This window comes from Panthera leo, chromosome B2, assembly GCF_018350215.1.
Source record: "Panthera leo isolate Ple1 chromosome B2, P.leo_Ple1_pat1.1, whole genome shotgun sequence".
Classification (NCBI taxonomy): Eukaryota; Metazoa; Chordata; class Mammalia; order Carnivora; family Felidae; genus Panthera; species Panthera leo.
The window spans coordinates 70,060,350-70,204,528 of NC_056683.1; the positions used below are offsets into that span (position 1 = coordinate 70,060,350).

The window sequence follows — 144,179 nt, forward strand, 5'->3', positions numbered from 1 at the left end:
GATGTCTTCCTTGGAAAAGTGTCTATTCATGTCTTTTTCCCATTTCTTAACTGATTTTTTTTTATTTTTTGGGTGGTGGGTTTGATAAGTTCTTTATAGATTTTGGATACCAGCCCTTTACCCAATATGTCATTTGCAAATATCTTCTTCCATTCTGTCGGTTGCCATTTAGTTTTGTTGATTGTTTCCTTTGCTGTGCAGAAGCTTTTTATCTTGATGAAATCCCAAGAATTCATTTTTGCTTTTGTTTCTCTTGCCTCCAAAGGCATACCTAGTAAGAGGTTGCTGCAGCAGAGATCAAAAAGGTTGCTGCCTATGTTCTCTTCCAGGATTTTGATGGATTCCTGTCTCACATTCAGGTCTTTCATCAATTTTGAATTTATATTGTATATGGTGTAAGAAGGTGGTCCAGTTTCATTATTCCACATGTTGCTGTCCAATTTTCCCAGCACTATTTGTTGAAGGGACTGTCTTTTTTCTGTTGGGTACTCTTTCCTGCTTTGTTGAAGATGAGTTGACCACATAGTTGTGGATCCACTTCTGGGTTTTCTATTCTTTTCCACTGTCCCATCTATGTGTCTATTTTTGTGCCAGTACCATACTGTCTTGATGACTACAGCTTCTAATACAGCTGAATACAGCTTAAAGTCTGGAATTGTGATGCATCCAGCTTTGGTTTTCTTTTTCAACATTACTTTGTCTATATGGAGTCTTTTCTGTTTCCATAAAAATTTTAGAATTGTTTTTTCTAGCTCTGTGAAAAATGTTCATGCTATTTTGATAGGGATTGCATTGAACGTGTAGACTGCTTTGGGTAGTAGAGACATTGCAACAGTATTTGTTCTTCCAATGGGATATTTGTTATTCCATGGAATATTTTTCCATTTCTCTGTGTCTTCCTCAATTTCTTTCATAAGTGTTCTACAGTTTTCAGAGTACAAATCTTTTACCTCTTTGGTAGGTTTATTCCTAGTTATCTTATGGTTTTTGGTGTAATTGTAAATGGGATCAGTTCCTTGATTTCTCCTTCTGCTGCTTCATTACTGGTGTATAAGAATGCATCCAATTTCTGTGCATTGATTTTATCTCCTGCGACCTTGCTAAATTCATGTATCACCTCTAGCAGTTTTTTGGTAGAGTCTTTTGGGTTTCCCACATAAAGTATCATGTCGTCTGCAAAGAGTTTGACTTCTTCCTTGCCAAGTTGGATGCCTTTTATTTCTTTTTGTTGTCTGATTGCTCAGGCTAGGACTTCCAGTGCTATGTTGAACAACAATGGTAAGAGTGGACATCTCTATCATATTCCCCACCTTAGGAGAAAAGCTCTCAGTTTTTCCCAGTTGATGATAATATTAGCTGTGGGTCTTTTATATATGACCTTTATGACGTTGAAGTATGTTCCATCTATCCCTACTTTTTTGAGGGTTTTTATTCAAGAATGGATGCTGTATTTTGTCAAATGCTTTTTTTTTTTTTGCATTTATTGAGAGGATCATATGGTTCTTATCCTTTCTTGTACTAACATGGTATGTCATGTTATTTATTTGCAGATATTGAACCACCTCTGCAGCCCAGGAGTAAATCCCACTTGGTCACAGTGAAGAGAAAGTTTTCTCAAAGAAGTATATTAGAAGCTATTTCCATTTCAATAGCATACCTACCCTTCACATGTCATGAAATCCCACTGCTTTTTGAACACAGACCCACACCTCTACTTAGCCGCTAAGGCCAGGACCCTGTCGTTGACTCTGCAGGTGTGTGGCCATGTGTCCCTGGGAGTCTTACTATTCACGCATCTATACAGAGACTTCATATTCTCAAGGACATTGGCCCATTTGCTCTTAGTCCATAAATAATTATCTCCTATCATCCCACCATCACTTTCCCTCACTGTAACACTCCTATCCTCTCATTTTTCTCCTACAAGCATCAATACCTTGTCACTTGTAACTCAGTTCAAATTTTCTCTCATTACATTCTCACCTAATTTTCTCCATAATTTTTCCCCCTTTCACCCTTACTAACAGCCTCCATCCTCAGAGCATCAGTATCCCTTCATCTCTTTTGGTAAATGGTTCTTTTTTCTAAAGAGTTTTTACTTCTCTTTATTTCTTTAAGTGCACTGAACTTAAAACCTAATGATGCATCGCTCCATAGCCCTCTCCCCAGATGATTACTTCTTCCATTGTCCCCGTTCAGTAAGCCAATATTACCACTATAGACCATTTAATCTATTGTCTGCTATTCTCCTAAATTTCTGGTCATCACTTTATATATGTATTGTCCTGAAGACCCATTTGCACCTTCTCAGCTCATGAGCATCTCTGAAGAATGCTCTGCCATCAACACAGTGATTTCAACAGCTGTGTCAGTAATTCCCAAGACTCTTTCACTCTCTTAGACATCATATCTCCTTGATATCAGAGATACCTACATAAGTTGGCAGTTACTTCTGCTATTCTTATATTTAAATATATTTTGGCCAAGCTGGGAAGTTTCAGTTGTGCATTTGTTTTCTGTTGCTGCTGTGACAAATGACCACAAACTTAATGGCTTAAACAACTGGAACTTATTCTCTTGCAGTTCTGGAGGCCATAAGTCTAAAATGGCCTCATGAGTCTAAAACCAAGGTATCAATCAATACCTTGATTCCTTCCAGATCACTTAGCTAGGGCTACATAACACCACTTGCTGCTTCTGTCACCACATTGCCTTCTCTTCTTCTATCACCAAAACTAGTTTTGCCTGTGTTTTATAAGGACACTTGTGGGTGGCTCAGTCAGTTAAGTGTCTGACTTCGGCTCAGGTTGTGATCTCACAGTTCGTGAGTTTGAGCCCCATATCAGGCTCTGAGCTGACAGCCCAGAGCCTGGAGCCTACTTCAGATTCTATTTCTCCCTCTCTCTTTCTCTGTACTTCCCCCACTTGTGCTCTGTCTCTCTCTCAAAAATAAACATTAAAAAAAAGGACACTTGTGATTATAGGAATGGCCCACCCAGATAATCCAATATAATCTCCCTTTCTCAAAGTGCTTAACATAATCACATCTACAAAATCAATCTTGCCATACAAAGTAACCATTCATAGGTTCTGAGGATTAAGATGTGGATATTTTGGGGAGTCAATTATTCAGCCTGCCACAGGCTAAATGCCCCCAAGCACAACATGGTATTCATAGGAATCATCAGGAAATATCTTCTGTGTCAATGGCAGTAAAACAGCACAGCTAGGAAGGCAGTTTCCAAATGATGTTGGCATAGTAGGACATTGTGAGGTACTAAAGGGACAAAAAGTGGGGGGGGCCTGGGTGGTTCAGTCTGTTAAATGTCCAACTTCGGCTCAGGTCATGATCTCATGCTTTGTGATTTCAAGCCCCACATCTGGCTCTCTGCTGTCAGCACAGAGCCTGCTTTGGGTCCTCTGCCCTCCTCTCTCCGTCCCTCCTGCACTCACTCTCTCTCTCTCTCTCTCAAAAATAAATAAACATTAAAAAAATAAAAAATAAAGGGACAAAAAGTAGCCAATGTCAGTGGCAGGAATATTTAGCAATGTGTCTGTCCATCCATATCATGATTATTCTGTATGATCTGGGTGTCCTGGTAAACATAGGATTAACAACTTTATTTTCACCCATTCTTTTTGTCCTGATGTACCATTATGGTCAATTTCTCATACTGTCTTTCCTGTATTTCCTGTATTTCTTCTCTTTACCTGAAATATCTTCCTTTTTGATCTTCTACCTATTCCAGTACTATCCAAATTCTTGACACTTCCTTGAATCTTTCTCTACTGTTTCACTCACGTGATCTGATTGCTTTCTTCTCTAAATTTCTTAGCCTCTGGAATCACAACCACATAGTTTAACATTTCTTACCAGTTTTGATTCTTGATTATATATATATAATCATATAGATCATATATCATATAACTATATTATATATATCTCAGTTGGGTATTTCTTTATTTCTACAGAACCAAGTAGAATGTTGTACAGAGAAGAGGGACACTCAATAAATACTGCATCATTCATTGATAGATTCAAATTGCTTATGAGATTAATCGGAGAAGTATACAAACATATAAAATTCCAAATCCATTACACTATTGTGGTTAATTAGGCCAATGTACATAATAATAAGGTAAGATAATATTATGTGGGCTATAAATAATAATAATAGCAATAGCAATAATGAGAATATAAATGTTTTTTAAAAAGAGTTCTGGTTTTAATGAAGGAGTTCAATAAAGAGGCATTTTAGAAACGCTGTTGTTCATATCCATCTTTTCACATAGCAGCTATAACCATCAGAAATGTTTCTTATAGGTTTGGGACTCAAAATACTGCTTTATGAAAAGAAGTTCATTACAGAGGTGAGACAACAATGCCATGTGACACCCTAAGCCATATGGTTCAGGAAGATTTCCTCCCCATAGCACTGACTAAATGCTTAGTATTGCTCTTATAAAAGCAGTTCTCTTTCTAGACCATGCAGAGATTAGGTTCTATACTGAACCATGAAATTTGATTTTTTTTATTCTAATATGTATAAAGATAAACTTTAGGCTCTTCTGGGTGTGGGTTTCATTTGTTCAGGATTATAATTTCTCCATGATATGGCATCATGTATATATACGGCCCTATAGAAACATAACTTGAAAATAACTTCAAAAGGTGATTAATGAAAAAACATTATTCAACTTTTTAAAAATGCAGAGGAAAAATTTGTTTCAATAACAACCAAATGGTAGTGAATTCCAAATATGAATTTTGTAATACATCAAATCGACTTTCATTATTTCTTCTAAGTACATAAAAGCCATTCCACAGAGAGCTTTGTTCTTGTATTATGTATTACAGCAAATAAAAAAAGAATTATTGTCATCTATGTCTCTTACCTACAAATAATCACTTATACTTAACTTTACCATTTATCTTAGACATGTGAATAATAATCTTTTCTAAACTTAATAGAACTAATCTGTGATCCTTTCTAAAAAAATAACTATAAAAGCTTGCATGAGTGTTTCCACCTGATATGTTTGTCTCAAATTCAATTTTTGTTTAACTATTTAAATTTTTTTCATCATATAGATTTTGAGAAAGGAAATTTGGAATTTTAGCTATTACTGAAGGACCCTTTGCATCGTTGATTCTAAAATGAGGTAATTCTTTAAATGAAATATATAAATTATAAACTGATGGAAAATACACAGATAGCAATACAGAGGTGTCAATAAATACAAAGAAATAGCAAAGACTGTAAAAGTGAACCAAGGAAAAATATTTTGAAATCAAATAGCTATAAAATACAGGCATGGAATATAGAAACATAATTTGGATACTTATCTTAGTTCTCCACTCCATTGTGTCTCACAAATTTAGGGCAGGAAAACTCTCAAACCTAAGAATATAAAAAGAAGTCCTAAAAATTGCATTCACAATCTTTTAAAATATAAGTAGAAGAAATTGTACACAGTATAATGCATTTCAAAATAGAAATTATGATACAGATAGCTAAAAGTGCTAAACAGAGGAAAAGAGAACTTCTTAAAATCAAAAGCTAATTCCTCAGTATCTAAGTTTATGTGCAGTAATGTAGCTTGCTAGGATTTTTCAAGTTAATTAAAAAGACATTTTTAGGTGTTTTCACTTAAATTAGCTAATAATTTTAGTGAATTGACAAACAATTTGGCAAATTAGCTAATAATTTATGTATTTTTATGTTAACCCCCAAACAACATCTTGTTGGAATATATCCAATTGTAACTCAGTCCTGGTATAATTGCCACCTTGCCTAACCAGTTACTTGTAAACTACCAAAGCCAATCCTGACAATTGAACATATATCAGAATATTTCCAGTTATAAAAGCAGATGGATTTTAACAATTTAAACTTCCTTCTAATATGAATTTTAAAAAGTAAACAAATGTAGCCTATTGACTTCCAGATAAAGGTTCCTGAATAAAAACATGCATTATTTTTATTTCCTCCTAAAACTTGATTAAAACTTCAGTGAAAGTCTCTTAAGCTGTTTGAGGAATATGGTGGCAGATCCAGCAGAGCTCTGGGCACCCTGCTCCTATTTCTGACTCCCTGCTGTTTGCTTCTGCTGAGGAGCAAGTTGGTTAGGAAGCCATGCTGCAGCCATGGCTTTTAAAGACACTGGGAAGGCACCCACGGAACCAAAGGTGGCGATTCACCAAATTAGAATTACTCTAACTAGCCACAGTGTAAACCTTTTGGAGAAGGTATGTGCTGACTTGATCAGAGATGCAAGGGAAAAGAATCCCAAAGTGAAAGGACCTGTGATTCTGAGAATCACTGCAAGAAAAACTGCTTGTGGTGAAGGTTCTAAGACTTGGGATCATTTTCACTGATTTGCAGTCCTTCTGACATTATTAAACAGATTACTTCCATCACTATTGAGCCAGGAGTTGAGGTTGAAGTCACCATTGCAGATGCAGAAAACATCCTTTTTAATAAATTGATTATCAGTTGTTAAAAAAATGTAATGAAAGTCTCTTAAGATATAAACCCATTAAAGCAGAATGAGAGAAGAAAACAGCAACTATTTTAAAAGCTGGAAGGTAAGCAGAAAAATGGTAACTAAGAGCACATTGAGAAAGGTTAATCTTAAACCGATAGTATAAAAAGTTCAAGGCAGCCTGGGTAGCTCAGACTGTTAAGCGTCCAACTTCAGTTCAGGTCATGATCTTGCAGTTTGTGAGTTCAAGCCATGTATTGGGCACTGTGCTGACAGCTCAGAGCCTGGAACCTGCTTCAGATTCTGTGTCTCTGTCTCTCTCTACTCCTCCCCCATTCATGGTCTGTCTTTCTCTCTATCTCTCTCAAAAATAAATAAACATTAAAAAGAACAGTTGAAAATGCAATCTCTTGAACTCTTGATTTAAAATAAATACCTAAATACCTGAAGAATTGGCAGAATAATATTTTTGGAAATGGATTCAATGAGCGCTTAAAAGCATGAGAATTTGTTGAAAATTTACTCATACATTAAGACTTAGATCTCCCTCTTTGTTCCAAAGTCTGTAGGTTTCTGTTTCTCTCTTACATTAGCAGAGAATTACAAGTATATTTTTGACAGCTTTATCGAGATATAATTCACATATCATAAAATGTACCCATTTAAAGTATAATTCAATGATTTGTAATATATTCATAGAGCTGTGCAATTGTCATCACAATTGACTTTTAATTACCCCAAAAAGAAACTCCATACCCATTAGCTATCACCCTCCAATCCCCTTCTTTCCAGCTCTAAGAAATTATTAATAAAATTAAATTTTAAATTAATTAAGATTACTCAGAATTTTATCACACACTCCATAACTTGCTCTAATTTTATATATGAGCTTTCAACCAAAGATTACCATTTTAAGAAGGCTAATAAAATCAAAGAAAAACCAACCCAATAGAAAAGTAGCAATTTGGATTAAAAGAAAAAATAACTACATAAGGAGAAAAAAACTTAAAAAAATAATAAACCTTAACTATCATTAATGTCCTGAGAGAAATAAGTTATTGCATCCAAGAGCCATCATAGGATGATATAAAAAATAAAGAAAAAAACACTCAGAAGACAAAAAGTAAAAGCTCTCAGGTTTTCAAAAAGAAGAGTAGACATGAAAAACTCAGTGGGCAGTTTGGAAGAAGGAATTGAAAAAATTTCGTACACAGTATGCCAAAAAGACAAGAAAATGTAAAATAGGAGAGTAGAGTAAAAAATATAGTAGAAGGCCTTCATTATACTCAATATCCAATTAAAGACGTTCCAGAAAGAAATAAAAGAAAAAAATAGAGTGAAAAAAATCAAATAAATTATTTAAGAGATTTTCAAAGTACTTAAAGACCTGAGTGCCCACTTTGAGAGAGTCAAGAAAGTACCCGGTGAAAGTATAAAAATAGACTCAAAGGCATGCCATCATGAAATTTAATAATGCTGGAAACAAAGACATCCTTCAAGATTAAAAAAATTAAAAAAGAGCAAGGACAGGCTTCTAGAGGCAATATGAAGGCAGTGAAAAGAGACTTAGTAAATTTTTTATAATCTCCTCAAATCCCCTCACACAAAAAATGCTAAAAGTACAATTAAGGCACTTGAAGAAAATTAAAATGGCCAATGATATCTTCAATAAAACTAGGTAATAAGGAACGCTCCTGAGTATTCAGGTGAAGCCAAAATACCAGTAATAACATAGGTCTTCCAACTCCAACAGCTAGCTATACAGTGTTAGTGGTAAAAAGAAAATAAGTGGAAGGATGTGTAAGTAGTCACCAATAAATACTTAACCCCAAAAGGAGAGGACCACAGACTGAATGTAACCCTATGTGAGTAAATTTGAGGACAACTAATAAATTTTAAAGAAGTCCCTCTAGGCTTCAAATAAGAGGTTAGTGCACAAAGACTCCAGGACACCAACTAATGGAGAAACAAGAAATTCAAATAATGTAGAAGAGACCAAATCACTAGTGGAATACAAAAATGTCTAATAAACCTTCCCTTGTAGAAGGAAAGGTCCACTCTGAAGTAAAACTACAGAAACAGAAATCACATTGGGAAGGGGGAGAACACTGGGGATCCCAGGGAGAGATAAAGCTCAGATACTCTGTGGCAGAAGAAATCAGTAGTGCATAGAGTACTGTAATAGCAAAGAAGAATGTTAACGATGAGATCACCACAAAAAGCAAGGCTAGTAGAGCTCTAGACAGTACAGAAGTAGAGGCAGAAAACCTACCTGAATCATATTGGGCCAGCCCTGAAAGATGTGTAAGTGGCTAAAACATGTAGACAGATGATAGGCAGACAGATGATAGATAGATAGATAGATAGATAGATAGATAGATAGATAGATAGATAGAAAATAGATAGATAGATGATAGATAGATAGATAGATAGATAGATAGATAGATAGATGATAGATATAGAGATTAGATAGATAGCAAAGCTCTTGAGCTTTGGGGCAAGAGCTACCATAGCCCAGCCATATTCCCATATAGAAACATCCTACTAATAATCCAGGAAATGCTATTGCATTCAAACATATGAAACAAGATTATAATCAAATAAGATTATCAAAGCTCTGAAAGAAGAGTGTAAGTCAAAATTAGAACATCTCAGATTAAATGACTAGACAAACATATATATTTTTTAAAAGGTTAACAGAAGTCACGGATAAATAAAAAGAAAGTGAAAAAAATTAAAGAAAAAATGTGAAGAAATACAAGAATATATAAATTCAAAGCAAAGTAGGAGAAATAGAGGAAAGAAGAGGGAAAAAGGGACTATAATGAAACAGAAATAAAGATACAAAGGATTTTCAAGTGAAAGATATAAGACATTCAAAGAAAACTTAGGTGTAGTTGAAATACCTAAAGAAGGAAAACATAACAATTGAAAAAAATAAAAATTTAAAGTGCAATACAAAGCATTTTTTCTTCTGAAAAACAACAACAACAACATTGTTTCTACATATTGAATTGGGCACACTGAGTACTTGGAAAGTAAACCCAAGAGTAGTCAACACTCATATCTAGTAAAGTGACTTTGTACTTTAAAGATATGGAATAAAACATTCACACAGAAACACTAAGTGACCAATAAGGGGAAAATATGTTAGATTGGTCCCATATTTTTCAACAACATTTTATAACCTCAGAAAATAGAGCATATCTACAAATTGTACCCAATCTCACACTTTCCCTCTCCTCAAATACTTCCCTTATGCCCAGAGTTCAAGATAGGTGATCAGCAAAATCTTCACTATCATTACCTTTCTGAAAGTTCCCTCTACCTTTATGCTCCAGTGGAAATCTGACTAGTCTCTGATACTACTGTTTTTCTTTAGTCCCTCTTAAGGGGAGCCTATTTTCTCTCCTTGTCCTTTATGATATAGAAATGGGTGTCCTCCTTTGCCTCATTGATACTTCCAGACCATTAAATTTCTTTCCTACTAAACCTCCAGGCTCCTTTGAAGCTCATTCCATCAGTCTATACCATCATATAGTGGGCTAAATACTGGTCCCCCAAAATATCCAGGTCTTAATTCCTAGAACCTGTGAATGTTATATGGCAAAGATTTGATTAAGTTAAGGGTCTTGATATGGGGAGAGTATCCTGGATTATCCAGGTCAAGTACATCCTAAATATAATAAATGGCCTTATAAGAGGAAGGCAGAGAGAGATTTGACAAAAGAAGCGGAGAGGGTTGGTAGGACCATAGAAGCAGAGAGTTGAGTGATGGGCTTTAAAGATGGAAAAGGAAACAAGCCAAGGAATGAAGGAAGCCACAGAAAGCCTAAAAGACTAGGATATAGATCTTTTTGTTCAAAGCCTCCAAAAGGAACCAGCCTTGTTGACACCTTGACATTAGCCCAGTGTAAGTGATTTTAGAATTCTGACTTCCAGAACTGCAATTTTGTGCTAATTCTTTACAGAAGGATTATGAAACTAATATACCCCATTTAGATGCAGATATCTACAGATGTCTAGGCCATTCAATCTCACCTCATTCCTCGAAGATTACAGTACCTGCTTACCCCTTACACTAATATCTTACCCCCTAAACTATTTTAGCAAATAACTCATCATTCCCTGTCATTACCAGGAACAGGACCTCTCACCATCTATAATCTCAATTTCTAGGACCTTATTGACCAACCACTACCTTCTGTCTTTCCATCTCATTCCTTGCACCCTCCTCAACAATCCTTTGATCGCCATAACTTTCAATTAATTTACTTTATCATTTTTTTCACTTCTCTCGCTTGTCTCATGTTTTCTATTTCTCCTGAGGTTTCAAGATCATTGATCATAATCACATATACTCTCAATACCCTTGCCATATTCTCTCTCTACCATATCCTCTTGGTGAAATTCCTAACCCAGTTAAGTCAATCTCTGACCAGTCTACAGTCTGGCATATGAGCAGCTGGAGAATGAATGAATGAATGAATGAATGAATGAATAAATAAATAAATAAATAAATAAATAAATCTGGAGAATAGACGCTTTGCTGACTGTTCTCAATTAAATGTATGCCCACTATCCTCAAGTGGGCCTGTAAGGTTGGTTGGAATTCTACTTACATTTTACTTTAATCACTCATTTTCCTACAGGTATATTTCAACACACTAAAATGAGAATCCTCTCAGGACAGAAGATTTGTCTATTTTTCTTACCAATGTATGCACAGAAATTAAAATAGTGCCTGGTACACAATAGGCATACTTATAAGTTGTTGAATTAATAAATTAATTTTATATCTCTTTTCTTTATACTTAAATTCCAACAGTTATTCTACCTTCCTAATTTTCAGGTTGTGATTTTGCTTATTTTACCAAGAAAATCAAAGCACTCAGAAAAGAAGACCAACACCAATATAATTATATTAATTTTTACAAATCATTTTTTTACAAAATTGCAAGGACAATGTAATAGGGAAAGAATCTCTTAAACACATGGTGCTGGAAAAATTGAACATGTATATGGAAAGAAAAGAAAAGGGGGAGAAGGAAAAAGAAAGAAAGAAAGAAAGAAAGAAAGAAAGAAAGAAAGAAAGAAAGAAAGGGAAAAGAGAAAAGAAATTCTACTTATACCTCACACCTAAGGAAATTAACACAAAATAAATCATATATCTAATGAAAACATGAGACAAAACACTTACAGAAGAAAATATAGGAGAAAAGTATTTTGATATTGGACTAGGCAAAGATTTCTTAGGTATAGCACCAAAAAAAAAATCCATGAAGAAAAATGAATGAATAAATTGGACTTTATCAAAATTTAAAACCTTTGCTTTGTGAAAATTCTGTTAGAAGAAGGAAAAGACAAGCCACAGACTAGAGAAAATATTTTCAAATCATATTTCTAACAAAGTACTTGAATCTAAAATATATAAAGAAATATTTAAAACTCAACAATAAGAAGACATTTTTTAAATGAGCAAAAAAAGTTAAACAGACACTTCACCAGAGAATACATACAGATGGCAACTAAACATTTTAAAATATGTTTATCATCATCAAATATTACCAAAATACAAATTAAAACACAATGAGAAATCCCTGCATACCTTTTAGAATGACTAAATTTTGGACAATATTGAGTGCTGTGAGGATATGGAGTAGCTGAATTGCTCTTACATTTTGATTTTACCTTGGAAAACAATTTGGCAGTTTCTTTCTTTTCTTTCTTTCTTTCTTTCTTTCTTTCTTTCTTTCTTCCTTCCTTCCTTTCTTTTTTAAGAGATAGAAATTTATTGAATACACTGCAAGGGAAAGGTGGGTAGGACAGCGAAGGAGAGACTATCTGCCATGAGGTGGTGATGAGGGGCCATACTTACTGGGCAGAGTGAAGGAGTATGGGGAGGTATGGAATTTTCCTTTTTTTTTTTTTGAGAGAACGAGTGAAAGAGAGAGAGAGAGAGAGAGCAAGCATGTGCATATGGGGAAGGGGTAAAGGAAGAGGGGGAAAAGAACCTTAAGCAGGCTCCATGCTTAACGCAGAGCCTGATTTGGGGCTCAATCCCATGACCCTGAAATCACGACCTGGGCTGAAATCAAAAGTCAGACATAACCAACTGAGCAACTCAGATACCCAGGTGAACCTGGCAGTTTCTTAATAAATTAAATATACACCTAGCAGAAGGCTCAGTAATCCCATGCCTAGATATTTATCCAAAAGAAATGAAAACTTGTGAACACACAAAAGTCTGCATATAGCTGTTTATAGCAACTTTGTTTACAACAATCTAGATATACTTCAGCCAGTGAAAGAATAAACAAACAGTAGTACATTGGTATAATGAAACACTAGTCAGCAATGAAAAGCAACAATATATTGATAACATGGTACAGCATGGATGAATCTCCCATGCATTTTTCTAAGTGTAAAGAGTTGGACCAAAAAAACTACAAACCAGGATTCCATTTTTATGACATCTTGGAAAAGACAATACTATAGGAATGGAGAACAGATCAGTGGCAACCAGGGATCATAGCGGGGCTGAAGAGGTAACTAGAAAGGAGTGGTACAACAGAATTTTTGAGTGCATCAGGATGGTCATGACAGATGTAAAACCTATTCATTTGTTAAAGACTTAGAACTGTGTATCAGAGGAATGAACTTTAGTGTATGTGAATTTAAAAATAAAACGAAAAAACTATTACTTCACATCTCCATCACCGAATCCAATTACTTATCCACACTTATATCCATATTAATACTCTTCCTTGTCTGATACTAAAATGGATAATCCCTTTTTTCCTGTTTTACTTGTTGAGTAGAGACAACTCATCTCAACTTCTCTTGCCCTTAGGCTGAGATATATAGCATTGGCTCCCCTGGTTCTCAGAACTTCAGACTTGAACTGAATTATACCACTGGCTTTCCTGGTTCTCTAGCTTATAGACACAAGATTGTGGGATTTCTCAGTCTCCATGATGACAGTAAAAAATGACTAAATTTTAGAAAATAGGGTGCAAAGGAGAGACATCAAAAACATGCCCAAACAGGCATCCCAAACTTATATGCCACTCAATTATAACAACAATTTGGCATCCATCCATGGACAAAAGTGTCTTTGTGGGAGCTGTGGGATCCAGCACCATATACCAAGGGACTCAGGAAGAGTCTAACAAACCCAGAAATTGGGTAATAAGCAAACAGATCTCATTCCAGGCTGTGGACCCTGCAGAAACCAGTAAACAAGCTCTGTCCCCTACCAGCCATGATCTGAGAGCCCCTGGAGAACACTGTCTTAGACAAACACCCATCAATGAGAGAGTCTTTGTGAAAATTCAAGAACCAGGGAAGAAGTTCCAGCACACATTGTGTGTGTGTGTGTGTGTGTGTGTGTGTGTGTGTGTGCGCGCGCTCATATATATATGAGTTTGGTGATACATTGGAGAGGATAAGAGGAACAGTTTGGTTTTACCGACATCACCCCTCCCCCAAGGCAGAAGAGCTCAGTGCCAAGAGAGACCTTCTTGGTTTCTGATTTCACCTGCAGGGTAAAGTGAAAATATGCAAATGAGTATCTGGCTTCCTGAGCTGTGAAGGATGCTGCCAAGGAGGCCCATTTTCTCTCACTGGATCCAGAGTACTAAGTCGTGAGCTGGACAATTAAGGGGCAGGTAGAGGCTGGGAGAGTGACAGATAAGACTCTCAGAGGGCATTAAAGGGAACCAGATCCTACCAACTATATCCATGGACTCCATTAAGAAGCTTGCCCACAAGTCACTGGGGATGCCTTACCCACAGATCCCAACTGGCCAATGGGCACTCCCAGCATTCTACATGCCTCACCAACACACCCTTCCACCCTGTGGCTGGCTCCCTGTGCATGCTCCCAATGTGACAAGCGTGAGCATTGGCTAGTGCACAAGAAAAAAAGCTGGCCTAAATCTGTAGGCTAGGGAGAGTACACACTTGAGCTTTGATACCACGCTTGGGAAAGCCAAAGGAAGGCTGTTAGCATTCAGTCTGGTGCGTTGCATGACTGAGAGAAGGCAAACAAACTCAAGAATTCTTTTACAGCAGTACTGTTTTCAGAACTTGTCTTATCTAACCTATGAGCATTATTTCACACAGTTTATCACTATCCCTTCAAATACTCTCTTTAATTTGCTTCTAGGACAAATGGCTCTCTTTTCCTACTAGTTACTTATTCCCAGTTACTTCCTGATTATTTAATCCCTTGTTACTTATTCCTAGTTTACTGGCTTGTCCATTTATTCATTATTCAACAAATATCTGTGTACCTTCCCTGAATACCAGACACCATTCTAGATGCTGAAAATACAATAAACAAAACAAACAAAAATAAATGATTTTAGGGAGCTTACATTCTAATAACATAACTGACAGGGAAAGAATTCAAAATGATTTCATGCTAAACCAAGTAGATAGTTTAAGGACTTCATCCATGGTTTGATTCCTTACTTCCTCAGTATCTGCTCAAATATCTCTTGATCACATCATCACAGAAGGCATCTCTGATATGGGTATTTGACATTGCACAATGGTGTCCCACCTCATTCCCCCCTTCCCAATTAATTTTTCTCTCAAAGGGCTTATCATCATCTGATAAACAATACATTTTATTTATTTATATCCTATCTCTTCTCATTGGAATATAAGCATGAGGAGGCCAAGACCCTTATCTCTTATTCATTCCTCTCCCCAGAATACAGCACAGAGTAGAAGGACATAAATTATCCAGTGAATTCGTAATCCCGAGGGACAGCCAATATCACATTCATTTTATCGATGAGAAAACCTGAGGCTCTGGGAATTTATACAACTGATCAAAGTCACACAGTATGCATTGGCAAAACCCAGAAGCCTAGTAAAGAAAGTTTCCTCCCTTTTTCCAATTTGGCTTGGGCCAGTTCTGCAAAATTGTCATTGCTAAACAGAAGAGAAAATATCATGTGAATAACTGCCTTTATGTTTCTTTTTTAATATAAAAAAAATCAGAAGATATTGAAAGAGCTGAAAATATTTTCAAATATTAACAGCCTTTGACCCATTCAGTGTTTATGTTGAGTGTCTAAAATGAAATTCATACAAAGGAAGAGCTGTGCATGCCACCTTGTCTCATTTTTTTCCCTTCCCTTTCTCCGCAGGCCTTGTAGCTTGAGTCACTTCATTGGAAGAGTACAAATATTTCACCAACCTGTTTGGTATGGATAATGAATAAGCAACCCATGTGAGATATTCAGAGGTTGAAATTGGGAGAAAATTACTTTGGAAGGGAGATGAGTCCAAGGACTACCTCAGCAAACTGTGAGAATGCATAGAGATGGGAGTAATGTTGAAAATACAAGCCAACATCCATGCCTGAAAACTGCCCTGGAAATAAGTGCTATTATTATCCCACTGAGATGCTGTGCTGAAAAACACAGACCAATACTTAGAGCTAAAATTGTAAAAATGTCTAGATTGTATCAATAAGACCACTTTCATAGTTTTGATTCTATACCATTAGAGATTTTTGTTAAAAGTTTAGGTCTCAAATTTATCCAAAAGTACTTTTAATTCCCCAATATTTGCTCCTTCATTTCAGTTTAACTATGGGGACTGATGGGACCGTCCCAGCCCTCTCACTGTACCAGCCCACACTGGCCTGTCTCAGCTGGATAAATCCCCTTGGATAGTGAAGGGCTAGAGAAATAATAGGAACATGTTAGATATCATTTAGTCCTACTATGGCATAGGCTCTGAATCGTTCCCACACACAAAAAAAATGTTTATACACCTGAAGAAAATAACTAGTGAACTCTAAGACTAAGCCATCAAGCTAGAGAAAGAGTAGAAGAAATAAATATAGCCTCATTAGTGGCTGAAGCATAAGCTCTGTGACTGATCTAACTTCCAGAGAGCTCTGGATAACCAGCCTGGTCCTATTCTGCCACTTTTAGGTTTAGGAGCTTACCTGGACCAGGATTACTCAGCTTGGGGAGGACAAGGGTGATAAATGAGAGATGTGTTCATGCGTGAGTGTTCTGCTTTCTGTTTTACTCAGCAGTCACCTTGTATGATCCTGAGGTCTGTGAGATAAAAATACTTAGCTCAGATGAGGTGGTCCTCTCAACACACAGCCAGACTACATTAGGCATAGTCTACAGACATGCCCCTGCTTCATATGTATATGTATAATGTTAACTTGGGGAGTGGGTTCCACAGTTGTGCTTCCTGAGGTTCCAACGGGTTCCTGCTGACTCAGACATTGACATCCACAAATGTCTACCCTGCTATTTATGGAAGCTAACACCTCCATAAATGTTCTGAGGACTCTTGCTGACTTCACCAGCTTCCCTCTGTATTATTGGGAAAAGGAAATCTAATTTGATTCACCCAACTGGTATGTTTGTCTTTCCGCCAGTGCAAATCTGCTGTGGCAACCAACAGTTGTCAATACAAAGTTTGTGGTTGGATTTCAGCATTTTGCATTGGGGCTTCAGCTCACAGGAAAAGAAAAGCCCTGGGGCGCCTGGGTGGCTCAGCTGGTTAAGCGTTTGACTTCGGCTCACATCCTGATCTCGCAGCTTGTGATTTCAAGCCCCACGTCAGGCTCTGTGCTGACAGCTCGGAGCCTGGAGCCTGCTTCAGATTCTGTGTCTCCCTCTCTCTCTCTGCCCCTCCCCCGCTCACACACACTCTCTCTCTCTCTCTCTCTCAAAAAATAAACATTAAAAAAAATTTTTTTAAAGAAGAAAAGCCCTGTTTTAATATCTTCTACACAAACACACATATTCAATAAAAGATAACTTTATACACACATACATGTATGTATATATGAAATACATACATATTTTATATGCACATATGTAATCATATACCATAATACATTCAAAGAGGTTTCTAATTGCTTTTTGAGTGGGAATGGAATTATAGAAGGAAAGAATTATAGGCTTGAGTAGTTTATCAAAGATTTTTTCCTATGTAAATATATATGGTTTGAAGGAATTTAACCTAACCTTTATAATAAAAATATTTTGCCAAACATTTTAGTTCTAGGTTTTCATATGTTTAAACTAATCTAGGAAGGCAATAAACGGCAAATGTGCCACTGAAGGCAGCAGGTTGGGTGATGCCCTAACACTGTCTCTTAGAAATTTTACGTGAAATTGAGGCAAGAGCTGACTCCTCAAACCACTGATTTCAGATGTAAGCTTTCTTTACTCCACATCTCACAAAATATTCAAGCTAGTTTTGCCAGAAAAAAAACAGAAATCTAACATGTGTATGAAAAAAAGAAAGATAAAATTCTTAGAAAACATATTGTAGTCTCACACTAAGCCCTAAGATGCACAAAGCTATTTAAGATAATTGACTTCAAGAATTAATCAACAAATGGGAGTTTGAGTGATAAAAGATGATTGTTTGCAATGAAAGGAATTCTCTTATCCATGAATGCAGTCAAACAACACCGATCTTTGTCATTCATCCAGCTCTAGGTCATAGATGTGTCCCAGGATAAAACTCCCTCAGCATACGTGCAGCCTACAAACCATGGTGAAAGAGAAATGAAATCACCAATCCTGCACAGTAAGCCTGAAAAGAAAAGCCAGTTTCTCCCTGTTTTGTTCCCAGGAAGCATGGGACACCACAGGAACAGAAAGAAAGACAGGACAACTGTCAAGTTTATACAGGCACATTTGTGGCACCTTATGGCCACTGTTCCAACCAGAACAGCCACTTACACTACATTCCTTATGTATAAGGCATTCCTTCAGGCTCTACACTCCATACTTTGCTTTGCATTTCTACTTTCTGAAGGTGTCTCCCCTTTCTACCCAGTGCCTTCACATCTGGAATCATCTCATCTGCATGACCACATCACAAGAAATGTCTGATGGAGACTTTGGATGGTCTCAGTTCCTTCTTTAGGAGAGACTCCCTCCACATCACTACCATGATTCCCTGCACTGCAGCCTGAAAGGAAGTGATACATCATTACACATCCAATCAACTTCCCCAAGTCCCATCTGAGAAGTGGGATCTGATGAGTTATTGCGTTTGAAGATCTCCACTTTAATTTTCCTTTAAATACAATGTTTTTCTCAAAAGAAAAAAAGATTATGAGAAGAGTAGGTGGTATTTAAGAAAGCTTAATATTCTAACAGTATATTTCAAACATCAATGCTTGTTCTTACTACCCACTATTTGCATCTTTGTGTTCATCTTTGTCTTTCACAGTGTGTGTGTGGCTGTATGGGTGCATACACACTCTTGTTATTTCCTATATTTTCATTCTCCTTGTCCCTTTCTCTTTTACCCATGACCTGCTGAGCACTGTAGTCAGCTAATTCCAGGGTTAATGGATTCATTTTCCACACTCACAAAGACTACGCATCCTGACATCTAGTAACACACCACTTCCTAGGGATGAGATAAGAAACCCAATACTCCTGAATTGAATGAATCTTACATAGGCCAGCATCTTTATTAAAGGAATCATCCTCTTCATCTGGGGGGTCTTACAGAAAAGTATTTAAAAATTTAGAAGCAAATTAGAATCTTAGAAATAAAATTATTCTCAAACATCCATTAAATTATCAAAGAAGAAACTAGTCATCTTGCCAGATATATCAAGTAATATTTTTAGTCACTAACGGAACTAAAGATTATTTGTTGAAAGAATTATGATTTATAAATGTCATTATTATATTATACTATTTTAAAAGTCAACTAATTACTCCAAAAGGATGGCAAAGTCTAGATAGTATAGCAGCAGCATGTTCTCTCTTTTTTTTTTAGCAGCATGTTTTCTTAAATAAAACAAAGACTATTAGTTTTGACACTCTTTCTGCTAGAGTACTAGTTAATGCAGCATTTGTATAGCAGTGAAGATACACTACCAAAAATATACATATATGTATGGTGTGTGTGTGTGTGTCTGTATGTGTGTGTGTGTAGTTATTGTTGACTGTTTGAATTTTACTAATAAAAACACTACTGAAAATAGCCTGCTTTTGGCTTGACTTATATTAGAAAAAGTGATATATAAGAATCCCCTGTCCTTCTTTCTATGTAAATGTATACATATACAAATATACATTTTTATGTTGTTTTTTTTCCCTCTTAAATCTTTATAAAGCCTTTCCTTCTATGTGCCAGGTACTTGCATATACAATAATCCCAATGAAATCCTATGAAGCAGGCTTTATTATTCCTATTTTAATTGATGAGAATGATGAAACTTGGAATATGTAGAAAACTTGCCAAAGGTCTCACATCAGGTGAGTGGTAGAATGGGGCCCCAAATTCATGTCTTCTGAATCCAAATCCTTATTTTTTTCCACCATGTATGTTATCTAATCATATACATGTAGGTATTTTATTTTGTGAAATGAAAAAGGAAGAGAAAATGGTCTCTGGAAAATCCAAACATAGGGGTCTTTCCTTTCTCCTTCTGTGTCCCTAACTCCCCTTTTCTGGCTATATCATCTTGGCACTGCAGAATATTAACAATGTCCAGGAAAATTCAGGGAAGTAGAAGGTGAGAAATGAGGATTCTCCTATATTATTAAATACATTCACGATTACTCCATTTGACTGGCAGATACAAAGAGGCTTCTCTGTGACATCCATCACACTGCCTATGACTGCCCCATGCTTGGTCTCAATGACAAATGCTTGAAGTTAATCATCTGTTTGCCTCTCCCTTTCCTTTGAAGACATTGATCAAGCTGTGTTGGCAGAGCCATGATGAAATATCAGGCTCTGGGAAATGCTGACCTGGCTTTGAATCTACCATTATTTGAGCATAAGTCTTGAGGGACATCTGTCATTTTTCTCTGGCATTAACTGTCTTCTTCAGTTTGAGGCCATATGTGTTTTAGTCAGAGTGGTAGATTCTATGAATGTGTATCATGAAGTTCATGACTGGCATTGTGTTACTATTGTTGTATGCTAACAATAATATCATTTAAATAACCAAAGGTCACAGAACCATAACATTGTAGGACTTTGGAGGTAGAAGTTTATTCATGCTCTGTTACCTAAACAATGAAACAGAACTCTTTTAAACTTCTTAATATGTTATAACATCTTCCACTAAATAGAAAGAATCACAAAGATTATTCCACATATAATAGTTTGAGTTTCAAATACTTTTTAAAGTAATATTTTTCTAAACTCTTAATAGTCGTTGGTATACTAAATAGTTGTTAATAAAATAACTATTTTCTCTCTTTTATAGGAGCAAGTACATGGAGAACTGAGTCCCATGCCATTAAGCCAAAACATTTAGAATGTAGAAAAATTTACAGTGGACTCATAAAAAAGAGAGAGCTTTAATAAATTATATACACTAAAAAGAAAAATGCCAGAAGTCACCTGGATGCTAGATCTGTGTAGACTCTCCTCAACTCTCAAATGTTCAACTCTAATTTGTTTCAAGTAAAATCTTAAAATGTGAAAATCCTATTAGAAATACTACTTAGGAAATAAAAATATTACTTAGGGTCAAAGAGTAGATTGAAAAAGGCAGTTACCCATAAAACGGCAGAGTTATTATACTTACGTACTCAGGAGAGTCCCAGATGCTAGAACTTTAGGGCAGTTAGGAAGAAAGGAAAGAAAATGTCCTTGCTTTTATATTTGGGGTACAGAGCCATTCTTAGTAAAGTAATAAAATAATAATAATAATGTTAAATTAATTAATCAAAAAACGTAGCCGGTAAGTAGTATTTCTCCCAGTGAACTTCTTCATGTATCTCCCTAACCACTTTCCTGTTGTTCAGTGCCATCATGTTCCTCTCACACAAGTCAGCTCCCAAACTATTTAATGATGACAACTTAAGTAATAATCTGGCTCTAAATATACATTAAATTTTGTGAATAAAGAACTTGTGGCTGCTTGTCAATCCAGCAAAATGTAACTTATTCTAACCACTACTTTGACTGAGGCTATATTTCTCCTAAGTGCAATGAGAAGACTCATTCATTATACAATAGCTAAAAGTTCAGATACTGTCATCTTCTCTAAATATGTATTTAACATTTCTATGACTTAGGTTTAGAGGAATAGATGAAATAAAATGTTGACATGTGTCTTACCACTTAATCATTCTGGGGCACCTGGGTGGCTCAGTCAGTTAAGCATCTGACTCTTGATTTCAGCTCAGGTCATAATCTCACAGTTCCTGGGATGGAGCCCCACAACAGGCTCTAAACTGACAGTGTGGGCCTACTTGGGATTCTCTCTCCCTCTCTCTCTTCCCCCTCCCCTGCTCATGCTCTCTCTCTCAAAATAAAAAAATAAACATTAAAAATAGTTCTAAAATTATTTCCTATCATAATTATAATGAACTTTATTTTTTTTATTTTTTAATTTTATTCTTGAGAGAGAGAGAGAGAGAGCATGAGCAGGGGAGGGGCAGAACAAGAGAGGGATACAGAATTTGAAGCAGAAGCAGGGTCCAGACTCTGAGCTGTGAGCACAGAGCCTGATGCGGGGCTCAAACTCACGAGCCATGAGATCATGACCTGAGCCAAAGTCAGACGCTTAACCAACTGAGCCCCCCGGACACCCCATTATAATGAACTCTAAAGGACATTACTGAAGAGTCTTAAGTCAAGTAGTGACAACATCCAGTGATATTTTTTTAAAAAACTGTATAAAGAATTAAACAATGGTCACATAACAATGTGCTATTAAATTTAATTTAGAAGAAAACAATATGCTAGCATATTCAAGAAAAGAATAAGAAAGAGAACAACAATGAGATGATATTTGTCTTATATGGCATTAAAATTATTCTAAAATTTTAAAATGGATAACATACTCAAATGCATATTCTCTACTTTTTGTTCTGAAACAAATTATACTTGTTTATGTATAATTACATTTCAATATATAACTACCTCACTCTTTTGCATAGTATATAATTCAATTAATTACCTTTTACAATAAATTTCACTTAAAAATATTAAAAAGTAGTAAGCATACAGGGGCGCCTGGGTGGCTTAGTTGGTTGAGCAACCGACTTCGGCTCAGGTCATGATCTCATGGTTTATGAGATTGAGCCCCGCATCGGGCTCTGTGCTGACAGCTCAGAGCCTGGAGCCTGCTTTGGATCCCGTGTCTCCTTCTCTCTCTGCCCCTCCCTCATTCATGCTCTGTCTCTCTCTGTCTCAGAAATAAATAAACATTAAAAAAAATTTAAAAAAATTAAAAAGTAGTAAGCATACAATAGTTATTATACTATTGTGCTAGATATAAAAACTAAAGAACAGAATTTTGTGTCTGGTATGGTAACATGACTCCTGTCCAAATCAACCCTCTGGTTCACACTAAAAATTGTAAACTCTGGGCAAACTCTAAAAAAAACAACTACTTAAGGGTTTCAAAAAATAAACAAAAGCAGGCATACAATGGAAGGTAGTAGAATTGAGAAATAACCAGAATCTCCCTCCTCGGTGTCTTTGTGGCTTTTCCCTGAAGGTAGAAGGGACAGTGCAGGCAATTAAATAAGGGGAAGAATAGTGACATATTTGTCGATTGGGAAAACAAAATAAAGACATTCTCAGAAAAAACGAAAGAAGAAGGAAGATTTGTCTCCAGCAGACCTGCACAAGAAATGCACCACTGTCGACCAAAATTCCAACATAGGAGGCTCCTGAATTTCTCTCGTCACATAGATGCACTGAATATACTGCTTAACATGGAGCGATTCCCTCTGAAAGAAATCCAGAAACTAGTCGAGTGACTCCTATATATCAGATGACTCAGAAAATACCCATGTCAAAACTGGTAGAAAAGGCTGGGAAACACTCTCATTAAAAACCTCACCCTTGGTATGGCACCAAACAATCGGGAGAGAGCCCCCAACTACCACCTTCTTCCTAAGGAGCAAAGGGTTTACACCACACCTGTAGTGCTCCAACTTTTAACACTACCACTGTCAAGATGAACTACCAAATTGCCCAGTTCTGAAAACCAATAGGGCTTGTGTTCATGAGTTGCACAAGGCTATAGCAAACAAGGAAGTAATACTAAACAGGTGATTGAAGACTTGAGCTGAATATATATCCCCCCAGGCTCAGCATAGAGACAGAAAGCAAAAATATCTATCTTAAGTCCTTCCCTGGAAAGAGTTTGACTGTATACTTCACAAGCTACTGCCTGATATGACTTCTATTGAACATACATCTTGGTGCTGACTGGAAGCATACCCAGAGCCTTAAAGAGCCAACGGACATTTCTTCTACCCCTGGCTTGCTCCAACAACAAAAACAAGTCATCAACATCTCCCTGGAAGGAATTTGTCCACACCCTAGCACCTCAGCTTTCATGGTTGTCTTCCTGGGAATGGGCCCCCAAATCACCTGGCTCTGATACATAATGGGACTTGAATTTATGAGTCCCACAGAACTATAATAAGAAAAAAAAACAGTTTTTAAATGGGCAAAAGAGCACCCATCATCAGTTATAAATGTAGGCTCAGTGCAGAGGAATAAGGCAAAAATGCCCATCTTCCATACTTTCTCAGCTATTGCTTGAGGGTCTGGCTTCCAATAAGTCTGTATCTAGGTGCTGACTATAATCCCCTCTTTGCACACTGATGGGTACTGGCATAACTTCAAGTACTGGGAGCCACTAAAAACAAAGTGGCTTGGACAATCACAAAGGTTTGAGAAGTAACAAGGATTTTGGGTTAGGCTGTTAGACAAGGTTTATCTCCTACAAGAGACCAGTCTCTAAAGACAGGGATAAATGGTTGTTTTACCCAATGCACAGAAACCAATACAGAGAGTCAGTGGAAATGAAGAAAAAGTGAATAGGTTCCAAACAAAAGAATAGGGTAAATCTCCAAGTATCTATCTTAATAAAAATGTAAATAAGTTATTTATCCAATAGAGAGTTCAAAATAAGTCATAAAGATGCTTACCAAGCATCAGTTAAGACCTCACAAAACAAATTAGCAAATATTTTTAATCAAATAATAGTGAAAATATAGTATGTCAATTTGTGGGATGAAGCTAAAGAAGTATATAAAATGCTTGTTTAAAAAAAGCATCTAAGACAATGTCCAATGGTTTTACTTTCAGAATCTATGAGTAAAATATATCCAAAGTAAGTAGAAGAAAGGGAACAATAAAGATTTAAAAAATAAATTACTAAAATAGAAAACAGACAATACAGAAAATTAACAAAACCTAAATCTATATTTTTGCAAATATCAACAAATTGATCAACCATTAGCTTGACTGCTAAAGAGAGAGAATTTTTGTTTAAAAAAATTAGAGAACACTGCCCAATTCATTTTGTATGGACAAACTGTAACACCAAACCTAATGAAGACTTCAATAGACCAATATCTCTTCTGAACACAGATGCAAATATCCTTCAGTAAATATTAACAAACCCAATCCATCAATATGTACAAATACATACAACAAAACCATGTAAGGTTTATGTCACAAATGCAAAGTTGTCTTAACATTCAAAAATTAATCAGCATAGTCCACCATATTAACAGACTAAGATAAATAATATAATCATTTCAATGGATGAAATTTGACAAATTCAATACCCAATCATAATAAAACTCTCAAAAAAAAAAAAACTAAGAATAGCAGGAAACGTCCTCATTTTGATAGATAGCATATAAAACATCTAAAACTAACATAATATGGTCAAAGATAAACTTTGCCTCTTGTGTTAATGTCCTGGAAATTTTAACAAAGAAGAAAGCAAAGCAAAGAATAGAAAAGGAAAGGAAAGGAAAAGAAAAGGCACAAGGAACAGAAAAGAAAAAAAAAATAGTGTCCCTAAGTCCCTATGATTGCATATGTACACAAAATACAAAAACTATGCAAAAAATAATTACTAAAATTAATAAGTTAGATTTGGAAGGGTGCAAGATAATGTTAATATACAAAAAATCAATTGTAAAAATCAGCAGTAAAAAAATCAACAGTAAAAAAATGGCAATCAACTTCATTTGCAATAACATCTAAATCATGAAATACCTAGAAATAAACCTAACCAAAGGAGGCCAAAACTCCTATGGTGAAAACTTTAAAACATTATTGAGAAAAATTAAAGATTTAAATAAATGAAGAGATACACCATGTTCATGGATTAAAAGACTCAGTATATGTCAATTCTTCTCAAATTAATTTATAGATTTGATGTATTCCCAATAAAATATTTCAGCAGCATTTTGTAGAAATTAACAATCTGATTTTTAAAATTTGTACGTAAATGAATAATTCTTAGCCAATTAATCTTTTAAAAGAAGGAAAAAGTTGGAACTCTTGGCCTACATGATTTCAAGCCACAGATATCAAGATAGTTTGGTATTAGTGAGTGAGTAGACATAAAGATCAATGGAATATAATATAGAATTGAGAAATAAGGTCAAATGATTTTCTACAAAGGTAACAAGATAATTCAACGGTAAAAGGAAATGCTATTTGTTTTCCTCCAATATCTACTGATCCTTGGTTGGTGGTACATACTTATGAATGAAGGAGCATGTTGATTGGCATGAGTAACTTGTCTCCTGCACTTGTAATATTCTAGCTCTCCAACAGACCTCCCTCTAAATGAGGAGATGAATGCTGTCTCTGTGTTATCTAAGTTGAGCATGCTTATACAAGAACATGGGGGAAGCAGACAGGCAAGCTATAGACCAATATCTATGAGTCCTAAAACAAAGAGAACTTCACTCGGGGTGGGCATGGAGAGCAATTTTAACTGTTTCCCTGATGACAAGATATCCTTTCACTTCTACCTCTCTGTCTGACCAAAGCATTCACTCTAAATGTTCTCTCCAGACACATTAATTCATTTAGGGAGAACTCCAAGGGATAGGAGTGCAGACACACAAGCAATCTTTTAAGTTGATAATTCAACCATACACAACATTTGCCTTTGTGTGTGTTGACTCTTAGCTTGTAATATCCCTGGACTTGTTTCTCCGCAACAGTTTTCCCATTTGTTTTGGGCTATGTGTGGGTTCGGCTTTTGGTCTTGTCCAGCAAAGCCGAGGACAGCAGAAAGGATTGCCCAAGACTTTACAAGTCAAGAGAGGTGAGAGGGAGGCTAAGGGAAATCTCTCCGAGTTGCTCTCAAGCGTCCGTATTTATTAGGCATACATTATAGGGAAAACATTGTGCAATATGTCAGTGACTATGTGCCAGAAAGAACTTACAGAAAGTATAGAAAGCTTGCAAAAAAAACCAAGACTACAAAAGAGCAGATGCCAAAGCAGGGTAGAGAACAGGATAAGATATTCCACAGATAACATGGTCTAAGGAATTCATGAGCACAGGCAGGACCCAATGCCTAAATACACGTTAGCTAGATACTGGTCAGCTATTTTCAGCATGGTGAGAAAGCGATGTAATGCATTCCCTATAATCTCCTTAACCAGGACATAGCTATTTGATTTCCCACACTTTTTCTCTTCTCTTGTTTCTCTGAGATCCCAATGCCATCTGCTTTCTTATTTTCAGTAATTCCTACAAATATCTTGATTTTATTTTTTCTTTTACACCAGACTGTGATAGGTTATTTTTTTAAAATAAATTTTCTGTAAGTTTAAAGATTTTAGGTTAGGAGGGATGCACACATATCAGCTCAGACTACCATTATCACTTGATACAATAATTTAATGAGTAATTTTCAAGGTTTATAAGATGTAGTGGAATGTGTACTTTCCTAACATTATTAGGCATAAAAACAAATGAATGTATATTTTGTACAAATTGTCACAAAAAAACAAATGAGACATACTGAGCATGCAATTTTATAACACATATAAATACATTTTAAACATTCACGCTCTTTAAATATAAGTATTAATATACACTTTAAATATTCCTTCATTGGAATCTATGCAAAAAGGAAAAAAAAAACAGACCCTGAGCAAGGCTACTTATTCAAGCATTTTTATGAATGCAAAAAAAAAGAAAAAACAACAACACATACATCCAAGGTATCTAGCATAAGAACAATAATTAAATAATGTGTGGCACATCTACATGTTAAAATAGTAGACAGAAATAAAAATTTAAAAATTAGAAATAGTTATGTGAGAATCTTCATAATATAACTGACAAAAATATGAAATGTTACACAGTACGTGTCAGTTTTTTCATATATTTAATTATGTATACAAACTCTTAAAGGACCTGAAGGAAATACATTAAAATGTAACTGGTGCCTAGTTGTTGAATTACTTTAACTTAATGACTGGATATTATTGTCTTCTATAAAACTTAAAAAAATTATTTTCCAAGTTTCTAACATTAGCACATATTATTATAATCAGAAAAAAAAACAAGCATGAAAAAATCCCCTTTTAAAAGGTGAGTTTATTTTTAAAAGATTTTTAATAATTGGCCAAACAAATCCATTCTCCAAGCTTCCAGTTAATCAAAGTCTGTGCTCTATTTATTGTTTTAGTTATAATGAAAGCCATTCAGTCCCTCATGGACAAAATTTTATTTTCAAAGTAATTTCTGGTTCATTCTATTTTGCCATGATGATGCTTATTATTACCTCTGCATGGGGACTCCTTCAAAATTTTTTTCATGCTATTGCAAAGGATGAATACAAAGAAACTCCACAAATGGAGATTAACAATAACTGAGACCTCTGCATAAAATAATTTTACACCCTAGTTTTTACTAATGAGCTTTTGAACACTTAAAACTGAAGGCCTTAGAATTGCAGTCCTTTGTGGCTTCTCCTGTCTGTCATGAATGATTAAGTGCCTTATTAAGACAATTAAATTTGAACCTCTAACTAATCATTTTTTCTGTGACACAATATCTTATTAGACATCCCCCAAACCCTGTGGGGCTTTTTTTCTTCAAAGTTTCAACTAAACTATAATAATGAAAATCAAGAAGCCATGGTAATTAATTATCAGGCACCAGCTCATTTGAAGCACCATCTCTTTCCTTCTTCCTCCCACCCTCTCTCTCTCTCTCTCTAATGTCAGAATCTGAATGTAGACAAAGAGCTGTAGTAAGAACTTAATTTTCTCTGCTTTTAAGATGATTAAATTAAACTTGATATTATTTCTGGATAAAGAAAATCCCTCCTCGTCTTGTGTCTGGCTAACTTCCTGTCTAAGGGACCTCAGAGTAAATGTCATTCCCAGGAGAAGTTCTCATAAGCTCCAATTTGTTATCACAATCACACTGACATAGTCATTTTTTTTATGTGAAAAATGATGGTCTTCCTCAAACTGTTGGTTCTATGAAACAAGGAACCCTACTTACCTTGCATCCCATTGAACCTCTAGTACCTAGCTCAGTGTCTGACACATGGCAAGTGCATAATAAAAATGCTATGAATGGGTTAATCATAATTCATCATTTTCATCTTATCACAGTTTAGTCAAATATGGGGAAACTTATTTAAAAAATTTTATTCAATCTTTAGCTTTTGGAGTTTTTAAAAAATTTCTTTAATTCTATATGCAAGACAGAGTAACATAATTGGAAAAGCACTGGATTAGTGTTTAGAGGCATATCTGCATGTGCTTGTTGTCACTTCTTAGTCACATGATTTTGGCTAGTCATTTAAACTTCCTGAGCCAAAATTTCCTAAGCTACAAATTGAAAATAATACTTCCCTGCATGTTTCACACAGTTATTGAAAGGATCAAGAGAGAATTAATTTGAAATTACCAGCTCTAAAATACTAAGACTGTCCTTCTAATAGTTATTATATATGGAGTCTCTTTATTTTTATTCATTATCTCTCAACATATGTACAAAAAAATTCTTTCAGGTGAAAATTAAAACCATTATAGTAGCCTATTATAGCCCACTTCATTATTACATCACTGAATAAACCACTAATCTATAATCTAGATAAAAGAATTGATTACAACAAAACCATAATATGACATAGAGTTTAGACTAAATTTTGAGCAATGCTTCCCAAGACAGAACAAGAAGTTCCATTGTGCTTTTATATGGAGAAGTTTCGAAGGATAGCAAAACTGAGCCTTACTATAAAAAAAGTGTTCTCTCTCTTTCTTTTCTCCTAACCCCTTACCCCTCTCTCTTATCTCAGAGATTTCAGAATTAAACTTATAGTGGTAAAATCATCAAGTATGAGTTCTGGCCATCATAGAGATAACCTACAACTAACATCATACTCATAATGAAATGTTCTTCTAAGATCAGGAACAATAAAAGGGTGCCCACTCTAAGCACTCCTATTCAGCATAGTACTGGAAGTCATAGCCAGAACAATCAAGCAAAAAAAAAAAAAAAAACAAATAAAAGTCTCCCAAATCAAAAAGGAAGGAGTAAAACTATCTTTCTATGCAGATTATATGATCTTCTACAGAGAAACCGTTAAAGACTCCATCAGAAAACTGTTAGAACTAATAAACAAATTCAGTAAAGTTGCAGGACACAAAATCAACATACAAATATCAGTTGCATATCCATACACTAAAAATGAACTATCTGAAAAAGAAATCAGGAAAACATTCCCATTTACAATAGCATCAAACAGAATAAAATGGGAATAAATTTAATGAAAAAGATGAAAGATCTATACACTGCAAACTATAAGATACTGATGAAAGCAACTGAAAAAACATAAATAAAGGGAAAGATATCTTTTGTTCATTGATCAGAGATATTAGTATTATTTAAATGACCATACTACTGAAAGCCATTTATAGGTTCAATAAAGTCCCTATCACAATTCCAAGCAGTTTTTACACAATAACAAAAAAAATCCCAAAATTTGTATGGAACCACAAAAGACCTTGAATAGCCAAAATAATCTTGAGAAAGGAAAAAAAAAACTGGAGTCATCATATATCCTGATTTCAAATTATACTACAAAGCTACATTAATCAAAACAGTATGGGTATTGGCATAAAAACATAGACCAATAAAATAGAATTAAGAGTCTAGAAACAAATCCACACATATATGGTCAACTAATTTTTGATTAGGGTACCAAGAGCATTTAATGGGGAAAAGATAAGCTCTTCAAAAAATGATGTTGGGGAGGAGGAGCCAAGATGGCAGAACAGCATGGAAGTTTTTTTGTGTCTCACATCTATGAAATACAGCCAGATCAACACTAAACCATCCTACAAACCTAGAAAACTGATTTGAGGATTAATGCAACAATCTGCACAACCTGAACCACAGAACTCAGTAGGAATTCACCCCAAAAGAAATAGCAGGAAAAAAACAACAGCCAGGGATTTAACCAACACAGATACAAGCAAGATGTCCAAACCAGAATTTAGAATCATGATAGTAAGAATACTAGCTGGAGTCAAAAATAGATTAGAACCCCTTTCTGCAGAGATAAAAGAAGTAAAAGCTAGTCAGGATGAAACAAAAACTGTTGGAACTGAGCTGCAATCTTGAATGGATGCCACAACGGCAAGAATGGATGAGGCAGAGCAGAGAATCAGCGATATAGAGAACAAACTTATGGAGAATAATGAAGCAGAAAAAAAGAGGGAGACTAAGGCAAAAGAGCATGATTTAAGAATTAGAGAAATCACTGACTCATTAAAAAGGAACAACATCAGAATCACAGGGGTCCCAGAAGATGAAGAGAGAGAAAAAGGAGTAGAGGGTTATATGAACAAATCATAGTGGAAAACATTCCTAACCTGGGAAAAGACACAGACATCAAAATCCAGGAAGCACAGAGGATTCCCATTAGATTCAACAGAAACTGACCATCAACAAAGCATATCATAGTCAAATTCACAAATACTCAGGCAAGGAATCATGAAAGCAGCAAGGGGAAAAACTCCTTAACCTACAAGGGAAGACAGATCAGGTTTGTAGCAGACCTATCCACAGAAACTTGGCAGGCCAGTAATGAGTGGCAGGATACATTCAATGTGCTTAATCAGACAAATATGCAGCCAAGAATTCTTTACACAGCAAGGCTGTCGTTCAAAATAGAAGGAGAGATAAAAAATTTCCCAGACAAATAAAACTTAAAGGAGTTTGTGACCACTAAACAAGCCCTGAAAGAAATTTTAAGAGGGACTCTCTGAGGGGAGAAAAGATGAAAATATACATACATACATACATACATACATACATACCAAAAGCAACAAAGATTAGAAAGGACCAGAGAACACCACCAGAAACTCCAACTCTACAAGCAACATAATGGCAATAAATTAATATCTTTCAGTCCTCACTGTAAATGTCAATGGACTAAATGCTCCAATCAAAAGACATAGGGTAACAGATAAGAAAACAAGATGCATCTATATACAGTTTAAAGAGACCTACTTTGGACCTAAAGACACCTTCAGATTGAAAGTAAGGGGATGGAGAACTATCCATCATGCTAATGGTCAACAAAAGAAAGCCAGAGTAGCCATACTTACATAAGACGATCTAGATTATAAAATAAAGACTGTAACAAGAGATGAAGAAGGGCATTATATCATAATTAAGGGGTATATCCACCAAGAAGACCTACAATTGTAAACATTTATGCTCCAAATGTGAGAGCACCCAAACATATAAATTAATTAATCACAAACATAAAAAACTCACTGATAATAATGACATTAGAGTAGCAGACTTCAACACCCCACTTAAAACAATGGACACATCGTCTAATCAGAAAATCAACAAGGAAACAATGGCTTTGAATGACACACTGGACCAGATGGACTTAACATATATTCAGAACATTTCATCCTAAAGCAGCAGAATACACATTCTTCTCCAGTGAACATGGAATGTTCTCCAGAATAGACCACATACTGGGACACAAATCAGCCCTCAACAAGTACAAAAGGATCAAGATCATACCACACATATTTCAAACCACAACACTATGAAACTCGAAATAAATCACAAGAAAAAACTTGGAAAGGTAGCAAACACTTGGAGACTAAAGAACATCCTACTAAAGAATGAATGCGCTAACAAGGAAGTTAAAGAGGAAATTAAAAAGTACATGGAAGCCAATTAAAATGATAACACCACAGCCCAAAACCTCTGGGATGCAATAAAGGCAGTCATAAGAGGAAAGTATATAGCAATCCAGGCCTTCCTAAAGAAGGAAGAAAGGTCTCAGATACACAACCCAACCTTACACCTTAAAGAGCTGGAAAAAGACAGCAAATAAAACCCAAAAACAGAAGAAGACAGGAAATAATAAAGATTAGAGAAGAAATTAATGCTATCAAAACCAAAAAGATCCCAAAAAAATAGAACAGATCAATGAAACCAGAAGCTGGTTCTCTGAAAGAATTAACAAAATTGATAAACTACTAACCAGTTTGATCAAAAGGAAAAAGGAAAGGACAAAATAAATAAAAACAAGAATGTAAGAGGAGAGACCACAACCAACACGGCAGAAATAAAAATGATAATAAGAGAATATTATGAGCAAATATATGTCAATAAAATGGGCAATCTGGAAGAAATGGACAAATTCCTAGAAACATATAAACCATCAAAACTGAAACAGGAAGAAATAGAAAATTTTAACAGACCCATAACCAGTAAAGAAATCAAATTAGTAATCAAAAATCTCCCAAAAAACAAGAGTCCAAAGCCAGATGGCTTTCCAGGGGAATTCTACCAAACATTTAAAGAAGAGTTAACACCTATTCTCTTGAAGGTGTTCCAAAAAATAGAAATGGAAGGAAAAGTTCCAAACTCTTTCTATGAAGCCAGCATTATTCAAAACCAAAGATCCCACTAAAAAGGAGAGTGATAGACCAATTTCCCTGATGAACATGGATGCAAAAATCCTTAACAAGATACTAGCCAACCGATTCAACAATACATTTAAAAAATTATTCACCAGGACCAAGTGGGATTTATACCTGGGATGCAGGGCTGGTTCAATATCCACAAAACAATTAACGTGATTCATCACATCAATAAAAGAAAGGACAACAACCATATAATCCTCTCAATAGATGCAGAGAAAGCATTTGACAAAATGCAGTATCCTTTCTTGATAAAAACCCTCAAGAAAGTAAGGATAGAAGGATCATACCTAGAGATCACAAAAGCCATATATGAACGACCCAATGCTAATATCATCCTTAATGGGGAAAAATGGAGAGCTTTCTCCCTAAGATCCGGAACAAGACAGGGCTTGGCTCTTGCCCTGTTATTCAACATAGTATTGGAAGTCTTAGCTTCAGCAATCAGACAACACAAAGAAATGAAAGGCATCCAAATCATCCAGGAGGAGGTCAAACTTTCACTCTTCACAGATGACATGATACTCTATATGGAAAACCCAAAAGATTCCACCAAAAAACTACTAGAACTGATTCATGAATTCAGCAAAGTTGCAGGATATAAAATCAATGCAGAGAAATTGGTTGCATTCCTATACACCAACAATGAAGCAAGAGAAAGAGAAATCAAGGAATGGATCCCATTTACAATTGCACCAAAAGCCATAAAATACCTAGGAATAAACTTAACCAGAGGTGAAAAATCTATACACTGAAAACTATAGAAAGCTTATGAAAGAAACTGAAGAAGACACACACAAAAAAATGGAGAAAGATTCCATGCTCTTGGATAGGAAGAAGAAATGTTGTTAAAATGTCAATACTACCCAACGCAATCTACATATTCAATGCAATATCTATCAAAATATCACCAGCATTCTTCACAGAGCTAGAACAAGCAAACCTAAAATTTGTATGGAACCAGAAAAGACCCCAAATAGCCAAAGCAATCTTGAAAAAGGAAACCAAAGCAGGAGGCATCACAATCCCAGACTTCAAGCTGTATTACAAAGTGTAAACATCAAGACAGTATGGTACTGAAACAAAACCAGACACTCAGATCAATGGAACAGAATAGAAAACCCAGAAATGGACCCATAAACATATGGCCAACTAATCTTTGACAAAGCAGGAAAGAATATCCAGTGGAATAACAACAGTCTCTTCAGCAAGTGGTGCTGGGAAAACTGGACAGCGACATGCAGAAAAAAATGAACCTGGACCACTTTCTTACACCATACACAAAAATAAACTCAAATAGAGGACAGGAAGCCATAAAATCTTGAGGAAAAAGCAGGTAAAAACCTCTTTGATCTTGGCCACAGCAAGTTCTTACTCAACACGTCTCCAGAAGCAAGGGAAACAAAAGCAAAATTGAACTATTGGGACGTCATCAAAATAAAAAGCTTCTGCACAGTGAAGGAAACAATCAGCAAAACTAAAAGGCAACTGACAGAATGGGAGCAGATATTTGCAAATGACATATTGATAAAGGGTCAGTATCCAAAATCTATGAAGAACTTATTAAACTCAACACCCAAAAAACAAATAATCCAGTGAAGAAATGGGCAAAGATATAAATAGACACTTCTCCAAAGAAGACATCCAACATATGAAAAAAATGCTTGACATCACTCATCATTAAGGAAATACAAATGAAAACCACAATGAGATACCAGGTTACACCTGTCAGAATGGCTAACGTTAACAAAGCAGGTAACAACAGATGTTGGCAAGGATACAGAGAAAGATGATCTCTTTTGCACTGCTGGTGGGAATGCAAACTAGTGCAGCCACTCTGGAAAACAATATGGAGGTTCCTCAAAAAATTAAAAATAGAACTACCTATGGCCCAGAAATTGCGCTACTAGGTATTTATCCAAGGGATACAGGTATGCTGTTTCTAAGGGCCACATGCACCCCAGTGTTTATAACAGCACTGTCAACAATAGCCAAAGTATAGAAAGAGCCCAAATGTCCATAGATGGATGAATGGATAAAGAAGATGTGGTGTGTATGCACATATATATATATATATATATATAATGGAGTACTACTCAGCAACCTAAAAGAATGAAATCTTGCCATTTGCAACTACGTGGATGGAACCAGAGGCTATCATGCTAAGTGAAATTAGTCAGAGAAAGACAAATATATGACTTCACTCATACGAGGATTTCAAGACACTTAACAGATGAACAGAAGAGAAGGGAAACAAAAATAATATAAACACAAGGAGGGGGAAAAACATGAGACTCTTAAATATAGAGAACAAACAGAGGGTTACTGGAAGGATTGTTGGAAGGGGGATGGGCTAAATGGGTAAGGGGCATTAAGGAATCTACTCCTAGAATCATTGTTGCACTATTTGCTAACTAACTTGAATATAAATTTAAAAATTTTTTTTAAAAATGACAAAGCCAGGGCGGGGGAAAAAAAGTGATGTTTGAAAAATTAGATATTCACACGCAAAAAGGAAAACTATGTCTTTATCTTACACCAATCGCAAAAAATAACTCAAAATAGATTAAAGACTTAAGTGTACGACCTGAAACCATAAAACTCCTAGAAGAAAATGTAGAAGAAAATCTCCTTGACATTGTTCTTGGTCACGAAGTATTGGATAAGACACCAAAAGCACAAGCAACAAAAGCAGAAATAAATAAGAGGGATTACATCAAACTAAAAAGTTTCTGAACAGCGAAAGAACCATCAAAAAAAATGAAAAGGAAATCTATAGAATGAGGGGAAATATTTTTAAATCATATATCCAATAAAGGGGTAATATCCAATAAATAAATAAAAACTCTTACAACTCAATTGCAAAATCATAATAATAAGCTCAACTAAAAACAGGAAAATTATCTAAACATTTTTCTTTTTTTTTCTTTTTTTAATTGAAGTATATTTCACATACAATGTTATATTAGTTTCAGGGGAACAACATAGTTGATTGAATAATTCTATACATTACATTATATTCATCATAAGAGTTACCATCCGTCACCATACAACATTGTTACAATATTATTGATTATATTCCCTATGTTGTACTTCCATTTCTGTAACTTTTTATTTTATAACCAGAAGTTTGTACCTCTTAATCCCCTTCACTTATTTCACCCATCCCCCCAATCCCTTCTGGAAATCACCAGTTTGTTCTCTGTATATATGATTCTGTTTCTGCTTTGTTTTGCTTTTAGATTGCACATATGAATGAAATCACATGATATATATCTTTCCCTGACTTAATTCATTTAGCATAATACCCTTTAGGTCTATCCATGTTTTCACAAATGGAAAAATCTCTATCTTTTTTTTTTACAGCTGAGTGATATTCCTATTCGTGTGTGTGTGCGCGTGTGTGTGTGCGCATGTGCTACATCTTCTTTATTTACTACTCATCTATCGATAGATATTTACGTTGCTTCCATAACTTGTCTACTGTAATAAGACTGCAATAAATATAAGGATGCATATATCTTTTCAAATTAGTGTTTTCACTTACTTTGGGTAAATACCCACAGTAGAATTACTGGATTGTATGGTATTTCTATTTAATTTTTTCAGGAAACTCTATAATGTTTTCCACAGTGGTTGCATCAATTTACCAACAGTTTATCAACCCACCAATTGGCGCACCAATTTCCACAAATAGTGTACAAGGATTTCCTTTTTTCCACATCCTCACCAACACTTGTTATTTCTTGTCTTTTTGATACTAGTAATTCTGACAGGTATAAGGTAGAATCTCACTGTGGTTTTGATTTGCATTGTCCTGTAAAAGATATTGATCATCTTTTCATGTGGCTTCTTTGGAAAAATGTCTATTTAGGTCCTCTGTCCATTTTTAATTGGAATATTTGTGGGGTTTTTTTTTGGTATTTTGTTGTATGTGTTCTTTATATAATTTGGACATTAACACTTTATTGGATATATCATTTGAAAATATCTTCTCTCATTCAGTAGGTTCTAGTTTTTCATGTTGCTGATGGTTTCCTTCACTGTACAAAAGTTTTATTTTATTTTCATGGGTCCCAATAGTTTGTTTTTGTTTTTGTTTCATTTTATTGAGGACACATATCTAGAAAAATAGTGGTAAGTTTGATATCTAAGGGATTGTCTATGTTTTCTTTTAGGAGTTTTATGGTTTCAGGTCTCATATTTAGGTCTTTAATCCACTTTGAGTTTTGTTTGTGTGTATGGTATAAGAAAGTAGTCCAGTTTCATTCTTCAGTATGTAGCTGTCCAGTTTCCCCAACACTCTTTTTTGAATAAACTGCTTTTTCCCATTTTATATTTTTGCCTCATTTATTATAGATTAATTGACTATACAAGTAGGGGTATTTTGGGAGTCCTCTCTCCTATTCTACTGATCTATGTGTCTATTTTTTGCTAGTACCATAGTATTTTAATTACTATAGCTTTGTAATATATATTGAAATCTCAGATTGTGGTATCTCCAGCTCTGTTCTTTATTTTCAAGATTGCTTTGGCTGCTGGAGGTCTTTTGTGGTTTCATATAAATTATTTGTTCCAGTTCTGTGAAAAATTGGCATTTTGATAGGTATTGCATTGAATTTGTAGATTGCTTAGGGAACAATTTACATGCTTTCTATTTCATTTTCTTCTCTGACTGCTGAGGCTAGGATTTCCAGCAAGAGTAGATGTTCTTGTCTGGTTTCTGATATTAGAGAAACAGCTCTCTTTTCACCATTGAGTATGATGTTATTAGCTTTGGGTTTTTGATATATGGCTTTAATCATGCTGAGGTATGTACCCTCAAACCACTTTGTTGAGAGTTTTAATCATGAACAGATGTTGAATTTTGTCAACTGCTTTTTCTGTATCTATTGAGATGATCATGGCTTTTATCCTTCATTTTGTTAATGTGATGTATCATGTTGATTGATTTGTGGACTGAACTATCCTTGCACCCTTGGAATAAATTCCACTTGATCATGGTGAATGATCTTTTTAATGTATTGCTCAAATCATTTTTTAATATGTTGTTGAGTATTGTTGCATCCATATTCATCAGAGATGTTGGCCTGTATTTTTTTTTGTAAAATGAATTTGTAAAATTTCATTTTTTGTAAAATGAATTTGGAAGCTGTTCTTCCTTTTCTGTTTTTTGGAATAGTTTGAAAAGAATAGGTATTAACTCTTCTTTAAATGTTTGGTAGAATTCACTGTGAAGCCATCTGCTCCTGGACTTTTGTTTGTTGGAAGTTTTTTTGATTACTGATTCAATTTTGTCATTAGCAATCATTCTGTTCAGATTTTCTATTTCTTATTTCTTGGTTCAGTTTTGGGAGATTTTATATTTCTAGAAATATATAGATTTCTTTGAGGTGTCCAATTTGTTGGTATATAATTTCTCATAGTAGTCTCTTATAAACCTCGTATTTCAGTGGTGTCAGTTTTTACTTCTCTTTCATTTCTAAGGTTATTTGAGTCCTCTTTTTTCTTGATGAGTCTGGATAAAGGTTATCAACTTTGTATCTTTTCAAAGAAGCAGCTCATGGTTTCATTGATCTTTTCTATTGTTTTATAAGTGTCTATTTCATTTATTTATGCTCTGATCTTTATTTCCTTCCTTCTACTAACTTTGGGCTTTATTTGTTCTTCTTTTTCTAGTTCCTTTAGGTGTAAAGTTAGATTATTTATCTGAGATTTTTGTTTCTTGATGTATTGCTATAAGTTTCCCTCATAGACTGCTTTTGCTGTGTCCCAAAGATTTTGGACCATTGTGTTTACATTTTCATTATCTCCATGTATGTTTTTTTCTCTTTGATTTATTCATTAACCCAGTGGGTGTTTAGTAGCATATTTTTCAGCCTTCACCATGTTTTTGTTTCTCTAGTTTTTCTTGTGTTTGCTTTCTAACTTTATGCAATTATGGTCCAGAAAGATACTTGATAAGATTCCAGTTTTCTTACATTTACTAAGACTTCTTTTGTGGCCTAACTTGTGATTGATCCTGGAGAATGTTCCATGTGTGCTTGGAAAGAATTTATATTCTGTTATTCTTAGATGGAATGTTCTGCATACATCTGTTAAGTCCATATGGTCTAATGTATCATTCGAAGCCACTGTTTCCTTATTTATTTTTGTCTAGATTGTCTATCCATTGATGTAAGTGGGTTGTTAAAATTGCCTACTATTCTGTCAATTTCTCCCTGTATGTCTGTTAATATTTTCTTTATGTATTTAAGTACTCCTCTGTTGGGTGCATAGATATTTACAATTGCTACATCTTCTTATTGAATTGATCCCTTTATCATTATGTAATGCCCTTCTTTGTCTCTTGCTATAGTCTTTGTTTTAAAGTATATTTTGTCTGATACAAGTATTACTACCTCAGTTTTTTTTTTAACTTTCATTTGCATGGAATATCTTTTTCCATCCCTTCACTTTCAGTCTGCATGTCTCTTTAAGTCTGAAGTGAGTCTCTTGAAGGCAGCATAAAGATGGGTCTTTTTTTTTTACTCCATTCAGTCATCTATGTCTTTTGATTGGAGCATTTAAATGATTTATATTAAAAGTAATTGTTAATAGGAGCACCCGGGTGGCTCAGTTGGTTAGGCGACTAACTTTGGCTCAGGTCATGATCTCATGGTTTGTGAGTTCGAGACCCACATTGGGCTCTGCACTGACAGCTCAGAGCCTGGAGCCTGCTTCAGATTCTGTGTCCCCCCCCCCCCCTCCGCCCCTCCCCTGCTCATGGTCTGTGTCTCTCTGTCTCTCAATAATAAATAAACATTAAACAATTTTTAAAAAAAGAAGTAATTGTTAATAGGTATGTACTTGTTATTTTGTTAATTGTTTTCTGGTTGTTTTTGTAGTTCTGTTTCTTTCTTCTTCTCTTGCCTTTTTCCCTTGTGATTGATGACTTTCTTTAGTGTTATGCTTTGGTTTCTTTCTCTTTATTTTTTATTCATCTGTTATGTTTTTGGTTTGTGATTACCATGAGGTTCATATATAATATCCTAGATATATAGCAGTCTATATGAAGTTGATGGTTGCTTAAGTTTGATCACATTGTAAAAGAACATGTTTACTGCCAACCTCCATGTTTTATGTATCTGTCATATTTTACAACATTTTATTTTGTGAATTTCTTAACTAATTTTTTAGATATAATTGATTTAACTATGTTCATCTTTTAACCTTTAAACTTTTTTTATAAGTGATTAATTTACTACCTGTACTGTTTGTTTTTACTCATGTATTGTTTTTCCTTTCAAAATTTTCTTCTATTCAAAATTTTCATCTAATTATAACTCTTTCTTTATCACTTAAGGAAGTTTCTTTAACATTTTTTGTAAGGCTGGTTTAATGGTGATGACTTTATTTGGACTTTCTGTCTGGGAAACTCCAGCACTCCTTCAATTCCAAATGATAACCTTACCAGATAGAATGTTCTTGGTTGTACTTTTTTTCCTTTCAGCACTTTAAATATATCATGTCACTCCCTTCTGGCCTGCAAAGATTCTGCTGGAAAATCAGCTGATAGTTTTATGGGGTTTCCCTTGTACATAACTAGTTGTTTCTCTCTTGATTCTTTTAAGATTTTCTCTCTTTTTTTTTCTGACATTTTGTCTTTATTGTTAATCTTTGACATTTTAACTGTTATGTGTCTTGGTGTGGGCCTTCTTAGGTTCATCTTGTTTGGGATTCTCTGTGCTTTCTGAACTCAGATGTCTGCTTCCTTCCTCAGGTTAGAGAAGTTTTTAGCTATTATTTCTTCAAATAAGTTTTCCACCCCTTTCTCTCTCTCTTCTCCTTCTGAGACCCCCTATAATATAAATGTTAGCATGCTTGATGTTTTCCCAGAGATATCTTAACCTATCCTAATTTTGTTTTAATTCTTTTTTTCTTTTTGTTGTTCAGATTGAAATCTTTCCACTATCCTGTCTTCCAGATTGCTGATCCAGTCTTCTGCATCTTCTAATCTGTGGTTGATTTTCTCTAGTGTATTTTCATTTCAGTTATTGCATACTTCAACTCGGCTTGGCTCTTTTTTATATTTTCTATATCCTTGTTCAAGTTCTCATTGAGTACATCTAGTATTCCTTCAAGTCAAGTGAGTATCTTTATGATCATTACTTTGAAGTCTTTATTAAGTAGGTTGCTTATCTCTGTTTCATTTAGTTTTTTTTCCCTGAGGTGTTATCTTGCATATGTACATATACATATATTTATATTTATATATACATATGTATTTATATACTATAATATATTCAAAGAGGTTTCTAATTGCTTTTAGAGTGGGAATAATTGTATAGAAGGAAAATACTATAGGATTGGATAGTTTATTAACAACATTTTTAAAAATTTAAATGGTTTGAAGGAATTTAACCTAATCTTACAATAAAAGGGACAACTGGAGCTGAAGTGGGTGCATGCCTGAAGTGTTACAGGATCCTCTGTGCCTTTGTCTCCTTGGTGAGATGTCTGGAGCTATAGTGGGCTCTGACCAGGGGTGTCCTAGTATATGCCACACTGGTGCCACTTAGTGGTGTCTCCTTCAGAGGGATGTCTGGGGCTGGCAGGTCAAGGGGCCCAGAGCTTACTGGGCTGGCTAGGTTGCCCAGATGGTACTCCCATCTGCACTGTCAAGGTACAGGGGGAACATAAACAGTGGCACTCAGCAGCCTCTCTGAACTCACACTAACTCTAGTCCTTCAGTATCATCCCTCCCCCCCACCGTAGCATACAGCATCAGGAGTGGGGTTCCTATCATTACTGTGTCTCTATCTCTCTGCCATTCTCTATGTGGTCCCTCTATCCTTTATTGTTTAGAATCTGTTCATTCAGCCCTCAGTTCTTTTTTTCAGGAGTAATTGTTCTATATGTAGGTGTAGATTTGGTATATTTGTGGAAGAGGTGAGTTCAGGGTCTTCCTATGTCACTATATTGAACCTTCCTCTAAATAGACATTTTTCCAAAGAAGACACAAAGGTGGCCAACACATACATGAAAAGTTGCTCAACATCACTAATCACAAAAAAATTACAAATCAAAACCATGATGAGATGTCACCTCACACCTGTTAGGGTGAATATTATCCAAGATATGGACAGAGAGTGAGAGAGAGAATAAGTGGCAGTATATATGTGGAAAAGGGGAATATTTGTGCACTACTAATAAGGATGTAATTGGTACAGCCACTATGGAAGACAATATAGAAGCTCCTCAAAAAATTAAAATCAGAACTATCATATTATCCAGCATTTATGCTTCTGGGTTTATATCCAAAGGCAATTAAATCAGGATCTTTTTTTTTTTTTATGAAATTGTGAAATTGGTTTCCATACAACACCCAGTGCTCATCCTAAAAGGTGCCCTCCTCAATACCCATCACCCAACCTCCCCTCCCTCCCCCCCCTCCTCAACCCTCAGTTTGTTCTCAGTTGTTAAGAGTCTCTTATGCTTTGGCTCTCTCCCTCTCTAATCTCTTCTTTTTTTTCTTCCCCTCCCCCATGGACTTCTGTTAAGTTTCTCAGGATCCACATAAGAGTGAAAACATATGGTATCTGTCTTTCTCTGTATGACTTATTTCACTTAGCATAACACTCTGCATCCACATTGCTACAAAAGGCCATATTTCATTCTTTCTCATTGCCAGGTAGTATTCCATTGTGTATATAAACCACAATTTCTTTACCCATTCATCAGTTGATGGACACTTAGGCTCTTTCCATAATTTGGCTATTGTTGACAGTGCTGCTATAAACATTGGGGTACAAGTGCCCCTATGCATCAGTACTCCTGTATCCCTTGGGTAAATTCCTAGCAGTGCTACTGCAGGGTCATACGGTAGGTCTATTTTTAATTTTTTGAGGAACCTCCACACTGCTTTCCAGAGCGACTGCACCAGTTTGCATTCCCACCAACAGTGCAAGAGGGTTCCCGTTTCTCCACATCCTCTCCAGCATCTATAGTCTCCTGATTTGTTCATTTTAGCCACTCTGACTGGAGTGAGGTAATATCTGAGTGTGGTTTTGATTTGTATTTCCCTGATGAGGAGTGATGTTGAGCATCTTTTCATGTGCCTGTTGGCCATCCGGATGTCTTCTTTAGAGAAGTGTCTATTCATGTTTTCTGCCCATTTCTTCACTGGGTTATTTGTTTTTCGGGTGTGGAGTTTGGTGAGCTCTTTATAGATTTTGGATACTAGCCCTTTGTCCGATATGTCATTTGCAAATATCTTTTCCCATTCCATTGGTTGCCTTTTAGTTTTGTTGATTGTTTCTTCTGCTGTGCAGAAGCTTTTTATCTTCAGGAGGTCCCAATAGTTCATTTTTGCTTTTAATTCCCTTGCCTTTTGGGATGTGTCAAGTAAGAAATTGCTGCGGCTGAGGTCAGAGAGGTCTTTTCCTGCTTTCTCCTCTAGGGTTTTCATGGTTTCCTGTCTCACATTCAGGTCCTTTATCCATTTTGAGTTTGTTTTTGTGAATGGTGTAAGAAAGTGGTCTAGTTTCATTCTTCTGCATGTTGCTGTCCAGTTCTCCCAGCAGCATTTGTTAAAGAGACTGTATTTTTTCCATTGGATATTCTTTCCTGCTTTGTCAAAGATTAGTTGGCCATACGTTTGTGGGTCTAGTTCTGGGGTTTCTATTCTATTCCATTGGTCTGTGTCTGTTTTTGTGCCAATACCATGCTGTCTTGATGATTACAGCTTTGTAGTAGAGGCCAAAGTCTGGGATTGTGATGCCTCCTGCTTTGGTCTTCTTCTTCAAAATTACTTTGGCTATTTGGGGCCTTTTGTGGTTCCATATGAATTTTAGAATTGCTTGTTCTAGCTTCGAGAAGAATGCTGGTGCAATTTTGATTGGGATTGCATTGAATGTGTAGATAGCTTTGGGTAGTATTGACATTTAACAATATTTATTATTCCAATCCATGAGCACGGAATGTTTTTCCATTTCTTTGTATCTTCATCAATTTCCTTCATAAGCTTTCTATTGTTTTCAGCATACAGATCTTTTACATCTTTGGTTAGGTTTACTCCTAGGTATTTTATGCTTCTTGGTGCAATTGTGAATGGGATCAGTTTCTTTATTTGTCTTTCTGTTGCTTCATTATTAGTGTATAAGAATGCAATTCATTTCTGTACATTGATTTTGTATCCTGTGATTTTGCTGAATTCATGTGTTAGTTCTAGCAGACTTTTGGTGGAATCTATAGGATTTTCCATGTATAATATCATGTCATCTGCAAAAGGTGAAAGCTTAACTTACTCTTTGCCAATTTTGATGCCTTTGATTTCCTTTTGTTGTCTGATTGCTGATGCTAGCACTTCCAACACTATGTTAAACAACAGCGGTGAGAGTGGACATCCCTGTCGTGTTCCTGATCTCAGGGAGAAAGTTCTCAGTTTTTCATCATTAAGGATAATATTAGCTGTGGGCTCTTCATAAATGCCTTTTATGATGTTTAAGTATGTTCCTTCTATCCCGACTTTGTCGAGGGTTTTTATTAAGAAAGGATGGTGAATTTTGTCAAATGCTTTTTCTGCATCGATTGACAGGATCATATGGTTCTTTTCTTTTCTTTTATTAATGTGATGTATCACATTGATATGCGAATGTTGAACCATCCCTGCATCCCAGGAATGAATCCCACCTGATCATGGTGAATAATTCTTTTTATATGCTGTTGAATTCGATTTGCTAGTATCTTATTGAGAATTTTTGCATCCATATTCACCAGGGATATTGGCCTGTAGTTCTCTTTTTTTACTGGGTCTCTGTCTGGTTTAGGAATCAAAGTAATGCTGGCTTCATAGAATGAGTCCGGAAGTCTTCCTTCCCTTTCTATTTTTTGGAACAGCTTGAGAAGGATAGGTATTATCTCTGCTTTAAATGTCTGGTAGAATTCCCCTGGGAAGCCATCTGGTCCTGGACTCTTATTTGTTGGGAGATTTTTGATGACTGATTCAATTTCTTCACTGGTTATGGGTCTGTTCAAGCTTTCTATTTCTTCCTGTTCGAGTTTTGGAAATGTGTGGGTGTTTAGGAATTTGTCCATTTCTTCCAGGTTGCCCAGTTTGTTGGCATATAATTTTTCATAGTATTCCCTGATAATTGCTTGTATTTCTGAGGGATTGGTTGTTATAATTCCATTTTCATTCATGATTTTATCTATTTGGGTCATCTCCCTTTTCTTTTTGAGAAGCCTGGCTAGAGGTTTATCAATTTTGTTTATTTTTTCAAAAAACCAACTCTTGGTTTCATTGATCTGCTCTACAGTTTTTTTTAGATTCTATATGTTTATTTATGCTCTGATCTTTATTATTTCTCTTCTTATGCTGGATATGGGGTCTTTGCTGTTCTGCTTCTATTTGATTTAGGTATGCTGTTAGATTTTGTATTTGGGATTTTTCTTGTTTCTTGAGATAGGCCTGGATTGCAATGTATTTTCCTCTCAGGACTGCCTTCACTGCATCCCAAGGCATTTGGATTGTCGTCTTTTCATTTTCATTTGTTCCCATATATTTTTTAATTTCTTCTCTAATTGCCTGGTTGACCCATTCATTGTTTAGGAGGGTGTTCTTTAACCTCCATGCTTTTGGAGGTTTTCCAGACTTTTTCCTGTGGTTGATTTCAAGCTTCATAGCATTGTGGTCTGAAAGTATGCATGGTATGATTTCAATTCTTGTATACTTAAGAAGGGCTGTTTTGTGACCCAGTATGTGGTCTATCTTGGAGAAAGTTCCATGTGCGCTCGAGAAGAAAGTATATCCTGTTGCTTTGGGATGCAGAGTTCTAAATATATCTGTCAAGTCCATCTGATCCAATGTATCATTCAGGGCCCTTGTTTCTTTATTGATCCTGTGTCTAGGTGATCCATCCATTGTTGTAAGTGGAGTATTAAAGTCCCCTGCAATTACCACATTCTTATCAATAAGGTTGCTTATGTTTGTGATTAATTGTTTTATATATTTGGGGGTTCCTGTATTCAGTGCATAGACATTTATAATTGTTAGCTCTTTCTGATGGATAGACCCTCTAATTATTATATAATGCCTTTCTTCATCTCTTGTTACAACCTTTAATTTAAAGTCTAGTTTGTCTGATATAAGTATGGCTACTCCAGCTTTCTTTTGATTTCCAGTAGCATGATAGATGGTTCCCCATCCCCTCACTTTCAATCTGAAGGTGTCCTCAGGTCTAAAATGAGTCTCTTGTAGACAGCAAATAGATGGGTCTTGTTTTTTTATCCATTCTGATACCCTATATCTTTTGGTTGGAGCATTTAGTCCATTTACATTCAGTGTTATTATAGAAAGATTTGGGTTTAGAGTCATTGTGATGTCTGTAGGTGTCATGCTTGTAGCGATTTCTCTGGTACTTTGTCTCACAGGATCCCCCTTAGGATCCTTTGTAGGGCTGGTGATGAATTCCTTCAGTTTTTGTTTGTTTGGAAAGACCTTTCTCTCTCCTTCTATTCTAAATGACAGACTTGCTGGATAAAGCATTCTTGGCTGCATATTTTTTTCTGTTCATCACATTGAAGACTTCCTGCCATTCCTTTCTGGCCTGCCAAGTTTCAGTAGATAGATCCATCACTAGTCTTATCGGTCTTCCTTTTTATGTTAGAGCATGTTTATCCCTAGCTGTTTTCAGAATCTTCTCTTTATCCTTGTATTTTGCCAGTTTCGCCATGATACGTGGTGCAGAAGATTGATTCAAGTTACGTCTGAAGGGAGTTCTCTGTGCCTCTTGGATTTCAATGCCTCTTTCCTTCCCCAGATCAGGGAAGTTCTCAGCTATGATTTGTTCAATAGAACTTCAGCCCCTTTCTCTCTCTCTTCCTCCTCTGGAATCTCAATTATGCATATATTATTGCGTTTTATCGCATCACTTAGTTCTCTAATTCTCCCCTCATACTCCTGGATTTTTTTTATCTCTCTTCTTCTCAGCTTCCTCTTTTTCCATAAATTTTCTAATTCTAATTCTAATTCCATAATCTTCTAATTCACCTATTCTCTCCTCTGCCTCTTCAATCCGAACTGTGGTCGCTTCCATTTTATTTTGCAGCTCATTTATAGCATTTTTTTAGCTCCCCCTGTTTCTTAGTTCTTTGATCTCTGTAACAATAGATTCTCTGCTGTCCTCTATACTTTTTTCAAGCACAGCAATTAATTTTATGAGTATTATTTTAAATTCATTTTCTGTTATATTGTTTAAATCATTTTTGATCAGTTCATAAGCTGTCACTACTTCCTGGAGTTTCTTTTGAGGAGAATTTTTCCGTTTTGTCATTTTGGATAGTCCCTGGAGTGGTGTGGAACTGCAGGGCTCTTCCTCTGTGCTGTCTGGAGTAACTTGCATTGGTGGGTGGGGCCGCAGTCAGACCTGATGTCTGCCTCCAGCCCTGTACTGGGGCCACAGTCAGACTGGTGTGTACCTTATCCTCCCCTCCCCGAGAGGCAGGACTCACTGTGGAGTGGTGTGGACCCTGTCTGGGTTACTTGCACACTGCCAGGCTTGTGGTGCTGCTTTGATGGGAGCCTGATGTATTAGCCGGGTTGGATCCACAAGGTGCACAGGGGCAGGAGGGGCAGACTCATCTTGCTTTGCCTTCAGTGATCCACTTTGTGAGGGGCCTTGCACCACCGGGAGGGAGGCAGACCTGTCGGAGGGATGGATCCCCAGAAACACAGTGTTGGGTGTTTTTACCTGGTGAAAGCAAGTTCCATGCTGGGAACTGGTTCCCTTTGGGATTTTGGCTGGGGTGTGGGTGAGGGAGATGGCGCTTCTCAGCGCCTTGTTCCCCACCAAGCTGAGCTTTGTCCTCAGGGGCTCAACAACTCTCCCTCCCATTGTCCTCTAGCCCTCCCACTCTCCAAGCAGAGTTGTTGACTTATAACATTCCAGAAATTCAGCCCTGCTGGCTGTCAGAACACACTCCATCTGGCCCCTCTGCTTTTGCAAGCCAGACTCGGGGGCTCTGCCTTGCAGGCCTCTCCACTGCCCTGGCTCCCTCCTGCCAGTCCGTGTAGTGCACACTGCCTCTCCGCCCTTCCTACCCTCTTCCACTTGGCTCTGCTTGTCTACGCTTGGCTCCGGAGAGTCCATTCTGCTAGTCTTCTGGTGGTTTTCTGGGTATTTAGACAGGTGTAAGTGATCAGCAGGACGCGTGAGCCCAGTGTCCTCCTATGCCGCCATCTTCCCCCCCCCCCCTCTAAATCAGGATCCTAAGGAGATATCTGCACCCCGATGATCACAGCAACATAATTCACAATAACCAAGACATGGAAGGAGCCAAGATGTCTATCAATGGATGAGGAAAATGTAGGGGCACCTGGGTGGCTCAGTTGATTAAGTGTCCAACCCTTGATTTCAGCTTAGGTCATGATCTCATGGTCATAAGATGGAGCCCCATATTGGGCTTCATGCTGGATGTAGGGCCTACTTGTCTCTCTCTCCCTCTGCCACTCCCCCGCTCCTTCTCTCTCTCTCTCTCTCTTTCAAGAAAGAAAGAAAAGAAAAGAAGAAAAGAAAATGTGGTGCATATATACTATAGAATAGTAGTCAGCATAAAAAGAAATCTTGCCATTTGCAACAACATAGATGAACCCTGAGGGCATTGTGCTAAGTGAAATAAGTCATATAAAGATAAGTACTATATGATCTCACTTATATGTGGAATCTAAAATACCAAACTTACAGAAATAGAGAATAGGTAGGTTGTTGCAAGGGGCAGATGGGTAGAAGTGGGAGAAACAGGTGAAGGTGGTAAAATAGTACAAAGCTTCAGGTTATAAGATGAATACATTCTGAAAATTTAATGCACAGCTTGGTGACTATATTTAACAATACTGTATTGTATAGTTGATATTTGCTAAGAGTAAATCTTAAAAGTTCTTACCATACACACACACACACACACGCACACACACACACAAAATGGGTGGTAGCTAACCTTATTGTGGTAATAATTTTGCAATATATATCAAATCACTTTATACATGTTAATCTTACACAATGTTATATGTCAATTATATCTCAGGAAAACTGGAAAAAAATGTTAAATGTCAGCACATTGAGAATGAATCTATCTTTCAGGAAGTAGACCTCAGCCACTTAATAGGGAGAGAATGATGTGTAAAATTATAATTCCATTATATAAATAGAAATATGGATGTCCTACCTTCTTAAACACTCACATCAGCATAATCAGTTCTTTCCACAAAGGTATCCCCTCAAGGAAAGTCTAAGTTTAATGGGCTAGCTCTTTGGTGAGAACATAATCACAATAAAAGTAAGTTATATATAATTCAAATAATTGCCTAAAGCATGGATCTTCACAATAAAGCCATTGGACAATATGCTTTGTGTTTAGAATGGACATAGCCAAAGTTTTCTCCCCTGGGTCAACTTTTCCTGGCTTTATTGCTGAATAACAACCTCACTGACTATTATTTTTCTTTTAGAATTATTTATGTATTCAGCCAAGTCTTGCTCTGACCCTGCCAGCAAACCTAATTTTTTTCATATGACTACCATTGATTTTGTAATTTAATTCGCAAAGAACAATCTCATTACCCCTATTTACCAGTTCTCGGGGGTATATTACAGTTGCCCCCAGGGACCACCTTCAATAAAAACAAGAAAGAACACATTAGCTGAATATGAGCTGAGTTATCTATTCTTCAAAAGACATTGAATTATTAAGCCAGAACTCAAATATGGGGAAAAAATTTTAAGTGATGTCTGGCCAAAATTATATTAAAACAAGACTAGTGAAGATCTCAACAGATTTTTTTAATATGACCTGTTCTGACAAATGATATAAACAGATCTTATGGAACATGGAATAGCTTTTCATCTAAGGCATACATATGTGTAATGAAGTAACAAAATAAATGAAAATTCAATTTCCTACAGCTTATTAATTTATGTTGAGATTGTTCCATTTATTATTCACTATTAGTCTTTTTCATTGATGTTTGACTTCATTCATAAAGCATGACCTTTGATAAGCTAATTATCATTGATTTTAATAACAATAGAAAAAATACTAAAAAACATACTTGGATTATCAATTATCTAATAAATAAGGCTTTTGATAGAGTCACAAACTTTATAAAAAACAATATAGACAATAGTACAACTCAAATATTTACAAATTTAATGCCCGGGATAAGATGTCAAAAAGAAGTTCTAGGAGCACATAATTCAAGAAATAAGTTTTCATTTTGTTATGAATTTTCATAGATTATATTGTCTTAATTGAAGTTAGGATGAGAGGCATTACAATGTCACTTTAATGTAATTTGGGTTATTGCCATGGAAAGGAGATTAGATGTCTATATTACAACTCTGTTTTAGAAAAATGTGCTCACGTTTTTAATAGATGTCTCAAAAAAAAAATAGTACGATCTTTCTTCAGTAAAATATAAAAAGAAGAGAAAAGCCACAATGACACAGAAGAAAGGGATCTTTTTTACCTCTATGCTAGGTTATATAGAATTTTAGTGACATTTTTATAATTATCACACTCATTATAATAGGAGCATATGTCCTAGATGATTGCCATCAGCATACTTGTCTTTGAGATATTTTAATTCAAGCCTATTTCACTATTTATTTAGATCCAGACTCATCCCACAACAGATTTATGTTTGGCTTTTATGACATTTTGGATCTGTAAAAAGAAAACATGCAGACATCCAACATTTTATACCTTAAGGGAAAGTTACTTTGTAATATCTTTTTAGCATCATTTTTTACCCAAGTGAAGTCAAAACTTTCACACATTCAAATCTATAAACTTTTGGGGGGAAGAAGGGGAGTTGGAGGTATTTATTAAATATAAATTCCTAGTCCTTAGATGTTACATCCTTGAAATCAATCATGTTTCTGATCCTGATTAACCCCATGACCTCTCAGCTTCTAATAATGGAATATAACCTCATTTTGCTAGTCATCCAAGTTGGCAGCATCACGGATTAAAAAGTCACATAGTTATGGAATTCAAATAATTTATGGGACTAAAAGGTACAGGATAGGGAATATGGTCAATGGTGTTATAAAAGTGTTATACTGGGTGCTTCAGTTGGTTAAGCGTCTGACTTTGGATCAAGTCATGATCTCTTGGTCTGTGAGTTTGAGTCTGGCAATGATGGGCTCTCTGCTATCAGCTCAGAGACCACTTTTGATCCTCTGTCCTCCTCTCTTTGCCTCTCCCTGACTCACACATGCTCTCTCTCTCTTGCTACCCCCACCTCTCAGAAATGAATAAACATTTTTTAAAAAAGTGTTGCATGATGACAGATGAGAGCTACTCTTGTGGTAAACACAGCATAACATAGTTGTTGAATCACTATGTTGTATACCTGAAATTAATGTAACATTGTGTATCAACTATACTCAAAGAAAAAAAAGTCACATAGATAAACCTCACATTAGCTTCTCTTTGAGATCCTTGCTTGTATTATTTCAATTAAACCTTTTTAAATGTTTGTCTCTTGTCTCTGTGCTATAATTTAGGACATAAAATAAAAAAATATATATTCTTTAGCTTCAAGGAGATCAAAGTCTATGGGGAAAAACAGATGCTCATCTATTCAAATGACTAATACAAGAGATGATGATGATGATGATAAACATCATTGGCTGAACACATACTCTGACCTAGACACTCCTCTATGAGTTTTGCATTTATTACCTATTCAATGAAGTAGATGTTAATAATTTTATTTTTACAGATAAAGAAACTAAGGGAACTTAAGTGGTTTGCCAGAGGCTATACAGCAAGTAAGTCTGATCCTTGAGCATATTTTATTTTTCATTACTAAACTGAATACCTCTCTAACAGAAGCACCATAAAATGCATAAACAAAATGCCATGGCATTTGGATAGGGTGGTGATGTCACTGATGAGAATAAGGGTGGAGAATCTTCATGGAAGAACTAATCATTAACCTACATTTGGAATAATGTATAGTGGTGTTTCACAGGAAAAGTCTAGGAGCGATACTATGAAAGGAAACTCAAGAGCAAATGTTCAACTGAAGAAAAACGCAAGGCATATTAAAGACTAATTATAGTATGGTTGTTGGAGTGTTTAAAAGGAGAGTCTAAGACAAAGGATATAGTGGGTGGGGAAATGAGCCTAAAAGGGAAAGTCATAGAAAATTAGTTTAAGGTCTTGAATAAAATGTTGGGAAATTTTTGCTTTATTTGGTAAGCAATGGGAAGTATTTAAGACTTATATTTGTAAGTAAGATGTCTCTGTGTGTGTATGTAAGGGGTCAGAAATAATGGATTGAAGAGGGAAAACTTCAGAAACAAGGAGATGAATTAGGAAGCTAATGCAATAGTACAAAACAAGTGGTCTTTAAAAGCAGAAGAAAGGAAGTGCATGTGAGAGATACTTCAGGGAGGACTCAAGTAACCTCAGTGAGAGATTGGATAGGGAAGGCGAGAAAAGTCCAGAGGTATTCTGTTTTCTGTCCTACACTCTCTTGGGAACCACCCACCCAGAGTATGTAGGAAGAACTGGCTTGGGAGGTGGGAGCATGAAAATCAAGAAAACAATGGATTTGTGTTGGGTGCATTGAGTTTGCATTATTAGCAGGATATCCAGAAGGAGATGTTTAGTGGCACTTGGACATTGGAAGGACCATGTCTGATGTGGTATGATCTCGAGACTAGATAACTCCCAGAGAATGAGCACAGAACCAGAAAAAAAATCACCAACTCTTGCAGAATGCTTACATCTTAAGAGGTGATGCAGAAAGAGAGGCTAAGTTGAAGCAAGTAGTCAGAAACAAGAACCAAGTCAACAGAGTACATCATCACATAAATCAAGGAAATACTTTTGGGAAGTGTAAAATCAACAGGGTTTAATGCTGTAGAAAGATTCCATGTGAGCATAATGGGGGGGAAAGCAAATTATGAGGAAATGTTCTTACTGTGTCATAACAGAAATAGTCGAAAGCATTGTTTGAGTAGGGTTTTAAGGACTGAAGACAAGCTAGAAAGTCCGTGAGATGTGAGGAAACAATGAGTTAAACTCACTTGAGTACTCCTTCCCACAGAAATATTCTCAAATAGCACCAGTCTATTGGTCCATTCCTAGGTTTATCTGTCTTCCTACAAGGTCCAGTCACTATAACTGTTTGCAGTCATGCTTGAAATTTTTACCCTCTCAGCTGGTCCCCAGAGTCCCCGACCAAATCTTATTCTTGCTTATCTGAAATTCTGGGAAGATTGTTTTCTCTACTTCAGCTTCTATACTATCTGAAATAAGTGGAGAAAACTATTTTACAATACAAGTGGATCCTTTATAAGTTTATTTTTTAACAAAAACTGAGTCATAAGTACTATTAAAAATCTGTTTACTTATCCCTAGCTGAATGAAAAACAACATATCGACAAACTAATTACCATCTTCCTGATTTTAAAAACACTTCTAAGTTCCAGTTTCCTCATTCTAAGCAGGGCATAGTAACCATTTTTCTAAAGGTGATTGTCAATGTTAGACTAGATATATATAAATTGCTATTACTAGTTCATAACACATAATAGTTACTCAATAAAGAGTAGTTGTAATTAATACTATAAATATTAGGTAGATCATTCACTGCAGTGTATGTCCCAAAGCATTTTATTCACTTAACATACTCCTCCCTTGTTTTCATATGAAGGTTTACTGGCAATGTCCATTCATTAAATATTTATTGAGCACCCACTATATTCCAGGCAATGCTAAGTATAAAGTATAAACAAAATAGACAAGTGTCATAATCTCAGGGAGTTTACTCTCTAGAGGTGCTGGTGAATATGAAACTAAAGAAATACTGAGAACAAAATAATTTTAGGTAGTAGGAGACATTATGAAGAAAATAACCAGGTTGGTAGAATAAAAACGACAGTTGGGGGAGGGAGTAAATGATTATGAATAGATAAGAGCCATAAATATAAACTTCTTCAAATTGATGCCTCCAGACTTTAAATTTTTTCTCAATTTCCTGCTGCTCTTCCAATCTTCCTCCTCTATAAGAATAAGGTTTTTATCATTCTTTGTTCAACATCAATCCTTGTTGAGTTTATATCTTTTCACCAACTTTTCCTTATAATCTCATATATTTACTTTCTTTTAACAATATTTTTTTCAATGAGCCTATAATTATAATGTTATGGAAATTATTGTGTACTATCCTGTAGTAAATCTATAAAGTTGAAATTCAGTACCTCTTTTCTCTCATAATGTATCAATTATATTTAAAGGATTTTGCAATCTAAACCAATAATAAAGTTGACCACTTGAAAGATATATTAGTGGGGCACTTGGGTGGTTAAGTCAGTTGAGTGTCCCACTCTTGAGTCATGATCCTGTGGTTTGTGGGATTAGCCCCACTCTGTCACCACAGAGCCTGCTTGGGATTCTCTCTCTCCCTGTCTCTGTCCCTCCCATGTTTTCTCTCTTTCTCTCTCTCTCCCTCAAATTAATAAATAAGCTTCAAAAATAAAGACATATTAGCAATGGAAACAGGAAATTCTGCACTAGTAACAAATGCAATGAATAAAATAGGGAAAAATTGGAAAGAGAACTTCTGAAAGATACCAACTTTGAGGAATTTGAAAGGCAGACAAAAATAGCAGACCTAAACCATATGCAGTCAAAAATCAAAATGTTTTAAATAGTACACAGCCAATGGGAAATTAAACATTCAAGCGGGTTGATCTCTTCATTCATACATTGGTACACAACATACAGCCTCATGCCACATCTTACATCATACATAAATGATCCATACATAAACCCAACCTGTGAAAGAAAAAAATGCATAAAATTCTCTCTAATAATATAATAAAAAATGTACAGAATCTTGGACAATCACAACTACTAGCTCAGTTTTAACTTTGTGTGCATATTCACAAATGCCCAATAGATGTTTTTCATCTTTCCTTCTACTAGTGTGTGCTTTCTTGTGCACTGCATACTTAGACTCAGAAAAGTAAATACAAAAACTGCCATCTCATCCAGGTGGAAAAACAGAAGAAAAATAGAGTATAATTGAATAAATTTTCTCAACAGAATAACATTCACCACTGTTTATTAATCTCTTTAATAGCCTTTCCCTGAAGAAGGAAAAGAAGCAAGACTTTCCAGAGCACTCCAAGTAACTTTAGCTGCTGGCTCAGAGAGATTAACTCACATAAATCTCTCAAGCTTTGTTTCTTTAAGAATAATGGTACTCACTGTGTAATTTGGCTCAAAATCCACCATCTTGCAAGTGTAATTTCCTTGCAGCCTTAAGTGAAGGCAAAATTTAGCTAAGCATTAAATGTGGTGTGCAGAACACATAGAGACCTAAAAACATACTTTAGTTGTTAAACTAGAGGGAAGATGACAGGAAAAGACAGACAAGGAATACCAGGAGAGATGGGAAAGGAAGAGAATAGAAAGACGTCAGAATTCTTCCAGCTGACACCAAGGAATCAAACATGGCTCTGTCCCTTCCATGGAGCTGTGGCTAAAGCAGGCAAATTCTGACAGGCAAAATTGTCTCTCAAATATCTAATTTTTTAATAAAATATTTTGAGAGAGGGAGAGAGCATGAGCATGTGTGCACACACATGCAAAAGTGGGGAAGGGGCAGAAAGAGAAGAACAGAATCTTTTTTTTTTTTTAACTTTTTTTTTAAACATTTATTTATTTTTGAGACAGAGAATGAACGGGGGAGGGACAGAGAGAGAGGGAGACACAGACTCGGAAGCAGGCTCCAGGCTCTGAGCCATCAGCCCAGAGCCCCACGCGGGCCTTGAACTCACGGACCGCAAGATCGTGACCTGAGCCGAAGTCGGTCACCCAACCTACTGAGCCACCCAGGCGCCCCCAGAAGAACAGAATCTTAAGCAGGCTCCACGCTCAGTGTGGAGCCCCAGGCAGGACTTAATCTCACCACGGTGAGATCATGACCTGAGCAGAAATCAAGAGTCAGATGTTTAACCTATTGAGACACCCAGGCACCTTTCAAATGCCTAACTTTTTAAGTGTATTTAACATTAATTCTCATATACTCTATTATATCAACAGAGACAGATAATACACATCATAATATTATTATAGGGACAACAATTAGTCAACAGAATCTTTGCTTCAGTTTCTGGTAGTACCAATCAATTTCTCCCATTTTGTCCTTTTCATCAAAGTACTGGTTAAAAAAAAACAGTGAAATAAAATAAATGGTTTCATCTAAGTGATAGTTCCCTAATGGAAAGATTATTGATAAAAATATAATATCTGATACAGTATGCTAAAAAATTTATTTTACTATTTCATTCAATATGAACTATAGAATAATGCATACATATAAAAACAAGCTAAACATAGATTTGAGTGGTAAAATATGATAAAATAACTGTCAATTTCTAAATTATTTCTCTGGTATGCAGTAAAGTTGTCTGTTATAAGAAATTTTCTTCAACTGCTCCTCAGTATATCTGTAACTAAATTGTACTCATGGTTCTGAAAGGATGATGCAGAAATTCTAATAAAAGCATAAAATATTTTGATAGCTTTCAGGAAGTTTTGCAAGCTAAGACTTCAAACTTTCCCATGAAGCTTTAATTCCATTTCTATCTGTCCAAGGGAAAACATATTGTTCTAATTTTCATTCTGCTTCTTAAAGTTCTCAATTTGCTTTCCTTATATTCTTCATTAATTCCTGTGTTCTCTCCTGAATTTCTCCCCCTAGCCACGCTACTCTTGGGATTATCTCTTTATCACTGTCAATAACCACAGGACTCATTAAAAGATAAGATGCCAAAAGTTATTTTGGACAAAGGGTATTTTTATCTCATTAAGATTTGTAAACATCTACAGATTCCAGGTTACAGAATTCAAAATGTACCAATTTCAAGTTAAGAAAGAAAAAGAAAAAGAGAAAGGAAAGAATGAGAAAATGTAGGCAGGCAGGCAGGCAGTAAGAAAGGATTTCACTTCAAGAATTGGACCTCCTTCCCCTGGTTCCAGGTTGTCATTTCTTTTTGTATCCTCTCATGTTCCTGAAGCTTATTCTGTAGGAACTCATATATATGTATGCTAAATCATCACATTACATACCTTTTTAAAAATCACGTGGTACAACCTAAAAATACATCATTTTTGTTAATCATACTTTAATAAGGCTGGGGGGGGTGGGAAGAGCATAGAAATCAAGAATGATTTTTTTTTGCATCTTGAAATATATTCTACACAAATATTTGAATGATAGTTTGCTGGGTTATATAATTTTAAGTTGAGAACTATGTTTCTTCTACATTTTAAGCTATCTTTCCATAATATTCTAACTTCAGTGTTAGTGTTACTTTCCACAATTCTAATGCCATTCCAATTCTAGAATCTTTGTAGGTAAAATTGTTTTGTTTTCATTTTAATTCTCTCTTTGGAAAGTTTTGAAATCCTCTCTTTTTCTGAAAGATCATAAAAATGTGCTTTGATGTGAATATTGTTTTGCTGGGTTCTTGCTGGCTCCTTGTCACCTGGAGTCCTTTGTAGTTCAGTTGTGGAAATATTTTTGTGTTCTTTCTTGAGCAATTTCTTAATGTCTGCTTTCTCTACTCTCTATTTATGCATTATCTATAATGCTGAAACTCTTAGATTGATCATCCAATTTTCTTACCTTTCTTCTATTTTCCATTTCTTTATCTTTTGATTCTATTTTCCTAGGGATTTTCTAAACATCTATTGGATTTTTCTAAATGATTTTATTTTCATTTATAGGAAGTTTTTCTGATTCTGTTTCTTTACATAAGCATCATACTTTAGCTTTTTTGTTTGTTTGTAAGGGATGCGCTCCTTATCATTCTGAGGATTTCAATTGTAACAGCTGCTTTTGTTTAAGTGTCTGCTAATCCCCCCTGAATTGTCTCTGTTTTTATTTTTAATTTTATTAAAAAAATTTTTTTTCACACCAATGTGTTGCTGTTTCTTGTGTATAGAAGTCCAGAGCTTTACAGATTCAGTTTTCCCTGAACATTAATAGCTAGCCTCTTACTTAGAGGAGAGTCACTTGATCTCCAGGGAGGGAAGGAAATCTGAGGGTACAACTGCACCTACGTAGGTTTTTCTCCATTCTAAGAAAGCACTACTAATTTAAGGAGTCATGGAACACCTTGAGAGTGAGTTTTGTAAGCTGCACTGGTCTTCTGTAAATAGCAGATTCACACACGAAATCCATAAAATGCTTTTTTGATATCTGTCTTGGTTCTTTCTTGGTGTTTATGCACATGCATCATTCTCCCCTTGATCACTAGATTCCAGTCACTTTCACCTTCTTTTAGTGCTCATTACACTTCAAGTTCTGTCCTATGCTTATTTTAGGATGAAGATAATAATTCTGTATATAGACTATACACTAAGGAGATAGACTTAAGGAAGGAGAAACAACCAAAAATTTATGACCAAATGGACAGAACCTCATGGCTTAAGGAACCATAAAATTTCATAAAGTATCTATTCTAGTAATTTAAAGTAAATCAATTCTTTGTTGACTGTTACACCAATCTACCATAGGAAATTATATAAGTACAAGAGTATACTCAGACAGGGTTGCTGCATAAAGGCATATTGATTGATTGGATGTTTTTAAAAAGGATACATCCATAGAATTCCTTTAAATAACTGTACCAAACACTATAAAGAATTGGCTAAAGCAATGTTCACAAACTAGAATATTGAGAAAAACTAAGAACATAAACTAAATCCAGATTTTTTATAGACCTGGATCTTTGCACCATAATATGTCTGTGACAATAGTAAAGTGTTTCCATGATAAAAATATTTTTATGTTATTGTGACTTGGGGGTGATTATCCTGCCCAAGTTCCCTTTTCTGAGCGTTGCTGCTACCTACTCCTGGAGACATGTTTGTAATTCAGATCCCTGTTCTATGGCTGTAGCCCATTGGATAGTTTATATAAAAGCTAACAATGAAAAGTCTGGGCTGGGGTAATGAGAGTTTTTCTCCCAGGAGTTTGGAATTGGACCAAAGAGCAGAAAGGTCAGTCAATGGAGGTTGGTTCTTTGTCTCCTGATATTGACTCCTAGGTAAAGGATCCCACTCTGATGAAGCCATGATAGAGGTATGTAAGTAGAGCACAGAAGACCACTTTTTAGGAAGAAAAGGACAATAAGAGATGCCTAGAAACAATCATGTGTATTACTTGCAAGAGGCACATGCTAAGAAAATCTGCCTAGGTCCTGGTGAATTTTCAGTTCTAGTTTCCATCATGATGCCATCACTACCTTTCTAACCTTGAATCCATAGGGAAATCCCATATCCTTCTAACTGAGTTCTTTTTTATAAAAACAAAATAAATTATTTTATACAAAGGCATTATTATTATTCTACTGATTCCAAGACATGCCTGACAACTGTCATATAAATATTATAATTAGTGTTGAATGGAATACCAGGGTCACATTGCAAATTAGGTGTCCTTTTACACTTAATAAAATATAAAATCTGAAGTTAACCTTTATTTAGTAAATTATATATTTTATATCTTCAATTCATGGTCAAAATCTATGGGATAAACTAAGGAACTGTGTTTTGATTTGATAAATGGGAATGACAACCTGACCTTTTAAAATGCTGAATAAATTCAGTGGAATTTAGTAATGTGGGAGAACCAAATATATTTGTTTTTCATGTGTTTCTTCATTTTTTCTTTCACGTCCACAATTTATTTTGATGCAAATGGGAGTTATACCTCTCCAAGGACTAAAAGGAAATCTAAGAGTACATCTCTCTCTTAGAAAACATCTGGTCTGGTGAGTCCCCTTGAGCTTTGCCTTTGGAGTGGGGAAGCTTTCTAAAGATTAATTACTGAGTGTGGGAAATTCTGTCATGGTGTGAGTGTGTCTATGGGCATGTGTTTAAGCTGACACATATAATATAAAGTATTTATAAGATAAATTTAAGAGCCTGCATGGAAATTAAATTACTAACTCAAAATGTAGCTTGAAGAAGTAATTATCAATCCAGTATGCATTTGTGCTTAGAAATGTTTAGTGTATTGTAGATGGGCTGCCAGGATGTTATATTACAACAGGCAGAAGTAGAGAATGATTCATATGAACACTTGTGCTTCAAGGAATAAACATATTAGCATAAAGTAGCACAACATAGAGTTGAAGGGCTATCTAGTAATTGACTATGTATAACATAAGTTCACTGAACCACATAATAACAACAATAATAATGATAATATATATAACATGCTATTGTGCTAAAAATCTCTTTAATATACTTTAATATTGCTTTATTAGAATTTCCCAACAACTCTGTGAAGTTCATATTCACTGTAACTTACTAAAGAAGCACCTGAAGTTCAGAGATGCTAGGTAACTTGCTTAAGGTAACATGGCTTGGAAATGGAAGAGCCTGAATTCAATCCCAAAATTATTATATCAAAATCTGTTGTTTCTTTACTATCTAATACTGCCATCTAAAGTAAAATATTTTTTTAAGCTAGCAAGGATGCAAATCACTTTAATACTGCTTTTTATATTTTTTCAGAATGAAGTCACTATCTGCAACATGGCTCCATAACTAAACCACCAACATACCATAAAGTATGAGATTTTGTGCACTACTCCCTGCACTGCCCAGATGAAGACCTGTTCTACATGTCCAAAGGCAGTGCTATCTTTCAGGTTTCTTCCAGAGTCAGTAGCAGTGTAAGGCATGAGGTCAGCTCCAGGGAGGTTGGTCACTGACAACCTGGATTAATAAACAGGAAAGCTACAATAAGCTGTATCCACAGCATGGTCAGGGAGGCCCACAGACCATTAAAAGGCCATAGCAAGAGTAATATGAATGCTTAAAGAACACTTTGAAAATAAATACTCAATGCACAAACCCGTGAATTATTCTCATCATACTTGCCATGCCTTTTTACTGTTTGAAAAGACACACACAAAAAAAACAGGTTCTAAAAACTGGAAGGCGTGGGGAGATCCAACATGGCAGAGAAGTAGGGGGACCCAAAGTTCCTTTGTGACTCAAACATAGCAGTGTTAAAGCCAGAGGACTTGGAATTCCAAGAGTCCAGGCTGCAGAGTGACAGAGGGGGGGCCCACGGGGACAACCTGGCAGGCCATAGGTGCATGATTGTAAACTGTGAGAGATAAAATGGGTGGCACAGGCATGGAGGGGAGGGAGCCCCTTCTGTGGAGAGACAAAAGGAGATAAAGGCTGTGGAAGTGTAGGATTGTATTTGGACAAGAGAAAAACCATGGACCGGAGATAGGAAAAAAAAACAAAACAAAACAGAGAAACATCCAATTTCTAACTGTGGAGCTTTCTCCAGATTGGGGTCAGCTGACAAGTTCATACACCTGGGAAGGAAGGGAGCCAGCCCGGGCTTGGTAATTAGCTCAAAGGCAGAGTCCACAGTGGGAGAAAGCAATCTCCTCCATCAAGTGCTGTGGGAAGAAGGTATATAGCTGTTCCAAGGACAAGATCCTACCTGCACCTGCCAACCAGAGGCCCTTTATCAGCAAGGCAGAGTGGCACTTCTCCGGAACCAGGGTTCATGGAGCAAGATCCTTTAGGATGTCAGGGTTTGAATCCCAGACGAGTGCCAGGGAGCCACAGGAGTTGGCAGAAGGGGACAAACCGCCTTGTTTGTGCCCTCAGCACTCAGCCTAAACAAAGTGGATTGGGACACCCGGTCAGGGGAGGAGAGACTGGGGTGTCGCTATTTTTCTCCCCATCACCAACAATGGGGGGCTTCAGGGAACATACAAGGGGAAACAGTGGAGGTGGAACCACCTATACCAAGCCACAACACTTCGTGCCTGGTAACTGCATCTGCAGAGCAAGATTGATGCTGACCAACCAGATGGCCCCTCCTCCAGACCAGCACTGCCACTGGTTCCAAGGCACCCAGTGGTTTTTGCACTTTCTGATTTAATTCTAGGACAAGTCTTAGCGTGTGTGTGTGTGTATACATGCACACACACACACACACATTTTCTCCTTATTTCTTCCCTTCTCTAGTCTGGTTATTCTGGTTGTTCATTTGTTTAAGGAGACATATTTAATCTATTCTCTTTACACCTGTTCTATATCTCCTTCTTTATTTTCCTCTCTCTCTCTGGATTAAGCTGTATAGTTTCTCTGACTGGTCAATTTTTTTCCCCTGCCTCTGTCATTTCTCTCTTTGTATGGGATAAGGCCTCTTCCACCACCACTGCCCAGCCCGCTTTTTAAAAGAAAAATTTTTCCCAGGGTTGCTTCAATGAACAAATCAAAGCACACCTTGTGGAGGGTCCAAGCCATCACTACGAGTAGGGAGATAAAGCAACCAGAGTCACAACAACAGAGCAAGTAACACTCCAAAAACACTTCCTGAAGGGCCAGGCCCTGGAGAATGTATGAACTCTCTTTAATATAGTAGTTCTCACTGGTGCAGGACACATAACAAGCTTTTAAAACACCTAAGGGGCAGAAAACTAGCCAAAATGATGAAACAGAAGAATTCTCCTAAAAAGAAATTCCAGGAAGAAATGACAGCTAAAGAATTGCTCAAAACAGATATAAACAATATATCTGATCAAAACTTTAGAAGAGTAGTCATAAGATTAATCTCTTGGCATGAAAAAAACATAGAAGACAGCAGTGAGTCTATTGCTGCAGAGATCAAGGAACTAGAAAATAGTCATAATGAATTAAGAAATGATGTAAATGAGGTGCAAAATAAACTAGATGCAGTGACAGCGAGGATTGAAGATGCAAGGGGGGAAATAAGTGAAATAGGAGAAAAATGATGGGAAAAGATGAAGCTGAGAAAAAAGAGGGATAAAAAAATTCTAGACCACAAGGGGAGAATTAGAGAACTAAGTGATTCAATGAAATGTAATAATATCCGTATCATAGGAGTTCCAGAAGAAGAAAGAAAGGGACTGAAGGTGTACTTGAACAAATCATAGATGAGAACTTCCCCAAACTGGGGAAGGAAGCAGATACTGAATTCCAGGAGGCACAGAGAACTCCCTTCAGATGTAACAGGAATCGATCTTCTGCATGACATGTCATAATGAAATGGCAAAATACAAAGATAAAGAGAGAATTCTGAAAGCAGCTAAGGACAAATGGGCCTTAACCTACAAGGATAGATACATAAGGGTAGTAGCAGACCTGTACACTGAAATTTGGCAGGCCAGAAGGGAGTGGCGGGAAATATTCAAAGTGCTGAATAGGAAAAATATGCAGCCATGAATCCTTTATCCAGCAAGCCTGTCATTCAGAGGAGAAGGAGAGAGAAAGGTTTTCCCAAAGAAAAACTGAAGGAGTTCATCATCACTAAACTAGCCCTGCAAGAGATCCTAAGGGGAACTCTGGGTGTGGAATGTTGCAAAGACTACAAAGGACCAGAGATATCACCACAAGCATGAGACCTACAGATAACACAATGACACTAAATCTATATCCTTCAATAATAACGCTGAATGTAAATGGGCTAAATGCTCCAATCAAAAGACACAGCATATCAGAATGGATTAAAAAAGAGAGACCCATCTATTTGCTATCTACAAGAGACCTATTTTAGACCTTATGACATCTTCAGATTGAAAGTGAGGGGATGGAGAACCACCTATCATGATACTGGAAGTCAAAAGAAATCTGGAGTAGCCATACTTAGAGAAACTAGATATTAAACTAACGGCTGTAACAAGAGATGAAGAAGGTATTATATCATAATTACAGGGTCTATCCATCAAGAAGAGCTAACAATTATAAATGTTTAGGCACCTAATTTGAAAGTACCCAAATATATAAATCAACTAATCACAAACATAATCAATCGTATTGACAACAATATGGTAATTGCAGGTGACTTTAATATTCCACTTACAACAATGGACAGATCATCCAGGCAGAAAATCAATAAAGAAACAGAAACCCTGAATGACACTCTGGACCATTTGGACTTGATAGATATATTCAGAACTGTTTATCCAAAAGCAGCAGAATACACATTCTTCTCATGTGCACATGGGACATTCTCCAAGATAGATCACATACTGGGTCACAAAACAGCCCTCAATAAATATAAAAGAACTGAGATCATACCATGCATATATTTAGATCACAATGCTTAAAACTTGAAATCAATGACAGGAAAAAGTTTGGAAAACCTCCAAATGCATGGAGGTTAAAGAACATCCCACTAAAGAATGAATGGGTCAATCAGACAATTAAAGAAAACATTTAAAATATATGGAAACAAATGAAAATGAAAACACAACAGTCCAAACCCTTTGGGATGCAGCAAAGGCAGTCCTAAGAGGAAAATACATTGCAATCCAGGCCTATCTCAAGAAAAAGAAAAATCCCAAATACAAGAAATAACAGCACACCTAAAGAAACTAGAAGCAAAACAGCAAAGAAGCCCCAAGAGCAGCAGAAGAAGAGAAATAATAAAGATTAGAGCAGAAAGAAACAACATAGAATTAAAAAAAAAAAAACAGTAGAATAGATCAATGAAACTAAGAGCTGGTTCTTTGAAAAAATAAACAAAATTGATAAACCCCTAGCCAGACTTCTCAAAGAGAAGAGAGAACCCAAATAGATAAAATCATGAATTAAATTGGACACACCACAACCAACCCCTCAGAAATACAAACAATTATCAGAGAATACTATGAAAAATTATATGCCAACCAACTGGAAAAACCTGGAAATGGACAAATTCCTAGATACCCACACACTACCAAAATTCAAAGAAGAAGAAATAGAAAATTTGAACAGACCCATAACTAGTGAAGAAATTGAATCAGTTGTCAAAAATCTCCCAACAAATATGAGTCCTGGGCCAGATGGCTTCCCTGGGGAGTCCTACCAGATATTTAAAGTAGAGTTAATACCCATCCTTCTCAAGTTGTTCCAAAAAATAGAAACAGAAGGAAAGCTTCCAGACTCATTCTATGAAGCCAGCATTTTCTTGATTCCCAAACCAGACAGAGACCCCACAAAAAAGGAGAATTACATGCCAATATTCCCGATGAACATGGACGCAAAAATTCCCAACAAGATACTAGCAAATCAGATTCAACAGTACATTAAAATAATTATTCACCATGATCGAGCGAGATTCATTCCTGGGCTGCAGGGCTGGTTCAATATTTGCAAATCAATCAATGTGACACATCACATTAATAAAAGAAAGGATAAGAACCATATGATCCTGTCAATAGATGCAGAAAAAGAATTTGACAAAATGTAGCATTCTTTCTTAATAAAAACCCTCAAGAAAGTTGGGATAGAAGGAACATACCTAAACATCATAAAAGCCATATATGAAAAGCCCACTGCTAATATCATCCTCAAGGGGAAAAACTGAGAGCTTTCCCCCTGAGATCAGGAACACAACAGGGATGTCCACTCTCGCCACTGTTGTTTAACATAGTGTTGGAAGTCCTAGCCTCAGCAATTAGACAACAAAAGGAAATCAAAGGCATCAAAATTGGCAAAGAAGAAGTCAAACTTTCACTTTTGCAGATGACATGATACTCTACATGGAAAACCTAAAAGACTCTACCAAAAAGCTACTAGAACTGATACATGAATTCAGAAAAGTCGCAGGGTACAAAATCAATGTACAGAAATCAGTTGCATTTCTATACACCAATAATGAAGCAACAGAGAGAGAAATCAGGAAATCAATCCCATTTACAATTACACCAAGAATGATAAAATACCTAGGAATAAACCTAAACAAAGATGTAAAAGATCTGTAGGCTGAAAATTATAGAAACCTTAAGGAAATTGAAGAAGACACAAAGATATGGAAAAATATTCCATGCTCATGGATTGGAAGGATAAATATTGTTAAAATGTCAATACTACCCGAAGCAATCTACACATTCAATGCAATCCCAATCAAAATTGCACCGACATTCTTCTCAAAGCTAGCACAATCCTAAAACTTGTATAGAATCATGAAAGAACCCGAATAGCCAAAGTAATGTTGAAAAAGAAGACCAAAGAGAGAGGCATCACAATCCCAGACTTTAGCCTCTCCTACAAAGCTGTAATCATCAAGACAGCATGGTATTGGCACAAAAACAGGCATATAGATCAATGGAATAGAATAGAGAACCCAGAACTGGATCCATAAATGTATGGCCAACTAATCCTTGATAAAGCAGGAAAGAGTATACATTAGCAAATGTGCTGGGAGAAATGGACAGCAACATACAGAAGAATGAAACTAGACCACTTTCTTACACCATACACAAAAATAAACTCAAAATGGATGAAGGAATGTGAGAGGGAAACCATCAAAACCCTAAGGGAGAAAACAGGTAACAAACTCTATGACCTCAGCTGCAGCAATTTCTTGCTTGACATATCTCCAAAGGCAAGGGATTTAAAGGACAAATGAACTACTGGAGCCTCATCAAGATAAAAATCTTCCGCACTGCAAAAGAAACAATCAACAAAACTAAAAGTCAACCAACAGATTGGGGAAAGATATCTGCAAATGGAATATTGGATAAAGAGTTAGTACCCAAAATCTATAAAGAACTTATCAAACTCAACACCTGAAAAACAAATAATCCAGTGAAAAAATGGACAGAAGACATGAATACATACTTTTCCAAAGAAGACATCCAGATGGCTAACAGCCACATGAAAAGATACTCAACATCACTCCTCATCAGAGAAATATAAATCAAAACCACATTGAGATACCACTTTACACCAGTCAGAGTGGCTACAATTAACAACTCCAGAAACAACAGATGCTGGTGAGGATGTGGAGAAATGGGAACCCTCCTGCACTGTTGGTGGAGGTTCCTGAAAATATTAAAAATAGAATTACCCTACAACCCAGCAATAGCACTACTAGGGATTTATCCAAAGGATACAGAAGTACTAATTCATAGGGGCACATGTACCCCAATGTTTATAGCAGCACTTTCAACAATAGCCAAATTATGGAAAGAGCCTAAATGTCCATCAACTGATGAATTGATAAAGAAGATGTGGTTTATATATACAATGGAATACTACTTGGCAATGAGAAAGAATGAGATCCTGCCATTTGCAGCAACATGGATGGAACTGGAGGGTATTATGCAAAGTGAAATAAGTCAGTCAGAGAAAGACAGATATCATATGTTTTCACTCATATGTGGAACTTGAGAAACTTAACAGAAGACAATGGGGGAAGGGAAGGGGAAAAAAACCGAAAGAGACTGTTAAATACAGAGAACCAAACTGAGGATTGATGGGGGGCGTGGGGGAGAGGAGGGGCAGGGAGAAGGGAAAATGGGTGATGGACATTGAAGGGGGCACTTGTTGGGATGGGTGCTTGGTGTTGTACGTAAGTGATGAATCACGGAATCTACCCCCAAAACCAAGAGCACACTGTATATACACTCTACATTAGCCAACATGATAATAAATTATATTAAAAACAAAACAAACAAGCAAACAAAAAACACTGGAAGGCTTAAGAAAAATAGGAAAAAAAAAGAAAAAACAAAAACCAAAAAGACTTATGCTCTGTCTTGTGCTCAGCTCATGACCAGAGCAAACTGTCTTCCTTTCATATCCTTTTCCTGTAAAAATGAAGATAATTCATACCTCATAAAATTATTGAGAATATTTTAAAATAAAATGCACGTAAAGTGCTAAGAACCATGGGTAACAAGAAAAGAGGTTGATAACTATTGTTATTTTTATCATTTTTTTCAAGAACTAAAAATACACAGCCTAATGTTTGCATTATCATGTTTTTACCCTTCCAAGAAACTCTTGCCCAAGAAGGGAAAAGTACAAAAAAACACTTTTTTAATTTCAGAAATTTCCTCCAACTCCATATATCCAAACTTTTAACAACCCCTAATTACCTCCCTTCTTAGGACCACTCAACTTTTTTTTCAATGTATGTGCATTATTTATTCAAATGGATATTAAGTTGTTAGGACTTAAATATTTATTAAGTGTTTAGACATAACCACTTAATAAATGAAACTATTCACTTTTTTTTTCTGGCCTAGGACTATCATTTTAAAAATCACCAAGATACTAGGGGCACTGAAAGTGAGCAAAGTTTAGGAGCCTTTCCTCTAACCTATTCTCTGTGCAAGGTGTGACTGTACAGAATTTAAAGAAAGATTCCCTAATTCTAGGGTGAAATTGACTTTGTACCTCTTTCCAAACTTCAACCCTACCAATATTTATATGGGCTTCTCTCTTCCTTTGAATGTCTTCATATGAATTTCTAGATGCACAGAACTCTCCCTATCCTGAGGAAAGTTCTCATTTTAATTATTAGGAAGATTAAACTTATACACACTAAAGATGGAGCTTCCTCTCTCTCTGTCAATTTAATTCATTCATTCAACAAATAATTTATTGAATAGCAGATATGTTATAGGCATTGTTACGGGACTAGAAGTACACTGGTTAGCAATTTGATTACATTAGTAGTTCTAATGCCCTGGCAGCTCATTTGTAATTGATTAAACCTTCCAAGCATAAATGCACACAGGAATGGTCATTATTTCTGAAGTAGGTATCTAATCCAAGTTAATAGCAGAATTTTCAGCAAAGAAATAGACACATACCACCTATTCTGCTTACATTAAATTTATGAAACTTTCAAATATGCTTTTTCAGCTTTGAGAGAAGCAAACACATGAATAACCAGTCCTACTTTCTCTAGCTTTCTTGCTTTGCTTCTTACCCATTCCAAGAGCTTTCGTAAAAATGATTAATTTCTTTCATAGAATCTAAAGTCAGTTCTGGATCATTCAACTCTTCTACTAGAACCAAGTGATGGTCTGTCATATAAGTCCAGGTAATACTTCACCTTGTTGTAGCTCACATTTTGTTTTCCTAGGAGCCTCCAGGATACAAGTTCAAATTATCTTTAATATTATAATTTTCTGGGGCACCTGGGTGGCTCAGAAGGCTAAGCATCCAACTCTTGGTTTTGGCTCAGGTAATGATCTCATGGTTCATGAGTTCAAGCCCCATGTTGGGCTCTGTGCTGACAGTGTGGAGCCTGCTTGGGATTCTCTCTCCTCTTTCTGCCCCTCTCCCTGGCTCACACTCTTTCTGTCTCTCTTGAAATAGATAAATCAACTTTAAAAAACAGTATTATTTTCTGAATATTCTCTGAATTTTTCTTCCCTCACACACACACAAAAGAATTATTTTTTAATTTTATTTATTTATTTTGAGAGAGAGAATGAGCAGAGGAGGGGCAGAGAGAGAGGGGGCAAAGGATCCAAAGCAGGCTCCATGCCGACAGTAGACAGCCTGATGCAGGGCTCAATCTCACGAACCGTGACATCATCAACTGAGCTTAAGTTGGGTGTCCAACCAACTGAACCACCCAGGACCCCTATGTTTTTAAGGATATAGAGAACTACATTTTGTTAATCAATAACATTCTAGTGAAGGTGTAAATAAGTTAAATTCTTGCAGGGAGGTTCCTAATTACTCTGTCTATATTCTGCTTTCCTTGTAAGAAATTCAGGTAAGTGGAGAGGAGCTTCCAAAATGATGCTTCATTTCCAAAACAAATAAACAAACAAAAAACAAATCAGAGCTTTTGTACGAGGAGCTCCTGTTTTGGGTTGACAATAGAGCAATAACTGTAGTTTGTCAAACCTCAATGAGCAAAGCAGGGCCCTGTTATATTCGTGGGACACATTCAAATGCACTGGAGTATTGTTATTATTATAATCTCAAAAGAAAAACAGAATATATTGTCTTTCTCTGACTTTTTTCACTTAGCATAATACTCTCTAGCTCCATCTATGTTGTTGAAAATGGCAAGATTTCATTCTTTTTTATGGCTGAGTAATATCCTATTGTGTGTTTATATTTATATACATATACTACATCTTCATACATTCATCAGTTGATGGAAATTTGGGGTCTTTCCATAATTTGGCTATTGTTGATAATGCTGCTATAAACATCAGGTGCACGTATTCTTTTGAATCAGTATTTTTGTATCCTTTGGATAAATATCTAGTAGTGCAATTGCTGGGTCAAGAAATAGACTCTTAACTATAGAGAACAAACTTATGGTAACTGGAGGGGAGATGGCCGGGTGATGGGTTAAACAGGTGATGGGCATTAAGAGGCACTTGTTGTGATGAGCAGGAGGGATGTATGTCAGTGATGAATCACTAAATTCTACACCTGAAACTAATTTTACACTGTATGTTAAGTATCTGGAATTTAAAGAAAAACTTGGGGGGAAAAACAGAATAAAGGAAAATACCATTCCCTGTAAAAATCTGAACAAAACTTGCTTCCTTTCACTCTTCTTTGCATATTAATTTCAGGTAAGGATAAGCGGTGCCCAAAAATAACTTTTTTTTTTTTTTTAATTTTTTTTTTCAACGTTTTTTATTTATTTTTGGGACAGAGAGAGACAGAGCATGAACGGGGGAGGGGCAGAGAGAGAGGGAGACACAGAATCGGAAACAGGCTCCAGGCTCCGAGCCATCAGCCCAGAGCCTGACGCGGGGCTCGAACTCACGGACCGCGAGATCGTGACCTGGCTGAAGTCGGACGCTTAACCACTGCGCCACCCAGGCGCCCCCAAAAATAACTTTTGGCTCTCAAAGCCATGCCAAACCAAGAACAAGGTCAGTAATTTTTAGGATCCACCTTTCTTCCTCATACCAATCCGGTGGGTAGACAATAAGAGAATGATACAATGGCAGGAAAGGAAGTCGCCAAGCCAGCAACCCTTTGTGACATTTGTGACAATAAATGATTTTTTTGTTTCCTCAAGGAAACCAAGGAATAGAGCCTCAGCAAAAGGAGCAATTTTAAGTCCCATGGACCAATGTCTCCTCATTTAAGGCAGAAAGTACTCTATAAGAAATTCTGTCTGAATGAATCCCCTGAACGTTTAGGGACAAATTTGCAAAATTTGACTTTCAATTTGCTCTTCTGTCTCCTTGCCTAGCCACACACACCTCAAGCAGCACACACCGACACACCGCAAGAGGAGATGCGAGTGAGAAAAAGCCTGCTTTTCTCAATCGTTTGCAACAAAGTTTTCCCCACATGGACTCAGTGACTCTTCTCTCTTCCTCTGCCCACTTCCCATGCCCTTCCTCATGCAAACCCACACATTTATACTTTCGTATAAGTCCAAGTCACTGTGGTACTTCTTCTAGGGATTTGGAGGTTAAACTTTAACTCCAAAAATGATGTAGATGTCTGTGACTCCCCACTGAGGAGACGGTAACCATAAATGAAACAGGTAAGAGTTACTAAAATTGCCTTTCTGCTAATGACTTACAAAAACAGAGCTAAAAATATTCTTTCTGTTTTTATCCCCAGGGAACTCTATAATGTAGAAACTATTTTTGATGAATTTTCCTTACCTTCAATGTATTTTTCTGCGTCTTAGCTTCACATAAACTTGTTAATATTTGAAATATTCTTTAAAAAAGAAAAACCTGGGGGCGCCTGGGTGGATCAGTCGGTGAAGGGTTCGAATTTTGATTTTGGCTCAGGTCATGATCTCAGGGTTCACAAGATTGAGACCTGGGTTGGGCTCTGTGCTGACAACACAGAGCCTGCTTGGGATTCTCTTTCTCTGCCCCTCCCCTGCTTGCCTGCACGCATGCTCTCTCTCTTTCTCAAAAATAAACAACAACAAACCCTGAACCTACCAGAATCTAGGTTCATCTCAACCTTACTCTAGGCTGTCTTCTGGCAGATTCTACATGTCGAAAGGGGATGCTGATTAAGTGATTACTAAACTGGGGTGTGCAGCCCAGGTCCTGATTGCTAGGTAGAGTTCTGACTAATTCCATCTGTCTTTAGAGCTGCTACAAACCAGATACCGCTTACGGCTATATAGTAACACAATAAGGCAATTCAACTTGAAAAACAGGTGCTTAGCTTCCATTATGTGCCCAACACTTCACATGTGAAAGACTTAGAAAGGCTACTACTAGTGCTATCAACAATAGCCAAGCTATGGAAAGAGCCTAAATGTTCATCAATGATGAGTGGATAAAGATGTGGTATCTGTATATAAATATATATTTAATATACTTATATATTTATATATTATAAATATAGATTATTGTTTATATTATATTATAAATATATTTCTATATTATACTAAAATATAATTTATATAAACACAATATTTATTTTAAATATAAACATATCTGTACAGAAATATTACTCAGCCATCAAAAAGAATGAAATCTTGCCATTTGGAATGATGTGGATGGAGCTATAGTGTATTATGCTAGGCAAAATAAGTCAGTCAGAGAAAGACAAATACCATATGATTTCACTCATGTGGAATTTAAGAAACAAAACAGATGAACATATGGGAAGGGGGATAAAAAAGAGAGAAAGGGAAGCAAACAATAAGAGATTCTTAATGATAGAGAACAAACTGATGGGGAAGGGTTGATGGGGGAAAGGTGGGTGAGGATGGGCCTAATGGGGGATGGGCATTAAGGATGGCACTTGCTATGATGAGCACTTGGTGTTATATGTAAGTGATGAATCACTAAATTCTCCTGAAACTAACCAGAATTTAAATAAAAATTTGAAGGAAAAGAAAGGCACCTAGCAAATGATATGATCTCAATATGTGTTACTATTGCACACAAATTTATGCCTTGATTCAGAATATACTGATTTTGAGATTCAGTTTTACTACCTCTCAGCCTCAGTACTGTGTTCTCATGGGAGTCAAATTCAGCATCAGCTTTAGATGCTGTTAACAAAGGTGAGGTGAATCTTCAAGAAAAAGTAGATTTCAGTGGTGTGATTTAATTCTCCCCAGGCTCTCACACTGGGGCACTCAGTCCCACAGCCCAGAACCTTTTGTGTTTCCATGTTTGTGTGCTGCTAGGAAATGTCATGCCATGTGTTTGCACAAAGAGCCTCTGGTGACACGTACATCCTATTGAGTGAGGGGGAAAAAAAGGTGTTCTCCTGGATACTGAGAAACAAAAGTGTCATTTCCTTAAAATTCAGGGCTTCCCATAATGAATGGTTCAATGTTTTGACCCTCTTTTGAGTAGTATGGACAGTAATTCAGAGTTCTAGATGGCATAGTGTACACATCTGGCATTTCATTCCTACACATTACCACAATGAAGAAAGGCTTTAAAACTTCTAAGAATATTTCCAAAATAATTGCAAACAGGGACTTGACCAGATACTTGTATGCCAGTGTTTATAGCAGCATTATTTACAATAGCTAAAATGTAAAAACAACCCAAAGGTCCATCAATGGATGAATGAATAAACAAAATGTGATACGGGCATACAATGGAATATCATTCGGTCATAGAAACGAATGACACATGTTACAATAATGAAACTTGAAAGTACACTAAGTGAAATAAGCCACATAAAACAAGACAAATATTACATGATTCTACCTCTGCAAGGTTTTTAGAACAGGCAAACTTACAGAGACAGAAAGTAGAATAGAGGTTACCAGGAAAGCAAATTACCAAGGAGAGAGGAAACCAGGAGTTTATGTTTAGTGGATTCAGAGATTCAGTTTGGAAGGATGAAAACGTTCTGGAGAAGGATAGTGGTGATGATTACACAACATTATCAATGTATTTAATGCAACCATATTGTATACCTAAAAAGTGTTAAAATGGTAAATTTTACATTTGTATACTTACCACAATATAAAAAATAATTTTAAGAAAATAGTGGTTCAGGGCTTTCATGACAATATCATTCACATGTTCTACTGATCCAAAGTAAGGTCGAGACAGTTGAGTGGTGTTGCACATTGGCTACTATTTGTCAATGCCAGAAGTGTTTCGTGTTTTTTTTTGTCTCATGTTCTTTTTTACAATACATACTCAGCACTTTTTCTTGTCCATTGCTTAGTGTAGGCTTTAATCATTTCCTATCTGTTCTATACTGCAAAAACTTCTAATAGATCCCCCAGTTATTCATTATTCATTGTATTGTGAACAAAATCACAAGTCTGATCTTATATCTTAACTCTAATTTCTGCCTTAATTACCTTCAATGGCCCCTGTAACCTGAATATTAACCATCAAATACCTTAAGACAATGTCTAATTCTTCCCATACACTCAGTCTATTGCTTGACCATTAGCACCAGCCTCCTACTTGTCACTACCATGTTCCTGCCAATCTGGACTCGTTGTTGCCCTGCCTTCTCCATTCATGCCATTTGCTTATGTGAAATATCTCTTTTCCCTACAATATTCCCCTTATGATGGCATCAGTCTAAGACAGCCAGAAACAGCCATCTCCACAGGAGGGATATCTGTGGCACTTGGCCCTAACAGGTTTTCTCCTAACCAAAGGCCATCTTGCTATGAAGAGCAACTATCATATTACCATTTTTACATTTCCATTTCAGTCCAATTCTTCAGCTGCTTGGTATTGCCTTCCTTCAGATACCATTTCTTTAGTCAAGTTTTAGTGATATGCTTCTCTCCCTTGGGAGTAAGTCTGCTCACTCTCTCTCTCTCTCTCTTGCTCTCTTTCTCTCTCTCCCTAGTTGACTTGTGTATTTGTGTTCTGGTTCATTAGGTGTTGATTGCCATTTTCACTTTCTGTGGGCAACTCTATCTATCCTTTCACGTCAGTTCACTGCCACACAATGCAACATCCTAGCCTATGCAATATTTAATAAATGCTCCCATACAAATTCTCCTGGGTTATTAGCTTCATGGAACACTGCCGGGTGATTTATTTCCTTAATCCCAGTACCTCTGGGGAATAGCTAAAGTATAGAAACTCTTGCCTCGGTGTGATAGTGAAAAACGTCTTATCAGAAAAAAATAGAGAATTTATTCATTACTATGTAGGCACTAAGAATTAGTGGATTCTGGGGTGCCTGGGTGGCTTAGCCGGTTAAGGGTCCAATTCTTGATTTCAACTCAGGTCATGATGTCATGGTTCATCAGGCTACGCGCTGACATTGAGGAGCCTGCTTAGGGTTCTCTCTCTCCCTCTCTCTCTACCCATCCCCCACTTGCTCATGCTCTCTCTCTCTCAAAAATAAATACACTTAAAAAAATTTGTGCATTCTTTAAAACCTAACCTTCATTGCAACCAATAACAATTTGTTTACTCATTCAACACACATTTTATTAAGCACCTACTAGGCACCATTCTAAATTTGGGGGCAATAAAAATAAATATGACATGGTTCCTGCTGTCAAAGAACCCAGGTAATAGAAGAAGTAGAGATATAAAGATATGCAATTCAATGTTTTAAGTGAAATGACAGAGTTGTTCACAAAATATTGGGTGGAGTTTGGGTTGATGAACAAAACCTAGCCTGGAAATCTATGACAGTTGTCCCTTAATTAAAATACCTTAATTCATAAACTGAATCTTCAAGAATGAATGGTAGTACAATACAAAGAACCATATTGAGGCCCAGCATTAATCACAAAGAATTCTAATAATTTGAGTAGAAGCATTTTACCTATCACCCATACCCTAGTCTCTGCCCAGGGATCTTATAGCAGAATAGACATAAATGGAGGACACCATGTTTCCCTCATTTTTAGTAAATTGATCTTTTGCGGTTTGAAGGCATTTATTTACTCTTAGCCCCCTTTTACCAATAACAAGGGTAGAAAAGTAAGAGTACATACACTTCCAGTATATAAAATTTAAGTAATTTGGGACTCAAATGTCAGCATAAGACACTATAAAATTTGGCCATGGTTTATTTGGGATAGAAAGGGACAAAACAATGCCCTGAAAAGGTTAGGAACACAATCCTCTCCTGCCCATTTTCACCAAATGAATTTTCATGATAATGAAAAGGTAGCCATTGAGGTAAAATAGAAGAAGCATTCTGATGAAACTTTTGTTAATGTGTCTCTGTCTATATCAAGTTTGAATCCAGACTTTGCTGACATGTAGGGCATGTCATGTGGAATATCATGTAGCTACTATAATCTTCTCATATACTCTGCCTAAAAATGCCCTTTGACTTCTTTTATATTCTTTTGTTAACCCAGAGCCCCAAAGGGTCACAACCATTAAATATTTAGAGATAGTACTTAGTAGCCATGACAAATAGTAATTTGTCAGGCAAGAAGGTGAAGGGGTGAGAGTATTTCAGACAGGGCAAAGACATAAAGGTGTGGAATCACACATCCAGCTACACACTGCATGGCAGGTGCTGGTCAGAAAAAAGATGCAACTGGAACCAGGTAGAGGCTCATGGGGGCCTTTTATTCCACAGTAAGAAAACTGATGCTGTTGACACTTAAATCACATTGAAGGCTTTCACAAGGGTAGTGAACATCATATCTATGTTTAAAGAGTTTATTTAGTCTTTTAGTTGTTTATAAAATGGAATTGAAGGGAAATAAAGACTAAATGCCCAGAGACCACTTAGAAAGACCACAAGAGTTCAAGCAAACTAGAATAGAGGCAATAGAAACAGAGAAATGGGGACATATTCAAAAAATACATAGGGGTCGACTGGGTGGTTGGTGAGGGAGAAAAAGTCTCAAGAATTGCTCCTAAGTTTTTGGTTTGGCTAGAAGAATGAGGTGGATGGTCTTATCATCAACTGAAATAAAGACTGGAAAAGGAAATATTTTATAGGGGAAATTAAGATCTCTGTGTGGGTTGTGCTGACTTTTAAGGGAATATAAGACATACAGCTGAAGGTGTTGGGTGAAGAATCTAGACATAAGAAGGATTTGCCAGAAATAAGCACATAGATGGTTAAAACCATGGGGCCTGATGAGATCAGCCAAAGAAAGTACATAGATGGAGGGGACATATTAGTTGAAGATAAAAAATGTACTCTAGGAAGACAGACAAAAAGGTTAAGAGTATAGAAGAGAAATACAAAACACCCCAGTATTACAGAATTCAAGTTTTGAAACTGATAGTCTAATGACAAAAGAGATCAGCAGAATCAAATTCAACAGAGAAGTCCAATAGTATGTATACTGAAAATGCTCATTTGGCAGCTGCTTGCCTTTTAAAAAAACAATTTCTGGAAACTGGTGGAGGCAGAAGCCAATTTTCATTGAGAATAGAGCACATGGAAAGTGAAGGAATAGAGATAACTTTTCTTCCGCTGGTATGTGAGAATGTCGAGCTTTGTTCTTCCAATTTCAGCAATACAATATTCTAAGGTGTCCAATGCAGAGGCTGAGTCTTAAAGATATCTTGTTGTGGTGGTGGTGGTGTGTGGGGAATAAGCTTAGAAATTCCCTGGGCTTATACCAATGGGTTAACAAGGCATAAAGAATTATAAAGCTATAGGGTGTTCTCACCCAGACTTGGGTGAACAAGATAAGACCCCCAGAATGAAATAGAGCAAGATGAGACCCTAAGAATGAAGTAGACCCCCAGAATGAAGTTGCCTGGCAAAGGCCCCAGAATAAAATAGGGAGGGGCTGGAGCCCCCAGAATAGAGAGGGAGGGGCAAAGGCCCAGAATAGACAGGGGGGCAAAGGCCCCCAATACAAAGGTATATGAGGTAGGCAAGATTAGGCATTCAGGGCAAAAGTGCCCCCTAATTTAGTACTATAGCATAAAGCTGCTTTCATAGGAGGGAAGGACCAAGTTAGGTAAACAGGTAAATAGGGCTATAAACCACTGAGCTGTAGATGATGCTGCCCAGAGTGGAGGTGATTAGCAAAAGAAAAGGTGCCTTGTTAACCCTGAGGCTATTTGTTCTGTCTTATCCCCTAGGCTAGCTAAGATAAACAGACAAGGCACCTCTTATATGCTGTTAACAACCATCTACCCATCTGCCAGGAGCCAGGATTTTGTTTTATATTGACCTAAACCCCAAACACCTATATCTTCAAAACCCCCTTTTCTCTCATTCTTGAGTTAATGTTCACCAGTTCATTGTCTCTTTGTGCATGCCCATCACGTTTGTAAACCTTCTGATATTAATAAATATGGGGCAAGGACCCTTATTCGGGGCTCTTGTCTTCTCCCAGACATTAGCCATCTCTCGCATTTTAATCCTGTGTCCTGCTCTCTTCTTATCAAGAGAAAACTTTAGACTTAGAGTCTACGACAGTGGTGATGGTGAAGGTGACAGTGGTAATGGTGGTGGGCATGGGGGTGATGGTGGTGGTGGTGATGGTGATGATGACAGTGGTAGTAATGGTGATTGTAGTGGTGGAGATGGTGGTGGTGGTGGTGATGGTCTCTGTTTCTTATTTTATTCTCCACACCTCTAGTTACCCGGCCTATAAGTTAGTTCATTGACTTTCTGGGAGACAGCAGATAACACACAATCTTTTATCTGCCAATATATAAAAGATATTTCCATAGCAACAGCCTCTCAGATTTTTGTGGAGAAAATAGAACTCAGTCACTTTCATAGTTACTCATCATCTTGTTTCCTTATGTCTTGTTTTCCTTGTCATTCAGAGAGAAAGAGACACAGAGAGAGAAAAAAGAGAGAGAGAGAGAGAGAGAACCTTTCTTCTCTTTGGCTCCTCCACAGTCCTTCTGACACTCTTGACTCTCCCTGACACATAGACAATGAGCCCAATGTCTTCAGGGGCTATGAATATGTTCCTCACCAACTGAAAACTACTTAGTAATGAATAAGTGAATGAATAATGCATCTCTGATGTCACTCTTGTTACATACATTTTCATGTTTCTTTTCTTGTCTAGATTATGAAATCCTAGAAAGCAGGAATAGCCTTATGTTTTGTAGCATTTTTGGTGCCTTAGATAGCACCCAACTGCAAACTAGGTAGTTACAGAATTTTTTTCAGTGGTTGAATGAACTCACACAGAATTATGTAAAACAGAAGAGGGAGTACTCAGCACTGTGACACATACATCAAAACAATAAAATAGTTCCTGCTCTTGAATAATTGGAAGAACTAAACTAACATACATGAAAAAGTTTGGAGAAAATGTTAACACTGGTTTTGGCCATAAAAATACTCGTGGAGATTAGAGACCTGTGCCCTAGAACTGGCAAAAAAATTAAGAAGAAGAGGTAAATTTTATTTGACGCTTTAAGAAGGGATTGGCTTAAAGTGAAGAGAATACAAATCCAATATCTGGGTTGACAGTGCCAAACTGCAAGAGAATCCAGGATTAGCCCAGCATAACATGATGGAGAGGGCAGGGGGAGCCCAAGGTAAATGGGACAGGGAAGGTAATTGCAGCGTGAACAAAAATGGAAGCTCTTCTCTTTTTTGGAGAGGTAGGAAAAGATGAAATAGGCTCTATGAATATATTTCAAGCCCATATTCCTTTCTGTTGAACACATGTAGAGAAAATACTTCATACCTACCATTCACTTGTTTGAAAACCAAGTTCCTCCTTAGAGTGTCATGACAGAGCTAGTGCAAGAGACCTGGCAGGGGCCTCATGATTTTCCCAGTCAAACATTCAGATGCTGCAATGAATATGGAAGGCAGTCTAGGAGAAACACACAGAAACATTTTTTTTTAGTAACACTTATTTCCTCTTGGCTCATCAGTATTGATATGACTGATAAAACACAACATGAAAAGACAGAAAAGCTTCTCTTCTCACCAAGTGGAAGAGATAGGATGGAATAAAACTGAGCAAAAGGTTGAAAGTATTTAAAGTGGAAGCTTGCAATACTGGTAACTCGTTTCCTACAGACAATAGAATATTTCTGAAGTAATAATAGGAGTAACTGCACATGAATAGAGAAGTCACTAAATGTCAATGTTCTTCCCCAAGTATATCTAATTAAGAAAAAAAACTCATTCCATAATAATGTAACAAAATCTTAATTGTGCTATTTACAGTGTTTATGAGTATTTGTTCTATTTTGAAGGCTCATCTATGAATTTCGTTTCTGGCAGTTATTGGAATTTTAAGAGATCATCATTCACATGAATATATTTTTCACAGGGTTGGAGACTACCATACTCATTGTAGCCAACAAAGAAATTACTGCCTTTCATTTGAACATTGCTAGCAGTGCTTGGCATATAGTAGATATTCCACATATATTTGTTGAGTTCAATTCTGAGAAGATTTATTTGCTTTGCAGCTAAACGTGTAATATAAAATGACTAATTCCTAGAGAAACAACTTTTTTTCCATACTCTCAAATCAAATTTTCCATACTCTGAGGGTCTAAAATTTGTTTTGTTTCCTTTATTTGCAACAACTACTATAAGACATAATCATAATAACTTATTCTGCTCTCTTTTGATTGTAAATTCTATAAGAAGAGAAATCTTGACTGTTTTGTTTGCTGCTCACATGTAATAGATATGCAGCAAATATTCATTAAACGAATGAACAAACAAAATTGACCTCCTTGATACCTGTGTTGGTGAGAGAGATAGGGAGAGGGGAAGAAATATTCCTAGTAACTTTAATACATGTACACATTTACCTCTCATATAGATTGTACTTATAATTTCTTTGAGACATCAGTTCTGGCCTAGAACTGCTTAGAACTACTCAAAATGATGTTTTTTAACTACCAGAAATGAACAGAATTAGGATATATCTAATTTGAGATGGAATGGATACAATTCAGAATTATCAGGAATTACATGTATCAACTAATTGCATTTATTAACCATTGAAAACTTAACACAGTTTCTAAAAATTTCTGAAGGAATTCCAAATTAAAAAGAAAAAAAAAACATAGCCACAACAAAATAAGCATCAGTCCTAACTTAATATTCTTCAGTTGAGTCAAACTTAAGTAAGAGAGACTATTCTGCTCTATTGGAATATGAAAACCTTATTCAGGGGATGCCTAGGTGGTACAGTCAGTTGAGCCTCTGACTCTTGATTTTGGCTCAGGTCATGATCCTCGGATCATGGGATCCAGCCCCTTGTTGGGCATGGAGTCTGCTTAAGACTCTCTCTCCCTCTCTCTCTGCCCCTCTCCCCTGCTCATGCTCACTCTCTCTCTCTCTAAAATTAAAACAAAAGTTTATTAAGGATCCATTGAATACATCAATTAGAACTGAAATCCAGGAGTGCCTGGGTGGCCCAGTCAGTTGAGTGTCTAACTCCTGATTTTGGCTCAGGTCATGGTCATGGGATGAAGCCCCTTCTCAGGCTCCATGCCAAGCATGGAGCCTGCTTAATATTCTGTCTCTCTTTCCCTCTGCTCCTGCCCTATGTTTACTCATGTTCTCTCTCTCAAAAAAAAGAAAAATAAAGTCTCTTATTTCTTAAAAAAAAAAAAAAGGGAACTGAAACCCAAACAAAATGAGAGAGTACTTTTTCAGAAGTGTTTCATCACAAATCTCATAAAAACTTTTGTTGGCTATCTACTATATGCTGCAATTTGGAAACTTTTTAGACTTTGGAACAATTCCTTCAGAAAAAAGGGTTTGCAAAGAAGCAGTATATAAAACAGATTATTAGAGTTGCTCAAGAGGAAAGTAGGAGTAGGTAGGAAGTCATAAGGATCTAAGGAATCCTGCCACGCACTGGGAATTTAGGACTAAAAAGAACTTGGTTCTAAACACAGAACTCCATTAACCAGAATGCCCAGGTGACCTTCCAAGCTTCACAATTCTCATCTATAAAATGGAAAATATGACGTATCTTACGGAATTGTTATGAGAATTAAATGGGATGATTGTTTGAAGTACTCAGCATACAGCCTGAGATGCAATAAGAGGTCACCAAATGGTATCATGGCAGAAAATGTTGGCACCCTACCCCTCTCCTTAGATCTCTAGCCACCACTTTAGTGCACTTCACCCACCTCTGACCCTTCAGTCAGCACTTAACACTTGCTTTTGGTAGAACCCAGGCAGGTACAGGTGAAGTGCCTGGAAATTTATATCACCAACCCCTTCTGTCCATGCATCATGGCCCTTACTCAATGACTGAAATGTACATAAAGGAGTGCTTTCCATTATACCATTAAGGGCTTACTTTCCATTATACTACCCCACTTCAGGATCAAGCTAAAACCATCTCTAGCACTTTGCCTAAAAAAAAGAAATTACTCCCCCTACTTGTCTTCTCGTTTTTCCCTTTCCTGCTGCCCTACTCCCTTATAGATCTTCCTGGGTGTGCTTCTTTAACAAAACATTTACACATGAATACCCTTTTTAGGGCCAACTCTGAGCAATACAACCTAAATGGGGATTGATATATGTTTATTAGCATGGCATACAAAATACTGAATAATCTCAATCTCATTTTCAGACATTCTTCTCCATGGGTTCTCTAACTCAGCCAGAGAAGTCTTGGGGCTCCCAATACACCATGAATGTACATGTCTCTATTTTTTTCTGTTTAAATTTTTTTAAATGTTTATTTATTTTTGAGACAGAGAGAGAAAGAGCATGAGTGGGGGAGGGGAAGAGAGAGAGGGAGACACAGAGTCCAAAGCAGGCTCCAGGCTCTGAGCTGTCAGCACAGAGCCCACCACAGGGCTCAAACCACGAACTGTGAGATGATGACCTGGGCGGAGGTTGGATGCTTAATTGACTGAGCCACCCAGGTGCCCCTCTTTTTTAGAATGCTTTTTCTCTGTGAGAAATACCTAGTTATCCTTCAAGACCCACTTCAAATGTTCCCTCTTCTGTGATACAACCTGAAATTCTAGCAGAAAAAAATTACTCCCTTAGCAAGTGTCTTTAAATTTTATCCATATATCTTCTATAAAATACACCACATTGTATTGGTGAGTATGTCTGGGAACTCTTTGATAATGATGACTTCATCAATTCATTTACCTTTGAATTTCACCCAGTTCCTCTCCAGCCATCCCACCATCCACCTTCATCCTTGTCACATACATGTCCAAGATCCTTTACCCAAACCCATACAACCAGATGAGTTTGGGAATTCAAAACTTTCAGCACTAAGAATGGTATTAGAGGCCACACATCACACCTTACAGAGCATTTCTAGCAGGTTCTGGGGTGGCACCTCAAAGCTGAATACATCAGTTTCTTCAGGGAGAGATTACACTAAATGGGATAAATAAAAAATGCATATAGCCTCATATCCATTCAGGTAATGTTTTGCAACTAAATGAACTCAGGTTTCTTACGAGGTTTTTTTTTTTTTGTTTTGTTTTTTGTTTTTTTTTTTGTTTTTTTTTTAAGCTTAGAAATAAGAGGTTGTAGACCTTTAATAGAAGCTCAGTATGTGCTTATTGAACTTGACCCAAGAAGACATCCTCTCATTGCTGTTTCCATTAAATTTCCCTCACATTTAAAGTTACTAAGAACAGCTTTTTAAATTGTTTTAAGTTTATTTATTTTGAGAGAGAGAGAGAATGAGTGGGTGAGGGCAGAGAGAGAGAGAGAGAGAGAGAGAGGGAGAGAGAATCCCAAGCAGCCTCCATGCTGTCAACACAGAATCTGACGTGGGGCTCAGTATCATAACTGTGAGATCATGACCTGAACCAAAATCAAGAGTCAGATGCTTAACTGACTGAGTCACCCAGGAGCCCCCAGAACAGCTTTTTTAAAGCTCCTGGATACAATTGCTTTTTAGCAAAAGCCAAGATGAACTACCCGAATCACCAAATTTCCTTACCCAATCCCTGGAGAAACAGATTATACTGTTTTGCTGCTTCTCTGAATATCAGACCTGTGAAGCATGGTCTTCTATGTCAATGTGTAAAAATTGCAGAACCTTGGAATATGACTAATTTGACTACAAAATCTGAGGCCAGCAAATTGCTTAAACATGCCTTTCCCTTGCTTTGTACTAGGCTAATAATAATCTCACAGACATGAAAACTAAATCCCCCAAAGAGATGGAATCACATTTGATGGCTGGAAGCATTTTAGAGGGCACCTAATTCAATCCCTTCATTTTATAAATGATGGAACAAAGGCTCAGAGATGTTAATTGACTTTCTTGGGTTCACATAGTAGGTTAGTAGCAAAGCAGAAATTAGAATCAAAATCTCTAGCATGAGTCCCCTTTTGTCCATACTATTTTATCTCAATAAAATAGGAATTCTCCTCTGGCCCTGATCCTTTCAGCCTGCTATTCCAAAAGCACAGATATCCTATTCTACTCTCTGAAAAACTGCATTGCATACATGTACACTTCCTGATTCTGCACACAAGACTGTCATTTGAAAAAGTGATAATAGTAGCTTTCTCTTTACTGAGCCTATACAGTATGTCAAGGTCTCCACTTGGTGCCTAATAAAAGGAATTTATAAATGGAAGACAATATTACCATGAACGATTGTGGTTCTAACCGGCATACATTAAAAGTCTTAATAAAATTATTTTTGAAAATATTCTTAGATTTTTTAAAGATATCCTTACAATGAAATAAAACACACTAGGCTTATTAGTCAGATTCTTAATGATTCCAGAGTTTAAGACCCTTATAATTACTTTATTGGAATAATGTCAATGAAATAATGTATTTAAATGCTACACACATTTTAATTTGCTATCTCTATAGTATCACTTAAATAGAGATTTTTGAATTAAACTCTAATGATGAAATTTAAACATGAAAAGATCAGTTCAAGGAAATAGTATTTTAATGCATATACCATAAAACTTGAACATGATTTTAAATATCATCACCTTATTTAAGGAGGAGCAAGTATTTCCCCAAGCATTAGGCACAGTTAAATTTCATAAACTTTATTCAAAAAGACATAATTTTTTAAGCTGAGATTTATCTACAGAAAAAGTTGCAGTAACAGAAAAAAAAAAAAAAAAAGAACTTTGCATCTCTGTTTCCTATCACATCATAGTATCCAGAGAGGATTTCCTCCTCCACTGGCCACCGTCTTGCTTCCTATTTTGGGGAAAGTGTAAAGAAAAAGGACAAAAGTGTAGCATGGGCTCACACCTGCCTGGAGAATGTGAACACACAGGGGATGTGATAATAAAGAAATGATGTTTGTGTGGCTCCTTGATGGCTCAATCAGTTAAGCATCCAGCTCCTGATTTCATTTCGTGGGTTTGAGATCAGCATTGCACTGTCAGCACATAGCCCACTTGGGATTCTCTCTCTCTCCCTCTCTCTGCCCCTCCCCCACTCATGCTCCCTCTCTCCCTCTCAAAACAAATAAATAAACTTAAAAAATTAAGTTTAAAACATCAATTTCTCTCTACCTTAGACCATTTGGATTACAAACAAAAGAATTCTCTCATCAGTTTCTTTGTTTAAAAAAAAGCAATGATTATCTTTAGTGAAAGCAGATGAACAAACTATTGATTGGAAGTAAAATAAACAATTAACCATGTTAAAATACCCTGTTAAAATGTCCTATCATCAAACCACTGTCAACAGATTTAGTCCCTCTTATACCCTTCAAAGCAGAGCTCCAAATGGATGGAATAAAAATACCTGAAAGAAAATATTACAAGAATTGAAGAAGTAAGGTCTTGCCCCACTGAGCCTCCTGTGGACAAGAGGTAATCATAGCATTGATTCTTTCATAACCACACCAAGTCTCATTTGGGTTTCTTAAGAGAATGGTATAGCTGCATATTTTCATTTGAGTAATGATCAAATTTCCCAACCAATGTAATTAGAACAACCAGGTCACTGAGCACTCTTAATTAATGAGAAATTCAAAGCCAATTTCATACACCACCTAGGTTTAATTTTCCATTCACCTGTTGCTAATAACTTGCAGGCAGTAAAATCACCCTGAGAGGTTTGGCCAAAAGTAAGATGTTTTTACTTAAATTTATCTTAAACACGGCTATTGGCATATAACTGATTTTTCCACCCTCCCCCAACATACACACACATCAAGTACCTCTGTAACCACATTATATGAAATTATTTATTCTACTGATTACAAGACTAGCCAGTTCAAAGTAGGAAGCACTAACTTCAAGTGTCAAGTAGGCGAAGATAATGTAAAGAAAAGAACAAAGTTAAAAAAATGCAAGGATTTTTATGTTGTTTTTTCCTCTGCTGTGCCTTCAATTCCTAGGACAGTAGCTGGCACACACTAGGCACTCTGTAAAAATTTTTTGAGTGAAGGGGCACCTGGATGGGTCAGTTTGTTAAGTGTCCAACTTCGGATCAGGTCATGATCTCACAGTCTGTGAATTCGAGCCCCATGTAGGGCTCTGTGCTGACAGCTCAGAGCCTGAAGCCTCCTTCAGATTCTGTGTCTCCCTCTCTCTCTGCCCTTCCCCAACCCTCTCTCTCTCTCTCTCTCTCTCTATCTTTCATTCTCTCTTAAAAATAACTGAACATTAAAAATTAAAAAATTTTTTTGAATGAATAAGTCTCTTGTCTTTTATCACTCATACTTGTCATATGGTCCCATCTATTGCCTTTCAGACTCCATTAGCCTTCCCTACCAGACACACTCAGGGAGGCATCAACCCCACAGGATGGTCTCACAAGCACCCACCTACAGGCCATTTCTAGTATCACCACAACATGAAACATCTGTTAGCCCAAAATACACTGTACTCAGTATACTATGCTGGCTTCCATAAAAGTGTCCCCCATTTCAATTCAGATGCTACCTAGAAGTCACTTTTTTAATGCCCATGGGAACAATTGAGATATGATGTATAGTGGAGATAGAACCACAGGGTGGGTTAAACAGAGAAAGATTAATATAAAGAATAAACTATGATAAAAGAGTGACTTTAAAAATACAAGGAAACTCTATTTGGTACTCTAGGGCTGAGGGAAAATATCTAAAGAACAAACTTGAAGGAGGGGTCCCCTTCCCAAGTCTGGGGTTCATTCCTCATTGAAAAAGGTATATTTCAGCCCAAAGAGCAGAAAACAGCCTGGAGCTAGTCTGCAGTCTCATGGGCAAGTTTTCCTCCAGAATGGAGGAACAGAACAGATGATCAGCACCAGGGATGTGGGCATGCAAAAGGGGTGAGACCCCTCCAGGCTTCAAAGGGAATCTGGGAGCCCATGGAGTTCAGAGGCCTTTGGACACTGGTGCAGGCAGGAAGCCTTTGGGATACCAGTTGCCATTTCAACAGGGGTATAGAAAGGTTACCACCAAAGTCTGAAAGGTGGCTGAGGATACAGAGCCCATGGCTGGGATGGAGAGCCACCAGATGGTTGCACTCTGACATCACTAAGACTGCCCACCCCCACTTCCATTTGCTACAGCAGGAGACCCCCTTCTCTGCAACGCCCCTCCAGAGCCCTTTACTGAGAAAAGTTAATATCATGCTTACTGTGAAAGAGAGATGGCTAAAAGAATCCTTTCTATTATCTCAGGGCATATATTAAAGAGTAAATTTGGAGCTGAAATGCAATAAATTAATAATGGCACTGACTGTTACATTTCAAAAAATAACATTGTGTGCTTCTTTTGTGCATGGGCCAGTCGACATGTACAAACATAAGTCCCAATTTGGGCATAAGGCAACCTCCAGAAAGCTGCTTCCTAGAATAGACATCTCCCCTGAGGTTACCTCAAAGTAAACTCTCAAATTGAAGGCAGGCATAAACTTATAACCAAATCAGGTTTGGAAACATATTTCTCCTGAAATATATCCAGACAGAACCCTATAATAAATTGTCCTCAATAGCAACAAGACTTTTCCAACAGTATAACCATTACAATTATAGAGAATCAATCCATTCTCATTCTCCTGATCCTGACAGTTATGCCCACCCTGAAATTATCAAGGAGACGTTGTTGGGGTTGTTTTGTTTATAACTAAAATTACACAACATTTCAATAAGTCAATTTTGTTCTTCACCAATGAAAGTCTCATATATATCACACCAAATTACATTTAAGCCTTGGATTGCAAGTAATTTGTTCTGTGAGTGTTACGCAAGATAAGCAAACATTTCTAATAAATTTTAATTTGATAAATGAGCAATGTCTTGCAATATGAGTAGTACCTGATGTGTAATGTCACACAATTACAACTGAGCCAATGGTTCTTGAAATTCACTTTGATATACAAGTGCTTTGGATTACAAGCATATTTCCGGAATGAAATATGCTCACAAACCAAGGTTTTACTGTACTTGCTACCTCCATTGCAGTGTAAAAACCAGCCCTCATTGTTTTGACACTTAGGTCAAAGGATCCTTTGATTCTTAGACATATACAAGATATACATACCTTCAAACAACAAAAAGCATTATAATCCATCAAGTATTGGCAAACTCTCCAGTGAGTTTCTATATATCTTAAATTATTAGGGAAGCAATCCAAACATCCTCATTTCTAGAAATTCTGCTCATCTCCAGATCTTAGAAACAGGCTCCTCAGGAAGTCAGTTTAATCTTTCATGCACAGCCATTGCCTTTCCTGAAAATGACAATTCCTGACAATTGCAAGACTGCTTCAAAAGTTTAAGCATAAAAGAGGGAAATAAAAGGAGTCAATGTTTACTCTTTATGATAAACCAGCTCTAGAATGTGTACATCTATCCATCTTTCCCTAAAAGAAGTAAATAAGGAAGAAATCCTTCATATTACCTTGTAACTCTTGAAATATAGGAGGACCCAGAAGGCCAGAGTCATAAAACCTATTAAATATTCTTCTATGACATGACCTGAGGAAAGAACTCCAATAAAATTTATGGAAATATTAGAGTGTAAAGTGAAGTGTTTCCCCTCTATGAGTGAATAGCACCTTGAAAGAAAAAAATTAGTTAATAAAAATTAAGCTCCCATCTTGAATTTTCTGAACTACTCCTGGTTATACCATGCTTCTTCAAGTATCCCCTTAGTGCATTTCTAAATGTATTTGTTTTAAAACAATTTTCACTTAGATTAGCCAGCCACCGTTGTGGAGGGAGATTTCAATTTCTCTTGAAAACAGGTTTGATAAATTGCTTTTACTGCCAGGGAAGGCCTGAAAAAACTTGGTGAAAGTTAATAAATTATGCCCTCAGTTTGAAAATTTTTATATTTTTGACTGTTAATTTATTAAACAGTTGTCAGAACCTCCATTTTCTTACAGCCCCAGGAACCCCTCCTTGTGCAAATACCTGAAACAACTAACAATTAATGAAGCATTACAGGCAAAGAACATACATTTTAATTAGTTATGCCATATGTGCAGTTCAAACTGTAACCATGTAGCTGGGGAAGAATATGCTATTTAGACTCTAATCTATAGGTATGTTAATCTCTACTATTCAAACTCCAGGCTCTTTTGAATAAACTGACAAAAAGTAGTTACCCTTACTGAATTCTAATTATCTCTCATATGATTTATGACCATGTCAGTGAGTGTCCATTTTTTGAGAATCAGGTAATGGTTACAACTATACAGTTCTGCTGGAGAATTGGGATATATCCAAGTTTAAGAGCTCAAGAGTGTTACCTGAATAAAATGTTCATTTTCACATGTTCAACCACATACTATGTATGTTCAACCACATACTATGTATCTATATGTAACTATAACAAGATGTTAAATTTGACTTTTCCTGTTTTCTCAGTTTCTGAACAATAATCAGTGGAATATCACTTATGGAAGACATGCTAAAATACCATCTAAATCAAGGAAGGGGTATACAGTCTTATGACTGTCACCTATAAAATTCTATAGTCAGGAGAATGGCCGCAGCTTCCCCTGAAGATAAGAGAAGAGATGGCTAGGGTAGGAATAGGCGTGAGTTGCACTACCACTAACAGCAAGGTAAATGTTTGTGTCTCATGGGTGAGATATAGGTGTGACCAAAAAAAAGCACATCGAGAGGCAGAAAACGTCTCCAAAGTGATTCCAACGAAGAGTCTGGTGGGATGAATCCCTAGAAAGAGGAGCAAGCAATGGGGACATTATCTAGAATAAAGATCTACAAATAGAGCAACCAAAAAACAAACAAACAAACAAAACAAACAAACAAACAAAAACACTGCACAAGAGAAAATATTTGGACACCTGCCCCAATTGAGAGCATTTTAATAGCCAAGAGACACTTTTGAAGTCACCTCAGTTATTTACAGCTCTTTTGCTTCCTTTACCTGTCTCATCCTTTCTCCACTCTCCCCTACCCCAAAAGGCTGAAAGAACTGACTATAGGAAGGAAGAAATTCCCGGAGGCGGGAATGAAAAAGACAGATTGAACTCCTCATCCCACTGCAGAGCTTGGAGCCTGAGTCAAGCCTCACCTGGAATTGAGAAGTTGGATTACATGAGATTGTGAAACTTAGATATTAGACAAGACTAGACTTTTCAACTCCTGAAAAAATGAAATAGTTCTATTTATTAATACCTGAAAGTAAACGGGAAAGAGAGCCAAACAAAAGATAGAAGTCCATATAGGAAACAAAGTACCAGCTTTGTTAACATGTTGATGAAGCCCATTAAATACCTCAAAACAATGGTCTAATGAAAGCTGGATGGAGACCATTCCTTGCATTGGAATCTCTAAATAAAGTTTCTTATTTCTTCCCCACCTCTCCAACGAGTCTGTGAGTACATCACCTACAAATGTGAGGGTGGATTCTTACTCTGCAATCTAAGGAAAATCCAACATAAAACACGCACACCAGTGCAGCAACAAAAGCAAGAAGAGAGACAGCAGGAAGAACCATATTTTCCCCCAACATCCAGCACTACACAGAATGTGTTATTTGGTCTCTGTCTGGGAAACAGCCCAGTAAAAAGAGTCATATGGATGAGAAGGAACTGAGGATCTTCTTGTAGGAGACATAGGGGTCCTGGGATAAAGGGCAGCAAGCGAAGGCCAACTCACAGGACTGGTGGAGCCTAGGAGTCCTGAGAAGTCAACTCCTATCTCAGGCTCCTCAGGAGGTGGAAGGAGTGCCTGCTTTGAGACATACTTCACCCTTTAATATGGTGACACTTCCCCACACCACCCTTAGTAGAAAAATATTGCCCTGTGTCTGACAAATCTGAGCAGGTACCAACAGGTACCAGTTGCCCCTTGTATAAGGGCAGTCTTTGGAAAGAAGGGGAAAAGGGTCTCTCCTCTGAGGGGCAGAAACAGCTCCCACAACCTTACTTGATGGCTTTTTAGAAAACTGCTTATAAGAATAGACTTAGCACCTTTGATGAAATGACACTTTTGGACTAGAGTGAATAATTTATCTGAAGTCACCTGATTATTAGCTCTACTCCCTACTTCCCTTTTTGCTATGAACACCTAATGTTACCTAATGATGCAATCCCATTACCCAAGTTTCTGGCAATTTAGACCCCATTATGTCTTCTTCTGACCTACTCTAAGAAGACTCAAATAGTAAGACAGCTCTTTGCAAATTACCTATTCTATGGGCAAAGCTAATAAGAGAAAATAAATGTATTCTAATTTGTGGTGATACCAAACTAAATTGTATTATGTAACACCTGTGTGAAATTCACAATCTGAGTCTGACACAAATCAAAGCGAAAAGTTTCTAACTTTTCAGATTAAAGCACACCTTTATTGAATGTTTATCATGAACCAGGCAGGCACTGAGCTAAGCACTTTATACAGTTTGCACTTTCTATATACTTCATATACCCACAATAACCCAGAATCTATTCTTTTTTCATTTCAAGGAGATGAAACAGTTTAGCAATTATAAATGACTTATTCAAAAACAAACAGATACACAGTGGTCCAATCCAGGTCCTTAAGCTTTACACCAAAATGCCTCTTATTAGAATGCAGTATATCCTGAGTTTTGATTTTTATACTGCTATTTCTAGTACCTTAAAGAAAACATGTTTTATATTTGTGATATAAAAAGGTATGTGTGCTTGTTTCAGCTGTTTCCTTACTGGCAATTACTACCTAAATATGAGGGGCCATATTGAGATACCCTAAAGCAAAGAATAAATTAAAATGATCTTTTAAACATACCTTTATCAGTCTTCAAGGAACCTTTGGTGAATAACATTATTTTAAGCTAGTAGCTTAAAATATTGGTTCTATTTATTACACTGAATATTTGCTACTATGTGGGGCAGTGCAGTTTTATTTTGTTTTACATTTCTAATAGAAATTTTACTTTAGTTAGAAAAATGGAGAAACGATTTTAGGAGGTAATATTTTTGTGCGTATGTTGTCTTGCTATATTTTACATGTTTATATCAAGTGGTAACAAAATGCCTTCTGCCTTTTGTGGTAAATATGTATATATCCTGTATTCCCATCAAGATACAAAGAACAAGTGGGGCACCTGGGTGGCTCTGTCAGTTAAGTGTTCAACTTCGGCTCAGGTCATGATCTCAGTTCATGGGTTCCAGCCCCACATCAGGCTCTGTGCTGACAGCTCAGAGCCTGGAGTCTGCTTCTGATTCTGTGTCTCTGTCTCTCTCTGTCCCTGCCCCGCTCATGCTCTGTCTCTCTCTGTCTCTCAAAAACGAATCACTGTTAAAAAAAAAAAAAAAACAACAACTTAGGGGCACCTGGGTGGCTCAGTCTGTTAAGGGTCTGAAATCAGCTCAGATAATGATTTCATAGTTCACTAGTTTGAGCTCCAAGTCAGGTTCTGTGCTAACAGCTCTGAGCCTGGAGCCTGATTCAGACTCTGTGTCTCCCTCTCTCTCTCTGCCCTTCCCCTGCTTGCGCTCTGTCTATTTCTCTCAAAAATAAAATAAAATAATTTTTCTGAAAAAAAAATTTCTTAATTTAAAAAGATCCAAAGAACAAGAAACATATATCTGCCTTCATGACAGCTAATATGAAGAAATCTTAAAGGGTGTTAAATAAAGAATTGTTTTATCTCACGCAAAGGGTTCAGAAGAGGAATAACATGATGCAGAAAAAATTAACAGTAGGTTAGGAATAACTAGAAATGTTTCAGTTGGTACCTCATACAGCTAAAGTGCACATTGTCCAGCTCTAACCCCTGATTTCTTTAAAATCTGAGTGTTCTATAAATATATACCCCATAGGAATGGTGCAAATAAGAAGCAGCACACCAAGTAGCCATTTGTATTCCAATAATCCAAGGGCAAAGCCCTTTGGCTGTTAACACCTCACCTTAAGCAGCTTTGGTGGTACTGAACATGTCCTAGGGGCATCATCTGAAGACCTGTTTGGACCACTGGCACCCTCAAGTGCCAGATCTGGAGAGGATCAGCAGAACCAGAGGACCCCAAAAGGTACCAGGAGGGCTGGCCTATGATTTCCCATGCTCCTTCCCTACTCCTTTCCTTTCCTCTCAGCTTCATTCAGCCTCAGAGAGTTCACTGAAAGTCAGATCTACACTGAGTGTCACTGGCCAAAAAAAAAAACACAAAAAACAAAAAAACACCTGAGTAATTGTATCAGCACAAATGCGTATCCTTCAGTAGCACAGCCTGGAGCTCAGAGTGACTCTGGGATCATCCTTAGAAGACCTGCACCAATTCCTTTCTCCTTTTCCAAACCCTGAGCAAACATAGGACTCTCAGGCAAAATTAGAAAAGTTTTCCTTGGGGGATGTTGCCTGGGTCCCTACAACACCTCTGTCCCCAGATGCTACAGCAGAACATCAGCAGGACTGGTGGCCCAGGGGAATTTTCCAGGTGCTTTACCATCTTTACTGGGGAACATATCTCCTGCTTGGCTTACTTTTTAAGCACATATATGTGGTTTGATAATTACAAGATCTGAATTAGTGCATCAGGCTCCAGTGCATTTCCTGAAGGCATTCCCCTATGCATGTCAAAGCAAATGGGAGGAGCTGAGCTGTCAAGTTTGTATCAAATCTATTGCAGCCCAAGGCACAAGCCCATCTCACAGAGCCCTGGAATCTTCCATTGCTCCCAGACTCGTCCTCTTCCTGGCACATGAGTATGAAGGATACAATTACATAGATTTAGAAGGCTGAGACTTGGAGAGGTAAGTAAATGTCAATTTATATTTCAAAGGTGTTTTTACCTGTCTTGGGATGACATATCATTTGCTCATTAGACACCCATCTACAATCAGCTCTGATGCAGAATGGACCTTGATCCACCTGTCATGGATTTGCTTGAGAGCTTTAAACCCTCCTAATCTCAGGATGGTTCACGTTTGACTGATGAAGTTTTAAGTTGAGTATTCAGCTGCAATCACCACTTCATTTGATCACTTAAATAGAGGAATGATTTTTTTTTTCTCTTGACTCCTTTAATCTTCTCCTTATTAACAAAAAAGACCTTAGGTCAGGAGGTTGGCAGGGATATGAAGTGAATTACTGATCTCTTTGGAGAAAAGCTCTGTACAAACATAACATATTATTGCATCTGACCCTTCTAAAACCAAGTTTTCTGCCCTTTACAAAACTTTTGCCTCCTTTAGGGCTTTATGAATAATTTAAAACACCATATTTGTGTCTTCCTAAGTGCTTTCCACATAGTATTACAAGACAGTATAGTAGAATGGAGATAGATTGCCTGGGCTCGTATCCCAACTTTGGTAATTTCTAGGTTTCTTAGCCTTTCTGTGCTCCCATCTGCTTATCTATAAAATGGGCATTTAATAGTGCTTCTTTAATAAGATTGTTGTACAGAATGAGTTAATATATGTAAAACATTGGAAGAGTGGCTGACACCGGTTTGGGGTCTATAATGATAGCTATGGTTTCTCAAAAAAATCTGTCTAAAATGCAGACAGAGCAGGGCCTGGACTTGGATCCCGTAAACCCTAAAGGCCAAATGCAGCATTCCAGGATAACTAAAATCTCTGTCCTTTTTAGCATATGTTGCAGGAATGTGGACGGATTACTGATTACTTTCCTAACTGAAAGGAAGATGCTTACTACAAAGACTGGCAAAAACGAGACCAGTATGTACCAAGATGAACTCCAGTACTGACATTTCACCAACTTTTTCCCTCATTATAATACTAAAAATCATGCCCAGGGTAGAGATTTAGACATGCAACACATGAAGAACCATAACCTTTAAATGAGCAACTGCTGATAAATCCCCACCTCTACATGCTTAGATGTCACCTTTTTCACACCTAAGCTTCTTTAAAAAATGCTCCCTGACCTTTCTTCTGGGGAGTCAGCCTGAGTATTCTCTTCTTTGTTCTGCCTCCCATGTGCTCAAGCATAAGCCCTGATAAAGCCTTGCCGAGAACTTCCAGTTGGGCTCTTACCAATTTCTTTTTTTTTTAATGTTTATTTATTTTGAGAGAGAGAGAGAGTATAAGTGGAGGAGGGTCAGAGAGAGGAAGAGAGAGAATACCAAGCAGGCTCCTCACTATCAGTGTAGAGCCCAATGCAGGACTTGAACTCACAAACCTTGAGATGATGACCTGAACCAAAGTCAAGAGTCAGACACTCAACTGACTGAGCCACCCAGGTACCCCATGAATTGTGCTATGTACTTTTTTTCTAAGTTTATTTATTTATTTTCAGAGAGGGAGAGCATGAGTGGGGAGGGGTGGGGAGGGCAGAGAGAGAGAGAGAGAGAGAGAGAGATTGAGAATCCCAAGCAGGCTCTGTGCTGTGCTCAGAGTGTGATATGGGGCTCAATCACCAAAACCAAGAGTCTGACGCTTAACCAACTGAGCCACTCAGGCACCCCAACTTCTCAGTTTCTATTGTTTAAAGAACCCGAGGGCCCAGTTCAGTTTCAAAAAGATATGACTTAAAAATCCAAAATGAGGATAAACTCTGAATTTTTACTCTGGAGTTAACTATCATCAGTATGTGTCTACCTCAGCAATAAGCTCCACATGTATCACCTTGAGAAAACCCTTTAATTTTCTTTCTTGAGTTTTGGTTTCTAAGTCTGTAAAATGGAGATAATAGTGATGCTTACTTCATGGGATTGCTGTCCAGCAAATGAGGCAAAGAATGGGAACCTGTGTGGTAAAATTCGGAGGCCTGTCACCTAGCCCAAAGCCAGAAGAATAATGTCTGACAAGTGAAGTCAGGTAATCTAGAGCAGACAGGGTTGTTCTTTGCAAGGCCACAGTATTAATGATCAAGTGAACAAGGTCTAGCATTGGATCTCCAAAAGGCAGACACAGAAATAGTTGGAAAATTGAAGTCAATATAGGTCAGAGAGGAACAGAATACAGAAGAATAATGTATTGAAGCAAATAGGAGAATATTTCCATATTTTTTTTGTCCTCAAACAAGGTCTCTCTAGCATACAATATCCAATCTTTCCAATTATGTTACACAAATGTGTGACAGGATGAATAATTGAATGCCATCTTAAGAAGAGGTTGGTTCTCTAATGGAGAAAGAAAGGAGATTGATACATTAGGGCTTCCCATAAGAAAGAGGGCAAATTGGAGGGTTTTGCCACAGTGCAAGATATCTAGATGAACTGGCACCATCCTGTCTTGTCCCATTTGAATCCTCATCCATCCCTCCCTCTAAGGGCAACACATTCAGGAGCTAGCCAAAGGGCCCTACCAAATTTGAGCATTAGACACAGGAATTAGTCAAGATGGTCTAATATTCATTAACATAGAATTAGTTTTGACAGAACATGAATGAGGTTGGCTGCTAACAGGCATTATTCAGGATTCAAAGGTCAAGTTCAAAGCAGGGGGTAGAGGGGTGCTGCTCTGCCCTGGTCAGGATCACTTTTGGCAGAAGTTTTTTATTCCAGTACATCTCAGTCTTACTCTTCAGCTATTTCACCTATTTCTTGTTAAAATACAGATTCCTGTTCAGTAGGTCTGAATGAAGCCTGAGATTGAATACTTCAACAATCTCCCAAGTGATGTTGCTGTTGCTGTTGCTGCTCCAAGGGTCAGACTTTGTGGAGCAGGGGTCTAGTTCTCTGAGTAAGTCCCTCAGAGAGGCTTTGACAGTGAGTGACCTCAATCTGAGAGCTTTTAAAAGAGCTACAAGCTCATTGATTATCTTGCTAGATCTCTTTAGAACTCTCTAAAGGTTGAAAGGGTTTGCTCAGTTTCAGTCTCTAGGGAATGGGTAAACCATTCTCATTCTTTCAAAAAGTTGTGTATTGAGAATTAAGATGTTAGGCTCCCCTGCAGTTCTTTCTGAGAGCCCTACTCACTGAAGACCCAAGAGCTCTTTAGGGTGTGTCTTCTAGGCATGTTAGAGTTCTCCCTGTGGGATCCTGTCTCTATTTTTTACAGGTCAGAAGAGTCAGACCAACCCCAGTGGTCAAATCAACCACCTGGCTGGAACTAGAATATCCAGCTGTGACATAATGGGTTTGACAATCATATCTAAGGACTCATTCTGCTCTAAAGAGACATGATTCTAGGTTCTGGTTTCTCCCATGAAAGTATGGGGAGTTTTTGTTTTAGCTACTTTTTTAAAATTATTTATTTATTTATTTTTTGAGAGAGAGAGAGAGAGAGAGAGTATGAGCAGGGGAGGAGCAGGGAGAGAGGGAGACACAAAATCCAAAGCAGGCTCTGAGCTGTCAGTACAGAGCTGGATGCAGGGCTCGAACTCACAAGCCATAAGATCATGAGCTGAGCCAAAGTCAGATGCTTAACTGACTCAGCCACCCAGGTGCCCCTAGTTAATGTTTATTTTAATCGGAGTTAATTCACACTACTCAGAACAAAAGGGGGATATCAATACAACACGCTCATCTTTTAGTGGAGGAGACAGCACCCCTTGTTACAACACCTGATTATAACAAATTTAAATATGGTATACAGTTAACCAAGGGAAAAACAGCCTCCAGCAAAGTCAGCTTTAAAAATTCTGCACAGGGGCGCCTGGGTGGCTCCGTCGGTTAAGCGTCTGACTTCAGCTCGGGTCATGATCTCACAGTTCGTGGGTTTGAGCCCCGCATCAGGCTCTGTGCTGACAGCTCAGAGCCTGGAGCCTGTTTCATATTCTGTGTCTCCTCTCTCTCTCTGACTCACCCCTGTTCATGCTCTGTGTCTCTCTGTCTCAAAAATCAATAAACATTTAAAAAAATTTAAAAAAAAAATAAAAATTCTGCACAGTCATATGAATTTATCCATTTTCTATGGTGTAGACAAAACTTTTCCTTTTTTACCTTGGATACTAGTGTATATTCATTTTGAACAACAACAACAAAAGATATCTGTCTAAATATACCCAACAGCTTATCTTTACCTCCTTCAGGTCTTCACTCTCCTTTTTTTCCCCAGTAAAAACCATCATCTAGCAGAATATGTAATTTAGATATTTCTTATGTTTATAGTTTATTTCCTATCACTCTGGTAGAGTAGGCCTCCACCCCACAGTGGCAGGGAGCTTTTTTTCTCATTGTTTACTGAAAAATGGAGAAGAGTGTTTGGTATATGAAAACATTAAAAACAAAACAAAACAAAAAACCCTAAACCACCTAAAATCTTCTAAATCCAAACCCCAGACTCTAATCTCATAGGAAGAAAGAAAGATGGATACAAAGAGGAAAGGAGAGACACATTTGTGCATATAGGTTAAATATTTATAATATGTATTATACATTCTGGATGATTAAAAGGCTTCAGAGTTTTAGAATAAGCTTTACTATGGGGCACCTGGGTGGCTCAGTCGGTTAAGCGGCCGACTTCGGCTCAGGTCATGATCTTGCGGTCCGTGAGTTCGAGCCCCACGTCGGGCTCTGTGCTGACAGCTCAGAGCCTGGAGCCTGTTTCAGATTCTGTGTCTCCCTCTCTCTGACCCTCCCCCGTTCATGCTCTATCTCTGTCTCAAAAATAAATAAACATTAAAAAAAATTAAAAAAAAAGAATAAGCTTTACTATTATTAACAAATGTCAATTGTTTCATTGAAAAGATATTTATAATTCAAACAGAAAGAAACAGCAATATTTGAAATAAAGCAGTTTATAGTAACTAATTTAACGATAGAGGGCCAGGTGCTGATGAAGGCAAATCTTTAATTTTTCCCATATTAACTACATACATCTGCCTTATTCTGTTTGTTAGTATTTCTCCATCTCTGAAGACAACAGAATTGTGATAGCCTTTCAAATACTGACAAAGCAAATCCTCGTGTCACCAAGGGCTCTCACAGATCCACAAAAAGGTAATGGTAGAGGAAAAAGTGGAAGCGAGCTCTAGGCAGTGGAAGCTCATCTCACCTGCACCACAAGTAACTGAGCAGGACCATCATTGTCTGTGTTGGCTTCTCCAATCGATGAAACTTAAGTACACAGTCTTCCTGTCCCAGCCTTGTTTCAATTCTCCACTACAAAGCCCTTCATTCAATCATTTTCTGTGTTCTAATGCCTCATGAAAGTTGTCTTTCATGCAGAAAACGTCGGTTTATGTAGCTAGAGAAATCTTCTTGCTATTATTGCATTCATCTCCCAGTAATCCATTTGATAATAACAATTATAATAACATCTGGAATTTAAACAGCGCCTTCAGCACTACTTTCTCATCAGTCAGTTTCTGTTTCTTTGATGGTTTTCCTCTCAATGCTTACATATAAAATGGAAAGATGTAGAGGACAGAATTATAAATATCACTTTATAGGATAATTTAGTCAAATATGGCAATGCCCAGAACAAATTACTGCAGACCGTTTTGTAATTTATAGTTTATGTGCCAAACTGCTCATAAAATCCAGGCTCAATAAAAGCCAGAAGGCCCTTGATAAGGGATCATCTGCTACAACCTCAGACCATCAAGAGAATACAGGGTATACATTTTCCATGTGGCAGCATGGCATAGAGGAAAGAGCATTAACTTTGGAGTCAGAAAGACCAATAGTGAAATTGAAATTCTTGCTCTCTCCTTACCAACTGTGACCTTGTGGGCAAGTTTCTTAACTTCTTTAAAAGTTAGTTTCCACTGCAGAAAGTTGAAGTGCAGCTTAAATTATATAATATAGACATACAGTAGACAATTAAAAGTAGTTGATATTTTTCCCATTCTCTAAATCTCAAAGATACTAGCTCTATACCTTCTTTGGTATGTTACTGTTAAGAAAAAGGGTCATTATCATTATTAAACATACATTTATTGAGCATTTATTATATGCTAGATTATTATTTTTCACAAAAATAGAATATATGTTGAGATGGGATATCTTATTACCTTATAGATAAGGATACTAAGAAAATCACAACTTTTCATGACCTACCTAAAGCCTCCAGAGGTTTGTCACATCTGGAACAAAATCCTGACCACTTACCCTGGCTCACCAAGCCCTATAAGAGCTGTCCCTTTACTAATCTCCTACTACCACATCCTCACCCTTCACCAGTGCACACCACACCCCATGTTTCCAAACTCAACAAGCTTGTTCTCTCTGTGTAGATTCCCTAAGCTGAAGGCCTCAGCTGTGACTAAGTTAGTTGTAGTATATTGGCTTCAGTTACATCTATTCCAGTCTTGGTTTATGTCAAGGGTATTTTTTAATCCTGCCCCCTTCTTCCTCCCCCCACCCACCATGGACCTGACCATTGCAGCTGCCTCCATGCACCACTCTACCCCTTTAAGGTCTGCACCAGGAGGACACCCAACACTAACAGCAACCAAGATACCACCCTAGGCTCTTTGTGCTGTTCCTGAACTTCCCAGTTCTAGATAGCAATGTGTGCAACCAGCTGGTAATGCCTCTGTAATATTTCCCCCTGAGATAAGAATATTCATTCTACTGGGTTATAATGGGAATGAAATGACGCAATGCATACAAGGTGCCTGTGAACCCTAAATTGTGCGTATTCTGTATGTGTTTGGAAAGAGATGAACAGATGAATGTCAAGAAAGAGAAAAACATCAGAAACTCCACTTCTTAAATTTCCAAAACCGCAAAGAGTTCTGTGGAACACACAAATTTTCCCTGCCTAGGGTGCTTTAATAAATAATTAACCTTATAGCTATTTGCTTATTGCTAAGAGAGGAATCCTGTCCTATAGCAATAAATTACTGCTGTAATATAAGGAACAAAACAGCATAAGGTTGTATCTTTAAAAGGTATGTATTTTAGTGTTTTTCCAAAACATCCAACAACTTGCAAAGAGACCGTCTTAAATAAATCTCCACACAACATGGGCCCTTCAGAACACGCTGCTGAATGAAGCTGCGCGGCAGAGGCCTCACCCCCAACCCCCGCCCCATCAAACAGATAAGATAGCAAAGAAGGCAAGATTGGAACAATGATATGCATAGGCAGTAAGATTCTCTTCAATGGAGTAGCACAGTTGCCCAAAGTTAGAAAGCTTTTGCTTTAATTATAAATATTATCAGTTCTAAAGCAATTAAAACTATTACAAGATATGGAACCATTTTCAGTGTACCAAACTAAGAGCATCCAAGACAGACAAATGGAAAGAAATTCAGAAACAACTCTCTGAATTTCGTTCCAAGTGTTCTTGTGACAAAAGTTTAATGTAGGCCAACATGTAAATTAGACAATCAACAAAAACAGAGATCAGTGGGTATACCAGTTATACCTCTGAAAAATTATCTAAATACTTTTCTTAATTCAGTTCAGTTAATGCTTATTTATTCCCTTCTACATGTAACACCATGCTTGCTTCTCCATTATGTGCTTTGTGATTCCCAAGACATCACTCAGTTTAAAGTTCACAAAATTTTTAAGCTTTCAATTTTGGCTTAATAGTTTTCACTCGTTGATTTTAGACCTGAACGTCAATATTTAGACAAATAATGAAACTTGAAGGAAAATTCAAACAACCTTGCTAAAAATGATGGTCTTTCTAATCCTTTTCCATTTCTAAAGTTATAATTTGTTTCTGTTGGTTCAAAAATTCTATGACATCCCATTAAAACCCTACTCTCACCACTATTATGATATATTTACAGACAGTACTTTTTGTTTTTTAATTTTTTTTAACGTTTATTTATTTTTGACACAGAGAGAGACAGAGCATGAACGGGGGAGGGGCAGAGAGAGGGAGACACAGAATCCGAAACAGGCTCCAGGCTCTGAGCTGTCAGCACAGAGCCCGACACGGGGCTCAAACTCACGGACCGCGAGATCATGACCTGAGCCGAAGTCGGCCGCTCAACCGACTGAGCCACCCAGGTGCCCCTACAGACAGTACTTTTAAAATTTATTCCAACTTACACAAAAACATAAAAGAATAGCAATGAGAATTCATTATTCACACTGGAAATCACTTCATAAAAGAATTCATCATAGATTTCCATTAAACATAGTGCTCTTTTCATGCAATTATACTATTCAATTTACAAAATTGATTTTTCACACTTTTCAGGAATGTATCTATTGCCCAAAGTGAAGTAAAACAAAATCTATGAAACTCACTACACTTCCTAATGGATCAAATGAAATAAGCCACACAGATTTCTATTAAATACAGACAGACACACAGCTAAGTGTCCAACTTCAGCTCAGGTCATGATCTCATGGTTCATGAGTTCAAGCCCCACATCAGGCTCTGTGCTAACAGCCCAGAGCATGGAGCCTGCTTCAATTCTCCCTCTCTCTCTGCCCTCCCCCACTCACTCTCTCTCTCTCTCTCTCTCTCTCAAAAATAAACATTAAAATTTTTAAAATAAATAAATACATACATAAATAAATAAAATAATAAATACAGTCACAAACTTAGTTTGGATGGTTTTTGTTTGTTAAGGAAATTCAAGAGTCCATAGTTCCATTTAAGCATCACAAGATGCCTTAAGTATCATGAGAAAGGAGGTCAAGATAATGCTAACCCCCTAATGAGACATGGTTGGTGGAGGGTGCCAGGAGAATTACATGAGGGAGGGCAAGAAAAGGAATAAACTCCTGGATAATGTCAGGGTTCAATGCTTCACAAATATTCTCATGTTTCTCCATGAGTAGAACTTTCTGAGCAAAGATTGCTAGCAACTTGTATTAAAGGGTAACTGAATAGAGACCTTAAAAATAGAGACCTCTGGTTAATTCTCCTTGAAGCCATTTATTTGCCTTTTGGAGTGTGAAGTAAGATCTTCCCCTCCTCTCTCCAGAGAGGAATTGTTTACATTCTACAGCAAAATCTCACTACATCTTCAGAGGGAGGACAAATAGAGTGTCAGTCACTCTACATAAGCTCTAAGATTCATAATTTTGGGGTTCCTCTCCTATAGTGCATGTGCAAGGACATCAGGTCTTAATTATGTCACTCTGGGGAAGTGGGGGAACTGGCACTAAGATGCTCTGTGAGAAGTAGTTTGTCTATTTTCTGATCCAGAAAACTTGTGTTTCCTGTCAGGATGAATGGCGGGTGAAAATTCTACCATTGGACCACCCATGCATCCTGTCAGGATAAATGAATAAATAAATATAGACAATAATATATGACAGATATAAAAAGAATCTATGGATAAAGAAATGAAACTAATTTGATGGCAGAAGGAAGAACCCTCTTATATAGACCAGAATTTATAAATTCTGGCACTGACATTTTGAGCCAGTTAATTCTCTGTTGTGGAAAACCATCCTATGCACTGTAAATGTTTAGTAGCACCCTTGGCCTTTACCCACCAGTTGTCAATAGCTCCCCTCCAATTGAGACAACCAAAAATATCTCTAGATGTTGCCAAAAGCCTCCAGGAGTGCAAAATCACCCCTGGTTGAGAACTACTGATACAGACGTATTAAATGTCACCAACTATGGCATCAAATTCATAATAGGCTTCAAACATGGCCTAGTAAGCGGCCATAATGGAACTGCATTTCTTCTTTTGCTTTAGCAAACATTACCCTAGTATTTGTTTAGGTTATTAAATTAAAGTTACTATATCCCAAAGCAAAACATTAGGGGATTATTCTATTTAGAATGGTAGCTCTCTGAGAATAAATTATGGAATAAATTATGTGATTTACTAAAGAGAGTAGTCCAATTATCTGGACAGTAGTCCAGTTTAAAAAAAAAAAGAACACTAATATATGAAGCTGTTTACCGTCTACAGAATTTCAAGATTAGAAAAGAAATAACTATTCACCACTTCTGAACATAACACTTATTTTTTAAGTTTTTATTTAAATTCCAATTGGTTAGCATCCAGTGTAATATTAGTTTCAAGTGTACAATATACGTGATTCAACACCTCCATACAACACTCAGTGCTCATCACAAGTGCATTCCTTAATCCCTATCACCTATTTCACCCATCCCCCTACCACCTCCCTTCTGGTAACCATCAGTTTGTTCTCTATAGTTAAGAGTCTCTTTCTTGGTTTGCCTCTCTCTTTTTTCCCTTTGCTCATTTGCTTTGCTTCTTAAATTCCACATATAAGTGAAATCATATGGTATTTGTATTTCTCTGACTTACTTAACTTAGCATAGTACTCTCTAGGTCCATCCATGTCATTGCAAATGGCAAGATTTCATTCTTTTCTATGGCTGAGCAACATAATGAAATACATGTATACCATATCTTCCTTATCCATCACCAGTCAGTTGGTGGACACTTGGGCTGTTTCCATAATTTTGCTATTGTAGAGAATACTGCTATAAACATTGGGGTACATATATTCCTTCAAATTAGTATTTTTGTATTCTTTTGGGTAAATACCAAGTAGTACAATTGCTGGAACATAGGGTAGTTTTATTTTTAACTTTTTGAAGAACTTCCATACTGCTTTCCAGAGTAGCTGCACCAGTTTTCATTTCCACCAACAGTGCAAGAGGGTTCCCCTTTCTCCATATCCTCGCCAATATCTGTGCTTTTTTGTGTTGTTGATTTTAGCCATTCTGACAGGTGTGAGGTGATACCTCATTGTAATTTTGATTTGTACTTTCCTGATGATTAGTGATGTTAAGCATCTTTTCATGTGTCTGTTGGCCATCTTTAACACAATATCCTTGGTGAGTTATGGTCAACCCAGTGCTTGAACATCTCCACTGATAAAAGAAGCCATTGTTTTCCAGATGATTTGGAATTTTAGATTTTTATTCCTTAAATTGAGGAAAAACGATCTACTTTTATCTTCCAACCATTGATCCAGTGGTTTACTCAAACAAATCAAAATAGCTTCCCACATGACAGAATATAACGTATTTGTATGTATTTAATACCACATTTCCCCAATATCTACAATTTTTAGTTAAATACCTAGAATTCTTTACACCATCTTTTGTATAGCAGGATTTTAAGTCCTTCCATATTCCTGACCATTCTCTGAAATATTTACAGTTTGTTCATGTAGCTTTTATAATTTGGTTTCGAATATTGAATGCCGTACTCCAAGCACGATTTGAATGCTATACTGTAAGAGCAGATAGCAGAGGGACCATCATGTCCCCTTTCTAGATATTATATTTCTTTTAATGCATCCTAAGATGGATGTGTATAACAACAAAGCTAATAGAGAAAAAGGATAGAGGAATTTCTTGAAGTCAGTGGTATAATTTTGATGAATAATAAAGAAAACAGAGATTCCGTTGTTTCTATCTTCTCTAAGAAGGAAAATTATCTCTTGAAAGAAAAATTTAAAAGTGCTTCATCTCTTTTGTCAGATAACCATACTGTTAAATCATATTGAACTTATTCTCAATTTCAAGTAGAAAATTTCCCCTTCATATATATGCTGCCAAAGACCTTTCTATCTTTATTTGTAAAGCTAGTATTTAGATCCAAGCTCAGAATCTTAAATTTACTTTCATACCAGTGAATCCCTATAGTAATATTTTCTAGATTTTTATTTAGGGTTAACATTGAACTCCCAAGTTTATAGTTATGAACTCTGCATTTTTATGCTTTTAGAAAGATGTAACAGTTTGCCTGTTCCTCTCTCCTATCACCTCATACTGCTATTTACATTAACATACATATTCACCTTCTTTCATGGCCACCTTCTACAATATACTTTCTATAAAATTGAATGAACTTCTTGAAGAGGGAGTGACCTTGCCACCAATGGGCTTATTCAAACATAGACCAGATATCGGTTACCAAGAATTCTCTTTTAGAAAAGAATTCATCTTGATATAAAAGACAAAGGCAAATATCCACTTTTTATTATTAAAAAAAGTATACCATTGATGTCAAGTAGCACATATACTCTTTATCTGTTTGTTCTATTGCCAATATAGGACATTAAAGTGTCTTTTTATGTTCTCATTTTTTCTGAGGCTTAATTTCTGAACTCCATTCAAGATCATGTTTGACACAAGATGTTTTGGGGAATGTTGGGTTTGGCACACTGCTCAAAATAAGGAAGAAGTTGTTCAAGAACCTAACCATGATATAAACTTCCAGGATTGCAAAAATATACTGAATAACTGGCTTTGTCTTCACCTACTAAAATATATAAACTTAAAGTTTTGCACTAGTTTACCAGAAATTTTTTAGAAGAATTCTTTAGAATAATTTCCTAGGAAAAATTACCAGAATCAAGAGCTTTATCAATAGGAAAAATTAAAATAACCTGGAAGTAATACAAAATCAATGTACAGAAATCTGTCACATTTCTATACACTAATAATGAAGCAGCAAAAAGAGAAATTAAGAAAACAATTCCATTTACACTTGGACCAAAAACAATAAGATACCTAGGAATAAACTTATCCAAGGAAGTGAAAGACCTGTACTCTGAAAACTGTAAAATACTGATGAAAGAAATTCAAGATGACACAAACAACTGGAAAGATATTCCACGCTCAAGGGTTGAAAGAACAAATAATATTAAATGTTCATACTTCCTCAAAACAATCTACAAATTAATGCAATCTTTATCAAAATACCAACAACATTTTTCACAGAACTAGAACAAACAAAATTGTATGGAACCACAAAGACACCGAATAGCCAAAGTCATCTTGAAAAAAAAGGAAGCAAAGCTGAAGTATCACAGTTTCAGATTTCAATTTATACTACCAAACTGTAGTAATTAAAACAGTATGGTATTGGCACATATATCAATGGAACAGGATAGGAAGCCCAGAAACAAATCCACTATTACATGGTCAATCAATCTTTGACAAAAGAGGCAAGAATATGCAATGGGAAAAAGTCCTTTCAACAAATGATGTTGGGAAAACTGGACAGCTAGCTGCATGCAAAAGAATGAAACTGGACCACTTTCTTACATCATTCACAAAAAGAAATTCAAAATTGATTAAGGACTTACATGAGATCTGAGATAAAACTAAAGAAAAAAATCCTAGAAGACAGCACAGGCAGTAATTTCTGACATCAGTTGTAACATTTTTCTATATATGTCTCCTGAGGCAAGAGAAACAAAAGCAAAAATGAACTATTTGAATTATAACAAAATAAAAAGATTCTTCACAGCAAAGGAAACTATCAACAAAACTAAAAGACAACGTACAGAATGGGACATGACAAATGACAAATGGCAAATGACACATCCAATAAAGGGTTAGTATCCAAAATATATAAAGAACTTATACAACTCAACACACACACAGAACAAATAATCCAATTAAAAATAGGCACAAGATATGAACAGACATTTCTCCAAAGAAGACATACAGATGACCAACAGACACATGAAAAGATACTCAACATCAGTAATCATCAGGGAAATGCAAATCAAAACCACAATGAGATGTCACCTCACACCTGTCAGAATGGATAAAATAAAAACTCAAGAAACAAATATTGGTAAGGATGTGGAGGAAAAAAGAACCTTTATGCACTGTTGGTGCGAATACAAACTGGTGAAGCCACTGAGGAAGGCAGTATGGAGGTTCCTAAAAAAATAAAAAATAGAGCTACTCTATAATCCAGTAATTTCACTACTGGGTATTTACCCAAAGACTATGAAAACACTTGTTCAAAAGGATCTGTGCACCCATATGTTTATGGTAGCATTATTTACAATAGCCAAATTATGGAAGTAGCCCATGTATCCATAAACTGATGAATGAATAAGAAAGATATAATATATATATATATATATATATATATATATATATAATATATATATATATATATATATATATATATATATATACACACACACACACACACACACACACACACCGGAATATTATTCAGCCACAAAAAAGAATGAAATCTTGCCATTTGCAATGACATGGATGGAGCTAGAGAGTATAATGCTAAGCAAAATAAGTCAGTTAGAGAAAGATGAATACCATATGATATCACTCATATGTAATTTAAGAAACAAATGGAAAAAGGGAAAAAAAAAGAGTCACAAACCAAAAAACAGACTCCTAAATATAGAGAACAAACAGGTGGTTACCAGAGGGAGGTGGGTGAAGGATGGGTGAAATAGGTGAAGGAGAATAAGAGCACACTTACCCTGATGAGCACTGAGTAATATATAGAATTGTTAAATTGCTACATTGTACACATGAAACTAGTTTAACACCATATGTTACCTATATTGGAATTAAATTATGTCCTTTTTTAATATATATATAAAATATATATTTATTTATATATAGTTATATATATTTATATATAATATATTTATAAATATATTATATATCATATATTTATATATAATATATTTATAAATATATTATATATTATATATTTATATACATTTATATATATTAAATATATATAATATACATATCCTGGAAGCTTTGAAACCCCTGATAGGATTATGGTTTTCTCTGCCCCACCCACATCCTCACACAAATATCAGACAACATCTATCACAAAAATGTACAAAGATTCTGATATACAGTTGCCATCTACTTTCTATTTATCTTTCCTATACTTTTTTTTTAAAGGCATCTTAAGGGTCATCAATACTGTAAAAGTTTTCTTGAAGAACCACGTCATTCCTATAACATCTTTAACTGCTTAATATTCAGTCATGCCTCCCTGATACCCTATAAATTAATTGGAGACAGCAATGACATCTGGTCTTCCATATGTACCCCAAGGAACTAAAAAGAATAGGTTAAGTTGCTGAACTAGCCCCTGAGCCCTCCACCGAAAGCTATCCCTACAACAAATGTTTGAAAGATAAAGTTATTTTATGCACCAGTATTTTTGCTTTGTAGTAATAATCTGTCTGTCAACTTTTAGCAAACAGTATTTTTCTGATTAGTTTTTGTTCCATTTGCTGTTCCTGATAGCCTTTTAATTAGGTGGCTTGTTTGTCAAATGCCAGTTTGCTATGCTTGTTCTCCTTCACGGATTCACAAATAATCAGGGCAGGTGTTGTGTAAGTTGTATAGGACGACATGCTGTCATGATCAATTGCTAATTAATTCTGGATTCTTTCTGCTTCTGTGATGTGGGTGCACTCTCTCAAATGAAAAACAATAAACAATTATTACACATTTTGTGTTTGTTAAAGCATTTCATAATTAATATTAGAGATTAATTCTTAAGCAAGTGTTTTCATCCAGCAGAGTGTTAGCAGACTCTGTTGTCTAGAAAGTATTGCTGATTCTCCTTTTTACTCTAATAAACCAGTGATTGTTTCTAAGCAACATATGAATATCTGGGGAGAAAAAAATTCACCTTGGAAAGACTCCCATATATGATTAATGAAGAAACATTTTAAGGAGGATTCAATAAAAGGGTCTTTCATATTTTTGATAACAAAAATAACACCCAACAACTATTAAGTTCTTTCTATGTACCAAGTACTTAACATGTATCATGCCATTTAACTTTTACACCAACTAAATGGCATTGGTACTACCATGATATAAATTAGGAAACTGTTGTGCCACTAGACCACTTATCATGTACTAGGGTTTCAGATGAGTTGTGCAAAACCATACAGCATTGGCTAAGCAGTATGCTTTATTGGGTGAAGGGAAAATGTAAAAGACCAGAGTTAGCACAAAGAAGGTATGGGTTCCCATATGTTCATTACCTCTTGGTAAGGCTTGTCAAGCAGGATTCCCTGCTGAACTCTAAGTGTGATTCCACATTCTTTACTTTTAACAGGATATGTATGATATAGCAGTTGGGTCAGGGGGAAATCATCAGACTGTGTTTTAAGTGCAGTCTGATTTGGGGTACCAGCAATTTTTAGAAGTTTTCTGGAAATTTAGCTCCCAGGCCCTAGAAATCTTGAGGCCTAAAATATCTCAGCCTCTCCTGTCATCAGTCCCCAGAGTATCTGCTCCTACTGACATAAAGAGAGACCTGGGTCTTAGCAAACTCTTTGTCCAAGAGACCCAGAATGAATACCCCTGGTTATGTTTGGATTATTTTGTTAATTGAATCACAGATATTGAGTTTTAGGGAGATTAAATTACTTACTCAGAATCAGAAGACAGTTGAATGATATCGCTGGAATATCAAAAAAATAAATTGACCTAGAACTGTGAACCTGTGAAACTATTATTTGGAATAAAATAGTCAAAAACTGAGACTGTTTACTATCAACAAATAATGGACAGTAATACCACATAAGTCAGGACAGGATGATTGGAGCCTATATATTCCAGGATGTAAGTGTCTTTGGGAGAAGGATTTTGATATAATACTTAGACTCAAATATGTATGGTAATATTTCAAAAATAACTATTTAGAGAAATATATATAGTTATGAAACAGAACAAGAAAAATGAATAAGAGGGGCGCCTGGGTGGCGCAGTCGGTTAAGCGTCCGACTTCAGCCAGGTCACGATCTCGCGGTCCGTGAGTTCGAGCCCCACGTCAGGCTCTGGGCTGATGGCTCGGAGCCTGGAGCCTGTTTCCGATTCTGTGTCTCCCTCTCTCTCTGCCCCTCCCCCGTTCATGCTCTGTCTCTCTCTGTCCCAAAAATAAATAAAAAACGTTGAAAAAAAAAATTAAAAAAATAAATAAAAAATAAATAAAAAATAAAAAAAAAGAAAAATGAATAAGAAAACAAAGGTAGTCTATCAAAAAATTATAGAGGCAAGAGAAAACAAACATAAAGAAGTGGATTAAAATGAAAATCACAAAATAAAATGACAGAAATGTGTGCAAGTATTTCAGTAATCAAAATAAATTTTTAAAAAGTCTTGCCAAGTAAACTACAGAGAATTTCAAACAATTTTTCACTCAATTATATGTAGTGTATAAGGGGCACACTGTCTTAGTCAGCTAAGGATGCATAGACTGAGTGGTATATACAATAGACATTTATATCTCACAGTTCTAGAGGCTAAGTCTAAGATCAAGGTGCTGCCAGATTTGGTTCCTGGTGAAGTCTGTCTTTCAGACTTGCAGATAGCTGCTTTCTTGCTGTATCCTCATTTGGCTGAGGAAGAGAGAAAGAGAGCTCCAGTCTCTCTTCCTCTTCTTACAAAGATATTAATCCCATTCATAAAGGCCACACCCTCATGATCTCATTTAAACCTAATTACTCACAAAGTCTCATCTCCAAATACCATTACACTGAGGTATAGAGCTTCAATTATGGATTTGGGAGCAACACATTTAGTCCATAACATATATATAATGCATAAGGATATAGAAATGCTGGATGTAAAAAGACAGAAGATTATCTTTTACATATCAAGCCAATATTAGGCACAATAAAGCTGGGGTCAGTATTTACCAGCTAATACAGACTTTAAGACAGAAAGCATCATTAGAAATAGATAGGGACACTACACTATGAAAAGAGGCTTAGTTCAACAAGATACTACAGTTCTAAACTTCAATGAGTCCAATAAAATAACATATATACAGAAAAATTTGATAGACTTACAGAAAGAAAAGGACAAATTTACCATTATAGTAAGTGGTTTTATAATTTCTCTGACAATTTTTAACACAGGCACACTCACTTGTTCATACATTATCTATGGCTATTCTGGGGCTTACAGTCGCAGAGTTGAGTGGTTGATACAGAGATGACATAATCCACAAAGCTGGAAATATTTACAATTTTGCCTTTTACAAAAAAGGTTAATGAACATTTTCCCTAGAGAAAGATCCTGAGACAAATATGTGAGTAAGTAGCTGACTGTCTAAGTGTAGAGAACACTGGTAGAAAAGTGAGGAGAGATGACGGGGAAAAGAAGGCAGTCATCAAAGTATGGACCAGCCAGCCAGCCACAACTGTGGGTAACCAATGCTTATTCTATGGAGTAACTCTGGGAACTAGTACGGAACATATACCTCAGAAAAAGAGCCAGGTTGAGGACATCCATACCCATCCAGAGTGTGTATGACAGGCAAGAGAGAATGACAATGATCCCAACTGTAGTCCTAACAGAGCCAAAGCAGTGCACCAAGAAGAGAAGGAAAGCATAAGAGCAAATTAAGGATAGATGGCAAAAGAGCAGGTCTTATCCTAATCCTACCCCCTCAGAGCACATATTTATGAGCCAAGCTCAGGTCTGAACTGAGAAAATGGGGAGAATTTTTGAACTGGACACACAACTGAAATTTAAATTAAGATTTCGCTGGGGTTTTTGACAATTAAAAATGAGACTATTCTAATGCCTATGTGAGATGGGAAAAGCTGTGAGATTTGATGAGGAATCTCTCTGAGATGGAGCAGAAAGAGCCTACAGGGTTTTAGGATTTGAGAGCGAAGAAATGAATACTATTTCATAATTGCAATTCCCCAGTCTAGCTTATATAATTAAGCATAAATAATAAACAGTTTCCAAGATGCTAGGATCTATGATGATCATAAAGTATCATAATGTGAGGGAGAGAGAGTGATTAGGGTAGGGAGCAGCATTCATTAGAGTGGAAGGCAAAGGTTTCTCTAGGGGACCTGGTATGCACCACCATGGACTGTAGCAGGTACTAAAAAGCAGGCATGAAAAACAAAGATTCCATAGGAAGAGAGTGATGAAAAAGGCAGCGTAAAAAGACCTACTATCATAGGAAGTAGTATAACGCAAGTACAAACTGACATCAAACTAAGCCATAACACATACACAAACAAAAAGGAAATCAATATTGAAGAATTTAAGTAGTACAGTGACATATTAAGTCTTTGTTTTAGAAAAATAACTGTGACAGTAAAGTGGAGGGTTGACTGGAGAAGCAAGTGCTGAATAAAGGAAGTAAAAAAAGAAATACAAAGAAAGGGAATTAATTAAATGGACATAGAGTCAACCCAGTCTGGCCATTGTCTGAGAGTAGATTTCTCACTTGGGTGATGGGTTCTATGATCATCCCAAAAAGAATACAGGGGAAAAAAGAGCATATTGGGAGTGAAGTTTCCCTAAAACATATACTGAATTATCTGAAAAGTTCATCACAAGAACCTTTCCACTTTACCCTTAAAGCTCATGCCAGGTATTATTCGTGGGAAACACATTTTCCCTCTCTGCACTTTATTGTCTGTTTTATTGTGTGCATTATTCATCTAGTGTTCTGAAGTTTGTCATTTATTTTTTAATGCTTATTTTTGAGAGAGAAAGAGATAGAGCATGAGCAGGGCAGGGGCAGAGAGAAAGACACACACACAGAATCTGAAGCAGGCTCCAGGCTCTGAGCTGTCAGCTGAGCCCAATGTGGGGTTCAAACTCATGAGCTGTGAGTTCATGACCTGAGCTGAAGTCAGATGCTTAATCACCTGAGCCACCCACGTGCTCCTGAAGTTTGTGATTTATTAAGTCACCTTAATATGACCTTGGAAGGTTGGGATGCATTGATTCATTTTACATTTCACAGAGCCAAAGTAGACATGAGACCATAATAGGTACTCAACAAAACTGAATACATATGTGAATTAATACATAAATACTTGTCTCTCAACCCACATTTACCAGGGCTGAAGACTATAAGGCCAGGTAGTTCCCCTCCTTCTGAGACAGCTGCTAAAAGCATCTCTCTCTTAGGCTTATTTCAAAAAGAGAAGGATAGTTTTTTATTTTTTTAATGTTTATTTATTTTGAGAGAGCAAGAGAGAGTGGGGGAGGGGCACAGAGAGAAAGGGAAAGAGAGAATTGCAAGCAGGCTTCATGCTGTCAGTGCAGAGCCTGATGCAGAGCTTGATCTCATGAACCCTGAGATCATGATCTGAGCCAAAATCAAGAGTAGGATGCTCAACTGACTGAGCCACCCAGGCATCTTAAAGAGGGAAGGATATCTAATTAATGGTTTTAAGCATTTGTTAAAGCAATAATATCTCCTCTCTCTCTCTCTCTCTTCCCCTACCACACACACACAAATACACACACAAACACACACACACACACACACACACTCCATCCTCCAGTGTACAACACTAAAGTCATAGGGTAAAAGAGGAACAATATTTTCAATAACAAAAGTTAACATTTATTGACCATTTTCCATTTGCCAACACAATATCAAGTACATTATATATATTATCTCATTTCTTTCGTTCGTTATTTGAATGAATGATCTAGGCAATGTTTTAAACATCAGGGACACAATAGTGAACAAAACAGACGTGTTTTCTGTCTTCATGGATATGAGGATTATAGGGAATATGGACAATGAACAAGGTAACCAGTAATAAATAAGCAAAATTCAGATTGTGCAATTGGAATAAAGGAAATAAGTTGGGAGATATAACAGAAGAATTTGGGTGGAGGAGGTGCAGGCTAGGTTGAAAGACCTCTTGAGAAGATAAAAGTTAGGCTAACATGAGGCTGAAAAGGACCAAGCCATCTAAAGTTCTAGAAAAAGAACTGTCTCAGGCAAAGGGAAGAGCAAGTAAAACTAGTCTGAAAGAAAAGTTGTAATCTGGTTTATCTGAGAAAAGAAGGGAGATGAAAGAGACTGGAGCATGATTAGCCAGGAGGAAATGGTAAGACATGGGTTGAGAAAGGTAAGGAAGGCCAAGCTGTGAAGGGTCTAGTAGGCCATGTTAAGAATATTGGTATTATTGCACTTATAATGAGAAACTACTGAAATGTTTTTGGCAAGAAAGTAACAGGATTAAAAGTATAAGCTCTGGCTGCATGGTGGAAAATAGATTTGGAAGTTGGTTCATAGTAGACCAATAGTGGGCATAGAAGGGGACACCTGGGTGGCTCAGTCAGTTAAGCCTCTAACTTCAGCTCACGTCATGAACTCATGCTTTGTGAACTCAAGCCCCATGTTGGGCTCTGTGCTGACAGCTCGGTGCCTGGAACCTGCTTCGGATTCTATGTCTCCCTCTCTCTGTCTGCCCCTCCCCTGTTCGTGCTCTTTCTCTCTCAAAAATAAATAAACATTAAAAATATTAATAAAAATTAATGGACACAGAGGGACCAGTTTGAAGACTCACTCTCCAGTAGGGTGGAAAGGGATGAAGAAAAGTAGATGGATGGTTGAAGATATAATTTGGAGGTAGAACATGAAAATCTTGCTTCTCAGTTGGATGTGGGTAACGAAGAGCAGACTGGTATCAAGAGTAAAACCTAGATTTTTGGCTTGCGCAACTGAAAGCAGGATGGTGTCATTTACTAATAGAAAATAGAGGGAAATAACTGGGGTTAGAGGAAGGGGAGGAATCAAAACTGTTTTGAGCAAGTAAAGCAAGATATACATCTGATTTTGAATAAGTAAAATGATTCATACATCTAAGTGCATCTATCAAGTCAGCAGTTGGATTTATTAATCTAAAGTAAAAAAAGAGATAAAATTTTGGAGCATATTGGGAAATAGAAGTTATTTAAAGAATGAAAGTGGTTTAAATTACTAATGAACGACATTAGAGAGAAGAAGAGAAAGGGGAGTGGAAGGAAAGGAAGGGAGAAATGATGAGGGGAAGGAAGAGGGAAAATAAAACATAAGAGAGCCAAAGTTAGCTTTGGGACAGACTAACATTAGAATTTGGACAGAAATAGAGATGTAGGGGTTGAATAAATGGAAAGAAAATCAAGAGGGTAGTTTAAAGTCAAAGTTAAAGGAAGAAAGTTTTCAAAAAGAATGTAGTATACCAAATGCTGTTGAGCAGTTGAGTAATATAAGAATAAAGAAATATCCACAATAAATTTTTACAGTAGCCCTGAGGTAATTTTTCATACTATCTCTAAGGTTGTGAAAACAAGATTCTTATAAATATATCATTTAAAAAGTAAGTTCTGGAAACAGTATTATAATTGAAGCTGATAATGATAAAAGAAGTTTATCATAAAGAGGTAGATATTGAAAAAGGGCACATTAAAGGTGTAGTTAGGAGACAGAGTATTCTAAAGAAGTGATAAGAAATGGGGTCCAGAATACCAGTTTAGGATTCAGGACAGTGAAACATTGCTCAGTGTATTTCAAATTGAATGATTCCTCCATTCACCAGATACCTTCTGAGTGTCTATGTCATATATTGTTCTAGGCTCTGGACATATAGTGGTTATCAAGATCCTGCCTCAAGGTGCCTGCATTCTAGTGAGAGAAGCTAACAATAAGTAAGCAAACAAATAAATAATATTATAACTTCTGGCAGTAACTAGTGTGAAGAAGAAGAATCAATCAGGGAAAGGGGAAAGGTATGATGGAGAATCAAGGGCTGTTTTCAGTGGAGTTGTTAGGAAAAGCATCCTGAAGGAGGTAATACTGGAGCAGAAACTTAAAGAAAGGGAGTGAGCTACTATCTGTAGATAAAAAAGCAGGTCCATCAGCAAGTGTAAAGGGCCAGGAATGGATTGAAGTTTGATCTGTTTGGCAGAAGAGCCAGAACATCAGTGTGTCTGGAGAAGAGTGAATCAAAAGGAGTGGTTGGAAAAGAAGATTGGGGTATGGGAAGAAACAGCATCATATGTGATTCAATAGGCCATGGCAAAAACTTGTCATTTTATTCTAACTGCAATCTCTTGGAAGAATTTTGAGGAGGGAGGGATTTGGTCTGATTTAAATTTATAAAGTTCATTCTATCTGCTATGTAGGAAATAGACTTTGGGAACAAAAATGGATGCAGAAAGCTACCCAGGTGGGCAATTTGATAATAGCTTTTCAGATTAAAACCCAAAGCTTTAAAGTCTCATAGGTCCTAATTATGCTGAGGGTCACAATGTTCCTGACATATGGCAGGGATGCGTTGATTAATAAAAGAAGTTAAGATTAGAATGAGGCAAATTTACCACCAGAACACAAGAATTTGAACCATAATTAAGTGCCATGGTTTTATGGGCATTTATCCAGACCCAATCTATGAACTTTATTAGCTTCACTTTATGTTTTCATAAAATCTAATGGGGTGTTTTATTTTGTTCTTGGAGAGACTTTAATTGTAAAATATTTTACAAATTATAACCATCATTTACATGGATGCTAAGATATAGCATCATTTGCATGTATTAAGGAGAAAAGAGAAATATTGTGAACCATTTAAATATTTTCATATAACATTGTATTTCAGTATTAAAGGAGAGAATAAGTATTAAAACATATGGAATAAACAAATTTATATTTCACAGAATAACCCAATAAAAATCAAATGTATTTCTAAAATTAGGATCTCATTAGTTTCTTTTTATTAGCTTTCTAAGGAAACATATCAACTTTCAAGAACAGTAAAAAAAAAAAAACCAAACAGCTAGATATAAATAAACTTCCTTATTGAAAATTAGAAAACGCTTGTGTGTCTGCATGCATAGGACTAAGAGCTATTAAAACTCCAACTTAACTAAAACTAATCTTAACTCACCTGAAATTCTATTTTATCCTTAGGGATTCTGTATCAGATTTTAGTAAAGAGAGTTATTTCCTAATAGGACTATAATGATATATTTTTATTGATACAGCAATGTTCTTCAAGCGTGTACAATTGTTCTCTGCCTCAAAGTGATTGAAAATAGTTTCAAAAGACTCTAATGAGTTTAAGGAATACCATAGATTATTTTCAATGCCCTTTCCATGGAGAATGGGCTCAGAGATGGAGAAAAGTTAAGTCCTTGTAGGTTTCACTCTTAGTGAATCCAGAGAATTAACGTTATTGAGAAAAGCCTAAAGAAACATCTTCCCATTTACTGGGGAATGTAGACTCCAGGCCATCTAATTACATAAAAATTGAATATAGCTCAAAGGATGTGGGACATATTCCATTAAGCATTTTCCCAAACTTTTCAATTATTTTATTATAGCTTGGGAGATAGAATTTGAATTTAATCCTCCTCCAAAAATATATTTGTCTTCCTTACATTTCAACCACTGTTTTGACAGAGCTTCCTACTCAGTCATGGGGCAGAGGGAGAGCTCACTAATTTAGACAAGGAGATTATAGCCATTCAGTTGGAATTCAGAGTATTTCCAAGTAAATTAATATTAATATTTCCAAATATAACACCCAAAACTAAAATATTTTTAAATTTCTTGACTGACTTAATTTGACCCATAAAATATTTGTATTAACATCATTCTATGAAAAAAATGTATTTTTAAAGTGCTCAAAAACTAAATAAAATGGTATGTCTAAAGCAATTTAAATATACTTTGAACAATCTTCTTCTACACTATTAATTAGAAAGTTGGGCTTTTGTTCATTTGCAGGGCAAAGAGGCAATATAATAAAGATAACAGATAACTTCCAAGGGAGTCCTGTAGGCCTCAGAAAGCTATTGAACATTCTGAGACTCAGCATTTACATCTGGGGGGAAAAAAAGGAATAGTAATACCTAATTCATTATATTTCTGTGAAATTTAAATAAAATAATGGTAAGGGCATAGCTCTTGGTGTTACAGTAGAAAGTAAACATGAGTTCCTCTTGTTTCCAATCACTGAACTAACATAAATCTACAAGAAGTATAATCTGAATTAATGGAGCACCTGGGTGGCTCAGTCAGTTAAGTGTCCTATTCTTGATTTTGGCACAGGTCATGATCTCATGGTTTGTGAGATCAAGCCCTACATCTGGCTCTGTGCTGACAGCTTGGAGCCTGTTTGGGATTCTCTCTCTACCTCTCTTTCTGCCCCTCTTCTACTCACATGCACATGTGTGCTTTCTATCTCTCATAATAAATAAATAAACTTAAAAACATAATCTGGATGAATAAAGTATTGTCTTGTATGAAATGTTATTGACAAAAACTGAGGTCATGTTTGCATGAAAGTAATGAAAGTATGTCCTATTCCTATCTATGTTATAAACAGATGAAAGAAATATGCTGAGGTTTAGATTTTGGGAAGGCATGAAACAAAATTAATAAAAGCCAAAACTAAGGTACAGGAAAACAGGAAAACTGGAGGGGAGATGAATTCCAGAGAGTAGAAATGGTTCCCAATGTAATCATCTGGAAACTTGAGAAAAAGACCCAGGAGAATATACCAGATACAACAAAGGAATGGCATTTTATTTTTTTAATTTTTTAAAAATTTCTCTAGATTTATTTTAGAGAGACAGACATACAGACAGAGCATGAGTGAGGGAGGAACAGAGGGAGAGGAATACACAGAATCTGAAGCAGGCTCCAGTCTCTGAGCTGTCAGCACAGAGCCCAATGTAGGGCTTAAAATCATGAACCGCAAAATCCTGACCTGAGCTGAAGTCAGATGCCCAACTGACTGAGCCAGCCATGTGCCTCAGGAATAGAATTTTTAAATATAAAGAGCTCTTATAGATCAATATAAAAGACATTAAAACCGGGGCACCTGGGTGGCTCAGTCGGTTAAGCGTCCGACTTCAGCTCAGGTCACGATCTCACGGTCCGTGAGTTCGAGCCCCGCGTCAGGCTCTGGGCTGATGGCTCAGAGCCTGGAGCCTGCTTCCGATTCTGTGTCTCCCTCTCTCTCTGCCCCTCCCCAGTTCATGCTCTGTCTCTCTCTGTCCCAAAAATAAATAAACGTTAAAAAAAAAGACATTAAAACCCCTATGGAAAATGTGACAAAGATATGAAATGATAGCTTAAAAGAAAAAAACATATATAGCATTAAACATATGAATAATTGTTCTGCTTTTATAAGAATAAAGTAACCTAAATGTGGGCTATCAAAGTAACAACCCTCTTTAAACAGTAATAGCAGTAGGAGGAGGAGTACCAGTATAGTAAAACCCATGTTTTTACCAACTGATGATGTGACTGTAAATATGTAAATTGTACACCCTTTTTGAAAGCAACTTGGAAATATGTATGCAGAACTATTCACCAAGAATTTGTATTCTCTAAGTGATTCCACTTCTAAGAAAATAATTAGACGCAAAAATTATACATAAGGATATTTTCAACATTGATTTATCACACTGAAAATTACCTAAATATCCTAATAATAATTGAATAGAAAAGATGCTAAGTAAGCAATGATCATCTGTATGGCAAGCCATTAAAAACCAATAAATATATTCCTCTGAATTTTTAGAAACAAGCATTGCTTTCCCTATCAATGAAAACATAAATTATAATACATAGACGCAGCTTAGGTAATTATAGAATCTTGAATAGATGCTACACAGCCTTGTCAAAACTTTGGTTAGAAAATATTTTATCTACTTAAGTCTGGATTAAGAAGATAGGGATGGGGAAAGGAGAACAGAGATACAGAAAAGTGGATCTCTGTACCAAGGAAGAGCATACCTGAGTAAGAGCTGTCATTTAAATACCCATACTAGATCAATATATTAGGCTACTTATTTAAAACTTAAATTGGCACTTTTCATTCATAAAATATATTGAGAAGCAATGAATTCAATGTAACTCTTGGATTAAGAATATGGGCTTTCAGTTCATGCAATGCTGGGATGAAGCCCTCTTCTTTCTGATAGTGGATGACTTAGGGAAGTTATTTAGCTCTTCTAAGTCTTAGTTTTCAACTGTAAAATAAAGACCTATCATAGCTGAGGAATAGTGTTATGATGAGGTTTTGATTAAAGTCAGACTGCGTGGAAAGCTTTTTATGGCTAAAAAGATGGCAGTGATTGCTAGTGTAATTTCATGGCATTCATTATTACCCAAGCCCCCAAAATACTTTTATCTAAAAGTCTTTGATTCATCAATTCCATTCACAATTCTTAAAGACCACCACCTGTCAGGAGCTATGTGCATGGCTTCATGGATGTAAAGATAAATGAGTTACAACCTTTGTTTGTTGCATTAGCTCTGATAGTGTGCTAGACCGTAGGGCAAAGGATGTTACTATGACCTCTGCCTTCAAAGCCTCATATTCAGAAAAGTAAAAAAAATTATAATAAAATAGTAAAAGTGCCGTTAAAGCATGTTGTCAAAATGGATTAAGGGGCTCAAAACAAGAATAACTACCTTGACAATGAAAAAAAAACCTTCAAAAATTGAAGGCAAGACTTGAACTAGAATATTCACTAGCATAGACTTTTACAGTCCTCCCTGTGACTGAAAATAGCATGTTCTCACTTTTCAATAAATAAATAAATAAAATTAAGATAGATAATTGGTTTGTTTTGGAGGTGTCAATAAAAAAAATGGCATATTTAATTGCATCATGTCCACAAATAAGGAAACATTTGACATTCAGGAATTGTAAGCATCCCTGAAGAAATTTCCAACCAAATTAATATATAAAAGCAGAAATCAGCAAAAAGGAAAAAGAACATGCCCAGGTTTGACAAGCATCTGAAACACAATTGTTGCAATAGTGTATTCTACACAATTTCATCTGTATCATTCAGCAAGCTCTACCACAATTATCTAGACAGAGAGGCTGCTGGGGAGGAAAGCAGGGAGATGTCTCAGCACTGCATTCTGCTCCTGCAATTACTTTGCCATAGATAGGGCCCTAGTTTCAAGCAGAGGCAGTGGAAGGAGAAGCGATAAGGAGTTGAAGAGTAACTTTTAACAAAGAGAAGTTTCAAGTCACAGGGAATTTATTTAAGTATCTTATTAAGCCAAATGTCCTCTGCAAGCTTAAAAAACTTGGGCTCAACCTTGGTGAGTAGAGACATCTGTGAGTTCTGATGTGGAGGGTGGAGCCCAGCTGCAAGGAGGGGAGGAAGGGGAATGGAGAGCAACTTAACCTCTGGTTTAAAGCAGGACTTCAGCTGGCAGCCACAGTGGAAGTAACCATGATGGGAATTGTCAGTAGGCACAAGAGTGGAGCTCAGACCACAGAAAGAAACAGCTGGCCAGTGATGGCAAATTTCTCAGGCCCAAACACATGAGATGTCATTTAGAAGGAGAAATCTTAGGGCTAGCTCATTCTTGAGAGTTCCCAATTTTATTCACAAACATTATATAATGAAAGTACTGCTGCTCTGGCTTAAGAACCTCCCTATGGAGCTTCTCACTTCTGATCTCATTAGTTCACTACCCTTCTTTGTGCTTATGGGTATTCTGGGGTATTACAGTTAGCTGAGTGATGGAGAGTGGAAAGAAATGTGCTTGCTGGGATTGTAGAAAAGGTAAACCTAAGCCAGAGCATATGATATATGAGGAATAAAAGGGAAGCTGAGACTGGGAAGGCAGAGCGGGGCATGTTTAGAAAAAGTCTGGTAAGTCACCACAAAGTTTAGATTTTAACTGTTCTATAGGCAATAGTGAACTACTGGAAGTCTATCTGCAAAGGAGTGATATGTTTCAGCCAGGCACCTTTAAAAAATGCATAACTATGGAGGGTATTTTGGAAAACAACAACAAGCATTTGAGACAGGGAGGCCAGTTGGGTTAACTATAATTAGAATTAAAGAGAGAAATAACAATGTTGAACCAAGACAAAGCAACAGTGATGGGAGAGAGAAAAAAAAGGAAAAGTATGGGAAAGAGAGACTTCAATGTGAGAGAGAGGGATGGGAGAAAGTAGCAAAGGCCAATGCTTTTAATCTAAGCAAATATGAAGCTAGTGATGCCATCCATACAGGATGAGGGAAGGATATTGGGGGAGGGGGGTAGGTAAAGAATTTGGTTGGAAGCATGCTGAGTATGGAGTAGCACTATAACCATTAATGTAATACAAAAAACAAACAAACAAAATTTACATTTTAAGGCCATTTTTTATTCCCATCAAGTAGATGACTAAAGGAAATCTTAATGTTTTGAAACTCCAAAACTAGGTGATGATTTCTTACATTACAAAGGATTCTTTACTCTGTATAAAGTGGTACCACTAGTCTCAACCCATAATTTTGCCCAATGCATCAAAACCATGACTGATTTTTTAATATTTAGGTCTAGAGATAAATAAGAAGGTATTATTTTGTAACAGGATAATGTAAATGCAAACAGAAATTCCCTAGAGTAGAGATAAAGTGAGGGGATAAAGACAGGAACCAAAGGAAAGGAGAAAGCAAGGTGAGGAGAAAGGCAGAGAAAGTCACAAAAGTAAAAGAGCATGAATCTAAAGGTAAGAGTAGCCAGCATGGGAAGAGAAAGAGGGTAAAGCATCTAAATTTTGTAGAAGGATAAAGAATCAGACTTAAACAAACAAACAAACAAAAAAAACTGATGTGAAAGATCATGCAAGAGCATCTCTTTCTCAAAGTCCAGTACTCAGTTTGTTCTGGGTGCTCTTGAGGATTACAAGAGAGCCCCTCTCTTAAAGGAGAAACTTTGAAATCACCTTGCAATCCCTAAAGCCCCAAATTCTGCTTCTCATTAGCACCCTGACCTTACGCAAGTGGTTTGACTTCAGCCCCAGTGGCTGTATGCGTGAAATACAGATAATGCCTAAATGATGTGAAATCTGAATGAGACAAATGTACTTTGGAACCTGGTACATAGAAAGCATTCAACAAATGGTAGTTATGAATAAGAAAAAATTCATACATGGGTTCCAAATAATTTCATATTCTACCATTAGGTATTAGTTCATTGCTCTTTCCAGCTGTCTTTTATTAATGAAAGTTCATCCTGGGAAAGGTAACTTATTCCAGCTACTAACACTATAGTGTGACCTAGAAATCCTTCAACTTTTATCCCATTTTCTAAGCACCGGGAGAGATTTAGGGTGACATGATTGCAAAACCATATATGAAACACTAAAAAAACAAAAAGCAAACAAATCCAAAAGCCAACAGGAGAAATGGAGAAAACACCATTTTAAAATTTGTCATGGCCACTCCAACATCAAATATAGGAAAAGTAATTAAATGATCCTGACTTTCTCTTAATAAAGTCATTGTGCGTAAGAGACACAAGATTTCAAAGAAAGTGGTAAGAGGAGGAGACACACACTTAAAGTATAAATTTAGCAAGAAGTGCCAATGAGAATGTAGAAGATGTGAATATGAATTGAAAACTTGATATGGCATTCAGGATTCTCACTGGTGAGCAAACAAAGATATTGGAGAGGAGTTAGGGTGAAAAATCCCCAGAAACAGAAGAACAAGTCTGAGTGTAGACACCAGACTAGAAACAAAGGAGTCAAGGATAGAGGGTAGAGTTTCATGAAGAGACCATTCCATCATCTGTAAAAAAAAGAAATCTATTGTATTTCCCATCTAAAATTGCATTGCTTTGTTTACATTTTTATAGCAAAATTGTCTCATAACTGAGTCATGAGATTCTATAAATTATTCTTGATAATGCTACCACATTAATAAGTCTTCCTCAGATCTCACCATAATGAAAATGGATATTATCTTTCTTTTTAAAAATTTAATCATTTTAGAGAATGTAATTTTAAGGTTGAAAGGAAATTGTACAAAATTAAAGTGCCATCATAAGTTCATCATACAAGACGTGCCCACTTCTCATTTTAAAGGTGATTAATTCATGAGTTTGTGGGATAAAGAAATTAAAATGACACCATGTACTATATCTCTCCTATTGTTACGGTGTCACACTTTACTTTATAAATAAATACATCAAAAATATGGGGGGGGTTTTCATCATAAGTGTAGTCTTTAATCCTCATCACCTATTTCACCTGTCCCACCGCCTCCCCTCTGGCAACCATCAGTTTGTTCTCTATAGTTAACACTCCATTTCTTGGTTTGGCTCTTTTTTTTCCTTTGTTCATTTGTTTTGTTTCTTAAATTCCACATATGAGTGAGATCATATGTTATTGGTCTTACTCTGAGTGACTTATTTCAATAGCATTATCCTCTCTAGCTCTATCCTCATTGTTGCAAATGGCAAGATTTCATTCTTTTTATGGCTGAATAATATTCCATTATATATATACACATCTTCTTTATCCATTCATCTATCAATGGATATTGGGGCTGTTTCATAGTTTGGCTATTCTGAATACTGCTGCAATGAACATAAGGGTGAATGTACCCATCTGAATAAGTGTTTTTGTATTTTGGGAGTAAATATTCAGTAGTGCCATTACTGGATCATAGAGTAGTTCTATTTTTAATTTTTTGAGGAACTTCCATACTGTCTTCCACAATGGTTGCACCAGTTTGCATTCCTACCAGCAATGCACAGGGTTCTTTTTTCTCCAAATCCTAGCCAACACTTGTGGTTTCTGGTGTTTTTTTATTTTAGCCATTCTGACAGGTATGTGGTGATATTTCATTGTGATATTGGTTTGCATTTCCCTGATGATGGGTGATGTTGAGTGTCTTTGTATGTGTCTGTTGGCCATCTGTAAGACTTTGGAGAAATGTCTGTTCATGTCTTCTGCCTATTTTTTAATTGGATTACTCGTTTTTTGGGGTTGAGTTGTATAAGTTTTCTATATATTTTGGACACTAAGCCTGTATTGGATAGGTCATTTACAAATATCTTCTCCAATTCAGTGGGTTGTCTTTTAGATTTGTTGATAGTTTCCTTTGTTATGCAGAAAACTTTTATTTTGATGTGGTCCAAATAGTTTATTTTTGCATTTATTTCCCTTGCTTCAGGAGACATATCTAGAAAAATGTTGCTTTGGCCCATGTCAGAGAGATTATTGCCCATGATCTCTTCCAAGATTTTTATGGTTTCAAGTCTCATATTTAGGCCTTTAATCCATTTTGAGTTTATTTTTGTCTATGGTGAAATAAAGTGGTCCAGTTTCATTCTTTTGCATGTAGCTGTACCGTTTTCCAAGCACCACTTGTTGAAGAAATGGTCTTTTCCTCATTGTATATTCATTCCTCCTTTGTCAAAGATTAATTGACCATATAGCTGTGGGTTTCTTTCTGGGTTTTCTATTCTATTCTATTGATCTGTGTCTATATTTACACCAGTACCATGCTATTTTCATTACTACCACTTTGTAATATAGTTTGCAATCTGGAATTGTGATACCTCCAGCTTTGTTTTTCTTTTTCAAGACTGCTTTGGCTATTCAAAGTCTTTTGTGATTTCACACAAATTTTAGGATTGTTCTAGTTCTGTGAAAAATACCATTGGTATCTTGATCGATATTGTATTCAATCTGTAGATTGCTTTGGGTAGGACAAACATTTTAACAATATTTGTTCTTCCAACCAACAAGTATGGAATGTCTTTCCATGTATCTGAGTCATCTTGAATCTCTTTCATCAGTGTTTTATAGTTTTCTAAGTACAGGTCTTTCACCTCCTTGATTATCAAGTTTATTCCTAGGTAATTTTTCTTTCATCTTTCCCTTATGGTACTTTCTCTATAGTGCCAAATTAAATTTCTATCTCCTATACTTTTAAGAATTAACTAAATGTTTTGATTTGTTATTTTATGTTAGTTGAATTTATGGCTGTTTGGGCTAGTTTTGGCTCAAGATGGTCAGTTTGATATGAAATCTTCTGGGTGTAAGCCAGATGCTTTATTTAAGCTACACCTTGTTTATCCAAGATGTATTATTTTACTGTTTTTGGTGTAATTGTAAATGGGGTTGTTTTCTTAATTGCACTTTTGGTTGCTTCATTATTAATGTGTAGAAATGCAACAGATTTCTGTACATTGATTTTTGTATCCTATGACTTGACTGAATTCACTTATCAGTTCTAGCAGGTTTTTGTTCAGTCTTTAGGGTTTTCTATATATAGTATTATGTCATCTGCAAATAATGAAGTTTTACTTCTTCCTCATCAGTTTGGATGCCTTTTATTTCTTTACATTGTCTGATTGATGTGGCAAGGACTTCCAGTACTATGTTGAATAAAAGTGGTGAGAGGGAAATCCCTGTCTTGGTTCTGACCTTGGGGGAAAGGCTCTTAGTTTTTCATCATTGAGTATGACACTGGCTGTGGGTTTTTCATATAAGGCCTTTATTATGTTGAGGTATCTTGCCCCTAGACCTACATTGAAGAGGGTTTTTATCATGAATGAATGTTACACTTTGTCAAATGCTTTTTCTGCATTAATTGAAATAACCATGTGTTCTTCATCTTTTCTCTTATTGATGTGATGTATCACATTGTTTTGTGGATATTTAACCACTCTTGAATCCCATGAATAAATCCCATTTGATCATGTGTATGATTTTTTTTAATGTATCATTAGATTTGGTTTCGTAATATTTTGATTAAGATTTTTCCATCCATATTCATGAGAGAGATTTACCTATAGTTTCTTTTTTTTTTTTTTTCATAGCATCTTTATCTGGTTTTGGTGTCAGGGTGATACTGGCCTCAGAATTAATTTAGAAATATTCCTTCCTCTTCTGTTTTTTGGAACAGTTTAAAATGTATAGGTATTAACTATTCTTTATTTTTTAACTTCTAATTTAAATTCCAATTAGTTAACACACAGTGTAATACTAGTTTCAGGTGGACAGTACCAGTACAGTGATTCAACACTTTCATACAACCTCTAGTCCTCATCACAACAAGTGTATTCCTTAATCCCCATCTTCTTTAAACGTTTGGTAGAAATCATCTGTGAGCCATCTGGTCCTGTACTTTTGTTTTTTACGAGTTTTTTTGGTTACTGATTCAATTTCATTGCTGGTGATAGATCTGTTCAAATGTTTTATTTCTTCCTGCTTTCGTTTTGGTAGGTCATATGTTTCTAGGAAATTATCCATTTCTTTTAAGTTGTCCAATTTGTTGGCATGTAGGTTTTCATAATATTCTGTCACAATCGTTTAAGTTTCTGTGATATAGGTTGTTATTTCTCCTCTGTTCTTAGTGATTTTGTTTATTTTTATCACCCACCCTCTCTCTTTTTGGATGAATCTGGCTAAAGGTTTATTATTTTGTTGATATCAAAGAACTAGCTCCTGGTTTTATTGGCCTATTATTTTTTTTACTTTGTATATCATTTATTTATGCTCCCACCTTTTGCTGGGTTTGGGTTGTGTTTGTTTTCTAGCTCTTTTAGGTGTAAGATTAAGTTGTTTATTTGAGATTTTTCTTGCTTCTTGAGGTAGACCTGTGTTGCTATAAACTACCCTCTTAAAACCATTTTTTAATCTTTCTGTTTGTTTTTTTGTTTTGAGAGAGAGAGAGAGAGAGAGAGAGAGAGAGAGAGAGAGCATGAGTGGGAGGAGAGGGGCAGAGGAAAATTTAATCTTAAGCAGACTCCATGCTCAGTGTGGAGCCCAACACAAGACCTGATTCCACAACCATGAGATCATGAAATGAGTTGAATCGAGTCGGACACTCAACTGACTGAGTGAGCCAGGCTTAAAACCGCTTTTGTTGCATCCCAAAGATTTTGGACTGTTGTGTTTTCATTTTCATTTGTTTCCATGTAATTTTTTATTTCATTTTTATTTCTTAGTTGATCCATTCATGGTCTAGTGGCAACTTGTTTAACCTTCATGTATATGTGCTCTTTCTGATTTTTCCTTGTGGTTGATTTTTAGTTTCCTAGTATTGTGGGCTGAAAAGATGCATGGTATGACTTCGGTCTTTTTTAATTTGTTGAGACTTGTTTCGTGGGCTAATATGTGATCTCTTTGGGAAAATGGTCCATGTGCACTTTAAAGGAATATGTATTCTGCTATTTTAGGATGGAATGTTGTGAATATTTCTGCTAAATCCATCTGGTCCAGTGCATCATTCAAAGCTGCTGTTTCCTTGTTGATTTTCTGTTTAGATAATCTATCCGTCAATGTAAGTGGGGTGTTAAATGTCATCTACTACTATGGTATTGCTATTGATTATTTCTTTTATGCTATTAATTGATTTATGTATTTGAGTGCTCACATGCTGGGCACATCAATATTTACAATTGTTATATCCTATTTTTGCATTGCTCCCCTTATTTATTACATGGTGCCCTTCTTTGTCTCTTGTTACTGTTACAGTCTTTGTTTTAAAGAATATTTTGTCCAATATAAATATCGCTACTGGGCCTTCTTTTGGCATCCAGTTGCATGATAAATGTTTCTTCATATCCTCACTTCCTTTTTTTTTTTAAATTTTATTTTAGAGAGAGAGAGCACAAGCAGAGGAGAGGGGGAGAGGGGCAGAGGGAGAGAGAGAGAGAGAAAGAGAGAGAGAGAGAGAAAGTCCCAAGCAGGTTCAATGCTCAATGTAGAGCCCCCCCCCCCAAAAGCAGGGCTCAATTCCATGACCCTGGAACCATGATCGAACCTGAAACCAAGAGTTGGATGTTCAACTGACTGAGCCGTCCAGGTGCCCCCAGCCCCTCATTTTCAATATAAAGGTGTCTTTCAGTCTCAAGTGAGTCTCTTGTAGGTAGCATATAGATGGGCATTGTTTTTTTTATCCACTGTGTAACTCATCCAATGTCTTTTGATTGGAGCATTTAGTCCATTTACATTCAAAGTAATTATTGATATGTATTTTTGTCATTTTGTTATTTGTTTTGTGGCTGTTTCTATAGATTTTTCTCTGATCCTTTCTTTTCTTGCTTTCTTTCATGGTTTGTTGGCTTTCTTTAGTGATATATTTGGATTTCTTTCTCTTTATTCTATTGCTTATTTCTTACTGGCTTTTGATTTGTGGTTACCATTAGGTTTGTATATAACATCTTCTGCATATACAGTCTATATTGACTAGATGGTCACTTAAGTTTAAACCCATTCTTTACTCCTCTCCTTCTCACCTTTTAGGTATATGATGACATATCTTACATTCTTTTATTTTATGAATCCCTTTTTATGGAAATACTTACTTTTACTATTTTTGTGTTTTTTACTTATCATACTCTCATTTATAATCTTTCCTTTCCACTCAAAGGAAATATTTAATATTTTTTGTAGGCCTGGATTAGTGGTCATGAACTTCTTTAGTTTTTGTTTGTCTGAGAAACTATTTATCTTTCCTTCTATTCTGAATGATAGCTTGCTTGATACATTACTCTTGGCTGCAGATTTTTCTCTTTTGTAGTTTTAATATATCATGCCACTCCCTTCTGGCCTGCAAAGCATCTGCTGAAAATTCCACTGACAGTCTTCTGAGGATTCCTTTGTATGTAACTGTCTTCTTTTCTCTTGCTGCTTAAAAACTTTTTTCTTTATTGTTATTATTTTTTTGCCAATTTAATTACTATGTGTCTTGGTGTGGTTCTCTTTGGGTTGAATTTTTGGGGAGATCTCTGTGCCTCCTGGATCTGGATATCTGTTTCCTTCCCCAGATAAGGACGTTTTCAGCTATTATTTCTTCAAATAAATTTTCTGCCTCTTTTCTTCTTCTTCTTCTTCTTCTTCTTCTTCTTCTTCTTCTCTTCTTCTTCCTTCTTCTCCTTCTCCTTCTTCTTATCCCTGTATTGTGAATGTTATTATGCTTGATGGAGTTACTGAGTTCCCTAAGACAATTCTTAACTTGCATAATTTTCTTTCCTTTTTTGCTTAGCTTGGCTACTTTCCATTACCCTGTCTATAGCTAATTAATTCACTCATCTGTTTCACCTAGCCTGCTATTTATTCCATCAAGTGTATTTTTTATTTCATTTATTGTGTTTTTAATTTCTGATTAGTTCTTTCTTATCTCTTTGTTAAGGGTTTCACTATGTCCTCCATTGTTTTCTCAAGTCCAGTGAGTATCTTTATAATCATTACTTTAAATCCTCTATCAGGCATATTACTTATATCTGTCTCACTTAGATCTCTTCCTGTGGTTTGGTCCTGTTCATTCATTTGGGATATATTTCTCTGTCTCCTTATTTTGTCTAAATCTCTCCATCTGCTTTCTTTGTTAGGAAAGTCAGCTAGTTCTCTTACTCTTAATGATAATAGCCTTATGAAGGCTTTTATGTAGTGTCCTGCAGTGTAGTGTCCTCTGTTCCCCAGGGCCTGGCACTTCAGGGAGTGCGAATATAACTTTAAACTTTATCTTCTCGTATACATATACTGTGGTACACTGTTTGTACTTATGCTCCCAATTTTATCTCTGTCATCATGGATGGAGTGTTGTGCATCAGCCCCTGACTCTGAGCTCGCTCATGTGACTTCTTTGGCCAGAAACTAGGTTAGCAGACATGATACCAGGCAGAGATTTAGAAAATTCTTGAGTATATTCCCTAGCTTGCCCTAGCCTTTCCATTCTTTTACATCTGTTCCATAAACATGAGAACATACCTGGGCTACTCTTTTATAGTATAAGACATGTATAGAAGGGCTGCATCTCCCCTCATCTTATCTGAAGCATTCCCAGTACCATCAGTGCAATTATTCCACAGCTGACTGCAGTACATGAGTGAATCCAACCAAGATCAGCAGGACTGCCAGCCAATCTATGGACCTGTGTGTAATAGTAAGTGCATGTTGCTTTACACCACTAGTTTTGGTGTGGTTTGTTAGTATTATCATGCCAATAGCTCATTGACTCATACACACACTCACACACACATTTGGTTACCTTAACAGAACTATAACCTCATACTTCTTAGTTTCCATCTTAGCATTATATACTCTGAACATAGTTAAATGTTTTTTTAATTTTGTTGATGGATGGACTATAGAATATGAAAATCAAAATTTTAATTTATTCAAGTGTTCTAGTAGTGATTTTTTGTGTCAGAACTCTTTTTCACTTTCAAATATTACAGGGGACCTCAAAAAGATGCTGTTTGTGTATATTATATCCACTGCATAAAAAATTAAAACAGAACTTTTTAAAGTGAAGGAATAACAAGCACACATTCCTTCAGCCATCAGAGAAGTGATGGCATCACAAGTCATGTGGCTTCTGGGAAACTCCACTATACACTCTTGAGAGAATGAGAGTGGAAAAGGCAAATGAGGTAAAATTTTCAAAGGACTTAAAAAAAGTATCTGACAAATAGTAAATGATATATAATGTCACATTTTAAAAAATGACATGGCTAGCCTGTATTTGTTTTCTGAATATTAGTACTGTATAGTCTTTATAATTATCAAGTATTTTTGATGGTTTACAATAATATGTCAGCAGAGGAAGATATTTAAGCTTCAAATAGGAACTATTACAGTATCCACATTTCTGCATAATGAAGGATTCTTTCCAACACCAGTTTAATTAGGATGTTACTTTTCTTACCAAAAAGCAAATCAGTTAAAAATCCCTACACTTCAGAGACAAAACACAAAGGCAGTTGAGTGAAAAATACACAGACATTGCTCAAAGCCACAGCACGACACAAATAAAAGAAATAAGCTTTCGGTTATAATAATTGATGAGCAGCCTGCATTTTGCAGATTATGTAGAGGGATACAAATCCTTTTGGTTCCATTCAATATCCATTATTCCGTTCTCCCTTAATTATAAAACCCTAGTTTAACAGAGTGGCAATGTTCTGTTTTTTAATTGTGTGCTGCTTGAGATATGGATGTGAAGGCTAGAGTCCCAGAAGCCATCTCAGACCACAAGGAAATCTGCAGCATGGAAGCCAGACTCTGAGAATGAAGAGCATGACATAGAAACTAGTATTTCTGGTGAAAATAAGAGTCACCAGATAATAGTGAATTACCTTACTCCAGACTTCTTTTACATGAAAGAGAAAGAATTTCTATCTTATTTAAGCCACTATTTGGGGGAATCTGTTAGTCATTTAGGTACAGCCAACTTAATCTTAAACAATGCAACAGATAAGTGACAATATATTGTTTTGAAATTGAACTGTAAAAAATCATGGAAGTAAAGACTGGAGATTTTATTTTACCTTATTTTATTTTATTTAAGATTGGTAATTGTAAAAGAAAAAGGTAAAACAAACACTTGATTGAAAGTTTTCAATAATTTCAACTCATATGAATTAGTAATTAATAGCAGAACTTCACTGTATATCATTTGGAGTTAATTGTATATAACTATGCTTTATATTACCATCGATTATATGTATTTGTCATTTCATAGGTCATTTCTAGTTAGTCTAAATTAAAGGGCATGGATAGAATAAAAAGGCAGAGGGAGAGCAAATATATTGTTTGCTTTGACTATGACATCCACCTTCTCTTGCCCTCAAACATCAGCTCCTCTGGTCCTTGGGCCTTTGAACTTGTACTGAATTGCATCGTCAGCTTTCTAAGTTCTCCAGCTTGCAGATGGCAGATCATGGAACTTCTTGACTTCCAAAATAATGTGAGCTAACTCCTATAATAAATATTATTATAAAGACAGAGAAAGAGAGAGAGAGCGGTATAGGTATAGGTATCCTTTTCATTCTGTTTCTCTGGAGGACCTTGACTAATGCAACAGCAATACTTATTTGCGTTGCTCTTCTATTTTGTTATTTCTAAAGGCAGGTTGTCAAAGCTGTCAAATTAAGTTTTTAAAGTGGGAAAACAATGGCTGAAATAGAAAAATATATCCCAAAATATTATTTTTATTTATAGTTTACCATTGAATTATCTCCATAATATATGGAGATGGAGGGGAATATTTTATGGGAAAAAATGTAGCATAAAGCTGAGGAAAAAATCTTCAACCTACTGAGCGGGTATTAGCAGGCACAAAGACATGAAGTTGTTATATATTTCTTTCTTCAGTCCACTTTAAATTTCCTCATCCTTTAATTTCCTTATCTGAAAGATGCAAGCAATATTATACACTAACTCTCTCTTGCTCCAGCTAAAAGATACTTGATGAAAGAACATAGATAATGTTTGAGGCTATGTTCATGGACATTTGCACTGAGCAGAAGTCTTAACTGATTTTCTAAGAACAGCCTTTACAGAAAATGGCATAAAGAAAAATATTGCATTGAGTAGGGTTTAAGAAAATTAACTCCCAAAAGAATCCCTCTAAAACTATTAAATCATGAAATTTCAAAACCTCTAGGATTTAAGATAATCCACAATTATTCATCTGAAATGTTGGTTCATGAAGAGTTTTACTTTGAGGAAACATGTGTGGGAAAAGATTCCCAGAATATTACTGATGGTTCAACTAAGCAAAGAGCAAAGGTATGTCATATAATCAAAAAAATGCATAAAATGTCCTCAGGGAAACTGTATGATTTCAAATATTTAGGGGGAAACTATATTATGTTAATATTTCTCATTATTGAAGAAATCCTCACTGTTTCCTTTTTGCCCAACCTCTCTAAACTCCCATGCTTGGTTGCTAATTAATATATACAAACAATAAAGGAAATGGCTATAAAATTTGTCAAAATATCAAGGGGGGTGGAACTAATATCACAATGATGGATAATATTGACATAACCATAAAAAGTTGCAATTATTCATCTAATTGAAAGATGAGTAAACTAAGGCTTGCAGACATTAGGTAATCTGGCCTTCTTCACACTTCAATTAATTTGAACCTAGGTTTCTAGGAATTCAGATACTTCTCTCTATATTATGCCACATACTGAGACTTTTGGTTTTTTCACGCAAGGAGCAACAGTATCCCCTAGAGGGAAAAAAAACACTATTTATAAACACAATATGATGGATGGCATAATGTAAGTACAAATCTAATAACATATAGGCATAAATAGGAAGGGGATGGAATAACAAACTCCTGGGATAAAGGGAGTAAGTCTAGAAAGACTTAATACTGGAGACAGCATCTGAGTAGAGTCTTGAAGGGCAAATTGTGAGAGGTTAGAAATGGGAGATACTTCAGGCCAAATGATTATGAATGAACACAGATAAAAAATAATAAATGACACATAGCACTCTCCTTATGCAAATCACTGTCTTAAGTGCTTTACACTTAAGTTCATTTGTTCATTTGGTTCTCACCATAACCCCATAGGATAGATATTATAATTATCCTCATTATAAAGAAAAAACCAGAACAAAGTAACTTGCCTTAAGTCTCACAGCTGGAGATAAACAAGAGTCAGGTGTTGAAACTTGGGTATCTGTCTCTGAAGTCCAGACTCTTCACCCCTCCCTGTAGCAAACACAAAATTTCCTTATGATTGAAAAATAGACAGGTGTTGGTAGAGTGCAGAATGAATGAAAGAATAAAAAGACTAAAAAGGTAGATAGGGAAAAAAAAAAAAGTAGATAGGGGCTAGAGGATGGCAGCCTTAAAGATCATTCTAAGGATCTTACTTTTCATTCTGTAAGCAGCGCATGAAGTTCTCTGAAAGAAAGGTATCATATTCAGAACATTGTTTTTAAAAAATTTCTCAGATGGTTCTGTGAAAGAAAAAAACAGACTCCAAGCTAAACAATAGCATTAGAAATCTCAGAAAAATCATTGGAAAGTTTCTTTGAGAGTCCAATGAAAAACTGAGGGCTTGAGCCAATCTCAATTGGAAGGCAAAGATGTTATAAAACAAGAAGCTTCATACTCTCAAGATTTCTCACGGAAGTTGCATCTCCCTTTAGGATCTGTTAAAGTACTCAATAGAAGAAAATAATCTTGTCAGCATTTTCCACAGCATCCTACTTTTATTGCTGTCAAATCAATTCTGGATCTATTGTCATTTCATTGGAGGTTTTCAGAAAGAAGCCAAACAAGATAAACAAAATCAGAAAAGGACCTAACTCTAATAGTATAGTTGGCTGTTTTCATGAGAAAGAGTATGAGTATAATAAGATAACCTAACAACTATTTTAAGGTTTGAATGAGTATACAGAAAGTGCTTAGTATAAGGTCTGGCACATGATAGGCACTTAAAAATGAGTACTTGCCATATCATCACTGTTATTTTAGACCCTCACTCACATCCTATTTCTTCAGGCCTAGCTCTTCTCTAAGGAGTGCTGTATCCTCACCAGTCACTGCAGAGAAGGGTGTCAGTCAAGAGACTTTCAATCACCATGACACTATAGCACTTCCTATTCTTTAAGTGCTTCAGGTATTTGTGTTGTTTCTTTTGCCAGACAATAATGCAGTTGCTCAACCATATGGTCCAGAATATGGCCAGTACTCAACAAATGTACATTCCCAAAAAGATAAGCAAAGGTAAGTTTCTTCTTCCACTCACCCACCAGTTAAACATGGAGAAAAAAGCAGAGGGAAAGAAATAAAATAAAATCCTGAAAAAAACTATTTTATTTCAAAAAGAGAACAATTATTACAATATATATATAGCTATACTGATTTAAATAAGAAAATAATGCATACTGAGGCAGTGGTTGTTGTGGAAGAAAGTCTGTGAAATAATAGAAAATCTGTGTATTGGTCTTTCCATTCCATTCCTTGACAAGGAGCTCCTAAAACCCTTCTAATTTCCTAAAGGGCACTGGGAATATCTTTCATTCTAATATTTGGTCTGTGGTGCCAGTTCCTAACACAGAACTCCTCTATCCCTTGGAATGTCCCAGGTGATAGGAGTGTCTTTTGTTCTTATGAGGCTATTCTGGGTAGCTTCAGGATGGAGGCTGGTCACCAGAAAGACCAAGCCATGATTAGATGCTTGGACCTTTTAGCCCCACCTCCATCCTCTGGAAAAGGGAGACAGGCTGGAGTATGAGGTAATAATAAGTCATGCCTACATGATGAAGCACCTGCCCCAAAATCCCAAAAGTGAAGGTTGGGGGCTTGGTGAACACATCCAGATGCTGGGAGGCTGGTAACTTTAACTCCATAGACAGAAGCCCCCACACTTGGGACCCTCCCAGACCTTGCACCTATGTATCTCTTTATCTGACTACTCATCCTTATATTTCATTGTATTCTTTATATTAAAAGAGTAAATTGTTTCCCTGAGTTCTGTGAGCCATCCTTGAAAATTTCTGAACCCAAGGAGAGGTTCATGGGAATACTGATTTACAGGCAGTCAGTCAGAAGCACAGGTGAGGATTTGTACAGCACAGGTGAGGAGCACAGAACCTGGATTTGTAATTGACATCTGAAGTGAGGGACAGTCTTGTGGGACTGAACCCTTAACTTATTGAGTCTGTGCTACCTCTGGTTAGTGTCAGAACTGAATTGAATTGTAGGACACCCAGCTGGCATCAGAGAATAGCTTGGTGTGGAAAACTGATACATCTGGTCACGGAAATGTTCTGTGTGAATGGTAAAGAAGAAACACAGGAAGATTTTTCTTTTAGAAAGTCCAAATATGTTTTTATTAATGAGGCCTCATCTGAAAAGAAAAATGTGGCTATATGTGTGTTAGTCTAGGATTCATCACAGACACACACACACACACACACACACACACACACATGAAATGTAGACATTCTAAGTAAGTCTTTGTGAAAATCAGATGCAATCATTTTCCTTCAAAGAAAGAGTTCTGTGCCTCGGCCTTTATTGGGTTTGCAGAAAAGTATAGTAGATGCAATATATACAGCTACTATAGAAGGGATTGAAAGAGCATCATTTCAATGAATACAGTTTGTTTTACCCAGTATTCTGTAGGTAACAATTAATAGGAATAACTTATGTCATACAAACTATATATTTTTCCCATAATACTTTCACGCAATGAAAAGTCTATAAAGAATCATATTCTGAGAATCTAGCCATCTTTGACTATCAAGGAGAGTACCCCACCCAAATTCAATACTACTGAAAAATGTCGAGCCTCAACTCTCAAGTTGATTAATTATTAAGGAAAAATTCTAAATTTGAAGGGGGAAAAAAAGAGTGGTATAATTTTTCAAAAGGCCAGCATAATTGCTTCTTGCATTATGTATTGAATCCCTTACAGCTAGCTTCCATTTGGATTACATTTCCCCAATTATAATTTTCTCCGTAACTGAATGAGGTGTTTATCTGAGTCTCTCTTTCTTAAATTTTGTTATGATTCATTAGTGATTGCAAACCCTGCTTTTATATCTAATTAAGATAATTGTTTAAATTTTTAATATAATCTAAGTCATAAGTCTGAGTTTAACATTACAGGCAATAAATAATGTTATAAGCAATAACACAAGACAACAACAACAACAACAACAAAAACCAAGTTAATACTGTTTTAATAGTGAGCTATTCAATTATACATCCAAAGATTTTAGGTAATTCTTCTCAGCTTTACATAGCCACAGGTTTTGTTAAGCCCTGGAAGCAAACTCTTGCCAATTAGACCATAAAATTAAGATATCCCCTACATAAATTCTAAAGATATAAATAAATATTATTTTGAAGGTTGAATTGTTCACAGAGCTTATGTTTTCATAGTTCAATCCTTTTCTCTAAAATGTCAAAGTATTTAAAGGATTTTAAAATACCTGACAAAATTGCATATTGACATGAACTAATGCAAAAGCTCTAATGACAAGCAAAATTTATAACCACCAAACTAAAATAGCCAGTAAATCAACAACTTACTAAGGTTTTACTCTGCCTACAATGCTAGATGGAAAGAAGTTTTAATATACAATACCTAACACCTTAAATAAGTTGCAGTCTAGTGGTGGTAGCTGGTGATATACATTCTGAATTTAATATTAACATTTACCCCAAGATATAAAATATCTCACATCATATGGTTAAGGAAATCAGCAGAGAGAGTAAGCAGTAAGGGTTCAGGAGGAATATTGGAAACCCATGAGATTTAGATTCTGTTCTTTTCATCTCTGTAGCAGAGTACTGCCATGAGGCATTTGTTTCATAAATGTTTGTGGAATTGCATCCAGTTGCTATCCATAGGGAAAAACATTTCACTTAAGTACCATGCACAAAGGCTGGAAGAATGGGGAAAAGAATAATTATGTGAAAAGAGGGCTAACTCAGGGGGTTAGTTGGCATTTTGGAGCAGTGAGAGGTAAGGCTAGAAACATCAGTTTATCATTTCTTCCTCCTCTGATTTTTTTGCCTGTCCACCCCTAAGTTTTCTGATATTTCTTTCCTGGGTATGTAGTCTAGCCTAGTCCCTTAGTCAGTTCTAAGACAAGAAGTACATCAACAATCTCAGTCCTTTCATCTGATGAGATTTAAGTTAAGTCATCCTCAAAACCAGACCCCAAATCCACTAGAATCCTATACTACTGCTTCTTTGTCTCTACCAGTCAGATTCTGGACCTACCCTTAAGATAAAACCTACGACCTGTTCTTTTACCTCCTTTGGAAGCATTGTCTTGCCTCTTCTTATTTCTGATCATGTACTTTCTCCATTTCTTCTGTAGACCAGAGCCTGATTAGTTCTCAAACTACTGGCACAAACCACTTCTTGTCCCTCACCCTGTGGTCTCTGGTCAGTACCAGACTACTGGCTTCCCTACACAGAGATCCTACCTGGTTGAACCTTCCACCCTGACTCCAGCTTTACAAATGATACAGCCTGGCATCTTCTGAGGCTGCCTGGCTGCCCCACCTCCAGAGTAATCCCTCATTCAGCCTTTATTTCCTATCTTTCTCCTGTCCTGCTATGTGAATCTTGAACTAAGTTCCAACTCTCTCCAATCTCCATCTTCTGTGATGTGCTACTACAAACAAACATTTATGTTTTGTCCCTGGGTGGTAACGCTTGGCAGGAAAGCTAAGTTGGAACTTGGTTTCAGAAACTATTAAATACCACATAAAGGAATTTGAATATGTCCAACAATTAAAGCAGAGTCTGAATAATTTTAAGGAGAGACATGACACAGAGAATTACCATGATTATAGTAAAAAAAAACATGCAATTGGTATATACAACCTAGTTGAGTAAGATGGATCCACTTTGCTTTCTGTGACACATATGTCATTGCAATGATGGACATCTTCTGTACTTGATTAAAAGTTTTTACATGATTAAAATTAGCTGTGACAAGTCACTAAACTGTTATAAAGAAATTTTAAGTAAAATACTATTATTTTGGTTGAAATTTAAAATAACTATATATGGAGTTCTTAGTTAATTACTAAGAAGTGATTTTTTTGGAAGAATTCAAGAATAAAGACTTTCAAGAATAAAGAATATTCCTTTCTGGGATATTTTCTAAAATAAAATAGAATATTTTAATAAGGTACATCAATTGGACATTTTCACCAGGAAGTTCATCATGTTAATATAATTCTGCAGCAAAGCCTGAGAATAGATGCACTGTATTCTACCTCAAGCTGTTATACTATACCGTACACTTAAAAATTTATTAAGAGGTGGATTTCATGTTTTGTGGTTTTTATCACAATAATAAAAATATCTCTTAACTTTGGGATGAATCATGTTAGTATTTTTCATCTGTTGCTGTTGAAATAATCCAATCACAAATAACACATATTTTAACTGGATATCAGTGTTTATTTGCCTTGTTAAAAAACATATTTTAAGTATAATTATAGAATCTTCCAATCCTTTAAAAAGTATTTGAGCTAGAGGCAGAAAAAACTAATATGTCTGATTCTTAAACAGTTGACTTTCCAACTGGTTTATTATTTTAATTCTGCAATTAAAATTGATTCATGTTAGCTATGTTTGAAATTATTAATAGAAGTGAAAAATGGCTTCATATTTCCCTAGATTTATTTAGTCTAGGACTTGAGTACATAATTCCCTTTTTTAGTCTGATTCAAGCAAGTTGCAAATAGATTCCACATAATTATAAACCTCAGAAAATGCAGTATAATTTATGTTGAGGTAGAGTTTAGGGGATTCATGGTAAATATAATAAGGGATTTTTATCAAAGCCTCATGTACTTATTACTTGGGAGGGTTAAGCAAGCTTAAAGGCATGGCTATTTGTCTGATCCTCTTCTCTTAAAAAAAGACCAGGAGACCACCTTCCCAGTATAGTCCTGCAGAGTTGACGGGTAAGGAAATGCATCTCTCACATGGGGCTGGGGATTCCCAAAACCTTCAGGCATGAAAGCCAGGAATGAGGACAGGAAGGTCTAGAAAGGTAAGAAATAAGACCACTTGCTTTAGAAACCAAAAAGGCAATTACAATCATCATTTGGGTTCACCTGGTTCATTCACTGCTCCTCATCTGCACTTAAAAGTGCCAGGATCAATCTTGTATCCATCTTTGTAAATCAAGCTCTTAATATAGAGCCTCAAATATAATAATACTTAACACATGTTTAATTATGTAAATAAAATATAACCTGTTTATTTATGAAGACAAAAGAAATGGATTGTATAAATTTATACTTAATCATTCATAGATAGGTATAGATTAGATATAGATATACGTATGTAATATATATACATATATACACTTATATAATTTAAAATACATAGACTCATGAGTGAAGATTGTATTAATCATCAGTCCCTCCTCAATAGGGAGCAAATATCTAAACCAAAAGTTTTTGAGGAACAGACAAACCTAATGCTGATCTGGTTCCTCCTTTTTTTTTTTTTTTTTTTATTATCTTCTGACTTCTTCTTTTTCTACATTCATCCCATTTTGGTCTATACTGTCCCAGTGTGTTCTCAGCACAATGCTGATCGTTCTATTGCTATACTACTATCTATTTCTCTCCCTTTTTGCTACTGCAAAAACCTACGTAATAAAAAAAAATTCCAGCAATGCAAATCTCCAATAAAATCACAATAACCTCTGTGCCTCTCCAAGTGACTTTCCAACAACACTGCCTTATTCTTCATGTTCTACTAATAACTAATTGTAATTACCTGCATACCCTGGGCTAATTTTACAATTTCTTGCTTTTGTACAACACCTGTTTGGTTGTTTGTTTAATGTTTATGTAATTATTATTGTTGTTGCCATTGCTGCTCTTTGCCTGATTTTTTAAATTTAAATTCAAGTTAGTTAACATACAGTGGAGTCTTGGTTTCAGTAGCACCCAGTGATTCATCACTTCTATATAACACCCAGTGCTCATCCCAACAAGTGCCCTCCTTAATGCCCATCACCCATTTAGCCCATCCTCCCACCCACCTCTCCTCCAGCAATCCTCAGTTCGTTCTCTGTCTTTAAAGAGTCTCTATGGTTTGCCTCTCTCTCTATTTTTATCTTATTTTTCCTTCATTTCCCCTATGTTCATCTGTTGTGTTTCTTAAATTCCACATATGAGTGAAATCATGTATTTGTCTCTCTCTGACTGACTTATTTACAGCACTTGCTTCTTAAACCACCCTTTCAATCACTATTCATCTAAACCACTCCTAATTATCCTTCCCCTATAGCCCTCAAAGTCTTTCTTAATGAGCACTGTTCTTTTAAAGTCAGAAATGTTTATCAGGTGTTAACTATTTTTCCTACATATTTCTGATATTGTCTCGCTATACACAGATATGTATATATCAAAACAGATGGAGATTGATAAAATGGCAGGTAGATGTAGATGTAAGTTTTTATATATTGATGTATATTAGATTCTATATTCTTTCTAAAATTTATCTTCAGAATTCTAATCTTTTAATTTGTATATTACATCCACAGGATACCATAATGTTGTATAACTTAGATTTTAGAGCTGAAAATTATTCCTTAAGTTTTTTTGACAGTTATAACCATCAATGAAATTTTCAAGTGTTAGCAGATAATTTCTGTGGAGAGGAGGTCTGATCTTTGAGTTTATCATTCTCTATCCTGGCAAATAGTAGATTACATAATTTTTTATCTCACTGAAATCTCTATTGTTAAGTTATTTACCTTTGGTTTTGAATGGAATGCCTAGAATATAGTAGGTGTTAAATAATTGTTGATTAACTACATAGAAATGACATTTTTTAGTGCCTTCATATGTATTCCATCTGTCAGATGAGAACCTAGTTTATACAAGGTTGGATTTTGGAGTGAGATAGATCAGAATCCCATTCTGGGCTCTGCAAGTTATAGCCATGTGTTCTTGGGATAATTACTTTGATTTCTTCTCCTGCCAAATGAGGATAATATATTGAAGTTATTGAAGATTATATTAGATAAACATGAAAAAAATTAACATAATGTCTAGTAAATTTGGGCATGAATGAATCCCCCCAAAAGCTCTATGAGCTCTATGAGGGTAGTGTACAGAGGCAAGGAAGCTGAGGGTCAGAGAAGTTGGCCAAGTTGCAGAGAAAATAAGCAGCAGAGCTGGGTTCCATACACTTGAGTGTTGCCTGCAATCTGAAAGAGTCCCAACTATTGTTGCAAGAAACATTAGTGGAATTCCCACTCCAGTGTTTTCTTAAAGGATATATGCTGCTGAACTCCAGTTCATTTGTCAGATTCTGTCTCCCCAAAAATCTCTTTAGGTCAGAGTTAGCATCATTTTTTAGTATTTCACACTCTGCCCAACATGTTTATAATTGGATGGTCTGATAAATGATCCTGCATGAGCCAGTACACTAACATCTTTAACCTTCCTCTGTCATTTCCTATGCAGAATTCCTTGGAAGTGTCTCACACACTGTTTGATCTGCCCTCTGTCAAAGCAGAAATGCATTGATACAGGCATCCTCAATGTCTAAGCTATCACCTGAGTATAAATTAGCACTTTTAGAACCTATTCTTTAATCATTTTATCCATCACTGTTAGAACAAGTGTCATATTTTTAATCTAATTGTTTCTTTTTAACACCTACCTTTTTAGCTTGGTAGTAAGTTTCTTGTAGATGGCAACAATTTCCTCATCTTTTTATATGGAGCATCTAGCATGGTGCTTGCCATATAGTTGATGCTCATTAAATATCTAAACACCACTATAACAGTCTCTAATAGTTATTGTTTAATTATTCTTTATTAAGAGCCCTAAAGAGTAATACTTACCTATAATTTATAATCCTGTCAATTTTATAATCTCTCATCTAGAAATTTTGCTTTCCCATCTCAGTAGCAAAACATAAAGAATTCCTAAGCAGTTGCAGAAATTACTTGGAGTTTATGCCACATTTCCTTTACTAGGTAAAGGAATAAGCACAGATTCCTTGTATTTAAGTAAAGTCTCAATCATTATAAAACACACTGCTTTGTCAAGAATGCTTCTTTTGGAACTCAGTCTTCAGGGGCAAGATGAGGGTAGAGTAGGGGCAATCAGGGTACATGTATACAAGAAGAAAGAGGCATACACTTCCAGTTATCAATAAATAAATTCTGGGGTGGTTGGGTGGCTCAGTTGGTTGAGTATCGGACTGGATTCCAGCTGAGGTCATGATCCCATGGCCATGGGATCGAGCCCTGAGTGGGGTCTGCACTGAGTGTGGAGCCTGCCTAAGATTCTCTCTCTCTACCTCTACCCTTCTCCCCTACTCACACTCTATTTCTCTCTCTTTCTAAAATAGAAAATTAATTAATTCTGAGGATGTAATGTATGGCATGGTGCCTATAGTTAACAATACTGTATTGTATATTTGAAAATTGCTAAGAGAGTAGATTTTAAAAGTTTTCATCATAAGAAAAAAATTTGTAACTATGTGAAGTGATGGATATTAACTAAACTAACTGTGGTAATCATTTTTCAATGTATACA

General features: G+C 36.3%; 1 protein-coding gene across 1 annotated transcript; it reads left to right on the plus strand.

The window, feature by feature from the left end:
• Window positions 1–6,148: 6,148 nt before the first annotated feature.
• LOC122220708 (40S ribosomal protein S20-like) lies at window positions 6,149–99,141 on the plus strand. The gene is given in 4 exon segments (XM_042940395.1): window positions 6,149–6,374; window positions 6,377–6,496; window positions 78,333–78,484; window positions 99,007–99,141. Coding segments are annotated over 4 exon segments (633 nt in total).
• Window positions 99,142–144,179: the final 45,038 nt, after the last annotated feature.